At 46.7% G+C, this 103,763-nt stretch overlaps 17 protein-coding genes and 1 long non-coding RNA gene across 38 annotated transcripts; 9 read left to right on the top strand and 9 right to left on the bottom strand.

Annotated features, from left to right (window-relative positions):
• The first annotated feature begins 1,447 nt into the window (after positions 1-1,447).
• Positions 1,448-3,990, top strand: LOC4814855 (protein transport protein SEC31). Its single transcript, XM_015186350.2, has 3 exons — positions 1,448-1,629; positions 1,685-2,539; positions 2,593-3,990. Exons 2-3 carry the CDS (start codon positions 1,774-1,776, stop codon positions 3,270-3,272), a joined length of 1,446 nt encoding a protein of 481 aa, XP_015041836.1. The 5' UTR covers positions 1,448-1,629; positions 1,685-1,773; the 3' UTR covers positions 3,273-3,990.
• Positions 3,991-4,606: 616 nt separating this feature from the next.
• RpL22 (Ribosomal protein L22) lies at positions 4,607-7,008 on the bottom strand. Its single transcript, XM_001354926.4, has 3 exons — positions 6,856-7,008; positions 6,034-6,672; positions 4,607-5,050 (listed from the first exon to the last, which is right to left on the bottom strand). The coding sequence occupies exons 1-3, from the start codon at positions 6,865-6,867 to the stop codon at positions 4,784-4,786; spliced, it is 918 nt and encodes a 305-aa protein (XP_001354962.2). The 5' UTR covers positions 6,868-7,008; the 3' UTR covers positions 4,607-4,783.
• Positions 7,009-7,222: 214 nt separating this feature from the next.
• eIF3g1 (eukaryotic translation initiation factor 3 subunit g1) lies at positions 7,223-8,390 on the top strand. Its single transcript, XM_001354927.4, has 2 exons — positions 7,223-7,348; positions 7,412-8,390. Exon 2 carries the CDS (start codon positions 7,412-7,414, stop codon positions 8,219-8,221), a length of 810 nt encoding a protein of 269 aa, XP_001354963.1. The 5' UTR covers positions 7,223-7,348; the 3' UTR covers positions 8,222-8,390.
• An 88-nt stretch (positions 8,391-8,478) lies between these two features.
• Smyd3 (SET and MYND domain containing, class 3) lies at positions 8,479-10,665 on the top strand. Of its 2 annotated transcripts, none has more exons than XM_015186351.2 (5): positions 8,479-8,877; positions 8,945-9,186; positions 9,264-9,397; positions 9,715-10,183; positions 10,237-10,665. In XM_015186351.2, exons 1-5 carry the CDS (start codon positions 8,768-8,770, stop codon positions 10,605-10,607), a joined length of 1,326 nt encoding a protein of 441 aa, XP_015041837.1. In that variant the 5' UTR covers positions 8,479-8,767; the 3' UTR covers positions 10,608-10,665. The 2 variants fall into 2 exon arrangements, with proteins under 2 accessions (XP_015041837.1, XP_001354964.1); XM_001354928.3 differs by having other exon boundaries at positions 8,480-8,877; positions 9,715-10,177.
• Zw10 (Zeste-white 10) lies at positions 10,614-13,084 on the bottom strand. Its single transcript, XM_001354929.3, has 3 exons — positions 11,641-13,084; positions 11,228-11,567; positions 10,614-11,158 (listed from the first exon to the last, which is right to left on the bottom strand). The coding sequence occupies exons 1-3, from the start codon at positions 12,979-12,981 to the stop codon at positions 10,683-10,685; spliced, it is 2,157 nt and encodes a 718-aa protein (XP_001354965.2). The 5' UTR covers positions 12,982-13,084; the 3' UTR covers positions 10,614-10,682.
• Positions 13,085-13,173: 89 nt separating this feature from the next.
• LOC26532064 (chromosome-associated kinesin KIF4-like) lies at positions 13,174-17,678 on the top strand. Its single transcript, XM_033383194.1, has 7 exons — positions 13,174-13,319; positions 13,375-13,435; positions 13,503-14,182; positions 14,253-14,404; positions 14,463-16,675; positions 16,742-17,307; positions 17,408-17,678. The coding sequence occupies exons 3-7, from the start codon at positions 13,503-13,505 to the stop codon at positions 17,451-17,453; spliced, it is 3,657 nt and encodes a 1,218-aa protein (XP_033239085.1). The 5' UTR covers positions 13,174-13,319; positions 13,375-13,435; the 3' UTR covers positions 17,454-17,678.
• A 129-nt stretch (positions 17,679-17,807) lies between these two features.
• Positions 17,808-22,152, top strand: LOC4814538 (chromosome-associated kinesin KIF4-like). 2 transcript variants are annotated; one of them, XM_001354930.4, is made up of 7 exons: positions 17,808-18,024; positions 18,080-18,140; positions 18,208-18,878; positions 18,949-19,100; positions 19,159-21,371; positions 21,433-21,998; positions 22,099-22,152. In XM_001354930.4, the coding sequence occupies exons 3-7, from the start codon at positions 18,208-18,210 to the stop codon at positions 22,142-22,144; spliced, it is 3,648 nt and encodes a 1,215-aa protein (XP_001354966.4). In that variant the 5' UTR covers positions 17,808-18,024; positions 18,080-18,140; the 3' UTR covers positions 22,145-22,152. The 2 variants fall into 2 exon arrangements, with proteins under 2 accessions (XP_001354966.4, XP_033239086.1); XM_033383195.1 differs by having other exon boundaries at positions 17,808-18,140.
• Positions 22,153-22,910: 758 nt separating this feature from the next.
• On the bottom strand, positions 22,911-32,611 carry egh (beta-1,4-mannosyltransferase egh). 3 transcript variants are annotated; one of them, XM_015186353.2, is made up of 3 exons: positions 31,539-32,611; positions 24,355-25,822; positions 22,911-24,291 (listed from the first exon to the last, which is right to left on the bottom strand). In XM_015186353.2, exons 2-3 carry the CDS (start codon positions 25,153-25,155, stop codon positions 23,719-23,721), a joined length of 1,374 nt encoding a protein of 457 aa, XP_015041839.1. In that variant the 5' UTR covers positions 25,156-25,822; positions 31,539-32,611; the 3' UTR covers positions 22,911-23,718. The 3 variants fall into 3 exon arrangements, with proteins under 3 accessions (XP_015041839.1, XP_015041840.1, XP_001354967.1); XM_015186354.2 differs by lacking the exon at positions 31,539-32,611 and adding an exon at positions 29,076-29,232; XM_001354931.4 differs by lacking the exon at positions 31,539-32,611 and adding an exon at positions 27,982-28,003.
• Positions 32,612-37,993: 5,382 nt separating this feature from the next.
• Positions 37,994-48,574, bottom strand: ctp (cut up). Of its 3 annotated transcripts, none has more exons than XM_015186355.2 (3): positions 48,426-48,574; positions 44,912-45,105; positions 37,994-38,227 (listed from the first exon to the last, which is right to left on the bottom strand). In XM_015186355.2, exons 2-3 carry the CDS (start codon positions 45,017-45,019, stop codon positions 38,066-38,068), a joined length of 270 nt encoding a protein of 89 aa, XP_015041841.1. In that variant the 5' UTR covers positions 45,020-45,105; positions 48,426-48,574; the 3' UTR covers positions 37,994-38,065. The 3 variants fall into 3 exon arrangements, with proteins under 3 accessions (XP_015041841.1, XP_033239096.1, XP_002134258.1); XM_033383205.1 differs by having other exon boundaries at positions 44,912-45,138; positions 48,426-48,557; XM_002134222.3 differs by lacking the exon at positions 48,426-48,574 and adding an exon at positions 47,987-48,003.
• A 1,009-nt stretch (positions 48,575-49,583) lies between these two features.
• LOC117184647 (uncharacterized) lies at positions 49,584-50,060 on the top strand. The gene is made up of 2 exons (XR_004470058.1): positions 49,584-49,750; positions 49,863-50,060. It is a non-coding gene; the product is annotated as an uncharacterized lncRNA (long non-coding RNA).
• Positions 50,061-51,685: 1,625 nt separating this feature from the next.
• On the bottom strand, positions 51,686-53,813 carry LOC26533308 (uncharacterized). Its single transcript, XM_033383193.1, has 2 exons — positions 52,681-53,813; positions 51,686-52,603 (listed from the first exon to the last, which is right to left on the bottom strand). The coding sequence occupies exons 1-2, from the start codon at positions 53,773-53,775 to the stop codon at positions 52,595-52,597; spliced, it is 1,104 nt and encodes a 367-aa protein (XP_033239084.1). The 5' UTR covers positions 53,776-53,813; the 3' UTR covers positions 51,686-52,594.
• Positions 53,814-55,347: 1,534 nt separating this feature from the next.
• Positions 55,348-62,409, top strand: Pp2C1 (protein phosphatase 2C). Of its 2 annotated transcripts, none has more exons than XM_001354932.4 (3): positions 55,348-57,550; positions 58,378-58,825; positions 58,909-62,409. In XM_001354932.4, the coding sequence occupies exons 1-3, from the start codon at positions 56,479-56,481 to the stop codon at positions 61,967-61,969; spliced, it is 4,581 nt and encodes a 1,526-aa protein (XP_001354968.4). In that variant the 5' UTR covers positions 55,348-56,478; the 3' UTR covers positions 61,970-62,409. The 2 variants fall into 2 exon arrangements, with proteins under 2 accessions (XP_001354968.4, XP_015041842.2); XM_015186356.2 differs by lacking the exon at positions 55,348-57,550 and adding an exon at positions 58,106-58,318.
• A 3,296-nt stretch (positions 62,410-65,705) lies between these two features.
• X11L lies at positions 65,706-73,877 on the bottom strand. 12 transcript variants are annotated; one of them, XM_033385618.1, is made up of 11 exons: positions 73,768-73,877; positions 72,206-72,762; positions 71,458-72,015; positions 71,275-71,394; positions 70,173-71,192; positions 69,802-70,123; positions 68,946-69,085; positions 68,791-68,796; positions 67,807-68,691; positions 67,583-67,723; positions 65,706-67,524 (listed from the first exon to the last, which is right to left on the bottom strand). In XM_033385618.1, exons 2-11 carry the CDS (start codon positions 72,557-72,559, stop codon positions 67,453-67,455), a joined length of 3,618 nt encoding a protein of 1,205 aa, XP_033241509.1. In that variant the 5' UTR covers positions 72,560-72,762; positions 73,768-73,877; the 3' UTR covers positions 65,706-67,452. The 12 variants fall into 12 exon arrangements, with proteins under 12 accessions (XP_033241509.1, XP_033241517.1, XP_033241515.1 ...); XM_033385626.1 differs by having other exon boundaries at positions 68,946-69,067; XM_033385624.1 differs by having other exon boundaries at positions 69,802-70,111.
• On the bottom strand, positions 72,791-97,206 carry LOC4815025 (uncharacterized protein DDB_G0271670). Of its 3 annotated transcripts, none has more exons than XM_033385631.1 (7): positions 96,977-97,205; positions 84,964-85,089; positions 77,101-77,179; positions 76,580-77,033; positions 75,961-76,516; positions 75,715-75,888; positions 74,634-75,638 (listed from the first exon to the last, which is right to left on the bottom strand). In XM_033385631.1, the coding sequence occupies exons 3-7, from the start codon at positions 77,147-77,149 to the stop codon at positions 75,528-75,530; spliced, it is 1,344 nt and encodes a 447-aa protein (XP_033241522.1). In that variant the 5' UTR covers positions 77,150-77,179; positions 84,964-85,089; positions 96,977-97,205; the 3' UTR covers positions 74,634-75,527. The 3 variants fall into 3 exon arrangements, with proteins under 3 accessions (XP_033241523.1, XP_033241522.1, XP_033241521.1); XM_033385630.1 differs by having other exon boundaries at positions 75,709-75,888; positions 96,977-97,204; XM_033385632.1 differs by lacking the exons at positions 74,634-75,638; positions 75,715-75,888 and adding an exon at positions 72,791-72,911 and having other exon boundaries at positions 76,349-76,516; positions 96,977-97,206.
• LOC6901588 (uncharacterized) lies at positions 79,834-81,673 on the top strand. The gene is made up of 2 exons (XM_002134223.3): positions 79,834-81,319; positions 81,401-81,673. Exons 1-2 carry the CDS (start codon positions 80,024-80,026, stop codon positions 81,575-81,577), a joined length of 1,473 nt encoding a protein of 490 aa, XP_002134259.2. The 5' UTR covers positions 79,834-80,023; the 3' UTR covers positions 81,578-81,673.
• Positions 82,408-84,247, bottom strand: LOC6901589 (uncharacterized). The gene is made up of 2 exons (XM_002134224.3): positions 83,632-84,247; positions 82,408-83,571 (listed from the first exon to the last, which is right to left on the bottom strand). Exons 1-2 carry the CDS (start codon positions 83,685-83,687, stop codon positions 82,503-82,505), a joined length of 1,125 nt encoding a protein of 374 aa, XP_002134260.2. The 5' UTR covers positions 83,688-84,247; the 3' UTR covers positions 82,408-82,502.
• Positions 97,207-98,462: 1,256 nt separating the features above from the next.
• Axs (Abnormal X segregation) lies at positions 98,463-101,644 on the top strand. The gene is made up of 8 exons (XM_001354935.4): positions 98,463-99,062; positions 99,142-99,278; positions 99,354-99,460; positions 99,528-99,798; positions 99,871-100,083; positions 100,138-101,114; positions 101,184-101,360; positions 101,425-101,644. Exons 1-8 carry the CDS (start codon positions 99,041-99,043, stop codon positions 101,456-101,458), a joined length of 1,938 nt encoding a protein of 645 aa, XP_001354971.2. The 5' UTR covers positions 98,463-99,040; the 3' UTR covers positions 101,459-101,644.
• On the bottom strand, positions 101,564-102,550 carry sing (MARVEL domain-containing protein sing). Its single transcript, XM_001354936.4, has 3 exons — positions 102,023-102,550; positions 101,810-101,950; positions 101,564-101,747 (listed from the first exon to the last, which is right to left on the bottom strand). The coding sequence occupies exons 1-3, from the start codon at positions 102,482-102,484 to the stop codon at positions 101,670-101,672; spliced, it is 681 nt and encodes a 226-aa protein (XP_001354972.2). The 5' UTR covers positions 102,485-102,550; the 3' UTR covers positions 101,564-101,669.
• Between the last annotated feature and the right edge of the window lie 1,213 nt (positions 102,551-103,763).

Here is a 103,763-nt window from a genome sequence, read left to right as displayed (position 1 = left end):
AGTATAATTGGATTTAATTATTCCAAAACGACGCAAGCAACTTGAAGAAATTTCTATAAAACCGAGCACTAGGTATTCCATCGTGGGATGGATGTTTTACTTACTGGATTTGAACCCGATACTATCATGATGTTATCGATTTTTAAATCAAATTTATCGATGCCGCCATTTTTATGCAGAGCTGCAATTCTTCTTGTTGTGGTGTGGCCACTAGAGCTGCCAGATGCAAGATAATTTTCAAATTGTCAGCTCGGCGGGTATATTGAAAATCGAATGAATTCGGTTTGTTAGATCTGGCGGTTGCTCATTCAAATTCATTAACACACAGACATTTCTCATGTTTTACACCTAAAAAGATTAATACACAAGAAAATAAAAATACTAATTCGATTATAAATGTATCTAGTGAAGGTTTCGAAAAGAAAACAGGCCCATTCTTGTTTGAGGAAATCAGACATCTTAAAAGCACAGGAGTAAAAGAAATTTTCACCCCTCGAAGATGGTGGCCATCTTTATTGAGGGTCTGGCCAAGATCAAACTTCTCCAGAGCCACAGATACACTCTGAGGAGAGGATTCGTTGCGGAGGTTCCAGTACGCTCCGAGGAGAAGTTGGGATGCGGAGGTTCAAGTACGCTCCGAGAATATTCGTTGCGAAGGCTCAAATTACGCTCCGAGGAGAATATTCTTTGCGGAGGTTCAAGTTCGCTCTAAGCAGAAGTTGGAAGGCGGACGTTTAGGTACGTTTTGAAGCAGCCGCCAAAGCCATGAAGCATATATACAAGGTGGTCTCGTCGGTAAACGTGCGAGTGAAAGGCACATAGTATAGTGATTGTGAGTGAGACGGCATATGTTGATGTGGATTAACCCTTAACAGGCCCGTAGGATTTAAAATTTCCTATTATAAAAAAAAGAGTTGCACTTTTTGTTTATAGCTTTATTCTTATTAATTTTGAATTTGCAAGCAAACGGATGGATATTTTTTTGTTAAGGTTGTCGGCCTCAACCATTTCCTCATTTGTATTTTATATTTACATTTAGTTATATATTTTCACACGGCAAACATGCTCTGTTTGCGTGTTCGAATTGACGAATCCATCTTTTAAACTTTCTTCCTCTCCCTCCGGCACGGCGTTATCAATCAATCTCCTCCTTTTATAAGTCTGCCCTTTGTTAGGAGCAGACTTCCTTAATTTTTTGTTGGGGGCACGTACGGGTTAAAAAACTTTATAAAAAAAATTCGACCGCGAACAACCTTCCACATCAACAAGCAAACACGCACGATAAGGGACAACGCGAACGAACTTCGGCTCCCGACGAGACCTATTTAGTCATTCGGAGTCCAAAGATAATATTAATAGAATCACTAAAACCGTTTTTAGATAATTGAAACAAAAAATTGAACTCGACTAGCATTTCGCGCTCAGTTTGCATCGAACCACGCGACTATCGATATGTTATACAAATTATTCATCTGTTGAAGTCCGGAATGTTCGAAAGCTTTTCGCTGGCTTGGGTCCAAAACAGACAAGTGAAATCAGTTAATAACCAAGGCAAGCAACAATAGCAACAGCAGCAGCAGCAGCAGCATCAGTATCATCATCAGCAGCAGTCGAGAGAAACTGGTTTCTGTAATTAGCATGCACATTTGATCGCTGAATTATGATTAACGTTTTCATTTCGCAGAATTTTCTGTTTTGGTCAAAGTCTGCTCTGTATTCAAGGGGCCATCGAAAGTATTGAAAATCGTTAAGACCGACCTGTCACGGAGGCAGATGACCGGATCACGGATGGGTTCTTCCAATTGCGCAGTAGTCGCCCTCAGCCTGTTTGCCCTCCTGCTGACGCAAGGGAGCGTTGATGTTGTGGATGCGCGTCGTAACCAAGGCAGCAACCAGCGTAAAACATCATCCTCATCCAGCTCCAACGGTCATGTGACCCAGCCCAGCTACAGCACGAACGGACATGCGGCCGGCAACTCGCATGCGGACGTGGCCAAGCTGAGTTATCCCAACTACAACTCGCAGCCGAATCGGCCGAATGTGAATGCGAACGCGAATCCGGCTTCGGCTCCCGCTCCTCAAGCTGGCTGGAATGTGCCCCAGGGTCCGCCACCCGCCTACTCCGCCTCAAATCCCGTAGGCGGCGCTCGACCAAATGTGCACGAGCAGGCACCATCCTATCATGCACCCAGCTATGGGGCAGCTCCGCCCAGCTATGGTGCCGCTCCGCCAAGCTATGGAGCAGCCACCTCAAACGTCCATCAGCCCATTACGGCCACCCAAAACCATGGCACCCAGTATGCCGGAGCACCACCCGGAGCCACGTACTATCCATCGGGCGGACACAATGGCTACCCAAGCAATCTACCAGCCGGCGCCACCTACTATCCCTCGTCGGGACATATGCCCATGGGCGGGGGCTATCAGCCGGCAGCCGCACCGCCGGGGGCCACATATTACCAGGCTGGCTCTGCTCTGCCTCCAGGGGCCACCTACTATTCGCAGCCACCCCAACAATCATCATCAGGCCTGGGCTTTGGTAAGTTCATCTCTCTCTATCTCCTCCACTCTAATACGGAAGCTATTCTGCAGGAACGGGTCTACTTGCTGGTGGATTGGGTGGCGCTCTGCTTGGCCACGCGTTGACCCCCTCCGGTGGCAGCTCATCGCAGCCAGCTGCAGCTGCAGCTCCTGCAGCTGCCGGTCAGGACCGCATTATCATCATCAATAATGGAGTGCCGGTGAATGCCAGCGACGGCACCACAGTTATCAATGCAGCCGGAGTAGCTGCAGCAGCACCAGCACCAATGAACACGACCCAAGATGCCCAGCCAGCTGCAATGCCAGCTCCCATGGCGCCATTCAGCCCGGAAACCTCCAATATGACCGTGCCTAATTCGGCAGATGCAGCTGCAGCTCCACCGCCACCCGGTGGAATTATTTGTGTGCCCACCAAGGTCAATGAGACAGATCCGGCCGACAGCACCAAGATGATTGAGGTGGAGAAGATCGCCTGCTATCCGGCGCCTCCGCCACCGGCGGCAGCACCCGGCGAAGGACCTGCTCCATTGGCTCCCATGGCCGCGGCCCAACCAGGGTCTCAGCAGGTGCAGACACCCCCGGCCGCCTCCTCATCGATGGACGCAGCCCTCAAGTCCAGCACTAGCGGAGCCTCACTCCTGGCACCTGGTGGTAGCCTGGGCCTTTTGCTGGTTGCAGTCGGTGCACTCGCCATGCGTCTGACAGCTCCAGAACTTTCCAATTCGTTTTAAATTCTCTATTATCCGGTTTTAGTACCATTAGTCACTCCACTGTTAGCCGTCCACTGCACCCACCACCCCTAGTTGTCCGCCCCTGTCCGCAGCTTTTTGTGGCCTTGAAATGATTGCCGCATGTTACCCAAGAGTCTGTTTACGCTGGCCAAGATCGATATTCCAAATGCGTTATGGTCCCGCTCGCCATGGGCGTGGACAAGTGACAAATAGCACGTGTTAATTGGGTGAAAATTGTTTATATATTGCGTACCCTCTTCAAATTACAGCAGTCAGTATTCAGCGACATCCCGTCTTAGTATTTCCAGCTTATTGTCTCGATAATTTATATATAAATATGAGCTTATACATAATGTATACCCAAAAACCGTATCCGTTTGCGTGAAAGCGCGTTTCCTTAACGTAACCATCGATTGTGAGCCTAAGATCCATTCAGTCGTCTCTCAACAACGAATCTCTCACAAGTGTGAACCAAAAAGACATTCGAATATATAATACCCTTTATTCTCAAGTAACGAATTATGTAAGCAAAAAAGAAAAAAAAAACGAATGTACTAAGTACGGCCCTAAAAGGGTTTGAATATTTTTCTAGAATTATTATTGCTGCACGTTTTTCTGTTATTTTTTTTTTATTTTGTCCTAGTGTATGTAAGCATTGCACTCTTTAATTGTTGAAATAAACGCTTTTGACCAACACCCCCTACACACACGCACCCGACATGGAAATTGTTTTATTTCCCATGGTGTAGGCGTAGGCATCATAGGAATTGCTTTTGAATAACTTGTATGCCACGGAATAGCGCAAACTAGAGTTGATTTTTATTAACTGTAATTGCACAAGCAGTAGAGGCAGCAGCGGCCCTCGTTCCATCCCGCTCACACCCGTGCTCACAGCACGTACACCCACACAGTTAGGTTAGTCAGAGGTGCAGTCTTTTTTTTTTGGTACGGCACAAGTATTGCGCTTCAAGGTAATACAAAATAAACCGAACCACGTACCTGGTACACAAATATTTGCAAAACAAAACAAACAAAAGCCGTGCTCAAATGTTGTACATAATATGCATGGACAAACGTACACTTCCCTTCCTGTCGTCAATCTCTTGTCGACCCTGTCCATCACAAGAGTGAGCGGGCTAGATATACATAGGTCGATGAGTAACCTCCCAGTGAGAGAGAGATCAACTGCAAAGATGAGAACGATCAAGTACTGGCTGAACCAGACAGCAGCAGCTTGATTGCACAAATTGTTTTTTTTTTTTTGGGATCGTAACTGAACCCAACAACTAGATTAGTAGTTATTTCCCGGAAATAAATAATTGAGCATATTAATATCAGGTTTACACAGTTTTTTTATTTTGTGGTAGACCCAAAAAATGGATTTTCAATTAGTTTACAATTTGTTGTTGTTTGCTTATAAAAACACGACCGTAACGTGATATTTAATAAAAACGAATCAGCCATACAATGCCATTGTAAATCCTTTTGTTATTGCTGTCTTTGTATCATCTTTACTCCGCATCGTCGTCCTCGTCATCGTTGGAGCTGATTCTGAAGTAGCGCAGCTCGTACGAGTCCTTCTCGTTGGCCACAACGCGGATCCAGTCGCGCAGGCTGTTCTTCTTCAAGTACCGCTTGGTCAGGTACTTGAGGTAGGCCTTCGAGAAGTGCACATCGGAGCTGACGTGCAGCTTCAACTTGGAGCGCTCAAAGGTGACATTGTTGCCAAGATTGTTAACCTTACCGTTGACCTTTAGGCGAGCCTTAACGTATTTCTCCTGCAAAACATAGGTGGATACGGTTAGCAGGGGACAAGAAAGGACAAGGACCAGAAAGTATTAATGCGTTCGATTGGGCGGCGATTAAGATGTCTCTTTCAGTGTTAAGGCCAACAGTCAGTTGTCAACTGAAGGCCCAAATTAAGAAGAGTGACCAATTTTTTAATATGCCACTGAGTACACTGCCATCAGAGCGACGCAGAGCTTCACTCTCTGACGGCAAATCGTCGTGGCCTAAAATAGTTTCGGTACGGATGATAATGATGAATTTAGTTAGTAGTAGTTACCTGATCGGGAGATGGTGGGCGGGAGATGCAATCAGCAGCGCCCTGCTCTGAAACTAGCGCGTGAAGCGCTTACGGTTTGCCCACATACGGGTGTTTATACGACTGAGCTTTAGTGTATTCTTTATTGGAAGTCTAGCTCTATTGTTGTGGGAAAAACCTGCAGTGTCACGGATGTCGGAGCACTTGAGCAGGGCGCACTATGAATTTTGGCTCGATGCGACACGGTTGTGCCGCACTCAACCCGGGGCCCACCACGTGGCGGTACACATAGCACGGCTTGACGCTGTTCACAGACGGTTGCACCAACTGGCCAGTACCAGGTTACTGGCGATCAGTGGCTACCCCGTTGTGCAGTGACCAGAGCCCCTTATCGGCGCACTCCCCACGAGAATGGGGAGCACTTTATACAGAGACGCGTGCCGCCATGATAGGCGAATCGAAGATTGAACGACAGAGTAGTGTTTGAAGACGATTTTCTATTTTGTCTAATCTGATTGTGAACATGTTCCAAGAGTTGTTAACCGCTAGCGGAACGGATATTGAATCCGCAAGCAGTTTAATCGCAAATGAAAGTTCGCTATAACCACAACTTTTTATCCAAAGCCCCAGGCTATGATTGGGGGCAATGGAAAGCTTGGTGCGGTAGCCAGAGTTCAGCTGATGGCGGTTCTTGGGCAGATGGCTCGGGGTACTTACGAAGTCGGCAACATCCATGATGCTATCCTCAGCGATGTTGGTGCAGTCGATGGTGAAGCGCAGGGAGACCTTCTTCTTCTTCTGGCCCTTGCCGCGGAGCACATTCTTCTTCGTCACCTTGCTGGGTGCCGGTGCTGCCTTTGCCTTGGGCTTGGGGGCAGCAGGCTTGGCAGCAACCGGAGCGGCAGCGGCAGCTGGAACAGCAGCAGCCGCGGCGGCTACTGGAGCAGCAGCCTTGGCAGGGGCGGCCTTCTTGGCTGGAGGAGCAGCCGCGGCAGTGGAGGCTGCCTTCTTAACGGGAGCAGTCTTCGCTGGAGCGGGAGCAGCAGCCTTGGCTGGAGCAGCCTTCTTGGTGGCAGCAGCAGCCGCCGCGGGTGCCTTCTTGGCGGCCTCCTTAGCGGGAGCTGCCTTGGCAGCAGCAGCAGCCTTAGCAGCCGCGGGCTTGGCGGCGGCGGCAGCAGCAGCCTTCACATCCTTAGCGGCCTCTGGTGCCTTCTTCACGTTCTTGGCAGCAGCGGCGGCGGGCTTGGCAGCCTCAGCCTTGGGCTTCTCCACCTTGCCCTTAGCGGCGGCAGGAGCGGCCTTCTTCTCAGCCGGCTTAGCAGCAGCGGCCTTAGTATCACCCTTGTTGGTCTTGGCCTGCACATACAAAAAAATAAAACTAACTAATCAGCTTTCGAGTTACGTCATTAATGGTTCGATTTGCTGCGATATTTCCACTTTTTTGTTTAAAAGATGGAATATAGATTGATATTCTGCAGCTTTCGCGAACGTTTATCATAGGATTGCATTACACTTTCACGATTTCTTTTCAGCACTTACAGTTGGAGCCATCTTGTCAGTCGAAAACCACGAAGGAAAAGAACCCAACGCTGGCTGTCAAATTTCACAACACTTCGGCGTCTGCGAAATTGCCGGCCTAGGAGCTGTCATTTGACGGCGTTACCAAATAAACTGAACGCAATCGATATTTAGCGGCTTTCATCTCTAACAGTGAGTGTTGTTAGCCCTTTTCAATAGAAACATTTACTTATAAGTAATGTTTCCTACGGTTCAAATTTTTGTATTATAGTAATAATAATTCAAAAGTTTGTTAGCCTACTTTTTTGCTTGCTGTAAATTGTGAAACAGCTTTTTTCTATTAAAATGTTGGCAGCAGTGATTGTGCGCCAATTAGCAATTAAAACATCGATATAAACCATATATCGATATGCAATTATCAACTCTGGCTCTTTTCGTGTTGCGGATCTGTTCTGCTTACTCGTGGCGAAATTTTATATTTCCATTACGCTATTAAATTGCAGTTTACAACAAAGTAATAAGCCACTAACGATATGTTGAGTGTATAAAATTGCATGTTTCACTTAAACATTTCCAGATGCCGGGCGTTGAAACTATCAAGTCGTCTTGGGCCGATGAGGTGGAGCTCGACTACGGCGGCCTGCCGCCGACAACGGAGAACGTTGAGAATGGCCACAAGTATGTGACCGAATACAAATACAACAAGGACGACAAGAAGACAAAGGTCGTGCGCACCTACAAAATCTCCAAGCAGGTGGTGCCAAAGACCGTGGCCAAGCGTCGCACCTGGACCAAGTTTGGGGAATCGAAGAGCGACAAGCCCGGCCCCAACTCGCACACCACAATGGTATCCGAGGAAATCATCATGCAGTTCCTCAACTCCAAGGAAGACGAGAAGGCCAACGATCCGCTGCTCGATCCCACCAAGAACATTGCCAAGTGTCGTATTTGCAATGGCGAGCATTGGTCCGTCAATTGCCCCTACAAAGGTACCGCCATGGATACAAATCTCATGGAGAAGAAGGCTGCAGCGGCTGCCTCTGCCGCCGTGGATGCACCCAAGTCCGGTAAATATGTGCCGCCATTCCTCAAGGACAGTCAAAAGGGGGGCCTGGGAATGCGTGGTCGCGACGACACCGCCGCCATTCGTATCTCGAATCTGTCGGAATCGATGACGGAGGCGGATCTGGAGGAGCTGGTTAAAAAAATTGGACCACAAAGTAAAATGTACCTGGCCCGCGACAAGAATACCGGCCTCTGCAAGGGATTCGCCTATGTGCACTTCAAGCAGCGCAAGGATGCTGCGGCAGCCATCGAGATATTGAACGGACACGGCTACGATCATCTGATTCTCAGCGTTGAATGGTCAAAGCCGCAGAACAATTAGTCGTGTTAGTCTTGGTTTAGCTATATCTATCTGTAAAGGCCCGTCTATTCGCCCCAGCGCCGCTACAGGCTTGGATTGATCACATATTAAATATCCTTAAGCTAAAGGTTTGCTACAAATAAATGAGAAAAAATATTGCCTGCAAGGGCCCCGAAGACAACAGCAACAATGTGTGGCATTTTTACTCTGCAAAATCAAATCAATCAAAAAGTTCATGTTCCTATTGAGTGGTTATCACTGTACCTGCACCCCGTATCTGTTCTTGCGCCAACGATATGGCAACGCTGGTCACCGCGCGGGGCTGCGCTGCTCTGCTGCACAAAACGAAAACAAATATTTTTTGTTTTGTTCTTCGCCTGCGATTTACGCAAATTTGTGTCTAAAAATAGAACTAGATGCCGCAAAACATTCAAAAGTAGAAACTTCGAAATCATTTTTTTGAGGTGCAGGTGTGCGCTCATTTTTAGTCGTACGTGACGGGCCCCCGGCCAAGCAACAGCAGCAGAAGACTCTGGTCCCAGGTGTCCCATCCCCATCCCAGTCGTCATGGATGGGAAGTCCGTCAAACGAGGACAGCGCATCCTCACAGAGAAGCCTTTTGCGTTTGTGCTCAAGTCGCAGTATCGCCTGGAGCGCTGCGATAACTGCCTGGAGGCGTAAGTGTTTTGTGAAATGCGAATTGAAAGGCCTATTAATATTTAAACGATTCCATTTTGATCCTAGGACCAAGGTGCGAAAGTGTTCGAACTGCCGATATGTGTCTTACTGTAACCGATCCTGCCAGACCCAAGCCTGGGCACAGCACAAGCACGAGTGCCCATTCCTTAAAAGCATCCATCCACGGATTGTGCCGGATGCCGCCCGCATGCTGTGTCGCCTCATACTGCGCCTCCAGCATGGCGGCGATCTAATCCGTGGCTATTATACTGAGCATGGATCCCGCAAGTTCCGTGACCTCATGTCCCGTGAGTAGTACGCCCCCATGGGCCCCATTCAGGGACTGCCAGTGGACTGCTAATGGACTGCTCCTGGCCCTCCACAGATTATGCTGAAATCAAGAATGACCCAAAGCGGCTGGAGCACTTGGACTCGTTGCATGCCGTGCTCACGGATATGATGGCCGATAGCCCAAGCACAGTGCCAAACAAGTCGGAACTAATGAGCATCTATGGTCGTGTAAGTAACAGCCACATGATGGTGGACAGGTAGTCGCATGTCTTCGATATAAGAAGAAACGGGGGGAGGAGATGGAGGTGGAACATCACCCACCTGTGGTACAAAACTAAAAATGTACCCGAATCCGCTCCTGTTCTGCCCGAATAAGAAACCAATCAATGGCGCGGGGCTGGCGCCTTGCCAGGCGATTGATCATTTCGCGAGGTTCACGGTTTAGATACACTCAAATGTGATGTTTTGATAGCTATTAGCTATCTCTTTTCTTTTGCCGCCTCTTTATATCCGTATCTGTATCTTTATCTGTATCAATGCCGCAGCTAATCACAAACGGTTTTAATGTTTTGGATGCTGAGATGAACTCCATTGCCACTGCCATTTATTTGGGTGTCTCGATCACCGACCACAGCTGCCAGCCGAATGCGGTGGCCACCTTTGAGGGGAACGAGCTGCACATACACGCCCTGGAGGATATGCCCTGCCTGGACTGGTCGAAGATTTTCATCAGTTACATCGATCTGTTGAACACGCCCGAACAGCGGCGACAGGACCTCAAGGACCACTACTACTTCCTGTGCGTTTGCAGCAAGTGTCGCGATCCAAAGGAGGCGCGCCAAATGACAGCCGCCGCCTGTCCCAATCGGAAATGCAGCGCCAGCATCAACATCGAGTGGAACAACTGCAAGCGCTGTTCGGTGGGCATCAGTCCCAAGCTGAGAAATGCCTACAATGAGATCATGGCCCTGACCAAGCACAATCTGGAGGCCATGAAGGATGTGGCCTGTAAATGTGACTTAATTTCGTGTGACTTCATTCTTTCACTAATTTGTATGCTCCTGCAGATCTGGACGTATGCAAGGTATGCCTGGACAAACAGGCGGGCCTCATGCATCCTCTGAACGTGTGGCATGTCAAGACATTGGATGCTGCCTTTGAGGCGGCCATCGAGGTGGGAAAATGGGAGGAAGCCCTCGACTACGGCCAGCAGCTGTTACCGGGCTTCCAGATGTACCATGGCCAGTGGAATCCGCTGGTGGGCCTGCTACACATGAAGCTTGGCAAGATACAGCTCTTCGAGCGCCACCACAAGGAGGCCAGTCATCATCTGGAGGAGGCCCAGCGCATATTGTCCGTCACACATGGCCGGGACCATAGACTGCTGGTTGAGCAGCTGTATCCGCTTATATTTCAGGCCCGCCAAGAGGCCAACTGATGGATAGACCTTTTGGCATTGTTTTTTTATTAAGAATTAAAGCATAATCTAAATAACATTAGCGGGGAATCAGATCTACATAATCTGGGTGATGGCCTTGGCCCGACGATCGGTGTCCTGGAACAGGGCCCGTATCAGATACCGTATCTCATCGGCCTTATAGTTGGCCGTCAGCGGGCCGGCTCCCTTACACCACAGTTCGGTGATCTCCTTGAGCGAGGCATTCATCATGGTCTTGAGTTGCTGCAACTTCATCCACGAGCGCACCTGATGCACCTCATGGGGATCGCGGAACAGTTTTGGGGCTTTCTCCAGTACCACATCGATTAGATCGCTCAGATCGCTGGCCATGGTTGCGGAGATGTCGCGCTGTGTGAAAATATGTCGCACCAGCTCATTGATGAACGCATGGAGTAGCTCGACAAAGGTGCTGTTGTACACATTATCGGGCAGGACATTCTGCCACACGTTCTTCAGCAGCTCCAGCTGACGCAGGCACTGACGTACAAGCTTCAATGGGCCGGTGCCCAGCGTATGTGGACTTTCAAATTCTGCAAAAATGTCAAATGTCAAAATTTTGGGGGAAATAGGGAATCACCTATTCGGGTGCTCACACTCACCGAAACTCTCCATGATGTCCATCAGTATGGAGGTCTGGTAGGTGACCTGCACCCGGAAGTGCATGGTCCCAGTGGCCTGCAGCGTCTTGACCAGTGCGGGAAAACTCTCGATCCCCTTGTTGGCATTCTGGGCGACCCAATGTGTGAAGTACATGCAGTTGTTGTGGAACAGCACCGACTGTTGTGGAATGCTCTCAAGCAGTTTCTTGTGCACCCTGGGCACCTCGTCGATGTACGTCTGCAGCATCATGCCAATGACGCCGGCCAGGGGATCGGCCTCGTCCTCGCCCGGCTTCTCCGTCGGTTGTCGCAAAATGCGTTCCATTAGCTTCATAAAGTCCTGCAAAACGAAAGCAATAGGAATTTAACGTGACTCGACAGGGAGGATGATGGTCCTGTTCATCCTTCTCTACCTGTGCACTCCTCGAGACCATGCAGCGGGGGAAGAGGAAGGGATCGCATCCGGTCACATCCATTGCTTGGTTGTTGGGCGCCACCAGCACCATGTCCTGCAGATCACGCTGTATAATCTCCCGGGTCGACTCCAGGACGCGACTGCACAGCCGATTACGATAATAGGTCCCGTACTGTTCGATGAACTGACTGAGTCCGCGATCCACCTCGGGATTGATGAGGAACGAGTCGGCCAGATACTGTTCAAAGTGCGCCACATCTTCGCACAACGTGGAGGCCTGGTACTCTTCCATGGTCTCGGGCACAGCCGGTATAAGGCAGTCGTTGACCAGCAAATGCATCATGCGATCCTTGACATGATCCCCAATGATGCTGAAAACATGCTGGCTGCTGGACAGGCTGTGGTTGATGCCGCTCAACGTCTGGAGGAGCAGTCGAAAGTGCTCGAGCACCTGCTTGTAGTTCGGTCTCAGTTGTGTGCTAGTGCCGCTAGCCGTGCCACTCTCCTTGGTGGAGTATGAGAGCGAGAGTTGGACATAGGTGCCGGCTTCGGCGTTCTCGTTGCACTCCACCCCGACAGGCTTGAGGATAAGCGGCTCGATGCAGTTTTCCAGCAGGAATTCACACAGTCTGACGGGATTGTAGCGCTCCTGGAATAATGCGATGACAATGTCATGCAGCTGACCCTCCTCCTTGCTGACCAGCAGTGTGACGCACTTGGAATTGGGAAAGGATTTGCAGTTGAGTTGCACCAACCGATCGAAGCGCTCCTGCATATTCTGCTGCAGGAGATGGGCCTGTACATGGTACTTCACCTTGATGGTTTCATAGCATTCGAGGGCCTGGAAGATGCGCACCACATCTTGGGTAGCGGCTTCGCCCTCGCCGTATATGAGCGATCGCAGACGCCCCACCAGATCGAGGACCACCAGATAGTCCTTGGTGCCCTTCGCCTCTTCTACGCACTGGAAGAGCTCGTCGATCTTCAGAATGTGCTCACTGACCTGCAGGCCCAGCATTAGTTCACGCAGCTCCCGACTGTGGTCGGCCAACTGCGTGCTTGAGCCATTTAGAGCGGCCAGGCCCTCGGTGCCCACCGTTTCAAGCAGGTCGTTGATCTCCCGGCCCAGCGAACTGGACTCCTCCAGGAAGATGTCCGGCGATGTATGATTGGTCATAAACTCCGAGTAGTTCTCGTCTATATGCTTTCTGACGCGCTCTTGGAAGCGTTCAGTGCGCGTCTGTACTTTGGAAACTGTCGATTTCGTGTCCTCGAGGCTAGCACACCCATTGCTCTGGAACATCTCCGGCAACAACTTGATCTGCGCTCTTGCAGCCATGATTGATTGAAATAAAGGATGAAAACAAAAAAAATACGAAACTTTTGTGTGTTGTGGCGGCGGCTGCCGAGTGTGGCCAAATTAAGGCGTTCCACAATAGAAAAAAAAAGACATGCACTTATCGATTCTCATCGATAGTTTAACTATCGCATGAACTAGTGTGACCGCTTAAAGAATTCCAGCCCAGCTGTTGTATCGATATATTTTGCCACCATTTTCGAATTTACTGGCAAAGGAGGCCGGGAAAAATACAAGCGTCGCATACGCGACACAAAATTTGCACAATCACAGCCGGCTATACATATACTGTAGTTGATACTCGGGCTTTCGGTGTTTCGGTGTGTTTCTTTTTTGTGCTCCGATTATTAGTTTTTGTTTTATTATTTGTTTTAGACTTGCAAATTTCTTTACCGCGATCCAATTTACAATACCTGTCGGGAATCCGGTCAACAAGGTAAGAAGTCCCCCCAAAATGGCGAAGGGTACTAGTACTAACTGCTCTGGTCTGCTCTCTGCCGCAGATGTCCAGCGAGGATACCAGCACAGTGGCAGTGGCATTGCGCGTGCGTCCCCTCGTCAAATCGGAGGTGGAAAGCGGCTGCCGCATTGCACTCGAGCGCTCGGCGAACGGTTCCCCCCAAGTGTCGATCAATCGCGGCGAGTGCTTCACATACAACCATGTCTTCGACATCAACGACACCCAGAAAGATCTTTTTGAGGCATGTGTCCAGGGAAAGCTGAAGAAGCTCCTCGATGGCTATAATGTGACCATCATAGCGTACGGCCAGACTGGCTCTGGCAAAACATACACCATGGGCACGGCTTTCAACGGTGTCCTCGATGAGGATGTTGGCGTCATTCCGCGGGCCGTCGACGATATATTCGGACATATTGCCGAGCTGAAGGAGGAATACCAGTTCAAAGTGACTTGCTCCTTTGTTGAATTGTACCAAGAACAGTTCTTTGATCTGTTTTCGCCGCACAAGCGCGAAAAATCCACCGTGGACCTACGAGAGATACAGAGTCGGATTGTGTTGCCTGGCCTCACCGAATTAGATGTAAAATCCGCTCGTGACGCTGCCGATTATCTGATGCGCGGTTCCGCCGGTCGGGCAGTGGCAGCCACGGCTATGAACGAAACATCATCCCGTTCGCATGCTATATTTACACTTACCGTGGTTTCCAGCAAGCTGGACGGCGGGTAAGTGTCCACAGAAAAACACAGAATCCTGTGCAATTACAACCTTGCATTCATCTCTTGTAATCTTTAGGAATGCGGTGACCACCTCCAAGTTTAACCTTGTGGATTTGGCTGGATCTGAACGATGCTCAAAGACACTGACCATGGGGGATCGCTTCAAGGAGGGGGTCAACATCAACAAAGGCCTGCTGGCCCTCGGAAATGTGATAAACGCATTGGGCTGTAGGTTTTGCCGCTTATCAAAAGCCAAACCCTTTCTCATTTTGTGTCCATTTTACAGCCGGACAAGTTTCTGGTTATATACCATACCGCCAGTCGAAGCTGACGCACCTGCTCAAGGACTCGCTGGGCGGCAACTCCATCACATTGATGATTGCCTGCGTCAGTCCGGCTGACTACAATGTGTCTGAGACGCTGAGCACCCTTCGCTATGCAGATCGTGCGCTTCAGATCAAGAACAAGCCCGTGGTCAATATGGATCCGCATACGGCCGAGGTCAATATGCTCAAGGACATCATACAGAAGCTGCGCGTGGAGCTGCTGGGCGTCGGCAAGATGAGCAGCTCCATTAATTGTGCTGTGGGTGCGGCCGGACTCGATCCGCTGCCAAGTGGAGCTGATGGTACATCAGCATCCTCTACGGCTGCTGCTGACCAACAGGGTCTAAAGGATTTGGTAAAGACGCTGCAGGAGAAGACCCGTAAGCTACAGCAGGAGCTGCACCAGGCTCTGATCGATCTCACAGAGAAGGAGATGCGGGCCCACATTGCAGAAGCAGCCCACGATAAGCTCAAGGCGTACGTTATCCAGTTAAAGAGCAAGCTGCAGGCACAGCTGCCTGGCGATGGCGCCGAGCCATCGGAACCAACCGATCAGATGCGAGAGATCAGTCAGCTGGTGGATCAGGTCGACGAGGAGCTGCAGCGCACCGAGGAAGAGCTGCAGACGAACGGCTACGAATCGAGATCGAGCAACAGAACAAATGGCGATGGTGAGGGCGACGCCATGGGCGAGGAGGCCCACGAGCTGCTCAATTCCCAGTCGGAGGACTACACCAAAAAGCAGCTGGGTCTGGTCGGCGAACTGCGCACCATCAACCGCCAGCTGGACCTCAAGCAGGAACTGCACGAGCGCATCTGTCGCAACTTCAGCAAGCTAGACGATGACGATGACGAGAAGGTGAAGCAATGCAACCAGAAGATCGACGAGCTGGAGAACGAGCGGCGCGACCTGATCGACCAGCTGCGCACCATCAAGAGCAAGGATCCCTCGGCCCGGATTGCCGAAGAGCGCCGCAAGCGGCTGCAGCTGCTGGAGGTACAGATCGCCGAACTGCGCCGGAAACTCATCACACAGGCCAATATGCTGAAGATGCGCGAAAAGGAGCGGGAGAAGATCAACAATTTGAGCGCCGAAATACGGGCCATGAAGGAGTCCAAGGTGAAGCTCATCCGTACGATGCGGGGCGAGTCGGAGAAATTCCGCCAATGGCGAACAGTGCGCGAGAAGGAGCTCACCCAGCTGAAGAGCAAGGACCGCAAAATGCAGAGCGAAATGGTGCGTCAGCAGACCCTGCACACCAAGCAGCGGCAGGTGCTGAAGCGCAAATGTGAGGAGGCCCTGGCCGCCAATAAGCGGCTGAAGGACGCCCTCGATCGCCAGGCATCGGCACAGCGTCAGCGCCATGCCAAGGATCCCACGGGTGGTGCCAAGACAGACTCCTGGGTGGAACGCGAACTGGAGGTCATCCTCTCAGTGATCGATGCCGAGCACAGTCTCGAACAGCTCATGGAGGACCGGGCGATCATCAATAGCCACTACAATCAAGTGAAATCTGGTGGGGATCCCAAACAGCTGGCCATGATCGAGGAGGAGCTGGAGATGCGCAGCGCCCAGATAGCTGATCTCCAACAGAAGGTCTGCCTCAGCGATTTGGACAGCCGCAGCAAGGCCCTCGCCGAGAGCGTCCAGAGCATCAACGAGTCGCGTGCCGTTAGTAAGCAGCTGCTGAAGAGCCTCGTCCAGCAGCGGCGCCAGCAGGCGCACAACATTCTCGAGCAGCGTATCGCCATGGAAGAACAGCGCTGCCAGCTGCTGGAGACCCAGCAGCGTCACGAGGCTCTGGCCAAGCGGCTGCGCCAGGTCGAGGCCCACCACGAGGAACAAATGCTCGCCCAGCAGCGTGCCTACGAGGAGAAGGTGGCTGTCCTGTTGCGCACGGCAGCCACGCATCAGCCCGCAGGCGAATCGCACCAAGAGATTATCGAGGAGCTGTTGAGCAGCCGCGAAGCCCTTCAGCAACAGTTCGATCGTCTGAAGTCGAGCAAGGAAAAGACAAACACAAAAGAAAAACAAGCTAAGGCGGCCCCATCCCGCGATAATCACAATGAGAGCGTTGAGTTCCTCTCTGAAACCATTGAAATTATGAGCGATGCCAGCGATGCCAGCGATGACGACCCCGAATGGATCCCCAGCACCAAACGACGTTCCAAGGTGAGTAGAGTACTTCAGTCTAGCACAACAGGGCAATGCCAAACGTTATTAATCACCTCACCGCAGATGTCTACGCAGTCGGTCAACGACAAAACCGAACGTGCCACCTCACAGGCTCAGGAGACATCAATGCCGACCGGCGAAGAGCAGCAGCCCCTCGCCGCAAACAGTGAAATCAATGGGTCGGTCAATTCCCAGCACTCCACCTCGGCCACGGAGGTCGTAGAGGGGGGTCGCCACTCCATATCGAAAAAGTGCAAGTGCCGCACCAAATGCAATACAAAACGCTGCGCCTGCTTCTCCTCCAGCAACGGCTGTGGCGACAACTGCGGATGCAAGGGCTCTTGCATGAATCCACTGAACCGCAACGCAAAGCCGCAGCGAACAAATTCACCCAAGGCTGATATCCTCGAGATCAAGGAGGAGCCGCTAGAGGAACAGAAGCAGGAGGATGTTAAGATGGTGGGCGAGAACTCTACATTTGCCTCACCAGAGCCAGCATTCGGCTCTGAGTCTGCTCCCACTTCCAACGTCCTATCGCCTGCCAAGCGATCCATCGATCAGAATGCTGCACCAGCACCCCTAGGCAGAGCCACTTCCACCGAAGAATTCAGCGCCCCCAAGCTAGCCAGGTCAGAAGCAGACCCCTACTCCCCAATACGCCGACACAGCATCTGAAAAATGTTCAATTCTTAAATAAAACCAATTTCGACTCTTTTTCTCTTCTTTCAGAATGTCTGGACTGGCATTCTCCACGCCACGACGTAAATTCTTCTAGGTAGAAAGGAAAACACTGCCTGTCACTGTCATCCTTCAGATCCCAACACAACACAACACAACACAACGCGCGATCTACGTTGATGATTTTACAATCTCCACAGTCTAGACTTATTTTTATTTTTACGTTTACATTTACGATTACCATACGATTAAGGGTTGGGTGTCACTGTTCTGCTACGTTCCAAATAATATTCGCAGACCAGAAAGTCGCGACCGAATCACGACACAACCGGGGACTCTATTTTTCATCCATGCAGGTTCATTCACATTGTACCTCCCTTGGAGGCCCTTCAGTATTGGGTATCCCAGCCTTCCGTCCTCAAGGGATCCATAGCTAGACAATTTCTTTTCTCTTTGATTTTTACTGGATCACAGAGCTGCAGCCAGAGGGCACTTGACGTCGACGCTCCACAGATCTTTTGGGATAACAACGACTTCAGCACCATTTTCGAATTTACTGGCAAAGGAGGCCGGGAAAAATACAAGCGTCGCATACGCGACACAAAATTTGCACAATCACAGCCGGCTATACATATACTGTAGTTGATACTCGGGCTTTCGGTGTTTCGGTGTGTTTTTTTTTTGTGCTCCGATTATTAGTTTTTGTTTTATTATTTGTTTTAGACTTGCAAATTTCTTTACCGCGATCCAATTTACAATACCTGTCGGGAATCCGGTCAACAAGGTAAGAAGTCCCCCCAAAATGGCGAAGGGTACGAGTACTAACTGCTCTGGTCTGCTCTCTCCCGCAGATGTCCAGCGAGGATACCAGCACAGTGGCAGTGGCATTGCGCGTGCGTCCCCTCGTCAAATCGGAGGTGGAAAGCGGCTGCCGCATTGCACTCGAGCGCTCGGCGAACGGTTCCCCCCAAGTGTCGATCAATCGCGGCGAGTGCTTCACATACAACCATGTCTTCGACATCAACGACACCCAGAAAGATCTTTTTGAGGCATGTGTCCAGGGAAAGCTGAAGAAGCTCCTCGATGGCTATAATGTGACCATCATAGCGTACGGCCAGACTGGCTCTGGCAAAACATACACCATGGGCACGGCTTTCAACGGTGTCCTCGATGAGGATGTTGGCGTCATTCCGCGGGCCGTCGACGATATATTCGGACACATTGCCGAGCTGAAGGAGGAATACCAGTTCAAAGTGACTTGCTCCTTTGTTGAATTGTACCAAGAACAGTTCTTTGATCTGTTTTCGCCGTACAAATCCACCGTGGACCTACGAGCGATACAGAATCGGATTGTGTTGCCTGGCCTCACCGAATTACATGTAAAATCCGCTCGTGACGCTACCGATTATCTGATGCGCGGTTCCGCCGGTCGGGCAGTGGCAGCCACTGCTATGAACGAAACATCATCCCGTTCGCATGCTATATTTACACTTACCGTGGTTTCCAGCAAGCTGGACGACGGGTAAGTGTCCACAGAAAAACACAGAATCCCGTGCAATTACAACCTTGCATTCATCTCTTGTAATCTTTAGGAATGCGGTGACCACCTCCAAGTTTAACCTTGTGGATTTGGCTGGATCTGAGCGATGCTCAAAGACAATGACCGTGGGGGATCGCTTCAAGGAGGGGGTCAACATCAACAAAAGCCTGCTGGCCCTCGGAAATGTGATAAACGCATTGGGCTGTAGGTTTTGCCGCTTATCAAAAGCCAAACCCTTTCTCATTTTGTGTCCATTTTACAGCCGGACAAGTTTCTGCTTATATACCATACCGCCAGTCGAAGCTGACGCACCTGCTCAAGGACTCGCTGGGCGGCAACTCCATCACATTGATGATTGCCTGCGTCAGTCCGGCTGACTACAATGTGTCTGAGACGCTGAGCACCCTTCGCTATGCAGATCGTGCGCTTCAGATCAAGAACAAGCCCGTGGTCAATATGGATCCGCATACGGCCGAGGTCAATATGCTCAAGGACATCATACAAAAGCTGCGCGTGGAGCTGCTGGGCGTCGGCAAGATGAGCAGCTCCATTAATTGTGCTGTGGGTGCGGCCGGACTCGATCCGCTGCCAAGTGGCGCTGATGGTACATCAGCATCCTCTACGGCTGCTGCTGACCAACAGGGTCTAAAGGATTTGGTAAAGACGCTGCAGGAGAAGACCCGTAAGCTACAGCAGGAGCTGCACCAGGCTCTGATCGATCTCACAGAGAAGGAGATGCGGGCCCACATTGCAGAAGCAGCCCACGATAAGCTCAAGGCGTACGTTATCCAGTTAAAGAGCAAGCTGCAGGCACAGCTGCCTGGCGATGGCGCCGAGCCATCGGAACCAACCGATCAGATGCGAGAGATCAGTCAGCTGGTGGATCAGGTCGACGAGGAGCTGCAGCGCACCGAGGAAGAGCTGCAGACGAACGGCTACGAATCGAGATCGAGCAACAGAACAAATGGCGATGGTGAGGGCGACGCCATGGGCGAGGAGGCCCACGAGCTGCTCAATTCCCAGTCGGAGGACTACACCAAAAAGCAGCTGGGTCTGGTCGGCGAACTGCGCACCATCAACCGCCAGCTGGACCTCAAGCAGGAACTGCATGAGCGCATCTGTCGCAACTTCAGCAAGCTAGACGATGACGATGACGAGAAGGTGAAGCAATGCAACCAGAAGATCGACGAGCTGGAGAACGAGCGGCGCGACCTGATCGACCAGCTGCGCACCATCAAGAGCAAGGATCCCTCGGCCCGGATTGCCGAAGAGCGCCGCAAGCGGCTGCAGCTGCTGGAGGTACAGATCGCCGAACTGCGCCGGAAACTCATCACACAGGCCAATATGCTGAAGATGCGCGAAAAGGAGCGGGAGAAGATCAACAATTTGAGCGCCGAAATACGGGCCATGAAGGAGTCCAAGGTGAAGCTCATCCGTACGATGCGGGGCGAGTCGGAGAAATTCCGCCAATGGCGAACAGTGCGCGAGAAGGAGCTCACCCAGCTGAAGAGCAAGGACCGCAAAATGCAGAGCGAAATGGTGCGTCAGCAGACCCTGCACACCAAGCAGCGGCAGGTGCTGAAGCGCAAATGTGAGGAGGCCCTGGCCGCCAATAAGCGGCTGAAGGACGCCCTCGATCGCCAGGCATCGGCACAGCGTCAGCGCCATGCCAAGGATCCCACGGGTGGTGCCAAGACAGACTCCTGGGTGGAACGCGAACTGGAGGTCATCCTCTCAGTGATCGATGCCGAGCACAGTCTCGAACAGCTCATGGAGGACCGGGCGATCATCAATAGCCACTACAATCAAGTGAAATCTGGTGGGGATCCCAAACAGCTGGCCATGATCGAGGAGGAGCTGGAGATGCGCAGCGCCCAGATAGCTGATCTCCAACAGAAGGTCTGCCTCAGCGATTTGGACAGCCGCAGCAAGGCCCTCGCCGAGAGCGTCCAGAGCATCAACGAGTCGCGTGCCGTTAGTAAGCAGCTGCTGAAGAGCCTCGTCCAGCAGCGGCGCCAGCAGGCGCACAACATTCTCGAGCAGCGTATCGCCATGGAAGAACAGCGCTGCCAGCTGCTGGAGACCCAGCAGCGTCACGAGGCTCTGGCCAAGCGGCTGCGCCAGGTCGAGGCCCACCACGAGGAACAAATGCTCGCCCAGCAGCGTGCCTACGAGGAGAAGGTGGCTGTCCTGTTGCGCACGGCAGCCACGCATCAGCCCGCAGGCGAATCGCACCAAGAGATTATCGAGGAGCTGTTGAGCAGCCGCGAAGCCCTTCAGCAACAGTTCGATCGTCTGAAGTCGAGCAAGGAAAACACAAACACAAAAGAAAAACAAGCTAAGGCGGCCCCACCCCGCGATAATCACAATGAGAGCGTTGAGTTCCTCTCTGAAACCATTGAAATTATGAGCGATGCCAGCTATGCCAGCGATGATGACCCCGAATGGATTCCCAGAACCAAACGACGTTGCAAGGTGAGTAGAGTACTTCAGTCTAGCAGGGCAATGCCAAACGTAATTAATCACCTCACCGCAGATGTCTACGCAGTCGGTCAACGACAAAACCGAACGTGCCACATCACAGGCTCAGGAGACATCAATGCCGACCGGCGAACAGCAGCAGCCCCTCGCCGCAAACAGTGACATCAATGGGTCGGTCAATTCCCAGCACTCCACCTCGGCCACGGAGGTCGTAGAGGGGGGTCGCCACTCCATATCGAAAAAGTGCAAGTGCCGCACCAAATGCAATACAAAACGCTGCGCCTGCTTCTCCTCCACCAACGGCTGTGGCGACAACTGCGGATGCAAGGGCTCTTGCATGAATCCACTGAACCGCAACGCAAAGCCGCAGCGAACAAATTCACCCAAGGCTGATATCCTCGAGATCAAGGAGGAGCCGCTAGAGGAACAGAAGCAGGAGGATGTTAAGATGGTGGGCGAGAACTCTACATTTGCCTCACCAGAGCCAGCATTCGGCCCTGAGTCTGCTCCCACTTCCAACGTCCTATCGCCTGCCAAGCGATCCATCGATCAGAATGCTGCTCCAGCACCCCTAGGCAGAGCCACTTCCACCGAAGAATTCAGCGCCCCCAAGCTAGCCAGGTCAGAAGCAGACCCCTACTCCCCAATACGCCGACACAGCATCTGAAAAATGTTCAATTCTTAAATAAAACCAATTTCGACTCTTTTTCTCTTCTTTCAGAATGTCTGGACTGGCATTCTCCACGCCACGACGTAAATTCTTCTAGGTAGAAAGGAAAACACTGCCTGTCACTGTCATCCTTCAGATCCCAACACAACACAATTTCTTTTCTTTGATATTTTCTGGGTCACAGAGCTGCAGCCAGAGGGCACTCGACGTCGACGCTCCACAGATCTTTCGGGATAACAGCGACCTCTAAAGCAGTCTCCTCCCAGCCTTTTTGGAGAATGTTTTTCCACTTGCGGGGACAGGCATTGCCCGCATCCGAGCCTTCGTTCATAATAATAACGATAAAAACTCGCATATATTTCTACATTTTATTGTTTTTTTTTGTATTTGGTTCTTTTCTTTTTTTTATAACAGTTTCAATGTGTGTGTATGTGTGTGTGTGTCTGTGTGTTGGGGGGAGGGAGGATGGTGGATGGTTGGCTGGGGGGTTTAACAGAAAGCCGACGAAGCGGTGTGCAAGGGGGCGGAAGTGCCTTTTACATTCGAACGGAAATTCGAAATTCGACGGGCCATATATCACGGCGGTGATTGCAGCCTTCGCTTGTGTCTCTCCGTTCGAGAATCATTCACCGCTGCATCACTCGAACCATCCAACATCGTGGGGTTTCATGGGAAGGCTGGGGATGGGTAGGGATCATGTGATAATGAATGGATGCGGGATGAAGGAATAAATACGAAAAGTGTACAGCCGACTCTCCTCTCTCGGTCTGGGTTCGGAGGTTCCACGGGGCATTGTGGGCGTGTGGACTGAATGACATATAGTTCAAACAATTCACAACATATAATACACACACATGTACATATGTACGTGTATATATGTAAGTACATAAGTCTAACATTCAATGCTTCGGATATTGTGCTCTGTTTCTTCAGTTTCTTCATTTTATCCATTTTCCATTTCCATTGATTTTTGGTGTGTGAATCGGACATTTAACAGCTTTCTGCCGCAATTCTTGTTTTCTTCAATTTACAATACATTAATGTACACATTTTAAATAATAATAATGATAGTAATAATAATAATAATAATAATAATGCTACGTAATATAGTACATATGATATTTACTATATAGTATATATAAATATAGCGCTTTTCTTCACTACGGACTATCAAAAAAAAAAAGAAAAGAAAAACAGAATCCAAAGAGTAAAGAACGTACGGAAATTACACTTAATGGAGGAGTGGGTTTTTGTTTTTTCTCGGTTTTCCTTTTTTTTGGGGCTGGCCGTTGCTTGAGTGCGTGGTGCATATTATAGATCTTGCATGTAGGCAAATGTATCCTTGCGTCCAACATTTTGTTCTTGTAGTGGTTCGTGCGCCCCACCTTCTTTTTTTTTGTAGATTTCTTGCGATGCGATGCGATGCGTTGGGATGAATGAGGAATGGTGTGATTGGATTTATAACGAAACAACAATCAATATATATATATATATGCATATACATAGGTTCGTGTGTGTGTGTGTGCTTGTGTGTGTTTGTGTGTGTGTGAGTCTTAGGCCTAGAAATTACAAACAAATCAGAATTCAGATAGTGTGTATGTGTGCATGCATATATCCTGGCCATTGTGCGATATCTTTGTTTCATTTGGTTTGCCACGGCCCGTGGCCGTCTTAAACCGTCTCCAGCGCACGGACATCCTTCTGAACGACATAGAACTTGTGCTTCTTGCCCACCAATCCCCAAATGACGGCCACATTCTCGATAACGACATTGACGGGAATCGTACAGACGGCTCCTAGCACACAGGCCAGAAACCGAAACAGTCCGAAGCGGTACAGCGAAAAGGATTTGATTACCCCAAACACATACATATAGATGTTAATGGCCGCAATGAAGGCGCACACAAAGTCCACCAGATTGGGACAGGGTATCGGATAGAGGCCGGCAAAGATAATGTTCGATGTGGAGAGCGGCATGGTGACCCACGAGTAAACACTGATGCCCAGCAGCAGCTTGTGCCGGAAGGGTATCATCTTGGAGTGGACCACCAGCAGGATGCCCTGGAGCCAGCGCTTGCGTTGCTGCAGGAAATCAAGCAGCGTGAACGGCGACTTCTCGTACATTTCGCCCTCAATGAAGTTGAACGTATAGCCCTGGCTGAAGGCGCGCATGGCAAAGAAACAGTCCTCGGCCACCGAGCCATCGATGCCGTTGTCAAAGGAGACGGATCGCTCGGCACCGACCTGGCGAACAAAAGAGATACAAGATGAATTTAATGGCACACACCGACTTAGAGGCACACTCACCTGGGTGACCACATAGCTGCCCTTCCAGCTGAAGAGGGGCTTGTGAAAGAGCTTAAACTGCAGCCGTAACTTGCCCATGTCATCGGACACCCGAAAGCTGTCCGCCAGCGTTGTCAGCCAATTGACAACATTCTCATTGGCATAGGTGATCAGGCCCTGGCCGAATGGATGCTTGCCATCCAGCACGAAGTTGATAATGCCGCGCACCGAGTTCTCCGTGAGCAGTGTCTCCTCATCGAGATGGACGATCCAATCGTTGTCGTTCAGCACATTCACCGAATCCTCCAGGCAGTGCTGCAGGGCCCGCGACTTGAAGAGGGCCCCCGTGCGTGTTTTATACTCCTTGGGCACCACAATCTCTCGGATCCGCCGATGCTGGGCCAAGTGTACGGCCTTGTCGGTGACCACCTCGATGAGGAAGTTCTCCAGGCCGGTGTCCAGACAGGTGTTCATGTTCCGCAGGACGTTCGTTTTGACCAGATCGGGAAAATCGCCGCGCGTCACCACACGGATGCAGATGAAGGGGGCCAGCAGGGGGCTGCCCTTGAGGACAACCTTCTCGGGGAAGGCATTGTAGAAGACCAGGCCGCAGAAATTGAACAGCACCTGGGGCAGCGTGAGGAGGGTCAGGAAGCGGAGTAAGTACAGCAAAACGGTGGCCACATCTCCATACGCGGACCACGGATCGACCAGCGTAAATGAGTTCTCGTCGATCTTGATGCCGCCCGAGAATACTTCGAAGGTTAATATCACAGTGAAGAGCAGTGTGCAGTGCAGCAGATGTTTTGTGGTGGAGTTCATTCTGAAGGGGAGTCTAGGTATTGCGGATTATAGATTGTAGATGGGTAGATAAGTTGTAGATTGTATTGGATGTGTCTTGGGATCCTCTAGCTATCTCCTCTCGTTGGTTTCACTCGCCAGCAGGCTTCTCGCTCCTTTCGATGGACCTGTTGGAGGATGTGAAGTGGGCCGTGGCTCTTCTCTTTATTGCTTGTCAGCGTGTTTGTTCTGTTCTTTAAGTAAGTGTTTTGTGCTTCCTTCTCCTTTAAGTAGACTTGTGCTTGCACCGGACGGGGGTGTATCGTGGTACTTTTCTTTATTCCAGAGTCTCTCTCTCTCTCTTTCTCTCTTTTTCTCTGTCTCTCTATCTTTATCTCTGTTTTTGTTCGTTCGTTCGTTCGATCGTTCGTTCGTTTGATGACGCCTGATGACTATATGCTTGATGAATCAGAGAATATATATTAGTAATTCCTTTGTTTTTTTATTTTTGTTTCTGTCTGCCTCCGAGCGGAAGTTAACCCAGGCCCTGCGATCGCGTTGCGTTGCGCGGCTTGTTCTCTGCTGATAAGTTCTGGAGTTGCAGGAGCTCGCTCTCGCTCTCGCTCTTGTTGCTCAGTTCTCAGCTATCAACTAGTGGATCTAATGGATCCTCTCGTTCTCAGCGCCGATACGTGGCCAGACGACATTGCTGTAAATGGGAAAACAAACGGTAAATTAGCATCTCTCGCCATCTCTCTTACACGCTTTTCTGTTTTTCTGTCGAACATGCCGACAGTGGAGGGGAAGGGGTGGGGGGCAGTACGAATTAATTGGCGCCAGTATTTGGTAACCCTAATTTTTTTAACCTCTTGAATGACCCTGAACCACATCCGCCACCATAACCATCACCTCACCCCATCCCATTCCATTCCATCCCATCTATTCCCTCACCAATAGAACAGGCTTTTTTTCTGTTGAGGGGTCCGAAGCTCTAGATACCCTTACAGATCCATTTGGAATGTTAGAGAATGCCCGAATATGGTACAGCAACCACATAAATGGCGTGTGCATGACTAGAGTTTCGCTGATTGGGGGGTTTCTTCGATCGAAAGGGATTTAAAGGTTTAAAAGTATACATTTATTAGCATTTAGTTGAACTTTTTTCCATTATTGTTACGATTATTAGATTCAATTAGAACTGTGTCTCTACCCTCGCACCCACGAAAAGAATATATTAATCATTCGCGTCGCTTCGCATCGCATCGCGTGCCTGACAATCCATGAACTTATTGATCATATAACCTATGCATATGTATGTGCTCGCCACTGTCCAACTGGCCAGCCAGAAAGCAGAGTTTATTCCAGTTTATATTCAAACAGATTCCATCGAGAGAACGGGCCATCACTTGAACAATTCCGAGAGTTCAAGAGCCAACGATTCGATTATAATTGTTGAAATATTTCCATCGTGACAGCATGGGGCGGCAGGGTCTAGTGGGTTGGCCACTGTCGGTAGATAGCGTCTAATGATCTACACGTAACAGCACAATCTCCGAACTAATTGCATATACAAATGAGATACATATGTAGGAAGCACTTTTACCTCTAGGGGAACCCTATCTGAATCTCTTTGCGTACGATATGATTAGGAAATTCCGTATTGATATTTGAATGAACGTTTCTTAGAAGAGCCCGAGACCCTTCAGACCCTGAGGATCCCCATTGTATGGAATTATTGATTGCTCTGATTATAGTTCCCTATAGATACGTCTCTAAATAAAGCCAACATCAATACTATCCCTAAGGTTTCCAAGAATCTCAACATTTTTAATTTAATCTAAGCCACTTTGCGCGATAGAGTCCCTGATAGTTACTTGCTACTCTATTCTCTATCTCTAAATAAAATAATACTCTTATTTAAACCGATATTTTTGGTGCAAAGGTTGAAAATCATATTCGTCTGGGACAAAAAAAAGAAACAGAAATCCGAGGTTGTAAAAATTTTTAGAAATTATGTATATATCAAATCGGTTCTAAGATGGTTTTTGGTTGATCATTAAGCACCTTTCTGATAGGAAATATTCTTGTATAAATACAGCTATCAAAGCTATTGAAATGATATGTCAATTGGCCAAATGAATTTAGCTTCAATAAACTTCGAAAACAATATCGGTACTGCATGTTTATCATTTTGATGCATGACGAGCTTTCTTTTCGGTTACACGTGTCACGCGTCATACGGCAGCGCCCCTCGGTGGCGCTAATCTATCTATCTAATCTATCGATACTCGTATGCACGGCATTTATACCCCTCAATCTATATAGTAGTACTTTTAGCAGTGTTTTTCCACCATTGGCTCTCCATCCATCATTCTCCCTCCGACATCGAGAAAATCCAGTTGCCAGACATTAGTCCCCCGTGCAACGGATGGGCCCAGCAACAATAATAATAACAAATAATGAGCATCATAATATTTAAAATATTCGCACAAAAAAAACCCAAAAATTGAATCCACTTTTGATGTGTGATTCATTCCCATAACATGGCTCGATGCTCGCCCTAGGGGCAGACATTTGCACAGCCATCGGAATGTGGGGCCTTAGATTTGATTCCATGGGGAGGCATAAAGATTACAAGCACTCGTTTATCGATTTATCCACCCCTATTGCTTCGTTCCTTTTGAATGGAAGAGTGGAATATTTTCGATGAAGGTATAGCCCTCGATATACAAACAACAGGGCTATATATTGCCACTCGTGAGCTCTGGCCCTCTTGATAAGCTAAATAATGCTCTTCATGAGGTGTACTTTCCATATAATACAATCTCGAACCGATACCGATAAGCGTCACTATCTGCAGAGCCTTACCGAACCGAAACCTCTCTCTGCCCGCCTTTCTGGGCACTTCAACTATTGCAAAATCGCCTCCAATCCAAACCGATCCAATCTGATGCGATCCATCACATGCGTAGCAGTGCCATTGACTCGCGGGGCCCCCGGCGACCCCCTTCGTGCCGGGGAATGGCGGGGATCGTGTGTACCCATGCTATCAGTTTTGCGTCTGAGTGATCCACGATCCGCGATCCGCGAACGAGATTGCAATGCCTCCGAATGATTCACACGGTTTGCGACAGTTCCGGACGGACGACGGGAGTCAAGTCATGTCGAGTCGGAGAGAATTCTGAAGATAGCGTCGCCGCGTACTTTGGGATTGTGCTCTGTGTTGTTGGGGGCGTAATGAACTTGGATTGCTTGGGCGATAACCGGTCCCCCTCCCCCGGTCATCGTAGCACTCTCTCGCTCTCTCTCTCTCTCTCTCTCTCTTACATAAACAACAAGTCAGGATGGGGGGGGCGGGGGCTTGGCGTTGCAATCATTCAAACAATAATGCTGTGCTTTGTTGCTGTTGTTTTTTTTTCGCAACGAAAAATTAAAATGTGCAACGCTTCAGCGATTACACACAGGGCTCAAAAACAGCCGGGCACTGGCACTGGCACTCATTGTCGATTCTGTCTAATTGCTGTTGAATATTGTTGTTTTTAGTGTGCTTCGCATGCTTGTATCTACATTCCCATACCCATTCGACACTTTGGAAGTTGACTCCAATTAAGTTTCAACTTGAGATTCAACCTGGTTCAGAATTCAGTGCATGGCGGTATCTAATCGGACTGCGAGCAGCCCAGCCCTGACTCATATGCAAAGGCACTCCACTGAGCACTACAAAGAAACAGTCCAACAGTCCAAGAGTCAATCAGTCCAACAGTCAAACTTCTCCGGCTTTGGATTCCTCCTCTACAAAGCCCCACCGCCGTACCTCCCATAAGGTTTGATGGCATCAATTAGCACTCCAGGGAATGTCAAAGTCCATTAAAGGTTGCGGATCCCGCTCCAGTGTATGCTTGGGGAACCCCAGATAGTGGCACATGTGCACTGGGGATCCAGCAGGTGTCATTATTACCCACCCGTTCGTTTCTTTCCGTTCCTTTGCTCTGCTCTGCTCTGCTCTGCTCGGCGATTTCTCTCGTTTCGTTTCGTTTCGTTGTGATTCGATTCGAGTCGATTATTCGATGTTCGATTCTAGTATTGTTTTCCCTCTCGCGTGCTTCGAACTTCGAAGGCAGTCGCCGGTACACTGGACGACGACCTAGGCGCAGCACAAATCAGCAGTCAGGTACACCGCCGCCAGAGGTGTTCCCATAATGTTCGTGTACCTGTACCTGTTACCATGTGTGTGTGCGAGTGTGTGTGTGTAGTCATAATAATAAATTAAATACGTTATCAAAGCACAACCACACAATCAGAAGAGCAACGCTAGGCAGCAAGGCAGCAGCAGCGCAGGGCAGTGCAGACCATTTCTAACGCGCCTCGATTACGTCGTCGTCGCTTGCCATTTCTCGACCCACACGCACGCACACACTCAAGCCGGGCCTGCCTACAGCCGGAGTCAGCTCGATAGGACCGTGTCACAGCCACTTTTGCTTCGAATATTAATTCAGACAAGCGCACATTCGAAGACAATTTCCAGTATTTGTTTTTGTTTTGGGAGGTATTTTTTTTGATTTAAGATTCGGTGGGATTCAGGATTCACCTTTAGCTTTCTCTTAACTTCCAATCGCTCGTCCGAAACCCACCACTTCGCCGTAGGAAGTTCTGAACTCATTTAGAAACATGCGTTCGCAGTGCACGGATACTTCGAGGATTGTAGGATCTTAAGTGCAGCTGGGATTTTTGTGAATACTGTGGAAGCAAGCAGTTCTCTAGTATTCAAGCAGTAAAGACAATTCTGTTTTGTTGAAATATACCGGTTTATTCCAATTGCTGAAAACATCTGATTTAAAAATATTTTCAAATTGGGGAAAAAAAAAATACTGGAAAAAATCAGCTGGATGTGGGCTTTTAATTGAACAGAATCAATCAATAGTATTCGTGACATAATAGATTGGGTTTGGATTGGATTGCTTGGGATTCACATATGATGATTATGGCTTGTAGTATCTTCTAGACTTTATTCATAATTATTTATTTACAAAGAGAAAAGCGGGCAAGCGAACAATGAATGGCATTTATCCCATTTGTCGGTTAATGAAATCTCAAGAGATCGGGGCCTTACAATTGATACAATATACCCGTATGGCCGCCACAGATCGCTACTATCGATTCGTACTCTACTGTAAACATCTGCATACGTACAGTGCAGTACATAAATCGAAGGCATCGATCGCATCTCTTTTGCTTTGGCCCCACTGTCAGTGAATGGATTTATTTTTCCCGCAGTGACTAAGAATTTGAACGCACACGGGCCAGAAATTCCCTGTAATTCCCGAAAAATTTCGTCATCGTTGGGCGGGTATGCGGGGGGGTGGTGGCGGTGTGATTAGAGAGCTGGACAGACACAACAGGTGGGGTGGTGATCTACATAAATACGTATGTACATGCGTATGTAGCGGGTTAGCGGGTTTTTTCTCTCATATGTTATTGGAGAGGTTCTCCTCTTGTCACGCGGCCCAGAGGAAGAGGGCTGTGACTTGTCCGCAGCGGAGGAGAGGCCATCGCTTATCGCAGTGGGTTGAGCAAACACGGACAAACGCACACACAGCACACCACACTGTGACAAGGGACGCAGACACACAGACTGTGTATCTGTGCGTAGATAAGCCCCGGAACAGAGCACACAGTGTACACACAGTCTACGTACGTTGTTGCGGGTACATGCTCGTACTCGCACTCGTACTCGCACGAAAAGTACAATAGCTGGATAGGTGCGGATGGTGAGGAAGGGGGTGGATCTCTGTGCTTTGGGTGCTTTGGGGGTCCCTGCATATCGCTTCGAGCTAGTTTATCCCACATATTCATCTATGAACAACTATTTCTATACCAACAAAATAGTTTTTGAAGGATTATGATCTATTTTGGGTGGCATTTTTGAAGATTTTCATGGCCTTTTCGATCTTAAAATGAAATGAATCTGCATAACCTCCGCAAAAGAGGTACCGGGTGCAAAATGCACTGGAAATGCACTCCCCGTCCTTATATAAACATCGTGACTGTACTGATATCTATGGTCGGCGATGGCGAGGTGCGGGGGCGGGGGAGAGGCGATGGACAATGAAGGAAGGGTTTAACCACAACCTTGATTCAAGGACAATTTTCACTGCTTCGTTTGTTCCGTTGGGTTGTAAATAATAAATGACAGGAAAATGTCAGTCACGAGATTTTCAACTCACACGCACACACACGTATGTGTGGCCTTGGTATGCGCGGGAGAGAAGCAACAACAACAACAATAACAGAAAACAGACAACAAAAAGTGCTAATAGGACGACAAAGGGAGCCACAGGCAGAGAAGGGACGGGGACTAACTTGATTTGTTGTGGAGACCCAACGTGTACTGGGGCGCGTCCACTGGTGATGGCTGATCCACTTACCATGCTTCTGCTAGCCGGGCGGGAGGGCGGTTGGCGGCTAAAGGAGCGGTCAATATTTGGTTCGTGCTATCGTTGTTGTTGTAGCGATAAGCACGCACCCTGGGACGGGACACACACACCCAAGGGCGGGAGCAGTTGGTCCCGTTTCCTCTCAGGGTGTGTCTTTTTGCCGCAAAAATTATACACACGCACCAACAGCGGCGGCAGCGACAACGACTCGTGTAAACAATTGAAGATGTATCGATGACGCGCTCAAGACGTTGCTGACTGCTTCTCTATCTCTCTCTTGTTACCACTCTGTGGCGGTGGTGCTGCTGCTGCTACCGTTTTGGCGCCTGCCTGCTCTTCTTCCGCTGCAACGCTCTCTCTCTCTCTCTCTCTCTTTTGCTCTTGTTGCTAGCGGTGCCGATTTGTTTGGTTTATTTTCGAATTAGAAATCTTTTCAATGCTGGTCTTTTTCCTTTTGTTTTAGCAACAACAACAGCCAAATCATAAATAATTTGCGATTTTTATATGGAATATATATTTTTATTTTTGTGTGCCTTGCTAATTGATTTTTTTCTTTGCGTTTTTTTGTTGTTTCTTTCGCGTCTTTCTTTTCTCGCACCACACACACCACCCCGGTTACCGCCCGAGTCGGATGATGTTCATGCGATTTTTTGCGCTGCCCGTCCGTCACAAGAAAAAAAACGAAATTCAACTAATGTTTATGGGGGAGAGGAGGGAACAACAAATAGCTGGGTAGCCTCAGGATCGATTTTCCAACTGCACGAGGAGCAGTACGCCTAGACGCCTTTCTTGGTGACTTTTTCCGCCTCTCTGGCGTTGGTACGGTACGTGTTGGAACAGCGGCGGCGTCGGTGGCGGCACGAACTATTGTTAATTTAATTGTATTTCCTACGCGGTGTAGGTGTCTGTCTAGCGGCTGGACTTTACTTATCGGACCTAGCATTTGCGTAATTCGTTGTTGGCGCGCACATTTTGGCAAATGAGTTCTGACATTTTTGTTTTTTTACATTTTGCTTGTATGTGTATGTGGAGTCCTCATTTGCTACACAATTGCTACATAATGGAAGGAAAAAGAGGGTATGTAAAAGAGGCGAAACGGCCAAGAAAATGCAACGCATGCAAGGAAAAGTCCACCCCATTTGCACGATATACCTTGTTGTCTTCACAAACGAGGTGAGGTTCGTACGAAGTTAGCAATTTGTCTTGGCTGCTTTTTCCTGTTGTCCATACCCCTTTCTATATCCTATTCAAAATTTCAACTCATGTTTCCGTTGCATTATGAGCGTCTGACCATCAGAAATATACTGTCTCATGATAAAAATATACCAAAAAAAATATACCGATGACAAAGACGAACTTAGCCCACTTAAGCCCCCTCAACGACTTGAGGTAAATGGCGGTATATAATATTTCTGTAAGTTCTTCTCAAAGATCCATCCTATACTTCCTCTTTGTTTAGAAAAAACCACCATATCATCAGTTTACCAATGTCCGATCAAAGTACTGCAATTAAAGTACATAATTATATTAAAGTATGGAACCCATTCAGGGTGACCGTTTCGGTATTTTTTGAGGTCAAAATTAAGCCGACAGTATATTTACGGTAAAACGGTATATGTATATTTAAGAATAAGGGATATTGAAAATTCCAAACGCTTTTTTTTAATTTTCCCTATCTTAAATCGTGCATATGAATACTAGTTTGATGAAATTGTTTAAATATACCGATATACTGTAAATATAGTTTTAATTCAATTTCGACGTCAAAATATACCAAACAATATACATATAATTTACTGTAAATGGTCACATTGGCGGGTGGACCTTCGATGGTCCGCAACGATATGCGGCAGTGGAACTATCGATTGGAGCACGTGTGGGTGGCGTTAACGTTGGCGGGAGATTTGTAATGTATGCTGGCTGTGCGGGGACGAAGATCTTGTAATAATTTCAAATGGCAGCCTTAATAGAAGGCAATATTTGATATATTTTAATTATTCGATCCGCTGCATTGGTTACCCATATCCCAGGTATGAATGGAAGCACAAATCTTGGTTGTTTTGCAGGACAACGAACCCTAATACTTTCTCTAAAAATAAAAACACATTCTCATCCCCGGTCTCAAAGAAGTAGTTTTATTTCACATTGAAGATCTCAATTTGGTTTTGGTTTCTTTTGCTTTCTTTGTTTGTCTTACTCGTATGCTTACTTGAAATTCCCATCATATTCTCCATCATTTCATTTTCTTCAATATCGCTTCACGCTTCTCACATAATTCACTAATCTCTTACAAAAACTTAAGTAATGTTTATTTCTTGCACAAAAACCAGCAGAATTAGAAGTAGAATAAATAACATAGAGAGAGCACGTTTCTCGATACGAAATAAATATGGTTACAAACTAAGTTTAAACTAGTTGTAATTTTATGTTTTCTTTTGTTTTTGTGGAATATATTCTATTATACTTTCTGTTTTGTTTAAGAAATGGCAGCTACAAGATTTGAGTTCCGAGAGAGTCTACCCATGGATCAAGTAAAATTTTCTTGCAAAACCAAAAAAATAAAAGTATAAGTATAAGGCTTTTGGTTAAACGAAAAGGGTAAGGTATTAGTCTGCCAATGGATTGGGTTTAAAGAAGTCAAAACCAAGAGATTAAAATTCTAGTCTTCAAACATGCTCTGCTCGCTCTTTCTCTCTCTTCATTTTGTTATAATCAGCGCCTGCACAGCGCCCACTACAGTGATGCTGTCCTGTCCGTCTCGCTTCCTCTCGCCGTCCAGTACCGTCCGTCTGTCTATCTATCTGTCTGTCCCGCTCTGGCTTGACCAAATCAAAGCCCCTTTTTCTATGAATCATTTTTTCATTTGCTATCCTGCTTTCGGGTTTCTTTTCTTTTACTTTCTGCCCTGGTTTTTTTCAAAATTGTTTTTTTTTGTTTTGTTTCTGTTACATCAAAAATTGGTTTCTCATGCACAATGGCATGCAAATATTCTGCATTATGACAAAAAATTATGCTCTTTAATCTTTAATATGTATACATATGTATATACATATATTTATGTATATATTTATATATATATATTTGTTGCTGTTGTTGTTGTTGTATATATAAACACTTATTAGAAGTCCTCATGTGTGTTTTGTTGTGTTGTTTTTCTTGGTTTCCTTCACATATCATCATCTTCTCCATGTCTTGTTATGCTTTTTCTTAGAAATTCTTATTAAAGAAAAAAATTTGGTTTTTTTCGTGTGTTCCGTGTATGTGTATTTTACCTTTTTTTGTTTTTGTTTTTTCTTTTTTACTTTGGTTATTCTGAAATTATGCACTTGTGAGGGGATGGGAATGTGTGTGGTGGCGGGGGGAGGGGGACATCTTACCGTTAGCATAAAAAGTCCGTGTTCGAAGGAAATTCGTGCTGAGCAATAATTTGAAAAGAACGCAAATAGCAAATAGAGCGTGGTGCGGTGGTGTGTGCAAAAGTAACGGTAAATGTGTGCGTGAAAGTGTTGTGTAATGGTTTTTGTTTGTGTAGTGCCAGTGCTGCGAAATGCCGCCTGATTTTCGGTTATTCGGTGTTTCCGCTTTATTATTTTTTGTTTGTTTCTTGGTTTTCTTTTAGGAAATTACGTATTAAGCTTTTGAGTAGGTTTTTTTCTTAAGGTTTTTTTTTTGCTTATTTTACACAAATTTGTTTAATTTACTTATGTTTTCCATTCCATTCCATTTACCACCCACTGATTTTGTCGCTCTCTGTCTTTTTGTGTGTGTGAAAAAAAGGTTTTGCTTGATTTTAGTTTGTTCTTTCTTTGTTCTCCTCTTTTCTACTCACATATTTGTCTATTCTCTTAATTTGGTTTTGGTTTAAATTGCATGTGGGATTTTTTTTTCTTGTGTTTTACTTTGCTTCTGGTTTGCTGTTCCCCCGACAACATAAATCCAATTGGAAGTACACATATATAACATATATAGCACACATTTATGTAAACGACAAGAGAATAATTACAATATATATTTTTCTTGGGCTGTTTTTCCCGGTTTTTTGTTGATTACTTTTACTTTTACTTTGACTTTCATTTCTGGTTTTTGCCAATTTTTTTCTTTTCCGTTTTTTTCTGCCCAAAAATCTGTTTCCTTTCTGGTTCTGTGGATGGACCATATCATATCCAATATGCTTTATGCTTTACCAATGCCATGACTCCTCTCCAATGTTCTTTTCGTTTGGTTTTGGGTGGAGCCGCGATTTCGGGGCCTCAAAAGCAATGAAATACACAAATACAATACATCTATATTATAACGTATATGTATAAATATCTATTAAGTTGTTCCGTTTGCTCTTTTTCTCTTGGTTTTGATGCACAAAATATGTGTGTGTGTGTCTGTGGTTTTTGCCAGTTGACTATGTAACTTTTTCTTGTTTTTTTTGTTTTTAAACCAAATTAAAATACATTTTGTAAATAAATGAGAACATGAGAAATGATGATTTATATTCTGCGGCTTCAATTCAATTTCGTTTACAATTATTTGCAATTACAATGATTTTTTTGATCAAGTTGTCCATCTTCTGATTTGTTTGTTGCTAAGAGTTCTCGTTTTGCGTTTTGTATCCTTTATTTTGCTTATCCTTTGCTTAGCGCGGCGTTAGCTGCTGTAAAATCGGGTGTAGTGGTGGTTTGTGTGCTTTTGCCTGTACTTGAATGTTCTGTTATGTTGTGTCTGTGTCTGAGTGTCTGTGTGTGTGTTTTGTGTGGGTGTATGTTCTGTTCAGTATCCTTTTGTTTTAGTTTTTTTTATTTCGTTTTCTTTTATCATTTTGATTTTTTTATGGTTCTTTCCATTTGCTGCATGCTGCCTCCCTGCCTGCCTGCCAACGATTCATCTTCTCCTTCTGGGATTGGGGTTCGGGCGGGGGGAAATTATACCTAAGGGGGGAGGGCTAAATGGCTAAATGGGGGTAGGAGGGAAGTGTGCAAAAAATAAAAAGAATGGCATTTTGTTTCATTCCAGTTTAACATCATTTTTAATCGTGATTGGAGGTTTATGCAAATCATTTTCATGTCTTTAAAACAGAACAAATTCAATAATTATTTTTTGTTTTGTTTTCTTTTTTGTGTGTGTACAATCATATCAATCTGAGTGAGAGTGTGTGTATGCATACAACATATCAATCGATCAGTCTGCGTGTGTGTGTGTGTTCGTACAACATATGAATCAATCAATAAAACAATTCTCAAATACATAATAATAGGGGGAAATGCATGTATGTGTGTGTGTGTGTGTGTGTATATATCGTGTGTGTGGTTATTGCCGGATGGGGGAATGATGATAAAACGGCGTTGGTCCTACTACGATCTTCATCTATAATAAATATATAATCGGATCTATCTAGCGGTGTATTTTGGGTGTGTGTATTCGTGTGTTTTGCAAAATGTTATTTTTTCCAAAATTGTTTGGATGCTTGTGTCTCTGTGTCTGTGATTCGTGTGGATCAATCAATGATCGAAATACCAAAGCAACAAATTTGTGGTATTTCGTTCACTTGCACCATGCCACACACGGACGAACATTCTGTTGTGGAGTGTATGTGTGTGTGTGTGTGTGTGCGTTTTGGAGATTGATTTGCGTATATGGAACCATAAGTGTTGTGTAGGATCCTAGGCACCGTGTTCTGATGGCAGTTCGACATCGACATCCACATCCAGATCGTCGTCTTCGTGTTCTTCCTCCTCCTCCTCCTCGTCGTCGTCGTCGTCGTCGTCGTCATCGTCGTCCTCCTGATCAGGTGCAACAGGAGGTGGAGCCACAGCAGCAGGTACCGCTGCTATTTGCCCCAGTTCCTGCTGCTGCTGTTGTTGTTGTTGTTGAAGTAGCTCATCCTCCTCCTGTTGCTGTTGTTGAAGCTGTTGCAGCTCCTCCAATTCGGCGCGACGACAACTGCTGCAACTGGTGGCATCACTGTCCTCGACAATGGTGCCATCATCTGTGTCTTCATCCTCCTCCTCTTCCTCAAACTCCTCCTCGTTGTCGTTGCCCACCACCTCTGCATCGACATCCACATCGACATCGACATCAACATCAACATCGACTTGGACATCTTCTTCATCCTCGTATTCCATGTCCTCCATATCATCCTGTTCAAAGTCTAGGTCCGGATCCAGTTCCATATCCGTCTCCAATTGTTGATCCGTGCGATGGTGCTGCTGTAGAGGTTGTTGTTCTTTTTGTGTGTCTTCACCATCATCCGCCTGCTTTTGATGCATCATTTCCACATCCCTTGGCTGTTCCTGTTCCTGTTCCTGTTCCACCTTCTGATGTTGTGGATCCACATCTCGTTGGGGATGCTGCTCCTGTTGTTGACTGTTGTGTTGTTGTTGTTGTTGTTCTTGTTGTTCTTGTTCGTCGTCCACTGATGGATGCTGCTGTTGCTGGTGTTGGTGTTGTGTATGTTGTTGGTGTTGCTGCAACAGCTGCTGCTCGGCCATCAGCCTCCCGACCACCACCGCATCCGACTCGACAATACTTTAACCGCTCTTAAACAGTAGTATGGCCACCTGGCCCAAATAGAAATAGATGAAATGGCGCGTCTCGTGTGTCACATACGATCCAAAGTTGCGTCCCACAATGCAATGCCATGTTGGATTGTATTTCTTGTCGAATTCTTTCTTGATATAGGCGGCAATGTCCTACAAAAATATAAAAGAAAACAAAGAGAAAGAGATTAGGATAAGAGAAGATAAATTTCAAGTTATAGAAATCCCCCGCCGTGTAGAAACACGCGGGTTTCGACTTCTGGATACCCCCCATAGCAATTTCATTTGTCCCACCAAGGAACTGCTGGTATTTTCACAGCCAAAAGTCTCAGTGGAAATGAGAACTGGAACATTTTCTAACAAAATGCCCATCACTAAGGCAATGCGTGGCTATTTTTCGAAGCAAAAGTCCCACTGGAAGAGACTGGGAATGTTTTCTGTAGAGGCTCACGTAGCCGGACATCATGATACCCATCAAAATACATAAGGGGAGACGGGAAGAGTTCGCCACGTTTTGCCCGGACTGTACACGAAATTAATATTGAAAATAAACGCTATTCCCCCCGTGAAAAATCCCTGTGTTTATTGAAGATTTAATTTATTAAAATTTTACAAATTTTGTATGCTTTTTGTTTGAGAAAAACAAAACAAAAATTTCCCAAAAAAGAAAAAGGGACGGAAACAAGCGACACACAAGTGGCTGTCAAATTTTTGTTGGAATTAAGAGCAGGGAAAGAGCGGCGGCAATAAATGCCCTGCCACACTCTCACACACACACACACACACACACACACGCACACTCGTTCCCCATTCCATGGGGGACAGTCGTCATCGTCGTCTGTCACTAGGACAACCATCGACCCCCGAAAAAGTGACCTCAAAACAACTGAAAACGCTTGCTCTTGGCCCCGCAGGAGGACTCGAGAAGGGGGTAACAAGAAGCGGAGGTAACAAAGGAAATCGTAAGTGTGTGTCGGGTGGGTGGGGAGGGGGTGGTTGGTGAAAGGGGGGGCGCAAAAGTTCTGGTTTGCTAATGAGTTACGTTATGGATTGTTGCGTTTTTGTTTGTGGGTCAAAGAATTAAGCAATTAGAGCAACAGTTTTAGAGCCACTGCGGAAAACAGAGAGAGGGAGAGAGCGAGCGAGGCGTTTGAGAAGGGGGGTTGGGGTGTAAAGCAGGAGAGACAGAAGGAAGGCAGGGAAGCAGCAGGATTGCATCAGAACGGAGCGGAAGGATGAACATTCGCTTGGCTGGGGATGCGCGTCTGCAGCTTACACGGCGTTGCAAATGTCAAAGGTCATTGCCAGAGTTGCATTCCCGTTTGGCAGCATAAAAGCCAGGGTTACGCAAAACACTCACACACACACATACCCGTACATATGTGTGGACTGCAGCACACTGGGGTCCCTATAAATATGGCCACCTGTGGCGGAAAGTATTTTTTCTTGAAATGATTACTTTTCCGGGAAGACGAGGAGCAGGGGGGAAGACTGCAAAAAGGGAAGAAAGAGGAAGTAGGGAAAGCGAGAAAAACTTTTATCCACCTTTAAAATCTGTTCTTCTCTATCGGCCCCACTGTTCGACGGTTGTATCTTAATGTCGAGCCACGTGCGCCTTGTTTTATTACCAAAAATGATTCCCGTTCGATAAGCAAATGAAATTTGGCAAATAGTGGAAAAGTTTCCATGAAATCTGGAGTATTTTAAGTCGAATGATACAAAAAAAGAAACCCCCCAAAACTTGAGGGGGAGAAATCAAAACATTAAAGTTTTTGGATGACGCTCTGCCCAAGAGCAGGTCGGGGGCGGGGAGTCGATAGGATTCTATTCGGTCACCATTTCGGAGTGGCGGGAGGTGTGGGTGTGTGCCGTGCAGTCATAAACTTAACCCCGTAACCTACAGAAACAAAAGCAAAACAAAAATCTAGAAAAAAAGTTGGAGTACAGTGATAGCTCCCCCCACCACCCCCTTTGCTGCCCACCCATACATGCATTTTTTTTCATCGATTTTTCGATATATCCATCGATATTGATCAATCCTTTCCTTTCTTATAACCTTCCTTCTCTATTTGTTGTTGTTTTGTTTAAGAACAATGTTAAGATTTCTTAGCCTTAGCCATCATGACGTTGGCCATTATTCTCTCGTTCCATCCTTGCCACGAAACGATCGCCTATTAAGCCATTCCATTCCTTTTGTCGGGTGTTCTTTTGTTGCTGTGTGTCGTGCGTGTGCCCACGCCGCATGTCGTGTCAGACGACAATATAAAAGTTGATTGTTTTATATTCAATTTCGGTTTGAGGCACACAAACCAGCTCCTGCAACTGCAAAACTCCAGAGCGTCCCAGACCATTCCCATACCCATCGCTTAGCAATGCCATGGAATTTTTTGTTTTGGCAACTCAACATTTTGACACACAGCCCCCGCCCGCCCGGCAAGCGCCCACCTATAAGGCTGCCACACATTCGCGAAGGAGTTTCGTTTCGTGAATAATAATGTACCTTTTGCTATTTTGGACATGTGGTATTCCAGCCATCTAGTCCTTCCTTTTTCTATGGCAGATTTTTAGACATACTTCAATTTGTGGAGCGGCAGTATTGCTCGCCTACGAAAGGAAACAAATTGTCCCATAACCGAAAGGACACACCTATGGATGTCCGTGTGAATATCTCTCTTTGAATGTTCCCTAAGCGAGCGGCTACATCCGCCACGAGCGATTTACTCTGGATTTGCTCGGGAAAATGTTTCAAATTTATGAAACCGTTTTTGGGCAAGAACTCCCGTAAACTCCCTCCCCCCCCCTGGCGCGCTATCCACCCCAGCAACCAATCAAAACGAGGAATGTGTGTCAATCAATGTGAATATGTATCTGTTGTTTTTCCTGTGTATCTGATGGATACTTCTTCAATATTTACATGCGAATATTCCATTTTCTGTCCGCATATTGATTAAACATTTTTGGCCACGCAGAAAAACATTCGGGAGGGCAAAAGGGAGGGGAAAACTACAATTTTTTTTGCTGGGGGAGGGCGGGGGGGCGTGGAAGGGACAAAAATATACTGTAATAAAATGTTTGGCCATTTGTTTGCATTCGCGGCTGCGACTGTGACTGTGACTGCGGCAGATCTGCGGCTTTGTGTGTGGCACATAAAAACTAATGAAAGGATAACATCATAGAAAAAGGGAGATAGATATAGATAGATAGAAAAAGAGAGAGAGGGGCTGGAGAGAGGGGCTGGAGAGAGGGGCTGGAGATAGGGGGTAAGTGAGCGCCAAGGCAGACACACAAAAAACCTAATTAAATTTATTTTTAAAACTTGAAGCAGAATAATGGAAATTCATGATTTTTTTTTTCTGCTGCTGCTGCTGCTGTTGGCCCTCCTGTTGGCTTATTTTAGGGCTTTGCCTTTAAATCGCTGCCGCAGTCAAGGCGCTCGCACACACACACACACAGAGATACACACAGATACACAAGCATAATGCCAATGGATACGATATTTAAGCCGCTCGAAAGGTTGTTGCCGCCGCCGCCACCGACACCGCTACAACCGCTTTTGCCCCTAAAAATACAAAATACAGTAAGTTGAATCCCAGCAAAAAACAAAACAACAAAAAAAGCATCGGCTAGAAGAAGCTTAACCCTTGTGTGCCCTCCCCACTCCCCACACTCCCCACCCCCTCTCAAACCCCACTGTGTGAGCGGTAGTATTAGTTGCGTATCTAATGGATACCCCCCCCTTCGATTTGGCAGGGAATTTTTTGAAGTTATAATCAGCTTCGAAAGCAGATTGCCAGCCGCTCTATGAACGAGGGGGAGAGAAAGGGCACCTGCAACCGTAAGCAGGTCATATGTACATATGATATCGATCCGATCGAAAGGAGTTCGGGGATTTGTTTTCTTTTGCCTCACAACAGTTGCCTCCTCCAATGTTCCCATAAGCGAATGGCCCGAAACTCGCCAATGCATGAAATGCCATAAACAGGGACACAAATACGTCGGAGAACTCCACAGAAGGCTAGGACAGAGTTTCGGAACATCTATAGGGATCGGATCTGTTTGCTTCTGGATGGATCGGCTCGTAGAGATTCACTGTAGCGATAGGGTATCAAAAATACCTAAATATTTCCCCACCAACATAATGGAGGAGGATATTTTATTCGGTGGTCCAAAAGGTTAAAAGGTGTCGCCATCTTTCACTCTTTTGCCTTTGTTTGCCTTTCAATTTTGTTGTTGTTGTTGTTTTTGTGTGTGTTTTGTATAATTTTTCAATTTTCATCGAAGCAATTAAATTTGTGTTCCGCCAACAACAGAAATCCATATTTAATTACCGTAAAAAAACAAACATAGTCTCACACAGAAACACACACACGCACGCACGCACACACACACAGGGACACAGACACAGTCTTGGAAAGAGAGAGACAGATACAGGCAGAGACAGAATGGCAAACTTATTATGCAATAAGAAAGGGAAGAGCAGCAGGAAGAGGATGAGGAGGAGGAGAAGGAGGAGAAGGATGAGGAGTAGGTAGGAACAAAGAGAAGAGGTAGAAAGGGTAGAAGGGAGTAAGGAGTGGGATGACTGGCAAGCGAGAGAGTAGAAGAAAGCGGAGCAGGAGGAAGAGTAGAAGAAAGAGACAGTTCAAAATGCAAGAAAGTTGAAGAACCGAAAATAGGTACAGAAATACTCCAAATAGTAGCAGAATTTACAGGAAGTACATAGGGGGATACAGAGAGGGCGGGAGAGGGAGTGAGGGAACTGCTAGAGGAGTGTCAAACCCCTCCCTCCCCCCCTCCCCGAGAACCAGGAGCCAGAGCCCCGGAGCACCAGAGCCCCAGAGCCCTCAGAAGCCCCAAGCTAATGCGATAGAAAAGGACGGCAACAAAAGGCAATCAATCGTGTGATTGTGTACGTGTATGTGTGTGTGTGTGTTTTATTTATAGCAACAAGAGGTAGGCGCGAAATAAGGGGGAGAGAGAGCTGTGCGCAAAACACCTGCGTGGGTGTATCTATAGATAGGAGGGAGTGGGGGAATGGGAGAGCGGGAGAGAGTGCGCGCTTATTACTGCTTTTACTGCTCAATTAGCTGTTCTATCTACAGCTCCCTCTCTCTCTCCCCGTACACCCCCCCCCCACCCTCTTTAACCATCATTACCTATTATTCCCCCCCCCCCCTCCGTGCACCGTGCTTACTACCACTATCCCCTTACCCACTATTTCGCCACTTCCGCTGTGATTTCAAGTTTACTTTTGCGTTTTGCCTTTCAAGGACCTTTCCTACTCCCCACCCCCACCTCCACCTCCTCCTCCTCCTACTCTGTCGCTATCCCGCTGTGTGTACCGTTGGTCGGTTGTCTCTGTCTTCTGTCATTGGCATTGACAAAGGCACCGTTAGTTGATGGCCATTCCCTCCATCTCCGCCTCCTCCTCCACCTCCTGCTCCTGCTGCTCTTGGTCGCTCACTGACCCACACGCAAACACAAACACTTTGACCAGAGCACGTTTTTATCTGTGTCTGTGTCGGTGTGTGTCTGTCCCCCTCGCACTCACGTAGCACCCCTATTGATTATTCCATTTCTTCGACTTCTCTTCTGCTGTTGTTGACATTGTTTACAGATTTTGTTGCTGTTGCTGCTGCTGCTGCCGTTTTATTTTTTATTTTTATTCAAAGACTAAATCAAGAGCTTATTAGTCTTGTGCCTCTCCCCCTCCCCCGTCCCCTCCTCACTGCTTCTAGCTTGTTTGTCATTCCTTCCGTTCCCTTCGTCTGCGTCCGGGCCTTGGACAGCCGTTAACGATGGTCAGTACTTCTCCTTACCCCTCCCCCCCCTCGACACACACACGCCACACACATAGGTCATGATTATTTCGCCACTCTTTAAGAAATAAGTCTAGGGAATATTTCTTTAAGCGACAGACACAGAAGACATTCATTTCTTTGCTTCAAGGAGCAGACAAGCGAATTTTCCCTATTCTTAAGGATGATTCATGGGAATTTTTCCCTCTTCTTTAAATTGAGTCATAGTAATTTCCCTCCATTAAAAAAGTTATGGGAATATATATGTATGTGTTTCAAAAAGTCAGGAGAACTTTACTAATTTCAATCATGGCTTCATGGAGAATTTTCTGCTAAATAAAATCTTAATTAAGGGAAATTTACATTGAAGGCTTCTCGGTTTTCTGCATACATCTGAGATTTTATTACTTTAAATAAATCGGGAAATTTTCGGTTATTTTTTGCCTCTATTCAATTGATTATCAAGGGACTAGAAATATCCTTTATTCAGGACAGTTTTTCCTTTAATATAAGAGTATAATGTATATATAATTTGTACCCCATGCCCATTCCTTTGATTGAAAATTAGAAATCCCCTTTTTAAATATCGAAAAACATCTCCTTATTTTCTCCTTATTTAAATGAAAATTTAATGAATGGATGACCATCTGGGGATTTAAGGGAATTTGCTTTTGATATTCATATTTTTAGCCCCCCCACCCCCCCTCCATTCCGTCCAGGCGCACAACGAAACAACCTTTAATATTGCCATCTAAAATAAATCCCTCAATGAAAACCACTCGTTAGGGCTTTTGTGGAACAAGTCCCCCGCACAAAAGTAAATCCGAGATAATTGGCGCCTCCTTGCCTGCACTTGCAACCAGCAGTTGCAGCAGCAGCAGCAGCAAGCACAGCATAGTACAGCACAACAAATCCCCGCTAATGCCCCGCTATGCCATGTTCTCAACACATCGCACACCTGTTGGTCTTGCAATATTCCTCCCTCGCAGTCCTGCCACCCTCCTCTTTGGTAATGCCTTTTTACCGCCCCTCCACTCACCTTCTCAATGTTGTACTTCTCCAGGGCCTGTGTCGCGCAGTCGACAGCATCCTGCTGCATCTCCTCGCTCATGTCGGCATTCTTGATGACAGCCTTTCGGTCAGACATTTTGTGGCTTTTGTTGTTTGTTTCTTCTACGCTTTAATTGTGATTACTATTTAGCTGCTGTCTATCCGCTGCTGAATCGTTGGTAACTGCAACGAAAGAGAGAAGCGATGAGCACCACACTGTGGGGGAGAGAGAGAGAGAGAAGTAATAATTAACATCTTGTTGCACATTTCGTATATGGGAAGGGGGAATGTAATTAAAAATGCGGCTCATAATCGGGTTAGGCACTGCAGAAACACCAGCCCACACACACACACATATATATATATATATATATATATATATATATATTCCATACATAAACGCAGGCGCATTGGAGGCTGGCTGCTGCATACTTTTATGGGCGGCAGTGGAGGGAGGCGGAGCGGGCACAGGGCTCCTCACGCATCAGCCCAGGCCTCAAAACTTAATTATAGAACAGGGCACACGTACAAGGAGTATTACAAATCAAATATCAGAGCTGGATGGACGTCAGACCCCCACCCGCACCCGCACCCACACCCACACCCACACCACTGCAACCAATTAGCGTGCAATACTGCAACGCAAGAGAGGAAATGAAAGACAGAAAGAGACAGAGAGCGAGAGAGCTGGAGCAAAAGCGCAAGAGCAAGTGTGGCGGCAGTGGCAGCATCCCAGCATCCCAACAGCAACGTTGCATGGCCTTGAGGCCAGCTCGATAGCCATTTCCCTCTAACACAGCCAGTTGAGTGTGGCCATAACCGTTAACCAAGGACGCGCAAGCAAGCAAGCAAGCAAAGGAGGAGAACGAACACACAACAACTAATTCAAATTCAAGGCTCAATCCAAGGACTCACATTCCCAACACACCATAACCTCCCCCGCCCCCTTTCCAATGAGCGACTGGACCTCGATGCTCATTTTGTTGTAGTAGCATACTTTTGCGCGCGCCTATGGCATTGCTTATTAGCCAAAGAAACAGAGAAAAACCGAAAAACAAATAGCAAATAAATGCACTTTAGAAAGACGAGACAGCGAGAGCGCGAGAGAGCGAGAGAGAGAGAGAGAGACAGAGGGGTGGCACTAGAGTGGCTCTTTGCTAGTCACGGGCGGAGGGAGAGAGAGAGAGAGAGAGAGAGGAAGGGGATAAACTGAAACGGTTACAAATGCTAAATGCCAAACGGTAAAAATTCAAGAAGAGAAATCTCACAAGACAAGCAACAATTAGTATCAATCCAATTGGGAGTGGGCATACTGACACACGCATACACACAGCGAGACGCACCCACATATGAGCGATTGACTGGTGACGGCAGAGCTGGGAGCCAGCAATGGCTCTTCTTCTGCTCTCCTCAAAAGTCAATTAGAAATTGCATTGACAGTTGGACAAAACGGAGACGTTCTGTCCCTCTCCGTCACACGCACCCACACACATACACAGAAGAGCCGGACAAAATGGTCAGGAAATATCATAATTATTAATACAAAAAAAAATCTAAGCGCGAAACTTTGTATGTGTGTGTGAGGGAAATGAAATTATAAATGGCAGGCGGACACGCGTTTCCTCTCCTAAGGAGACACACACACACAGAGATAGAGAGAGAGATAGAGAGAGAGAGCGACTGCACCGTCAGGTAATAGAATTTCCCGCTATTGCATGCGTATCTGTGTGTGTGTTTCCTTTCATTACGGGCCACAGAGCTTTTTGCAATTCGATGCCATTCACGCGAGCGGTGGCGGTGGCGAGCGGGAAAACGCGCGATTCTAATGTCCTTCTCTGTCTCAGTCTCTCATTCACTGCCGCCTAGGGCGGTATCCTCATGCCCCGACAATATGTCGGATCTGTCGGAAATTACCATCATAGACTTCCCCCGTGTACCCTTTCCGTTACCTGAGAAGCAGTATCCACGCTAGTGACTAATTAGAGGCAGAGTTCGAATTTCCTTTACCGCAAATGAGGGGTCCTTAAATTTTGATATTTATTCCAGTTGAAAAACACACAATGAAATATTCGGAATTACCAGTAGTAGTACTGATGGAAATGTATACAGAATACTGAAGTAAAAAGAAAGGATATCTTTATATATTTGTAAATAAAACGAGACATCTGTCAAATCTGTACAACAATGTCATATATGCATATATATATGTATGAATATAGATGTGCATATGTATGTGTGGATTGTACCTATTTGCCTCTTTCTAATGACTAATTTTACATAAATTGCACTCCCCCATCCCTCCGACCACAATTATCCAAATATCAATCTTGGGGCAAAATACTGTGTGGACAGGGTCTGGAAACTTCCAAACAAGAAAACACAAAACGGAAACCACAGACGACCATAATTGCTGCGCTGCCGACTTCTATGAATAAATTAGCCAGACAACAGATCGGATTAGGCGAAATATTCAAAAGAATTGTACAAGTCGCGGGGGAGCTCGGAGCTGGAGGCGGTCTACCTTTTTTCCGAAATGCCCGCGCTGACGTCACTGAAGCGAAAACTGGATTTTGTACGCCTCTTCTCAAACTATTATATCATTTATGCATATTTCATGTTTCAATTTCGATTAAAAACCTACAAAAATAACTAAAACCCCAAATTCGCAAACAGTGCGTGGGCAGCGACGCTGACTGCGGCAGCGAAACTGCAGTGCTGAAATATCTTTTATCTCTTTCGCACTTCTGGTGCTGGTGCGACGCCAGGAGCTCTCGTGTTTGTGTGTGTCTCCGTGCAAAAGCCGCATCGCATCGCAGCGCACTATGGGAATTCGGCGTGCTTTTTTTGTCGGCTACACAATGCAGTGCCCCGATACAGCGTTCCCAATAATTATACACGTACATTGCACAATCCCTCAGCCCACCACCCACCGACCAAGACCTGAGAACATTCTCACACACTCACACATTCACTTGCCTTTTGGGCAGAATTTAGCACTTACCTGAATTATTATTTGCAATTTATTGCAATTGCGCGCGCGATCTTTTTGACTAACAATAATTACAGTAGAACTTGGCTGCCTTCCGTTTTGTATTATTTTATCACACAAATTGAACAACTGTTACCGGAAAATCAAACCTACTTTTTTGTAAAATAATGCTATTGACCAAACGTATAAAATTTGACAGAAAAAACCCCAAAATTTTTGGTTGGCCTACTGCATGGGATGGCTCTGCTCTGTGTGCATGTGTTGTGTGTGCGCGTGGGATATATGGCAAAGTTCCTTTTTCCAGCAATTTTGCACGCAATAAGAATTTAGCACGCCGCGTCTTACCACTTCAGAACGAACAAAAAATAAATATACATATAAGTATGTATATTCAACACGGCAAAAAAAAAACGGCACCGACCGATTTACAGAACTGATTTATTTCCTAGATTGTAATTTGCCGCAAAAAAATTGCATTTATGTATGTGGGATTTGTGTGAGGTTTTGTGTTTACCGCTAAGCGCACTCGTCGTGTTCGCCTTGTTTTACTGATTGAAACACTTCTTTCCGGTACAAAAGCCAGAACTCAGCTCGTTGACTGTTCGAATATTATTGTTAAAGTGACGTGCACTGAGTTTGTGAAGCCGCACGAGCCCCGAAAATTCCGATAACGTTGTCGGGCCGGCCTGCTATTGGTCAGAACTGGGCGGCGTCTGGCAGACGACATCTGGCAGGCCGCGTCTGGCAACAGTGATGCCCGTGTTTGAGTAGTCGATCCGGGTAGATATATCTTTGGTTGGCTCTAGGAGGGCCAGAAAAATGGTACTCACGCAAAGAACACGAATTGGCTGATAAAATATTGGAATTAATACGGAGATTTGGTTGTTTTTTACAAGGTATCGGTAATCGATTTCGGGTTTCAGAGAGGTGCGCATCACTGTTTGCCGGTAGGTCTGCAGGGTTGCATGCCGGCAGACCATACAAGCCGTTGTGCCAACATTCTATTTAAATCTTAAAAACAGAGTAAATTATTTGACGTTGTGGCGCGGTTCTTATTTTACTTTTATTCTCTTCTTTATTTTTCTTGTCGATCCGAATTAATTGCCCGCGACTTATCGCCGTCGTATATCGCATCAAAACTATCGCATAAAACTTATCGCATAAAACCTATCGGGATCGGGGTTAATATCGGTAAGGGCTAATATGGGGTTGGTTAGGGTTAATATGGGGTTGCCTTAGGGCTAATATGGTGTTGCCTTACAGCTCGGCCATCCTGACAGATGGATCGCCCTCGATCCTTACAATTGGTTACTTTTATTTTCTACTAGGCTAAAATTATAAAATACAGATTAGTAAGAGATAGTTCTACACTGATCACGCCAATTTACATATTTCCGAAGTCGACAGGCTTCTATTACACCGTCGTACGGAATCTGAGATACTTGACAATTATCAATGTCAGTTATAACATATCGATCATTTGGTAAATTTTTTTTGATAATGTATGGTCCTTTAAATTTTGGTATAAATTTCTTATTTGTACCTATCGTAGTGTCAACGTTTCGTACGAGAACAAAGTCTCCTTCTTTAAATTCTATATGTTTTCTAATATTTTTATCATAATAGTGTTTTATCTTAGTTTGGTTTTCAGTTATCTTATCTAATACTCCTTTCCGAATTGCTATTAAGTCTCTATTTGGTTTTGGATTATTTTTGTCTTCTAGAAATTCCGTTAAAGCGTCAATATCACAGCCTCTTTGCTGAACACCGAATAGTACCACCGATGGTATTTCCCCAGTAACCGAATGTTTTGAATTGTTTATTGCATATTCCGCTTTTGTGAGTAGTTTACACCAATCTGAATGTTGCAATGGTTCAGTTATCTTTGCTAACATACTTTTCATTGTTCTATTTACCCTCTCCACTTGCCCATTTGCCTGTGGTGAGGCAGTTGCTGCTCTAACATGTTCAATGTTGTTACTTAGCATGAACTCGCTGAATTCCAACGATGTGAAACATGAGCCCCTATCACTGACAATTCTCCTAGGTCTGCTGTAATTTTCAAAATATTTCGTTAAGCATGCGCAAACTTCCTTAGTACTAGTTGTGTTTGCAGAATACAATTTGACAAACTTTGTGAACCCATCAATGACTACCAATATGTGTTTCTTTTTATTAATGACTGAGGGGAGAGGTCCGAAATGGTCAATATGCAATGTGTCGAATGGAATTGGTCTTTTCGGTATACTATGTAATGAGCGATTGTTGGAATGGGACGGAAGGCTAAATGTAATACACTTAATGCAATTTTTTATAAAACTATCAACTTTTGCGGTCATATTCGGAAACCAATAATGTTTCTTAATTTCGGTTACACATTTTTCAACTCCCAAATGGCACAATTTTTCGTGAACAGTTCTTATTAAATTATTTTCCATTTCTGACGGGACGTAAAGCAATTCGAAATCAGCATATTTTCTATAAACAATACCATCTTCCAATACGAAATTTTTTACTGGTTCTCTTTCTAGCTTATCCTTTAACTGAATTATAGTGCTATCTCTATTTTGCGTGACCTGAAGCTGAAAATTGATGTCATCTATATCTATAACTGAAACTATTCTATCCTTATTATTGTTTTCCTGAACTGAAACTTTTGGTTCGTAACTGAATTCTGGACTTATTGTGGGGTATCTACTTAAGCCATCGACATGGGGCATGTTTTTACCACTTCGATGATTCACTGTGTAGTCATAATTTTCAAGTTCAAGGGCCCATCTAGCAATTTTTGAATTTACAGTTTTCTTACATAAGGTTAGAGTAAGGGCATTACAATCGGTTATTATTCGGAACGGTATTCCTTCAAGGTAAATCTTAAATTTATTCAATGAGTAGATTATGGCTAGAGTTTCTAATTCATAACTATGATACCTACTTTCTGCTGGCGTTGTTGCTTGAGAAAAATATGAGATTGGATGAAATTTGTTATCATCCTGTTTTTGTAATAAAATTCCTCCAAACCCTTCGGCACTAGCGTCACAATGCAGTTCTGTTTCCTTAGTCGGACTATACAGGGCTAGAACTGGTGCTGAGGCCAGTCTCTCACAGAGATAATTAAATATTGTTACACATTTGTCATCTAACTCAAATTTCCCTATAGTTTTTGTCAGAGCTTGCAATGGTTTGGCAACTTTCGAGTAACCCGGAATGAATCTCCTGAAGTAAGAGAAGAGTCCTAAACATTTTTGCATATCTGCGGAATTAGTAGGTTTCGGAAGGTGCTTAATTGTCGTGATGTGATCATTATTTGGCTTAATTCCATCCTTGCTTAATGTGAATCCCAGAAATTCTATACTAGTGTAACAAAACAGACACTTGCTTAGCTTGATTTCTAATCTATATTCTGCTAGGAGGCGTAATACTTTACTTAAGACAACAAAGTGTTCTTCTATAGTTTTTGTTCCGATTGCAATGTCATCCATGTATACAACTACATTTCCTTGTTTTATTAATGGGCCGAATATATTGTTTACAAATCGCTGAAAGACAGCTGATGCGTTTCGCAAACCGAATGGCATGCTAAGATATTCGTATTGTCCGTTTGGTGTCACAAAAGATGTAAATTGAATTGAATTCTCTGCCACCTTCACCTGGTGGAAACTACTTTTCAGATCCAGAAGGGAGAAATACTTATTACCTTCCATTCTCTCTATGCAGTCATTTATAAGTGGCAATGGGTACCCATCCCTTACTGTTATCTTATTTAATTGTCTATAATCAACGCACAGCCTTTTCTCACCTGATTTTTTTTTTGTCAGTACAATTGCAGAGGTATAAGGGGAATCACTCGGTCTGATGTGGCCTTCAGTCAGCAATTCTTCAATAAGTTTGTCAACTACTCTTTTGTCATGATATGAAAGCTTTCTTGGTGTTGAATATATTGGGGCTTGTGACATAATTTTTATCTTCATTTCATACTTATGTTCAATGGCTGGTATGTTGGGCAGGTCTAAATAATTTAATTCAATTAATGTTCGGATTTCACTACGCGAGTTTTCACTAAGTTTGTAATCAATATTGTAATCCTCAATGTCAATTTGTTCTATATTGTAAATATTCTGAATATCGGAAGTTTGCTCAATTACATCTAGAAGCGCATTACTTATCGGAAGTTCACTGTTACTCGGGGGTTTTTTTTTAATGCTACCTGCTGTCTCATTCCCTAATTTGTCTAATTTATGGTCTAATGTTTCTGAATTATTAATTGGTGTTTTTGATTTTTGAAGGGGTTCATAACTATTAGCAGTGTCAACCGGATGCGTGGGAGTTAGTTGATCTAAGGCTATATCGTTGGAAACAATTATGCTAGGCGAAATGGTTTTTTTCTCACTTAATTTGAAACTTAAATTTTCAATTTTATTTGTCTCGGGCTTATGATGTTCATAAAATGATAATTTTAACTTATACTTCTTCAAAAAAGGTCTACCCAATAGCAAATCTTCTGACATGTATTCATCTGGCATAATGTAAAACAAAATCATATTTTCAATGTCATGGTAGGTTACGTGTAAGTAAATTTTTCCGTAAGTGAAAAGATGTGAGCCGTTGACGCTACGTAGGTTTGATGGTAAAAGAGTGTATTTTTTGATGTTTTGGAATCGCAATGTTGAAGCTCTCACAATATTAACGGCGCTGCCCGTGTCGAACATAGCGGAAAGAATAATTTTATAAGTTTTGCGTTTTGGATCAGTGTAAAAATATACTCCTACCTGGTCAAATATCGGAACAAATGGGTATTCGTCGCTGTCTTCATCTCTGGGAGTTTTCGGTTCCATTGCTGATTTGGTGTACTTTTGCTCCGGACACGTCTTTATAGTGTGGCTGAGAGAGCCGCAACGGAAGCAGGACCCCTTCGCACGTTTGGGAGCCTTGCAATCTGAAGCGTAGTGTCCAAACAACGAACAATTGTAGCATCGCATCTCACCATTCGATGTTAATGAAGATTGTGCTGAAGCTGAAGTTGAAGCTGAAGTTGAAGCTGAAGAGATGGTCGATGAGTTCCACTTTGGTTTGTTTTTTGCTCTTAAGTCTGCATATCGATGAGATAATTCCTTAAGCTCATTGAAGGTCTTCGCTCCATACAGCAAGGCAATGGCTGGCGACGTGTCACGGAAACCGTCGATGATAAAGTGGACTGCTTCAATCTCACATACACTTGCACGCAACGCCAACTCTTGCATCTGCAAAATGTACCCCATAACGGATGTTTTTGCCGGAATGTAGAAAGTTTTCTGAAGTTGCATCACTAATTCGGTTGTCGAACATGCCTTGTCAAATGTTTTCAGAAAGTTGGTTTTAAATTGATCATAATTTTCTGAAGTGTCAAGCCGCATAAATGTGTCTGCCTCTGAATTTGGTGCCATTAATAAGCGTGCGCATCGTAGCTTGTAGGCGTCACTTTCATCAACAGCAGAACAAGCACGCTCTAATTTCATAATCCACAATCCAGCGTCTTGGTCCCTCGGATTCGAGAATGGGACCATTGCACGGATCACTTCTTTGACGCTGCTGCTCTCCGCCATTAGTTTTGTGAGCAAAGCCCTTTTTTGTAATATTCTAATGGCGGCATCTAACTCTTCTTCTTCTGGTATGCGTGCCTTGCCGACCACCGGCGTCAGCGTGTCGGCGTCGTTTTCCAAATTAGGGTCGGCCGGAATGTCAGAGTCGTTGTCGGCTGAAGCATTCAATTTGGTCGGAACTACAGGGCTGGTTGGACGATCAGGGACATAACCATTCTCGTACGCGAGTTTCTGCAGCTGCCGCAAAGTTGCATTGCTCGAGTGCGCAATTCCTTGCCCGTCCATCCAGTTCAAAAGCTGCTGCTTCTCAATGGCGGCGGGGTTCATACTGACTTTGATTAAAATTTTAATAACTGTAGGCGTTTTTAAAGTAGCTTTGGATTGCGTATCCCACTTCTGAAGTTGTGGCGCGGTTCTTATTTTACTTTTATTCTCTTCTTTATTTTTCTTGTCGATCCGAATTAATTGCCCGCGACTTATCGCCGTCGTATATCGCATCAAAACTATCGCATAAAACTTATCGCATAAAACCTATCGGGATCGGGGTTAATATCGGTAAGGGCTAATATGGGGTTGGTTAGGGTTAATATGGGGTTGCCTTAGGGCTAATATGGTGTTGCCTTACAACGTTAATTTAACTAAATGTGTGCCAAGAACAATTCGGACACATTTATTTTGCGGCCAAAATTAGGTCGAAATCTTAGAGCGGGAAACAATTAAACGATATACAAATAATCGTATAGTCATTAAGGTCTATGAAATTATATATATAAATGAATAAATTTGGTCGGGACGGTTTTTAATACGTTATCAACTATTGTTGGCTGGATGATCGTGGCGGTAAAATTTCGCATCTCGAATTTGAAAGAAGTCCGTAAGTACGGTCATACTGCGAGGGTGCAATATATTGAATAAACTTCAATTACAAATATTCATAAGCACATGGGCACACCAGAAATTGGAAGCCAAATAATATCGCTATCGAAGAAAGTCAACACTGAAACCACACCGATATTTTCAATATTTTCTCGTTGCCACCTTTTTTTTTCAAATAGAAAAATAACATAACTGTTTTTAATATGAAGAAACGAATGATAGATGAACATTTTCAATATTTTATTAAAGTGATATTTAAGGTTTTTTGCAGTATTTCCATTAGCTCATCTAGCTCTGCGGGATTAACTCCCATTTTATTATATGAATATCGCTATATTTTAGGCTACTCCAACTTAGCTCGAATTACATTTTTTCTAAGCGCACAAGATTTTGTTGATAGACAAAACGTCAACCTAATGTCGAATTTTTAAATTATCTGGTGAACTAGTGGCGGTATTGAAAAATATCGATACAAAACAGTATATCACCGGTGACAACATTAAAATAGTTTAAAAAAGCTTAACGCATTTCTAAAATATCGTGAATTCCCCCCAGTTGGCTTTCAAAACAAGAAACAAGATTTGCTCATTTTTGGGGACTTGATCTCTTTTTCAACAAAAATGTTGACTTGTTTTGCGTAAACCTTATTTTAAACACAATGCAATAAGAGGGAATACCCAGAATAAACCAATCTTGTAGACAATTGATCCATCAATCGTATAAAACTATGTGTTTAGAGCTAAAGGTTCTAGCTAGCTAGTAAGATTAAGCCGAGTAGCAAAATCGAGGAATATGATGGATTTGGAATAAAAGTTCGTCAGTATATTAACGGTATGTTTTGTAATTCGTGACGAAAATTCGGTATATTTCCAACGGTCAGACCGTATATCTAATCAATAAGTGCTCGCACATGTGACGCAAAAATGAGTAGTAATTTTGAATGGGCTATAAAAGGGGGTATGGACAACAGGCAAAAGCAGCCAAGGCAAATTGCAATGTTCGTGCGAACCTCACCTCAAAATCGGCTTTTTGTCTCCATGGTACATTGGGCAAGTGGGGTGACTGTTACCTTGCATGCGCTGCACTTTCTGGGCCGTTTTGCGTGTTGTCCATACCCTCTTTTTCCGTCCGTTATGTAGCAAATGTGTAGTAATTCGTTCGGTTGCTTTCTATTTGGTTTCTCGTCTTTGTTTTTGTTGTCGACAATTTGACTGAGTACTTTTTTTTATTGTGTGTGTACGTTTGTGTGTGTTGTGTACGTGCCTATTACTTGAAAATTGTGTAAATCCAAAACCTCGTAACGAACGAAAATGATTGAAAACAAAAAGAACGGCAGTGATAGAAAACGACGCTGCAACAACAACACCACCTATGCGATTTAAGAAGAGGAAGAGACACGGTGTAAACGAGTTTCGTATCTTCGGCGCGCGCTCTTTATCCAACCCATCACAGACAACGAATCAAAACCCTGTATATCCCTGTACATCCAGCGCCAAGGTGAAACTGTGGGCCTCAGCTGTGGCATTGAGTTCTGTCCTAGAGAATACCCGATATACGGTGTATCCCCCCCCCATTCTCAGCTATATTATTACAAATTGAATTTGAACAAACAGTATACGTTCGATTCGAAGAGCAAGAAGAAGCAGAAAAGCAATTTGGCGGCGATGGACAGCCAGTACAAATTATAAGCTACATAGATGGAACACACGCATACATACACGGACAAGGCAAACAAACCGACAAACACACACGCCCAGAGTAAAAGGAAAGGCAAATAGTATAGCCGAGACGCACAGTAGGCGTCTCGCTTTAACCCCCAGCGACAGCACAGCACACATTGTATTGGCTGGCGGATTCCATGTTAGAACGGGACAACAGTCGGTTCGATAAGCGAGGAGTTGCCAGTCAGTCCGTTTGGCTCGTTTTATTTTACGGTTGTCGTCTAGTGGCAAATGTCATCAGAAATTACAACACTGCGGATGGAAGACATCTACTAGCAGAGCAGCAACAACTCCAACAACATCTGGACACAACAACAACATCCACGAAGCAGCACCAGCAGGCAGGAGGAAGAAGAAGAACCTCGCATCGGCCGCAATAATATAAACAAAAATGTGGCCCACCATGCAAGCGACGAGCACAGTGCGAACAACTAGAGCAACGTCCACCTGTACGTCGACATCATTGCAAGGCAACAGAAGCAGTATCAGCAGCGCCATAGCCGCAAAAAACAGATGCTTCATCAAATCCGCAATCGAACGGTCAGTGGTGCGGCCCATATCAATAGCTGCTATACAGCATACAGCCCAGGCCAAAGTGCCCGCTGTTCCACAGGCTGTGCCTGCCGTGAAGACGACCGAGCTGGAGTACGACATCATCAACTACTATACGGATTCACCCTCATCCACCACGCCATGCCTCGCTGTCAGTCCCCGGCAGCAGCAGCCAGCAATCTGCCCCCCACTGACACAGGGCTCTGGGTCGGCCCGTCGCTGCTCTCGCCTCATCGGCAACCATCAACCAGCACTGGAAACGAATGCTGTTGAGGCGGGATTAGCAGCCGACGCCACCGCCACCGCATGTGGCAGTCTTTCGACTGGCGAGGAGACCACACAGGAAGAGGAGCTCGATTTATTTGCTGAGGATTCACACACATCGAGGCCGTCGCCCTCGTTTACCACCAAAACACTGCGTTGTCGCAGCACCGCTGCAGCCTTGGACATGGATGCCCGTTCCCGCGGCGGCGGTGGGGCACAGAGTCGTCAACGGAAACCGAAGGCCATAGTACCGCCCCGTACCGAAGCCCTCAGTAGCAGCAACGGCAGCACAGGCGACAGCCGCAGCCCCAGCAGTACACCCAGCATCGAATCCTCGCCCACACCCAGCTCCACACTGGGCGTTAATATGCGGGTTACGGGCCAATGCAGCCAGGGAGGACGCAAATACATGGAGGATCAATTCTCTGTGGCCTACCAGGAGTCGCCGCTCACCCACGAGCTGGAGTACGCCTTCTTTGGGATCTATGATGGGCATGGCGGCCCCGAGGCGGCCCTCTTTGCCAAGGAACACCTGATGCTGGAGATTGTGAGGCAGAAGCAGTTTTGGTCGGACAACGATGAGGATGTGCTGAAAGCCATACGCGAGGGCTACATAGCCACGCACTTTGCAATGTGGCGGGAGCAAGGTAAGAGCAGCAGCACACACAAATAATTACACAGAAAAAACACAACGGCAAAGGCCGTGGAAAGAGAGAGAGAGGGAGCGAACGAGAGCTGAAAAACAACGATAATTATAAACCAAAGCAGAGCGGCAATAGAGATGGGCAGCATTGAGTCACGGAATATTCACTACTGGGTCGTGTCAGGTCACGCACATCGGAAAGTGATGAGGATACAGCACTGCCCGCGACCCCCATTCAAAACTTGTTGATATGAAATCCGCGAAAAGAATCATTATGTTCACATTTGTTCACCTCTAGTAATTACGTCGCACGATGACTCAACAATCGCAACTTACGCTCATCTCTATTGTCTGCCCACACAAACACACACAAAAAAACCCCATCCGCTTAAAATGTGTGCATGTGTGTGTTTGTGTTTGTGTTTCTGGCGCGCTCTCTACATACACACAACACAGCAACAACATAGCGGGAATGGAATATTCCACAGGCCTTGCCATATGGCTGTACTCTCAGCAAGCATGGCAACCCCGCTGCGAGTGTTGGTATGCGTTGGCCCCCAATGAGTTCGAGCAGCACCACTCTATAGCACACATAAACACATGCACACACACGTGAAGGCGTTTCAAAAAACGCAACGGCCATTAAAGACAAGAAGCTAAAAAAACGAACAACAACAAAAAAGAGAGAAGACAAAAGAGAAAACCAAGAGGGAAAAATAAGTGTCCCCATTTCCACCGTATGCCCTCTGACCGGAATAACAAACAAATACTTGTACACTCATACACCCACCTCATTCCATTCTGTTATTATTATTTTTTGATTTCCTGCAGAGAAATGGCCACGCACCGCCAACGGACACCTGAGCACGGCTGGCACAACGGCAACGGTGGCATTTATGCGACGCGAGAAGATCTACATCGGTCATGTGGGTGATTCGGGTATTGTGCTGGGCTACCAGCAGCCAAACGAACGCCAGTGGCGGGCCAAACAGCTGACGACCGACCACAAACCGGAGTCGCACGAGGAGAAGTCACGCATCCAGCGGTCCGGCGGTATGGTGGCCATCAAGAGTGGTGTGCCGCGTGTGGTCTGGAATCGGCCACGGGATCCCCAGCACCGTGGTCCCATCCGTCGGCGTACGGTTATCGACGATATACCCTTTTTGGCAGTGGCCCGCTCCTTGGGCGATCTCTGGAGCTACAATTCACGGTGCAAGGAGTTCGTTGTGAGTCCTGATCCGGATGTTAAGGTTGTTAAAATAGACCCGAACATGTTTAGGTGAGTCCCTGCCTCAAAGCGTAATGGGGAATGTCGAATTTCGAATGTTAATGTATTGTTTTGTCCTTTTTGGTTTGTCGCAGATGCCTTATCTTTGGCACCGATGGCCTCTGGAATGTGGTGACGGCCCAGGAGGCAGTGGACGCTGTCCGAAAGCAGCATCTCATTGGCGAGATCCTCAACGAGCAGGATGTGATGAACCCCAGCAAAGCCCTGGTCGATCGGGCCCTCAAGACGTGGGCATCGAAAAAAATGCGTGCGGACAATACGTCCGTGGTAACTGTGATACTAACACCATCGTCGACGGCATCTGGCTCCTCCCAGGAGACTTCCCCCATACCATCTCCCTGCGATGGCCCGCCGGCACGCAGAGATGTCTGCGATATGGATATGGAAGTGGATGTGGATGCCCTGCTGGATGCCGACGACGAGGACAGTGCAATGGATAGCGAGAACAGCTGTCCAGATCCAGCTCACTGCATCGAGGAGGAGGACTACATTCTGGATGCCCCATACAGTGCCTTGGCGAAGCGGCATCTGCCGCCGGAGCCGTTTCGCAATTTTGATTACTATGCCATCGACGAGGAGGACGAGCAGGAGGAGGATGATGCCGACGAATATATCGAGGGTGAAGCCATCGAACCTGCCGAACAGGTGGCAGTCGAGTCGGATGCGGCTGCGGCTGCAGCTGCAGCTGCGCTGCAGCAGCGGCTACCGCGATTCTCCTACGATGCCCAACGTCTCAAGCGGAGTCTGCACAATCATCGCAAGATGTGGCGGAAATCCAACACTACAGGAGTGTATCCCTGGCGTGGATTGGTGGAGCAACAGCATCAGCTGGAGGCGGAGGCAGGCGAAAATGTGGTCATTCTGGAAAATGAGCATCATTTGCATCACTATTCCAATGGGACCCTCATTGATCGCGCCGCCATGTACGGACATTCGGTTCCTGCCCCATCAAGCAGCAGCAGCAGCACCACCAGCGGAGGAGGAGCAGTCCGAGAGCTTACCGAACTGGAGCATCATCTGGAGCACCATTTGGAGAGCAGCTTCGGCAGCTACGGCTCCAGTGTGGGCTGCCTGGGCTCCGATTACAGTTTCGCCGAATCCTACAACACGCTCCTCAACGAACAGGAGCAGGAGGCACGTTCCCGTTCGGCGGCAGCTGCTGCTGAGGCGGAGGCGGCCGCTGCTGCTGCCATGGATGATCGCAGCATGCAGGAGATCATACAGGAACAGCAGCACTATCAGCAGCAGGAGGGCTACTCCCTCACACAGCTGGAGACGCGACGAGAGCAGTTGCATCAGCTGCATCCGCACCAGCCACAGGATCAGGAGCAAGAGCAGGAGACTTGGACGCCATCCGAGTACGTGGAACAACAGCAGCAGGCGCATCAGGAAGAAGAGACGACCGCTAAGGAGCCAGAGCCATCGGAGCTCTTGGAATTGAATGCTTTGCTGCAGCAGGAGCGGGCCGAGGAGGAGCAGGTGGCTCTGGAGCGGGAGCAACAACTGCAGCGGGAGCAGGAGCATATGGAGGCCACCTACAGCAGTTCCAGCTCCAGTTCCAGTTGCAGTGAAACGGATTTCACATTTTCCAGCAGTTGGAGCACTTTGAAGGAGGCAACAAGAACGGAAACAGAGCCGGAACCGGAGCCCGAACCCGAGCCCGAGCCAGAGCCCGAGGAGGAGTCATCACCACCGTCACCGCCCACCCTCCAGGACAATCAAGTGAGCTCCACCCTCCCCTCGACACCAACATCCGCCCCAGAGCCAGGCCTAACCACAGCGATGGCGCAGGTGCGTGAAACAGTGGCCGAGATCCGCAAGGAGGATGCCCATGCCGTCCATTATATCATCGAACAGATCCAGAAACTGCAGGAGGTCGACTGCATACCACAAGCATCCCTCGATCGGGCCAATGCTCTGGCCAATGATTTGGCTTCTGCCTCATCAGCATCAGTGGCAGCCACGCCTGTGACATCGCAGCGCATCCGCCAGATGCGTCGATATCGGAATGTGCCCAATGAGAATCACCAGCACATGCAGACGCGGCTCCGACAGGTGTTTAAGCACTGCAAGAACAGGTCCTTGAGTGCGGCGTCCATCAGAGATGCTGCTGTTGGCGCAGGAGCAGGAGCAATTCCAATCGGAGGAGCAGCTGTAGCCGCAGGTGCAGGAGTAGGAGCGGGCAATAACTCTTCTTCTTCAGTTGTAATTGCTGCCCGCAAGAGCATCATTGCTGCGACCAGCAGCAGCATCAAGAGCGGGAGCGGAAATGGGAACAGCAATGGGACCGTCCGCAGCAACACCAGCAGCAGTTCCATTATGATGACTCGCCGCAGCCAGACCCTAGCCATCAGCGGGGGGGCGGGAACTGTGAACAAGCGCCAGCTGCGTAGCACTATCTGCACTGTCGGCGGCATGGACATGACCAAACGGACGCTCAGGACAAGGAATGTCCCAACAGTGGGAGTGGAAGCCACAGCCGTGAATGGAGCGACACCTTCTCCATTGCCTGCGAATGTCAATAGTGGAGGTGGAGGAGGTGCCACCAGCACACAAAGCGTCGTCGCCAGTGCCAGTGGCAGCAGCAATTCCGGAAGCAATACTGCCAGTCGGAGCCTCAAGCGCACCCAACAGGAGCGCGAACAGCGACGCAGCCTGCGGCGGAGTACACTGAATGCCGCCATGACCGGTGTGGGGTCAAGCGGGAGCGCCAATACACCATCACCGTTTAGCAAGCCGACGCGTCTTCAATCGTCATGCAATGGAGCGGGTGCCATCTCTGCCCGGCCACCGCCTTCGCCTAAAAAGCTCAACATAGTCGTACCCACATTGGCCATTGGCACCCGGGCCTACACGGCGGCCATGGCCGCCTCCGCTGTGCAGCTGAACAAACGATGGTCCCTGCGCAGCAGTAGCCAGCAGGTGGCAAAAGGAGCGCCACCCGGCACGGGGAGCACCAGCAGCAACAGCAATGGCAGCGGCGGCGGCACTGGCATCCCCAGTCACAGGATGATGATGACAGCCATCAGCTGTTACAGTGTCCGCAATCGAGGCGGAAATCAAGAGCAATCAGGAGCCGCCACATCGCAGCAGCAGCAGCAGCAACAGCAACAGGCGACGACACGCAGGCGCTGATCGGATGTGATTCTATCGGATATGGGCACACAGCGGGAGCAAATCCAAGTACAAATCAGCAGCAGGAGGTGCATCAATCCTCTGACCATTTTGGACAAACACAATTTATATATATACATATATACATATACATATTTTTCTTCATTGTTAAATTATGAGAAATGCCAAATAGCTGCCTAAATTTATCATACACCCCGAGGCATCCCACCTCAACAGCCCTTCCCCCACACATACACATATATCAGTGTCGTTTTTGTTGTAAATAGAGAAATATTAGTTCTGAAACCACCACACACCCACACACACACACACACCCATTCAGAGATTTGATATATATGCACAGACGAAAGCGTATATATACATATATATTATGCAGAGTGCAAAATAGTTATAAAATAAATTCATCGTGTAGACCGATATATTAAAGATATATATCTATATATATTTTTTGTAATAACGCAAACATCACATATTAATTATGTCCACATCCGTTTCCGATCTTTTTCGCGTAATAATACTTTCAATCGGAATTTTATTTATTTAATATTTTAAACTTAAGCCAATACCAATTTTAGTAATTAACTTCTCGTCAATGAGCGTAAAATTAACAGTGCAAAGATGCTAATAATTGTAATATATATATATATATGTACATACATATATATATTTTATTTTTTTTTCTGATTTGTGTGATGCTATCTCTTGAAGGTGGTCCTCGTTTTAATTAGTATATATTTATTTCATGTCGTCGTGGTCGCTCATCTAGGACTATCTTATGAAATACATTGATATTTTTACATAATTAAATTGAAAAGATTTTCTTTCGGCTTTTGCAGCACCAAAATGTCCAAAAAGGGCATACAAATAAGAGGAATACATGAATCCGTAGTATTCAAACATTACAGCAAATTTTTGTGTTGCTTTCTTGTTCTCTTTACCAGAAAATCAAGTAGAGAGCAAGAAAAACCCTGAATCGATTCGGATCTGAGAGTAAAAATTACGGTATGCGCTTCATTCGGTCAGTTTTGGGCGAGCGATTTGAAGTTACGAAGCTGAATAGCTGATTCTATTGGACCGACTGAACATAATCGATTCGGTTGCCCGTTCTTGCAGGACTTCAATCCAAGACTAATCTTCAATCAATTCAAAATGAATCAATTGGACGGAATGGATATTTGAAAATATCGAATCTGGCGCCGATAACAATAAGCGTATCGAACTTGCAGCCTATGGTCACACCTAAAACTTCCTCTGTCCGCACTGTTGGCAAACCAGCTATTTCATAGCTAGTTCTGGCTATTTATTATTTGAGCTCTCTCGCGACGACTAATAAAACCGTACTAGGCAGATCCGCTAAATTTTCCATCGACCGAATCAGGGATGATATTCGCATGGAAACGATAAAAATACAAATGGTATATTCTATCACTAACCATACAGTATATAGATGTGCCAGTTCATACAACGAAATTGTCACACACCGACTTGCGCTATCCGTACCCCAGAGTGACGTCATCATGAGAGATAGAGCGCAGAGAGAACATCTTTGCATGTGTTAGTACACACGCAATATGTTTCGACAAAAATATGTGATTGTATGTTTTTTCAGATTTTTTGAACTCTTTCAGGTCTGGTTCTGTTTTGCCACCAGCATGTTTTAGTGTATGGGTGCACATGCATTCTCACGTACTTTGCGTGTGTGTGTTTACTATTGCTGGCCGCTAGAACTGAAATTTGAGTTTGGTTCTTGTTTCGGGTCTTTTGATGGACTGACCTACCGCTCTCGAGCCTCAGCACCGTCGAAGCGGTGGTCGCGGATCGCCGATGTCTTTGGAGCGGCACAGTGGGAAAATTCGATTGGAAAATTCTCTATTAGAATTTATCTAAAGCACTCATACAATTTTTTTACTATTTCGGCTGAGTCCCACTGTGCCGCGCCAAAGACATCAGCGACCAAGCTGCCCTACGGTTTCGGCACGCAGACGATTCATATTTTGTTTTTGTATTCTTTCTCTCGAGACACACCGACTCGACGCTGACCGGGCAGCAGTAATTTTGAAAACCCTCATGCAATATACGAATGTAATAAACTTTAATATTTATGTACATATGTACATAAGATATTTTATAATTGAATTCGAAAATTTATGGGTATTGTCCATGAGAGTATTCAAGGTGCGACCGGCATCGCATCTAAATTTTTGCTTTGCAGATTCCCGTCGGAAAGCGCGCGATTGACAATTGATTTGAAATATATGTAAAACCCATTCCATTTATATTTAGGCATATTTATTTAAGTATACATATATGTATATATATTTTCTTATATTGTATATTTAGATACATCGTTGTTTTAGTTATAATAAACAAAAAAGTCGAGAACCGACGGCGTTTGCATAATTTGTATAATTTATAATCAACCGTTTTAAAATAAGGAAATAAATGTGTAATTATATTATTGTAATATTTTATATTTTGTGGTATAAATGAAACAAATAACAGCTTTTATTTTGTTTCCCGCGCCCTAGTGTACCATACCCCCACCCCCTGCCCATTCTTCATTTATTTTGTGGCGGTAGGTCAGTCCATCAAAAGACCCGAAACAAGAACCAAACTCAAATTTCAGTTCTAGCGGCCAGCAATAGTAAACACACACACGCAAAGTACGTGAGAATGCATGTGCACCCATACACTAAAACATGCTGGTGGCAAAACAGAACCAGACCTGAAAGAGTTCAAAAAATCTGAAAAAACATACAATCACATATTTTTGTCGAAACATATTGCGTGTGTACTAACACATGCAAAGATGTTCTCTCTGCGCTCTATCTCTCATGATGACGTCACTCTGGGGTACGGATAGCGCAAGTCGGTGTGTGACAATTTCGTTGTATGAACTGGCACATCTATATACTGTATGGTTAGTGATTCTATCTATTTGATAAGGACTTCATCTGATCATGGATGTTATTCCGATCACAGAAATAACAACCACTTTCAATTTGAGTGCACTCAAAACCGAGATTTTCCAATTTGAAAAACTGGGATACCAGGCGAACGGAACAGAACAGTTTTTAGTTTCCCCCATAAGTATGCAACACATTTTTGCAATCGCTAAAGTTGCTTGCCGCTGACTTCTGTTCGCCTGGTATCCCTAATCGGAACTTTCTCGTTTTCTACCATTTAAGCATTCGCAAGCTGTGGGTTGTTGTTGTCCAAAATGTTGTTGTTGTTGTCAACCACTCAAAATGGTGAAAACTGAAAAATTTCATATCTGGGATATCAGGCGAACAGAAATATGAAAATTCAAATTCAAGGAATTCAAAAGTAAACTGCTCAAAAATAGCGCTACATATCTAAGTCGCTAACCATCCCGAACCGGCAATATAATTGAATTTGCTTTTGTGTATAAATGTAGTTTATTTGTTGTTGTTTCATTTTGTTTGCTGTATTCTGCCATGTGTTAAATATTAATAAATAAATTGCATTAAGTAGTATACGATTAGTGTTTGGTTTTAGAAGTTAGTTAGAGGCGCAGTAGCAGAGAGTTGTAGACTTTCTTGGTGATGCTGTGTCCAAGTAGGTTTGGAAATTTATTCATCAATTGTTCTGTCTTGTGGCTTTTGTGTGTGTTTGTGTATTGCAAAAATATTGCGCCTGCGCTTCCGAATGGCGATCAGAAGTATATATATATGTATATATAAATATTATTAACTTGCGTTTTTTTTTTCTTTTCTTTTTTTTTTTGTTACCTGCACTTGAAATATTTAGAATATTCTTTAGTCATTTCCATTTAGATTAATAACATACGTACATATGTCTATATGTGGATTTCAATATTAGCTTTTTTGTTTGATTTGCTGTTTGTTTTGTTCATCTTTGTCTTCATCTTCAATATTCATTGTTTTAAATATGCAAAAATAAGCTCTCTCTCTCTCTCGATCTCCTCCTCTCGCTAACTTTGTCTCGCTGCTGCCACTCGCACTCGATATTCTCGTGATCCTGGGATCCCATTCTTATACATTTATCCTCTCGCTTAACAGAAACTAGACAATGCTGAAATTATTGTTCTTCGTATTACTTTTGCTGTTTTGCTTATTGTTATCGATTCATCTCTATATCAAATACAGATACAGATACCCCTATGCAAAGCGAACGTACAGTACATATGTATGTATGTGTACATAACATATGTGTGTGTATGGCAATAATTCGATCGAGAAGTGTGTAGATTTCTTGTACATATACAGATCAGATAGTAGATACAGAATCTTAAACATTCGCTTAACTTTGACGCTCTTAAATGCATTTTTTTTGTTTTCTGTTTTGTTTATTTTGTTGTTGTGGTATTGCGGGCTTTGTGTGGTTGTTGCAGGCATGGCTTTGGTTACTAATGCTATGCTATAAATATAATTATGATATCTCGGTATTGCAATAATAATCCATAACGGCTCTCTCTTTATACAATAAAAATTCAACGAAAACTCAGCTTATCGCGTACATATCTCTTATAGCGTATCTCTTTTTGGCATAAAGTGTTTTTTGTTTTGTTTCCTTTCATCGAAATTATAAATGTAGTTAAAAAATAATATTAAATACGGTAAGCTTAGGGTTAATTTACACGGAAATCATATCATAGCTAATAAATAAATTGCTTGCAAGTAAATTCAATCGAATGCTTAAACTATTGTTATACATGAGGAGAGGTGATTGGTTGGGTGTGGACAAGGGGGGACATTCGTCGGACACAGGAGACAGGTTGAGTTTGAGTACTTTACAATTTGAGTACTTTGCTGTACACAGACACAGACACACACGCGCACTCACACACACCCCATCCATCCACGCACGCACACACTATCTCAAAATTCAGTCTTTTTCATATCCAAAGAAGGACAAGCGAACGGAAGGGAAGCCAAGCAACCAAAAAGCTTTGAACACTGAGTGAGACTGATTAAAGTGTTGTAGTCAAAGTGCGAATTGTTTCCATAGCGATGCGATCCATTTCATTTTATCGATTTATATCGAAAGTTAATCGACTTACATCGAAAGTTAATCGATTTACATTCGCTTCGTTTCACAGACGAACCATTTTAAAGCTGTTTCTGCTTTGCCTTGTTCCACAAACAGCTGCACTTTGTCGGGATTTGGCGTTTAATTGCTTTCGATGATTGGCAGGCTACAAATCGATTAACCGTTTATCGATAACAATGCATGGTTTTGTTTTAAAGCTGCTCGACTTAAAGTTGATCAATTTTGAGGCTCATCCAGTTAGAACCCGGATCGATTCTAGGTGCAGTTATTGTCGCGTGACAACTGTTCGATTCCGCATCGATTCCACACAGACGGCTCGATATAAAGCTGATGATTGATAGGTGTTCCAATTGAAGAGAAATCGAGTGCATTTAGAGACCTGTCGATTTACAGTGGTACAGTGCTTCCAACGGAGTGCGGGGGGTCGTGTGTGAGCAGATACATATTTTTTATATATAGATAGGCGTCTCCTGGCCAGTGAGCAAACGAAACATGGACGTGGGCATGGTCTTCATCAGGATCTGAGGAAATTCGAAATGTGAAAGGAGAAAAGAGAATGGAAATGCAGCGTGCACTTACCTCGCCTACAGAGGATGACAAGAGCTTGACAATGGTATCGTGGGGTACGGCCACCACACTCTGATTGTTGATCTCGATGATGCGATGACCCACCCGGACACCGCCGCGCTCGGCGATTCCTCCGCGCAGCAGACTGCAGATCTGTGGTAGGGCATAGAAAGAGGCACTTAGTAGAAGAAAGCCATCGTTGAGAGGCGGGGGGGAGGGGGGAATCAATGTCTTACCACGCCATTCTGGACACTGAAACCCAACTGGAACAGGGCCTTGGGGCGCAGTATCTTCACCTCGACGACGGGGGGACAGGGCACAACGGTGAACTTGACGGCAGTTTGATTCTTGGCATTGCGTATGTAGCTCTGGCAGGTGGAGAGCGGCAGACCGACCAGGCTCATGCCATTGATGGCTATCAGCTGGTCGCCAATGTTCAGCTGGCCGCAACGGGCGGCAGCCCCGGTGGACATTAGGTTGGCAATCACGACCGTCGGCAGCATCGAGCCCCAGCCGGATTCGACGATGACAACACCAAGGATTTCGCCCTTGGCCTTGGGGACGACAACCTCCTTCTGGAGCTCCTTCTTGGCGAATATCTCCAGCTCGTCGCCAAAGATCTCCTGACTGTTGAGCACCTCCTGGTAGTCCATCTCCTTGGCCAGGTTCTCGTTCTCGATGCCATTGGCCTTGAGGAACTCCATGTAGGCCACCTGGAAGGCCTGGCCAATCGACTGCGCAATGAACTGCGCCTCATCGCTCTCGAACACGTGGCAGATCATCTTCGGAGTCCGATTGTGCTTATTGTGCAGCACCTGGGCGGGCTCCTTTGGTGGCGAGGAGTCTGCTGCCTCGATGGCCGCCGCCGCCAGCGGAGGATTGGGGGCATCACTTCCCAGCGGATTTGGACCGGGGCTGGGATTCGGATCACCCAAACTGTTGGGCACGAACCGGCGACGGGCCATCAGCACCACCAGATCCCCGATGTCGGCTATGTAGGAAATGGTGCGCAGGGCATGGTCCATCATGATCTCCTTGAGGTCTGTGTTTAGCACCATTATCTTCTCGGTTGATATGAACAGATCCACCTCCGTGCTAGGCTGGCTCTCGCCCTCGGGTGCCTACATGGACGATGGAAATGAATACAAACAGAAAACAGAGATCAGTATCTGCTCATTTCGGACAGCCATGGAGAGGGGATTAGTCGAACAATCTCTTACCAAAGCCTATCAAAAGGAATGCGCAGCAGGGAACGAGAAAAGCGAACGAGAAAGTTTAGACACGACACACATTTAGCACATAGCAATAGCCTAGCAATGAGGTAGGGTAGGATGGGGCCACTACGTGTCGGTGCGGGGGTCACGGTTACACTCACCTTGATCCGGGACACAGCCTCTTCGGCCTGCATCATTCGCGTCGACTTGGTCGGCTGGCCCTCGCATACGAGCTGCGTCGATCCCAGATACTTGGCGCGGAAGAGTACGCCCTCAATGAGAACTTTGGGTTCCAATAGACCTAAAACATAGGATTCGATTTAGATATATGGGGCATGCAGTAGGTACAGGCGGCATGCGAATGTGACTGCCCTGTTGATGCACTCTTTGAGACGTTCAGGCAGTGGCAGGCTACTCCAGTCTGTGCTCTTCGCTGGAGACAGTCCCAAAAACAGCTAATCTATCAATTCAATGGCTAATTGTACACCGAAATCGATGGCCCTTTCCCTTCTAAACCCATCAATGTGTATCCCTATTCTTGCTGCAAAAAGTGAAAGCCAAAGAATCTTGAAGCAATTCTTTAGCGATATAGTCCTTAGTCCTATATACTATCGTATAAACTATAATCTAGAACTACGTATAACTGATATATTTCATGGAGCCTCACGCTTAAGCCTGCTGCTGCCTGATCGCTTCGTAAGCCACAGTACAAACAGAGAGATAGACAATGAGACACATGGCACAGAGAGAGTGAGAGGTAGACAGTGTGGTAGCAAGAGATAGATAGAGAGAGAGAGAGACAGCTTGAGCAGGAGACAGAGACACTTACATGACGCACATCACAAATATGTAAATGGGTGGAAAAAAGTGTGCGGATTGCAGCGTGAAATGTTAAAATGTAGGATATTCGAGAGAGAGAGAGAGAAAGAGATAATCAGTACAAATGGAACCACAACAGCAGCAGTAAACGGGGGGCGTCGTTCCGAGTGTTCCGAGTGCCGTTCCCTCCCCACTCACCCTCCTTGTTCCGCGACTTGGCTTTCTTGTCGCTGTTGGCCGAGTCCTTTAACGACTTGATGGATCCCGTCGGACTCTTGGTGAACTGCAGTTTCTCCGGGGACCCGCTGATCGTGATGTCCGCCGTGCCCACAATCTGGCAAATGTCCGGCGAATTGGGCGTCAGGGAGGTGCCGATACCCTGCCGAATTGTGGCCGTCGAATAGGTCTGCGGCTTGGGATTGTTGTTGTCAATGCAACCGCCATTGAGATGTCCATTGCTGCTGGCTATTTCCGTTCCCTCGTTGGCATTGCTATCGGGGGCCCGAGGCTGCGCAAAGATCTAAATTAGTGACGATATAGGAATGGGCATCACCCGACCCGACCCTCACCTGATCGGAGAAAAAGTCCTGCTCCTCGTGCCGCTGCTGGCCCAACAATCGATCCGTTTCCAGATCGGTATCAGGCTCCTCCTCCGGCAAAGCTGTGGCCGGCGTTGCTATGGCCGCCGCACCGCATTTGCGTGGCACCCACACGGGGGACTCCGGTTCGGTTGGCAGGACTTCGTCACAGAACTTGAGCTTGTCCGGCTGCGTCTTGGCCCGCTGCAGGGCCGTGCGTATCTCTTTCATGGCCTCCTGGATCTCCACTGCCGCTGTGGCCGGCTGCTGGACGGCACTTCCTGCGGATGCCGCTGCTGCATAGACTGCTCCATAGTGGGATTGCTCCATGGGGCAGCAATCGCCGCAATCCGCTGCAGCCGCTGTGGCCTGTTCGGCTTGCATGGGCTCGTGCTCGAGGCTGTCCGTGTCTGGCAGTTCAATCTGCGGCGGTGTGCAGGGCAGTGGCAGTGGCAGTGGCGGTGGCATCGGCATCGGCAGCGAGGCAAAGTCACTTATCAGCGCCGACTGTGAGGCATCGGTTGTGACAGTCGCCAGGCTGGCGCTGTTGTTGTATTCGTTCTCCAATCGCTCACCATTTACAGCAGTGCCATTGCCATTTGCGTTGCCATTGTGCTCGTGGACGGTCGGTTGCTGCTGCTGCTGCTGCTGTGGCTGTGCCTGTTGTGCCTGCTTGTCACAGACAACAGATACATTGTTCTCCGTATCGGAGGCATGGCCACTGCTGAGGCCATCCTCCAGCACGGGCATGCTCGTGTACAGCTTGCCGTAGTCTGTGGGGCAGTTGATGTCATTCGACAGGCTATCTAGATCGCCGCAGTTCGAATCGTAGTCCGTCGTCTCCGGCGAGAGGGTAAAGTTGCGCGAATGTCTGCGCAGATTCGCCTCCAGTTCGGTGTCCGCCAGATCGCCGCTGCTGCGGCTATTCGAATCGATATACAGCTCGATATCGTTGTGCTGCTCCTGATACACAGTCGGTACACTGACGTTGTTGTGTTCACTGGGCGGCTGCTGTGGAAGCAAAGGAATGTTTTAGATCGCCTTCAGAGACAGGGTACGATTGGAGTCAGAGCTGATGTCTCCGCGTCCTCACCTGCTTCTTGCTGGGCGAACGATGAACCATGTACAGCTCCTCTTTGGGTATCCTAGCCAAGCGCTGGCCAATGTATGCCTGCTCCATCGGTGTCGTTGCCGGATGTTCCTGCTGCTGCTGCTGGAGGCACAATTCCATTCATTAAGAGGAATCCTTCTCCTTCTTGAACGGTCATTTACTCACCGAATTGGGCACATCATCGCCGCTCTCTGTGGTGTAGTCCGCGAAACGTTTCTCATCGTCGGGATTGGCCTTGAAGAACTCCTCCAGTACCTTGCGCGTTTCCGAGAACTCATACAAGTAATCGAATGCTGGTGTTTTCTCTCTAGCTGCCGCCGTCCTGCCGTCCTCCTCGTGATCGATCAGATCTATCAGATTGCCCGACGATGCCTTGCCGGCCACATTGTGGTTGCTGCTGCCGCTGCCACCGCTGCCACCGCCGCCACCTACGCCGCTCGCTGTGGGCGAGACCCGCTGTGGAAAACCCGGGGGACGCTTGCGTGAGCCGGCCGCCGGTTGGTTGCCAAATCGACGCGGCGATCCCTCGTATTCGGCTATGGGCAGCTGGCCAATCATTTTGGTCACCTTCAGGATATCCTCCTGGCTGTCTGAGCGCATCACCGGGGCGGCCTTGTTCATCCAGTTGGTGTCAATGTCGTCAAAGACGACTATCTCCCCATCCCTCAGGCACTGGCCATCGGCCTTTCCCACGTCCGTTGGCGACCCAGGACTGGCACGACCCTGAACAGATAGAATAGAACAGAACGTAGAACGGATCGTTAGATGCTGGTTCTTAGGAGGACGGTTTGAAGAGGAAACAGATAAAACCTCATCAGAAATATTCTAGTGCGCATTTCCTCGATATTCTTTTCAAGGTCAGAGGAGACCCCAGATAAACCCCCATTGGAATATATAGATACAGATTTCTTACCTGCGGCAGGGATTCGTGGGCATCGAACTGACTGCCCGGACTACGTCCCACACGGATCTGATGGAGATGCGGCCGCTGGTAGTAGTAGGAGGAGGCCATCTGTCCGCCGGTTTCCCCATAGCCCATAGACATCTGTCCGGGCGACTGGCCCTGCAGCGGTGCGTACGGCAGCTCGGCATTCAGGTCCGGGGAGTTGAGTACTGTGCTGGCGGGCGTCACATTGGGACTGCGCGTTCGCATTTCCCACACGTAGCGCTCCTGCTGTAGCGACTGCATCTGCGGCTGTCCAAAGTTCATTTGCAGCGGATTGGCCATCGAATCGTTGCTGCTGTCGCTGCAGGAATTTGAATTCATGCCTGCCTGGGGGGTATACGCTGACACCGTGCAATGGATGGCTACTGGATCCTGCTGGAATGCAGCTGTATGGATGGTCTTGGACTGGAACTGGACGCTGTGGATGCTCCTCTCCGTCTTGGATTATTGCTCTAGTGCTGCGTCCGCTGCTGCTGCTGCTTCTGCTGCTGCTGCTGACATGCCTCGTTCTGAGTAGATACTGCCTGAGGGGTAGACGCAAAGGTAGAGGTGAAGGTGGTGATTAGTTGGCACGATGATCTAACGGATGAATCACTGCAGCTGCAACTGCAGCAGCCCCAGGCCCAGCCCCAACACCAATCAGGGACAGGTTGTTGCTGCTGCTGCTGCTGCTACCCAGAGAAATCAATGCTGGCTAGCTGGCTGGATGCTGAGGCTGCCAATTAACCCAATAACAAGGCCCGCGAATCGTGTCATCAGGGGACACAGTAGCTGTAGCTGTAGCTCTAGCTGTAGCTGTAGCTGTAGCCTTCACGTGTATCCTTTATGTGTTCGCTCCCTGCAACTATATGTCACTGTGTGTGTGTGTGATTGCGCACGTAAACTTGGCCTCCAAAAATTCCGCGCAGGCAAAACAAACTCGACCGTACAACGCAGGAGGCTGGCTCCCAGACACAACAACCAAAGCGACCCACCCACCCGAAAAGGTAGACGGGGGAGGGGGATATGGATGTTGCAGGCTGTGTGTCTCGCCTTTGTTTTCGATTGTTGCAGCCTGCAATTGTGGCACGGCACGGACGTTACTTCACCAAAAAAATACACACACACACCAACATAGACATCTGGGTGTGAGTGGTGTGTGGCGTAGGGTGTGTGTGTGTGTACATCAGCGAATTGATGCCTTTGCGCGCCTGTGTAGATGTCGATGTCGATGCGTGGTGTGTGTGTGTGTGTCTGGCTATTGCCATGGCATTGTTAAAAATCAATAGATTTGCTGGTTATTTTCTGTTTTTTGTTTGTTTTAGCTGGTTCTTTCAGGTTCTATGATGAGCACCAGAGCCATCGGCAACGCCAGCTCCTCCGCCGCCACCCACACGCCACCCACCCGGAAAACAACAACAACAAATGTAGGGAACGGGAACGACGCGGATACAGACGGTAAAGATCACATGCACAATAGCTGCCCCTGACCGACAGCAGCTCCAGCATCTGGACATCATCAGGCACAACAACACCTGTCGCTAATTTACCATTTAATTCATATTGCACTCAATGTTTCACCGAAAAAAAAGCACCGCGGACTTATCTATACCGTCAGAATTATACCGAAACATACCGTCTCGTTTTAAAAATATACCGTAAATATACTGACGAATTCAAGTTCTGTTATACATATTCCTCGTTTTTGATGTTCCGTGAATTATTACTAACTATATAGAAGATTTAGCCATGCCCACATAATTTTATATGATTCATTAATAATTTTTCTACTTAACTGGCTTATTCTTAATACTTGCTTGTATTTCATTTTGCGTAAAAAGAGGTTTTAGCGAAATAAGTCAAACACAAAAGCGAAAGAGGATAGTCGGTCCTTTCGTTCAATTTAGAGATTCCATGAATAATGCTGACTAACTAAATCTCTCAGCAATGCCCACATAGTTTTATCCCATTGATGAATTAATTTTTTCAAAATTGGTTAGTTTTTAGTCCATGGTTTTATTGTATTGACTAAAACACGGTTTACAAGTTAATGTTGTTCGCAAAATTGTGGCGAGGAAAAATCCCATCAGAGGAAATCCCAAAAAAAGTCCCACGAAACTTTAGCGCCAAATGGAAATTGTTTGAAAGTGAATGAGTGAAAAGGATTTAAATGCAATATATTGAAATAAATGATACACGTTAGTAAGATTTGAGAGCGAAAATTCAAAAAACCTGCGTATGGAAGTTTCTATACCCTTTCTTTGTTAAAAATTCCTTTGAAAAAATAGATTGATGATATTGACAAAATACACCACTGTATACCTATATACCGTAAATATACCGCCGAAGCTTTGATTGTGGATTTTACAGCACGATTTTTGCAGCACTGGTAGTGGCGCCAAATTCAAAACTGCAGTTAAAAGTTTTAGCATTTGTAGTTTAATCGATTATATGAACCCGTCTGGTTTCAGATTCAGATATTTGCAACATTTGGAGTTTCGGAAATACAAACACATTTTTTGGAGGTGTATACAAATTCGATGAGCAAAAATTGACAAGAACTTGGTGTTGTGTGGCAGTAAACAGTTTTCTGTAAAGTTCTTTAACTCTTGTTTTTGTTGGGGTTTTTGTTTTCTATAGATATAGATAATGAAACAATTCTCTTGTTTAAGTTTAATTGCTATATGCTTGATTCAGTTTTAATACAATAATTACATATTAAGTTGCACTATACGCTAAACTGGAAGGAATGATTGCGTTCTAATTGTTGGACATACATGAATGTTGACAAAAAAAACCTAATAAATATACATACATATGCTCGAAACATAAGGGTGGAGTGCCGGGGGGAATGGGTAGAGAAACAATAGTCAACAATATAAATAAGAATTAATAATTAACTAATGGATAAGAGTGTGGGAGTTGGAATACAGGAGTTCATGGTTCATAGAGAGGGGGTGCTTGGGGGTGATTCGGGATCTGGTAGATGGTAGATCATTTAAGATCAACAAACATTCTTGCGCTTATCTTAACTCCTAAATACACACACTTTAAACATAATTTTGGTAGTTTTGGCTTAAACTAGTTGCTCGTTTTGGTTGTGCCTAACATTAGTAAATACATACACACACGCGCCGGACCCGGCCCCGGCCCGGCTCCAGCCCCGAGTGGGCGGCCAGCTTAGACGCTACGCTACTTAATGATTATGATGTGGTGACGCATCCAAAGGGATGCCAGAGGGGGAGAAGAGAGAAACCAATAAACGTAGGTAGGAAGGGGACTCCAACACGGGGACGGACGCCTTCGGAAATTAAAGCTTTGTATGTTTGACCGTGTCCGTCCAGTAGTTCTGTATTGTCATCGCCTCCAAAGAGTTGAGAAACGAATCGTTGTCCAGGCTGTACATCTCATCCGAGTTGTCCTGCGGGCGAGAGAGAAGTATGAAATGCGGTGCCACAGATTTGGATGAGAATTGGTCCACGAATCCTTACACTCACCCGCATGGTGCTATCATCTATATAGACACTGGAATCGGGCTCGCTCAGGGCCTGCGGCTTGTTCAGGAACCTCCGACGGTAGAGCACAATCCCAATGGTGCCCACAGTGCAGCAGATGCCAAAGACCGTGAAACAAATGGCCGAAATGGCGCCCGCGTCCAGAAAATACGTACGCTGTAAAAATTCCATAGCGTTAGAGTTTGATTCCCATTCCAGCACAGCCAAAAAGGGCTCTCCTGGTCTCACCTGAATGGCCAGCGCCTCGGACGAAATGTTACCATCATCGTTGGCCCCATCATAGCCATCGGCCACACTGGGCGCCGCCGAGGCCGACCGCGTCAGCAGGCTCTTTGTATCGCTGGAGTAATTGATGTACCGATTGATGTGCTTGTATTCGGCCGACAATACTTTCGACTTGCGCGACCGATGCTCGCTCTCGGCCCGACGCAGCTCCTCCTCCTTGTTGGCATTCTCCAGCGTGAAGGGGGCCTTCTCGCCCTCACGCTCCAGCAGCTCATCCGACAGCCATTCCGTGTTGATCTTCGGTGTTGAGGGTGTGGCCGATGATGTCACTGGTGTGGCTGCTGTAGCTGCTCCACCACTTGTGGTAGCTGCTTCTGTTGTTGCTGCTGCTGTCGTTGTTGTTGTTGTTGTTGTTGTGGCAGCTGTTGAGGAGGAGGTTGATGAGGATGGGATTGATGATGAGGCTGTGGTGGCTGCTGTCGTTGTGGCTGGATTACTGCTGTTGCTGTTCAAAGCAGGCTTCAAAGCGCTGCTGCTGTTACTGTTGCTGCCGTTTGTACTGCCAAAGGAAAGCGGATAAAGATTAGGGGCTAGAACAAAGAAATGTGATTCGGTGGCTTACCTTGTGCTGCTGCTGAAATTCGTAAAATTGTTCAGCTGCTCGGAGGTAAAGTCCGCCGAGCGCTTGAACTCGTACTGAGCATCCACAGGCTCCTCCACTTCATCGGCATCGGCATCGACATCGGCATCGGCATCGACATGGGCATCAGCATCTGGCTGGTGGACATCCGCTCCATCGTTTAGCAGCAGATCTTCATGATCGTACTCCTCATCTTGATCCTCATCCTCCCTGTTGTAGACAGGCGTCACGCCACTGCCACTGCCACTGCCACTGGCAGCCCCTGTTGGCCTGTTGGTCAGATCCATGATGTTGCTCTGTGTGGCCGTCGACCAGGTCTGGCTGACCGTCGTCTGGTACAGCTTTGTGGTCTGCCGCACCACAGGCTGGGCCGCCTGCTGTGCCTCCTCCTCCTGGCCCCTGGGATATGTGTGGACATGGCTGGACAGCAATTGAACTGCAAGACAGGACACACAAAGGATATACAATCTGGCAGGCTAGCGCCTCTGTTTACCGGGGCTTACCGCTGAGGCAGGTTATCCAGAACCAGTGTGACCACCAATAGAAAGTCATGATGCGCTCCGTTCTGTGATCTTGCGACGACTGCCCAGGAAATGAAAAGAGAGACAGACCGTGAGAGGATGAGTCAGCAGGGGTAACAATGTGTGGCCCAAAAGTACTCCATGAAATCCCATAAAATACTACCACTATATGCCTGCCCGATGTCCGATGAAGTCATCGAAATTGCTTTTCTTTGTTTTTATTCGGTTTACATTCGGAGAAAAACGGGTTTGATCACGGCCAAGGAATTGCCATTTTTGGGCGCAGGGATCCCATCCCAACCGAAGGTCGTCGACTTGGATCTGGCTCATAAAAGTGTTTCCTTCCAGCCACATCTTCTTTTGATTATCATTTCCATGCCATTTTTGGGGCGTCTTGCGGCCCACGCTTTTCGGGCCATGCTAAAAAGATGTAATTGTCTTAAATGGCTTTGGCTTTGGCTTTGGCTTTGGCTTCGGCTTCGGCTACGGCTTTGCCTCTCCGTCTGTCATCCTCTTTGGGGCTTAATTGTTTTCGTCGCTTTTGTTCTGGCCAACAGCCCGCCAACAAAAGCAGTACGAAAAAGCAAATAAGAAACGAACGACACACAGCCAGAGCTTATAGAGTGGATCCGACTATGCCCCTACCCATCATGGCCTGTGTGCTTCAGTGTTGTGTAATGCCCCCGTGCAAAGAACAGTGCTGTTAAGTCCCAAAGATGTTTCAACAAAGATTACTGAATATTTAGGCCTTCATATCTTCGTTTTCATAGAATATTTAAAGGAAAAACCAATCGAAATGTTCCTTGTACAACCTGCACATGGAGTGGAAACCATCTATCCTCCCATTCGAATGGAGGACACAATATACCCCCGGTTTGGGTGGCAAGATTTCGAGGGTAGCAAAAATTAGCATTCCCATTTTGGGGCGGGCGGCTGTGAAAATACAATTTACTTGTAGTTTTCGGTTTGGTCGGTTGCCACCACCAGACTTTTGGCGATTCCGAAAAAGCCATGGCAAGACAGACACAAAAACAAAAACAAAACAAAGAGCCCGTCCTAATTTGTTTGTGCTAAAAACAACAACAAAAACAACAACCAAAAAAGAGAATGAGAACTTTGTTAAACGTTGTATCTTTCTGGGCATTTATTTGGGTTAATGTTCCGCCAATGGAGTGAAGTCGATCCCGAAAATTGATAAGATGGACCCACCCCGACCCATAACAGGTGCTCCCCGTCCCCCCCCCCCCGCCCCTTTTGAGCCCTGAAAATATTACGTATACGCCTTTAAGCATTCGACAGACCCACAGTTGGATGGATGGGCACAGATGGGTACTACATAATCGTAGTACGCGTACGAATACGCATGGCATGAGGCGTTAAAGGTCAACACAGCGGCATTAATTTGCCCGCTTGCCTGCTTTTGCTTTTATGCTTTAATGTGTGTGTTTTTATGGTAATTCGAGTGGGCCATAAAGCAAAAGCCAACAATTGTTTAAAGGCAAAGAGAAGCCCGCCGCCAGCCAGAGCCACTGTCTGGGCTCCAGCCTCTGGCAAAAGATCTGCGAACCATAACGAATGACATCCATAGATCCAGAGATGTGATGTTCTCTCCGTGTCGTATCTGTAGGCGAATCTGGGCGGGGGTTTGGGGGCTTACAAATGCCATCTCTGGGGCTGGGGGCGGGGGGCAGGCAGCAGCGTAGACTCTAGGTCGCTAGTATGCAAAGCATTTCATAATAACCCCCCCCAGCAAAATGTTAAAGAAATAAAAACGAAACAACAGAAGCAGAAACCAAATGCACTTTCATATGCCCCATGAAACTGGAGCAAGTGCTGCCACCAGCCACACACTGCAATTAACACACAAGCCACAAAGGCACACACACACACGCACACACAGGCATGCACAGAGACACACACAAGCACCAGAAACAGCACACAGCTAAAAAAGACCACAGACTACGGGGATACACTGCAAATGTCTTAAGCTACTGTTAATCAGTGTTGGTAAACGTCTGCTTAGTGCAACAGCTGTTCAACAACACTCACAGCTGATTACTAATTGAGCTTCCGTACCACGAATTTATTTCCAGAAATCTGCAATGCACAAATTAATTCTACGAATTTTCCGTGCTGCGAATTCCCCTTGAGATTCGACTGTAATATTGTCGGCCCCGATGTTCGCGATGCCATCCTTAAACTCGATGGGCAACAATTTAAGATTGAACAGAAAATTGTGTAAACTTTCAGGGGATTTATGGACATTTTGAATGTCCTCTCAAGGCATCCTTTGGGGGCAATAGAATGCCAGAGTGATGCACTTTTCAGGCAAAGAAACAGCTCGAATTCTGTTCCCTCTCGGCCCTGGCAGACTGCCTCTCAATGTGTGGCATACCCAGCCATGGCACAAAGTGCACAAAAGGCGAGAGAGTGAAATGAAAACGAGGCAACCTTCAAGTGCAAGCGACAAAAGCAAAATTGAAAAGGCGTCGCCCGGCCCCGGCCCCCGGGCCGTAGCAAAGGTGCAATAATTAGATGCAAGCTTGCCACAAGGTGCCATGCCATGCCATGCCATGCCAGCACCATATCATCTACGATGGGAAAGTCCACGCTCACTTTCTACACTTCTATGGAGCCCTTGGAGCCCCTGGAGCCCCCGGGGGGTAGGCCTTGAAATGGTTGCCAAAGAGGGATCATAGTAGGCCTAGCTGTTTCAGATACTCGTAGACTCTCAGTATAGCTTGAAAAAATTTCACTTAATGAAACGTTACTAAGGAAAACAGTTCCCAGTTTTGACCGGATTAAATCTAAGCTGCCACACGCAATTTTCATTGTATTTTCCAAATTTTATTTTAAATTCTTTGCACTTTGCAATCTCGCGCTCGGTTTTCGACTCCTTGCAATAATGCTCGATGGACAGGAGCAGAACGGGGCAGGCCCCGGAGGCCCCAAGCCCGGGCGACGCGTGCAATTCAGTTCCGACACGAAGCCAGGCGACGGCGAGGAGGCGGCCCAGCCATCGGGCTCCCGTTCCCGTTCCGCGTCCCCCGGCCTGGGCGCAGGGGTGCACAGCCCCCCCGGACTGGACTTTGGGGAACAGATGCTGCCGTCGCCGCTGGCCGTCGGCTCGCAGCTGTGGCACGCTAGTGCCAGGCGCTTGGACCTCCGGTACCTGAGCCAGGAGCTGCCCAGCCCGAAGGATCAGCTGTTGTTCCTGGGCGACATGCAAAAGTCGTTCAAGTGTGTGGTTTTCGACGTGGACCGACTCGCGGACAACCTCAAGGCCCTGGAGACGGCCGAGGTGGGGGACCTGAGCTCTGTGCAGGAGTGCCACCTGATGTCGAAGGACACGGACCCCGCCACCGGGGCCCAGGGCGACACGGCGCAGACGAGCAGCTGCCGCGTGACCTTCTCCGAGTGGCCGATGCACTCGCTGCCCAAGCTGATGGTCAACCTGCGGCGCCTCCACCTCTACTGCAACGTCCAGGTGCACTTCATCGAGCGCTTCGCCAACCTGGAGCTGCTGGCCCTCTACGGCAGCATCTCGCAGAGCGCCATCACGGGTGTGTTCGAACGCTGCCGCCAGCTGGAGCGACTCTCGATCAAGGCCGAGTGCGACGCCCGCCTCGACCTCAGCGGCGTGGCCAAGTGCCCCTTCGTGAACGGCATATCGGTGCCCGTCAGCATGTTCGCCAATCAGCGGGACCTGCTGATCAGCCGCCCCCACCAGCAGCTGATCGAGCTGACGCAGTGCGGCCGCAACAGCAGCCTGGCCGTGGACTGTCTGCGCTCAATCGTCGCCCTGAAGGGCGACTCCATCGAGGCCATACAGATGGACTGCGGATGGCTCGACAACGGTGCCCGGAGCCTCGCGGACATGGCCATGGGTCGCTGCACTCGCCTGGACCGCCTCGTCCTGGGCAACTGCGACTTCGGGCACATGGCGATCGGAAGCCTCGATCTGCCGCGGGCCCACCGCCACATTGCGCTGAACCGGTGCCACAATCTGACCGATAGCCAGGTCCAGGACATCGTCCAGCTCTGTCCGGACATCCACGAGCTCAGCCTGATTGAGGGCCCCCTCCTGACGGGCGCCCTGCTGCACAACGTCTATCGCGCACGGGCCGAAATGGCCGTGGGCCATCCCCTGAGCCTCGTTCTGACCAACTGCAAGACCCTTCTGGCCGCCTACAAGACCGTGGTGAGTGTGCCTAAAGCCACAGATCCCTTTCACTTCTCACTTCTCACTCTCTCTCTTGGTCTCTTTTTTGTCGCCTTGTAGTTTGCGGAGTACTGGGAGCCACGCCGTGACATCCTTAAGATCGAGTTCGTCGAGGACGAAAGCACTCCCGTGGAGGATGTACAGGTGTTCTTTTACGGTCCTTCCCTGGACCAAGGTTCTTCGGAGGCAGCTGATCCCCAGATTCCCCAAATGCCCCAAATGCCCACCGATGCCTAATTGAATACAAAAGCAACTGCAGACCCGCCATAGAGGCCTCATGTTTATTGTGATTGCGATTTTCAATGATTTCTATTCGGAATATCTCAGACAAAGGGTCTTCTTTGTTTTCTTTTCACTTGTATTCCCCACAGATAGCTTAATTTGTATGCAAATTGAAAGTGCCAGGGGCTGGGGCCACGCACCACCTCCGGCTTGGTAGTCTCTAGTCTGTGGCGGAGGATGAACCCTCTCGTCTCTCTCTGGCAGAAGGACTACGACCAGATAGACTCTGTGGCACTCTGTAGTAGGTGATCTCAACAGTTTCCGCTTGCAGGATTGTAAAAGCCCACAGCACAGAGAAACAGCTCAAGAATAGTTGTCAAAAATATCAATCGTTGCAGAACTTTTGTTGAGTTTTCTTTGCCTTGCAATGCAGTCTTTAATCTATTATAATTTGGCCATAATTCAGCTGGCTGTCATCAGATATGTATGTCCGCACTGGTTCTACGCCCAATCAATGCCCTCAGTTATACGATGGCATCTTCTCTGCTCTGTGGAGTGGCCTCTGTACCGTTTTGGTTTGGTAATACTCCAAAACGAAACGTTTTCTGTCGCTGCCAAACAATTGGCGGGCGCTGACAAGTCACTTTTTTGTGCCCCACCATTCCCTCATTTTTTGTTGCCATTTTTCGTAAGCTGTCTGCCTGCCTTTTCACTTTCTTCGGCGATACGTTTTGGCCACGGATGAAAAGTGAAACCCCAAACATTCAATGGCTTACGCGAACGAATGCAAGAAGCCCGGCCCCTCGTGTGGTAGGGCGGCAGGGAGGGAAGTACAGCGAGAGGGATATCCTTGAGAGCGTTGGGCCGTCCGACAACATTTTATTTGAGACAGATTTCTGAGCAAAAGAGTTGACAATTTAAGTAGATTTTATGGATCGTATTAGTGCTGGAAGTGGCGCGGGAATGGCGGCTGACGAAAGTCCAAAATGGAGCGATCATTGACACCCGGATAGCCACCCACGGACCGGGCTCGTCCCGCGTTGGACGATGACTTCGGCGAATCGGAGACGCTTTCCGTGGCATTCCAGGCGCCGTGCGACTTGGTCCGGAAGTTGCGCGGACGTGTCCCCCAGCTCTGGCCATAAGTGTCCTCGAAATTGTTGTCCGCGAAGCTGCGAATCTTCGGGGAGCTGCACCGGTTTGCCGGCTTGTTGTTCGGCGATGAGGTGCACCCGGTCCACATCGAGTGATCGGAGACGCCCGAAGGCGGCTCCGATGACTCCTCCCACCTCCTCATGTGGTCGATTTCGTCGCGTATCTCCTGTATGACCCTTTCGAGGGTATCCAGTACCGGCCCATTTGCCTCCTCCTCGATGGCATCGTGCAGTCGCTGCTTTTGCTCCGAGGTCAGCCAGGAATTAGGCGAGCGCTTGATGTCATACACCTGCGGATCGTCCGCCTCCGTGGAGATCCCAATCATGTCGAAGCTCTCGAACATCAGATTCACGCAGCGGGCATCTAGCGGTGCCCCCTCGCTCCTGGCTGACGAGGACCTAAAGGATCCCTCTCTGGCGACCACTCGGGCCGTCAGAGGGGTCACGGGCTTGGGCGCCGTCTCAAATTCCCCCTCATCTAGCGCGCTTTCTGTTGCCGTTGCCGTGGCCGTAGCCGTTGCCGCCTCCTGGTGCGGCACGGGTGGAGTGCTGCTGCTGTTGCTGGCGAGTCTGTCCAGCCACTTCATGTCCTTTATACGCACCCAATGGGGCAGCAGGGTTCGTGCCAATGGAGGCTGCTCCCCGGTGCCCGACGACGATTTGGACTGCTGCCGACGCTTCGATGCGTGCCGTGGCTCCTCCAGGGGCGGAAAGTGTGCGTGATTGTCGTACGGTTGATCCCCCAGATACCCGGGACTGTTGCTAGTGCTGGCCGGAACATAGTTCTGCCAGGCCTCGCCAGACTTCGCCTGAAATCGATCGCCCAACTGTCCGGACGGCGGCGAATGTGTCTTTCTGTGGTTTCGGGGAGGAGTCTCGTTACTCCTTTGCCTTGCTGTTCAGTCCGTTACTCACTTGGCTGTGTGTCCTTTACCCTTCGGCGCTGTGACTTTTCTGGTGGCGACGTTCATTCTAATACCTGCTTGACTTTTTTGTGTCTGTCGAATGATTCTATTTGGTTGGCACTCGTTGAGAGATTCACGCAAGGTGCACAGCCTTCTGGGATTGCCTTGAAGTTTTGAACCCCCTGTGGAACGAATTCGACTCGTCCCTGAATTTTGTTTTTGCCGGTAAATCAGCTGTTTGCGTTTGCATTTGCCATTCACACGTTAACGTTGAATGATGGCATACTTCTCTCTCTCAGTAGTTTCCCCCTTTCCAAGCAGATTCTGTGGTTGATTTACAGATCAATTATGCAATAGTTCCACAAGGTATGAACTGAGGGTCATATTATTAAATATATATGATTAATTTATACCCAATATTAGACCACTTTTCGTTGAAAAATGTGTACAAAATAATGAGAAAAAAAACCAATCGTTTGCGATGGTTTTTTCTGGGCAAATCAGAATGGAAAAAGCTCTTCAAATATGCATATAATGTAGTTGTATTGCTCTGGACTGTACAAAGGCTGCCCTTTGATATCCTTGGCCTTGACTGTTGAAGGCTTTGCGCGTCTTATATCATTTATCGTTTATCGATAAGCGAAAAAATGTCTCAAAAGATTTTCCCACGATTTTCGTAGTCGATTTTCAAGGCCATTATGGACGAATAGTTGGTCTATGGTCTTGTCCATAGGTTAGAACCTTTTAAAATGGTTCCAAAAACTTCCTGGAGAACGCATTTTATTGTTTTTATAAATAGATGTATCTATTAATTATATATTTTATTGAATATACGTGTAGATATATTATACATTTATGAACCGATCCATTCTGTAAGGAAAACCCCTCAGCCCTTACGTCTGACTCTTTTTCGATTCGTTTCGATTTCCCAATCGTTCCAACTGATCCGATCTTCAGCGCATATATCATACATTTACGCAATATTTCCGCCCAGACCCCCCACACGCCCCCACACGCCCCCAACAATGGTGAGTGCCGACGAGATTCGCAGATTTCCATATGCCATATGTTGGGTCTCTCTCGCCCTCTCTTCATATTTGTGCTTCTGTTGTTTCTTCTTTGGTCTTTCCTATTGTTAGTTGTTGCATTGTTCGGTGTGTGGCATGGTGGCGCGGCATGTGGCATGTGGATGTGGAAGCTGCAAAATTGCAATTCGCAATTGCAACCGGATATGGTCGCACAAAATTCCGAAATCTCATTCCCATCCGAAAGCCAAAACTATGATTTCCAGGCCCCCCTATCCCTCTCCCCCCACCGCTTTTCCCTTTTCCCTGGTACTTACAGTTTTACAGTTGCGGTTCTTCCTACTTTTCTTTCCGCACTTTGCGCTCTCTCTGGGGGCTTCCCACTTTTCTTCGTCTCTCCGTGAAAGTGGAAGATGGTTCCTTCTAGTGGCCTTCGGTTGAAGCTGAAAGAAAATAAATAAAAACTTTTAAAAGGGGCTTCTTTTAGCGAAATCTCCTATAGAAATAGTAGTATTTGGGCAACCTTTTTTATTCCAGATTTATTGAGAATTTTTAGCGGAAAGGTATCTGGACCTCTCTTCTGGCACCTATAAAATCTTGCCTTGACCTTCTCGAATTTTATTGGCCAGCCTAAACTCATCTTGAACCTTACAATTATGTACTACACAGTAAATTTTGCCCAATAGTTTGTTTTCTTGGTAATTTTCTTTGAAGAGAGCTTTGAAGAGATGGTTTAGGAAAAAGAACGAGGCTTCTGCCTTGCCTTGGTGACCCCGACGCGAGCTCTTGAATCCGTCACCGTCCTGAACCGACTTCAATCTGACCTCGTCTTGAATCGTGCTAATCACCGAACAGACTCTTGTCGCAAATCCAAACCGAACCTATTGTTGACTTTAATAAATTGATCGCAACAGACGCGGCTGAAGAAGCTCATTTGAGTCTCTCTTTTAGTGTATTTTTTGGATGGATATAGAGCTGACAAAAAGCATAGTTCTAGGGCATAACGTGGTCTGTAGATTGTGCCAGATGGTAGTTTGTTTGGTTCTTTGGTGTTCAAGCCCTTAGATCTTTCGAACTTGAAACCGAAAATGTTATTTGGATGGAACATGGCACGCTGCTTGGTCTTGGATGCCTCGCTCCACTGCGGATGCAGATTCGCTTCAGAGCGCTTGAAAGATTCAGATTCAGATTCCGATTCCGATTCGGATTCCCCCGACAAAAGATTCAGTTACAGCATTTGATGGTGCTGCTGCTGCTGTTTGGGCTTTCGGTTAAAACAAGTTCGGTTTCTAGGTAGTTATAAAATAATTACGATTATAATTATATTTGACTGGGCTGAGTCGAGCGACGATTACGATTATGCGCCGTACAATACTCGTGTGATCTGTGATCTGTCGCCGGTCGGGTTTCTGATGCAACCTCCCCAGACGGGGGCAATTAATTGTAATTTGGTTCAACGAGAGACAGAGTGAGATACGAGATACTACTCTAAGAACGTGCTCAAGTGTAACGTGTGCCCCTGTGTGGGGGGCATGGGTGTGGTGCGGCCACCACAGAACTTCTCTTTATAGACAACACCATATACATAAATACATACATATACAAATCATAAGATATTGAAGGCCGCACCCAATGGTCGTGTCCAATTCGTTCGTGTTTTGGCTTTTGACTGAGAAAGTGACAAACTTACGAGTGAATTCTGTTAGCGGGTGTTTTGCCCCGGCGCTTCTTGTTCTTGTTCTCGTTTTTGCCTTTTTCCATTTCCATGGAACGTGCCCCGCGTGGCAGAGTGGCCAGAGGGCCCGGAATGGGTGCCAGTGGGCCTACTATTGGGGTCAGCCGTGGGAGCTCTCCGGCGATTAGCTCTGGCCCCGATTCCACTGCCCCGATGTTCGATAAGCCCCCGAAAGCAAACGTCATCGGCTGGGAGTCGGGGAATCTGATTATTCTGGCCCCAACAACAGCACGAAGCCTGCAAATGCAATTGCCGCATTGAAGACACCTTTCGACAAAATTAAGAGCCCACAAAAGAATTAACATTTAAATATTTAACAAAATATTCACACACGTTGTTTGTTCTTCTATTTTTGGGACGGAATCGTATTCGACTATTCTTTTATTTCGTATTTTTCTTTATTCGGATTTATTTAATATATTTTTTTTTATATTTATTAAATTTGTTTTTATTTATTTAATATTTAATAATATGTACATTTATTTTTTTTATTGGTTATTTTGTATTTATTAAAATGATATTTTTGTTTTCCATTTTTATTTATTAATTTATTTTGATTAAAATTATCATTTTTTTATTTATTGTTTTATATTTATTAAAATATTTTTTTTTTTTTTTTATTGATTTTTTATGTTAAATAAATTTATTTTTTATATTTATTAAAATTATTTTATACATATTTTTTTATTTGTTTATTTATATATTTAATTTTCTTTTTCTATCCTCTTTTCATTCTAAATTTCGATCAATTGTTTCCCCCATTCCACCCCGCGCCCTGCTTTCAATACACGAACATTCCATTCTTGGCTTACAGCGCCGAAACGCACTGTTTCGGCCACAAATCCAAGCACGTGAGTGATTTGCCAAATCAGTGTTCGAGCTGACAAATGAAGCCGTTGAGCAGTAGATCTCCCCGCCTCAGCGGAGCCACAGTAAAAGCTTCCTCAACATTTTCCTCGACATCTTCCCATGGCGTCCCATCCCATCCCGTATCCCTCCAACCCACTCCCTCCATCGTTCGTTTTGGTTTGTCATCTTTTTTGCCTCCAACCAGGGAGCCAGAGGGAGAGGGACTTGAGAGAGAGAGACTCAACCATCGAGAGAGATCGCTGCAAGCGTTCGTTCAACTTGTTTGCCGCATTTGCAAAATACTTGCTGTCTGGCACGCCACATCCGAATCCGAATCCGAATCCCAATCCGAATTCAAATCATCATAATGATATGGCCAATACGGAAAAGCGGTGGCTGAGGAGGGGCCCTCGGGGTGCCCCAAGTTAAGCTTAAATTGTGTGCAAATGATCCGCCGAAACAAAGCAAAGAAAAAACCTACGAATATTTGGTAAATTTTTAATAACCATAATTAAGTGCTTAGAGCATGACAGGAAATTGCATAATTTATTAGCCATCCCCCCCTACCGCCCTACCTCCCCCACCCCGCACACCTCATTATGCAAATACTTGTGTCTGTCCAACTCCCCAAGCCCTGTCCCGGGCACTACAATACAACAGAGTATTTGCCCATATATCACGTTCTCCACAGAGAACAAAAGACAAAAGACACTGACGTCAGTGGGGCACCCAAGCCGTGTGGTGCCGTAGATTCCCTAGATTCCATTCGACACAGGAGGGCAGTTTCAGAGGTGGGAATCATGGCAGAAGGAAGTAGTTCCAGAGGGCAAGTCGGAAGTGGCAACATTTCCATAGAAGGCAAGGCGAATGGCCTCTGTGTCTGGTTATTCGGGAGGAATGTGTCCATTCACTTATGGGAAATTTGTGCACTGTACTGTACTGCAATCAGACCGCCCTATAGCAGGTCAATCTATGTATCTAGAATGTGTGGCCACTCACAGGAAAGAGATAGGAAACCTACATTTGTTGCTGTACGATTTGTTGATCTTTGTAGGACCACTATATAAACACATGCCCTAGAGCCTTAGAGCCCTAGAGCCCCCGTCGCTTATCTCAAATGTATCTTTGCTCAGCGGCTCTCGAGTGTCGCTTCGATCAAAGGGCTAGAGTCGAAGGAAAGATGAGTCAAGCCCCGAAATAAAAACAATACTCGTGTAAGCAAATGGCAATCCAGCAGATATATGGGAACAATGTGCTTTTTGGGATATTTCCCAGAACTTGCCTTTGTTGTCCAGATACATCCCAAAGATACAAACATACATACATTCGAATGATTATGGAAAAGCCTTTCCATTTGCCACCGTTTGGAGGTTGCCAGACAATGGCTTCGTAGCCGTAACCCCCCCCCTCGTGTCTAGGGGGGGGCCCCGTACACTTTTACTTTCTTCGGTTTTTTTTTTCTTGGCTAATTGCACTACTTAGACAGCCAGTAGCAGGCGGCGGCGTCACTTTCCCAAACACACAATAACGCAAAAATTAATAACAATATAATAATCGTACTTCTCTTTTGAATAGCACAGCACACTCGTGAGTGTATTCACTCCTTTTGTGAGTGTACAAGAAGAAAAAAACCACGTTAACAAATTCGATTGGCCACTGGGGGGGAGGTGACATAATGGGAGGGAGGCCAAGCCCACTGCAGTGTCCGGCATCGGCATCGGCATCGGCTTCCCTCTCTCCGGTCTCTGGCTGCGGCTCCTTGTAATTAATTATCGTACAATTAATTGTGTGATTAATCAATTTGCCATCTCATGTGGTGTGGAATCATAATGCGTTACATGATCATAAACATAGATAATTGAGGGAAGAAGCATCAAGCAGCAGCAGCATCGAGCAACCCGTTCATTAGATAAAAGATACATAATCATAATCGTATCTCAGTTCCTGTTTGCGTTTCCTATGCGGATGCAAAGAGGGGGGAATAATGATGACTGCAGCACTTCCTTTAGCCATATTCTCTAATGTCGATTAATTTTCTTCATGGAAGCTCAAGACTCGAGTTCATTTTGTATTCGAATTCAAAGAATATTAAATCATGCATCGAATCCATCGAATGAAAGGCTTCCACTTTACTCCTGTACTTGGGTGTCTTCTACCAAGGCCAAGGGAGAGAGAGCTGTCTCTAAATTGCTTCTTAAAGAATCTTTGCCATAGAAAGCAGGCTTCGCCAAAGGCCTTGAGAGTTTTTGAACCATATATCCACATATACCGATGCAAAATCCATTGAAATATCCCTAGAAGCCCCAAGGAACCCGCTCTCTCTGGAAGTGGCAGCCCGACAGTTTTCTAATCGAAAGAGTTCTTAAGATTTCTGCTTTCCCCTCCTCCTCCACTTTGTGTGGCATCTACAGTCTGCAGCGAGTAAGAAAGGTCAGGCTCATGCCTCTTGAGAGGCCCGTCCGTCGTCTGCGGCTTGGCTATTTTTATATCCCAGCCAAGGATATGATTTCATTTCAAGGTCCAAAGAAAAGCCCAAGAGTGGGGGGCCAGTCGGGCTGGAGAAAACGTGGAAAATGCCTGAGCAAAAACCCACTGAAGCGACACTTTTTGCACGCGTTCCGCTTTTCCGAAATAACGAAACGCACTTTTACATAAGACTCCAACAAAAACCAGACCACAAAAGACGAGTACGAGTGTGAGTGCGAGTGTATATAGTTTCCAGATTGATTATGATGTGACCCCTCCCCTGTTCAACGCCTTCCCCACATGTCTGGGCGTTGCAAAAGAGTTTTCTTTTTTTGTTGGCATGCTTCCAGGGCATGCCGTATGACAAAAATGAACTGAAAATAAAGATCAAACGATGGCAGATACATATGTACTCTATTTCTGCGGCACTTCGCCCTCAATCGAGTCACAAATAATGATACCTGGACACCAAAAATACCCCAATGGAAAGGCCTGTTCCCATAGAACACCTTTGGGGTGCCATAAAGACAAGGATTGGGTGCCATAAGTACAAAAATGGGGCAGATTTTGGGTTTTATATTTCAATCTGAAGGGCACTCAATATTGTTTCAACAATTTGTGGCAAGCTGGTGGCCTCCATGGGTACCACAGCCAAATATTCATATGAAAAATGTCGACTTTGAAGCTGGACAATTATTTTCCCTAGTTTTATGTCTAACATTTTTATTTAAAAAAAAGAAATAATAATATTTTACAATTACAAATATTGTAATAAAATATTTAAAATCAATTTTGTTGTATATACATTTTTTTTTTAACTAAAAAACTTTTCCGAATAAAAAATTGTTTATTTTTTTAACATTAAGTTACTAAAATTAAATGCAAACAAATTTGTTCAAAAACAATCTCATTGTTTCGTATATTTCGATACATTTTTGTAACTAAATATATATATATAAAAAAAATTAATATTCACTGTAGAAAAATTAAAAAAAAAAATCTATGCCATTTCTATGATTTTTCCTTGACTGCACATAGAATAGCCGTAGGCTAGGGGTCGCAGGCCCCCTAATCCGTAGACATATTATTGCATAAGATATTCGAAAGCAGCTGAAAGTGAAGGAAAAGCCAATCAATCGAAACGCTATGGATCTGGGAAAGGTAAGAGTACGAGTCACTATTTAGTTTGAAAGGTTCCGAGATTACGTATCGTTTTATTCCAGAAGAGACTGGGAGTGGGACTGGGACTGGGGCACACGCAGAGCTGAACATCCGCTCGAACAACGGGTCGTATGAGTAACGTCAATTCAATTGACAGTTTAACAACAAATTACACAACAGAGAGACAGATAGACGGGGCAGCAGAGCCATAGAGATAGAGCGAGAGAGAGAGTGAGCGAGAGAGAGGCCATCGGGGGGTCAGACAAAGCATAGACCCAGAGTCCACAGAGAGACCCAGAGAGGAGGCGGCGGCGGCCTCATTAAATGCTGCCTGAGGGTATAAATGTAAGCTAATTATTTCCCCTCGATTTTTCCAGTATTGTTGCATTTTTGCATGCGAATAGCTATTGTATAACCCCATCAAGGGATGCGCAGGGGGAAGGGGCATGACATCACACAACAACAACAACAAGAAAAAACTAAACTAAACCAAAAGTAGCCCCACACCCACATTGGAATGAAAATTAAAGCAAACAAAAAATACCGAAACGCCGATATCCATAAATTCGTAATCGAATCTCTGAGGGCTCCCGAGGCGCAGGTGACAAAGCGTGTAATTTATGCAAAGCCAATCGAATCAATAACAATAGCCCCCCGACCCCCTCCATGTGTCTGCCCCGCTCGCTTTATTGTGCCTCCGATGTGGCAACACACAAAATCCCCCAAAGCAGACAAAAATTAATAACGAAACGATAATGGGAATTGTTTAACTGGAAAGAAAATGCAACTGCAACTGCAACTGCATCTTGCAACGGCAGTTGTAGCGGCATCTGCCACAGCCAAGGCGCCTCTTTCCCATAATGATAATTGTATATTTGTGATGACCGCCAAGACGAGTCATCCTCCCCGGACATTGTCATTGAACAATCATCAGCATCGTACGAGCCTCTGCCGTCTGGCAGTGACATTGTCTTTGCACTGGACAGGGGCAGGGGCAGGGGCACGGACAGGGGCAGAGGAGATAGATATCTCATATTCCACATTCCCCGAATTATTCCCTAAAGCTTGATTCTTCTGCCACTCGGAGCTGCGCAATATTTCAGAGACAGAAAAACGTCTGCCTTTTTTTTCAACTTAATTGTGGAGGCATTTTATTGTTTTTTACAGCGAAATATATATGTATATATATATAATGTGGCACATCTGTAAGCTGAAATATGGCTCTAAAACGAACAGAAAGTATCGAATTGTATTCAGTTGAAACGTTTTTGTCGGGGCACAAGAGGCACTACGTGAGAATTCCTTTACTTTGAAAGTTTAATCTGCTCAAACACTTTATTATAATTATCTATAATTATTAAATAATAATCATTAAATTTGTTTGTTTTCTGCAGGGTTTGGAAGAGCCTTGGTCTTTAAGATAAATGTACTATTTTTTTTAGGAGTTTATAAATATAGATTAAATGGGGCATATTTATGTTGGTTTGGTGCTGAAAAATATTTAATTTAAATATAAAAACATTTCCAAATTAAATATGGAAATATCTTTCAAGCATTTAAATGGAATATGGAACCCCTTTTGGGATCCGAGGAGACTGCCTATCGAGTTTTTCATTTCCTGTTTATGGTCTCCCAATACCAATACCAATACCAATACCAATACCAATACCCTTCGGTGCATATCTGGCATGGCATTGTATTCTTGGTCTTAATAAAGCCAATGCTGGGGGGGGGGGGGGGGCGGGGGGCGGGAGGTGGAGACTCATAAATTTGAAATTTCTGGCTTTTGTTGTGTTTTGTGGCTGACACAATTCCGAGGCATTTCGCAGGCATTTCATTTGGCTAAACAATTTTCGCACTTCGGGAGGAGTGTGTCCATTCACTTATGGGAAATTTGTGCACTGTACTGTACTGCAATCAGACCGCCCTATAGCAGGTCAATCTATGTTTTTAGAATGTGTAGCCACTCACAGGAAAGAGATAGGAAACCTACATTTGTTGTTGTAGGATCTATTGATCTTTGTAGGACCACTATATAAACACATGCCCTAGAGCCCCAGAGCCCTAGAGCCCCCGTCGCTTATCTCAAATGTATCTTTGCTCAGCGGCTCTCGAGTGTCGCTTCGATCAAAGGTCTAGAGTCGAAGGAAAGATGAGTCAAGCCCCGAAATAAAAACAATACTCGTGTAAGCAAATGGCAATCCAGCAGATATATGGGAACAATGTGCTTTTTGGGATATTTCCCAGAACGTGCCTTTGTTGTCCAGATACATCCCAAAGATACAAACATACATACATTCGAATGATTATGGAAAAGCCTTTCCATTTGCCACCGTTTGGAGGTTTCCAGACAATGGCTCCGTAGCCGTAACCCCCCCCCCCCCCCCCTCGTGTCTAGGGGGGGGGGCCCGTACACTTTTACTTTCTTCGGTTTTTTTTTTCTTGGCTAATTGCACTACTTAGACAGCCAGTAGCGGCGGCGGCGTCACTTTCCCAAACACACAATAACGCAAAAATTAATAACAATATAATAATCGTACTTCTCTTTTGAATAGCACAGCACACTCGTGAGTGTATTCACTCCTTTTGTGAGTGTACAAGAATGCGCATTTAAATGGAATATGGAACCCCTTTTGGGATCCGAGGAGACTGCCTATCGAGTTTTTCATTTCCTGTTTATGGTCTCCCAATACCAATACCAATACCAATACCAATACCAATACCCTTCGGTGCATATCTGGCATGGCATTGTATTCTTGGTCTTAATAAAGCCAATGCTGGGGGGGGGGGGGGGCGGGGGGCGGGAGGTGGAGACTCATAAATTTGAAATTTCTGGCTTTTGTTGTGTTTTGTGGCTGACACAATTCCGAGGCATTTCGCAGGCATTTCATTTGGCTAAACAATTTTCGCATCCCCCAGCACCCCAGCCCCCCCCCCCCCCCCCCCCCAACCCCCCATTTCATGCCCATTGTGCGTTCAATAAACTAAACTATTGTTAATGTTAATGGTATTGTTGTTGTTGTTTCTGCATTTGCAATCATTGAATTTTTTGAATTTTAAGTTGTTTTTGTGTGTGTGTGTGTGTGTGTGTGTGTGTGGCCATTGCATTTGGGTCAACGGGTGAAATATGTATGGAAGGCAGGGCCTTGGGGGTCTGCAGGCCACAGGCTGCAATCCCCATTGGAAGGTCAAAAGGCGACTGCGACACGATCTTCGAAAGTCCCACGAATATTCAAAGCCAAGTTCAAAGCCAAAACGAGAGATGAAACAAGGAAGTCAGCCAGCCCCCAGACGCAGCAAACACAAATGCCAGATCAACAACTGTAAACACTCGTGGATGGGGCACGGCACAGCTGTTGAGTGGCACTCCCCCCCCCCCCCCCCCTGCCCGCTCTTGAAGCTGAGGCTTCCATCCTCGCCGCCGGCAAATCCACTTGACTCCGCAGATCGTTCCATCGTTCAATCGTTAAATCGTTCATCATTCACCCTTCGCACGCGTTATGTTTAATGTTTTTTTTTTATTGTTTAAATATTTAAGTACTCCCCCCACCCCTCGAACTGGTAATCTGTTTTCTGGCCAGGCATTGACATTGGCCTAAATTTAATAAAGATTTTTTTTTTTGTTCAATTTGTTGGAGGCTTAGAATTAGACGATGCTGCCACTGCCGCTAATGGGATGACAAATCTGTCTGTTCCGCAGAAAGCTTGATGATTTCATAGCAATTCTCTCCCACTCTCCCTCTCTCTCACTCTTTTGTTACTTGAATTTGGTATTTTATTAATTGGTTTTTACAAGCTGATTTTGGCCAGAAAAAGCACAATATGAGGAAGTCGTTGTGGCCCACGAGCAGGCACGCTTCCACCAATAAACGCTTCCACAGAGGCGGTACATGTATGTGCATCTCCCCGCTTCGCACCATTTTTACTTAAACAATAACAATAATAATAACAATAACAGCGTAAATAAGCGCAGGCTATACATATTTAATGTTGCGACTGGGGGATGCCCATTGAGCCATTGAATCGCCAGTAAAATAATCAGAAATAAATAGAAAGAAAGAAATAAAATATCAAAGGAAAAAGGATTAATTAATTAAAAAATACAGCAATCATTTTAAAACAAAAAAAAATGAATAACATTAAAAAAAAAATAATAAATGCATTTACAATATATAAAAATATGGGAAATAAACATTAAATTAAAATACAGGTGTTTTAAGAAAAAAACTACGCCAATTTTAAATCACAAAAAATAAATAAGAAATACATTTCTGAACGGATTTTTTTTTTGAAACAAATTATAATACTTATTAATTAATTAATTAATTCCTTGCAAGTTTGTTTCTAATATAATACAAATATATTCCCACTCACAAAGAAAAAAGAAAATAGACCTGTATTTCCCTATTTAATATTCATCAGTTTCGGATGTTTTTTGTTGATCTTTTATGAACAAAATCTTAGTAAAAAGATCATCACGAGTATTCCACATTGGCTAACGCCATTGTACGCCCAAAATGTATATACCCCGATGCACGATTCCGGACAATAACAGGGTGTCTATCTAAAACAACAGTAGCGTAGAGCCGACTCGACTCAGAGCCTATGGAGCAGCTGATTCAGCGTCTCTCTGTTGATTCTACTTAGCGTGTGGCCCCCATGCCCGTTCGTCCAGTCATAAACTGGTTTAACGACTTGAAAGACTATAGAAGTCGTCTAAAGACAGAGACAGAGAGGCAGAGAGACAGAGAGGTGTGTGCTACCGTAGAGGCAGCGGGGGGCGGGTGTGCGGCAGGTAGCAGCTGGCCCTGCCATTGCCTTTGCTATGCCTTGTCCCATGTCCCGAGTCTCATGTCCATTTTCATTTCCATTCGCATTTCCATTTCAGATACAGCGACAGAGACAGATACAGATGCAGAGATACAATAAGAAAATGCCAATCAGGCAATTGAGGCTGCACTTGGACTTGAAATTCGTTTGAAATACGCAGTCCCCTACCGTGAGTCAGAGATTGCACCTCCACCCGCTCATTCATCCATTCCTCCATCCCTCCATCCATCCATCGGTAGATCGATAGCGATAGAGTCGTCCTCCCGCTGCCGCTACAAGTACTTGCTGTCGTACTATTCCCGATAAGATAATGGCAACAGCGACCAATAAAAGATAACTACTGCATTAGTCAGAGTCTCTCCAGACAAAGAGAGAGGCAAAGATACAGTAAACAATACATTGAAGCATCAGAATCAGTGCATGGCAGTTGGCAAAGTGTAAATGATTTAATATACGAGCCACAGGCACCCAGGCACCCAGGCACACACGCACACAGCCACAGAGGCACACACAGCAATTACCAATCCAGTTAAGAAAGGCAGCTAACTGTAAAGAAAACTCCGTGCCGCTCGTAATGCCAGCTGTAGATAAAATTTAATCGGCTATGATTGTTCATTGGGATCGTTCCATATGTGGATCTCGATGTGGGTATGGGTATGGGGGGGGGGGGGGGGGATTAGCTCCATTTTAGTGGCAAGTGGCAAGAGCAAATCGATCATTTAACACCCAGAGAGTCGCTGGCTGGCTTTGGCTTTGGCGCGGGGCCATCTGCATGCTCGGCTAAATATCCAAGTGCTCGCTCGCCCGCTTAACGGTCGGCTATTACGAGCAGCTGTAAAGCTGCAATCGGCACTGGGGAGGGGAGGGGAATCGAGTGGAGTCGAGTCGTCCCCTTCTCAATGAATGGTGGAGCAGCAAGCACCTGGAGCAAGGACCTGCAGGAGCAGCAGCAGCGCCCATTCCGTTGTTGTTTGACTCTTGCTTTATTGATTTTTAGCAGGCAGAGAGACAGGTTCAAACACGCGCACAGGCACGCACGCACAAACACGCTCGAGACGGGGGAAAACACACCCTTGGCTGTATCTGTGTCTGCATTTGTATCTGTATCCCTGTATCCCTTGGATACCAAGACAGAAACAGCTACAGCTAATTAGGTAAAAGGCGGCTCGGCTCGGTTTCAACATCAGCAACGAACCCGAGGTGATTCCTTATTTTGGGAGTCGCAAGGATATTATTAGGGGACAAGTTACATCACGTTCAGATTCGTTTCATTTTAATATGGAACTCACTTTGTGGCTCTCGGGACATCAGCAGTATATGGGCTGTGTTCGTGTCTAAACAATATTGCACACAGGGCGCGCGGTGCGCTCAACGACACTATCAAACACAAGAGCACGCAAAAATACACGGCAAAAAAAACACACACGCAACGGCGCAGCTCTACCTTGCTGCGGCACGAACGGTTTTAAGGCGACTCACTCGCGTAACGGGCGGTTGTGTTGCAAGCGACGGATTGGCGCCATCTGTTGTCTGTTGCCCGTGCTATGGTATAACTATATTAGGTAGGGGCCATTCAGCTAGGCTGCCTCTCTTTTTGGAACGAACTTGGTTTCAGAGCCAACGAATTTGGTTTTTAAGTCCATAACTTAGCTAAAAATACTGTAAATACACAGATACAGGAACAAACGAATGAGATGCGGGCAGCATATGTTTATACATAGTTGTGAAACCTATTAGACCCCACCTAACATACTTATACCTTTTGGACGGCAGTTGCTGCGCACTGCAATCGATAGTTAAGCAGTGCTGCAAGTCGCCTTTACGATAGTGGACAATTGTATCGATAGTTCAATACCAGCACGAAATATGATATCGTCTTCTGTATATTATATTTTATCCTAGCACTCAGATTAGCAATATATTAGAGAACACAGGCTATAGCAACTTCCATTGGCATGTTTTTTTTAATATTCGCTCTCTCACTGGATTTTATTCAAAAACTTGTCACTTTCAAACAATTCAAATTTGGCGCGCAACTATGCAAGGACACAGTGCTTCATACCCTTGGGAAAATCATAATACAGATTTTAGGATATGTTTATCCCCTCCACTAAATGTAGAAAATAGTCAATCTCTGTTTTAAAGACATCTCAACGAAATTTTGCAGTTTATTCTTACATAGACCAAGAGAATCGGTATAGAAATATACTTACGTATATGCAAGAAACTAATCATATGCATAAATATGTGAAAAACATGTCAATCTGAGAAATTAATATTAATAGGGTATTCGGTACGTCCATACTCCATACATATGTTGTTGATATGTAGTTACCGTGTAGTTAACATGTAACAACAATTCACATTTCTGTTGACTCTTTTGTTCAAACCTTATTTTAAAAAAAAACCCATCAAAAAGAAGTCTTTATAGTTAGCCAATGTGTTTTTAAATTGATTCATTAATCGAAAACATTTATGTGTTTAGGACTGAAGGTCTTAGCTAGCGAGTAATACCAAACCGAATATCCAAATTGAGGAATTTGATTTCTGATCATTGAAAGGAAAAGATTAGCCAATTGTCAGCCACGAAAATTTGAAGAGATATGAGATATATATAGCAAAAGAGTATGAGAACGAATAGAATGCATCTGCACGAAGAATAGACAAACAGAAATATTTTCCGCGGCTTAATTCAAGTTGGCTAAGTTCGTTTTTTCATCGGTATATTTTGCAATAGACGGTCTATTTCGGTATATTTCTGATGGTCAGACCGTATAATTCTTTCACTGGTCACACTGATGAGGGCGGCAAAGAGGAATTATTGAATAAATGAATATTGAAGAATTGAATAAATAAATCAACTTGATAATTAAGTCAATTATGACTGGCATTTTTTTGACGCTAATCCAATTCGATAACACACCGGGTGAAGTGACGTCACACACCTGAGAGATGCGATGCTCCGGCCCGCCATCCGTCCACGCCAGCAGAAGAACGAACAACAACAAAAACAAACAAAGCAGAACCGGCAAAAGCCAGTGCAAGATTGTTTCTGTTTCTGCTGTTGTGGCACAGCACAGAAATACATATTCTGGCATTATTAAATTGGTATTTTGGCATTGGCGCAAGCGAAAACATCCACACAAACACACAACTACAGGGCCAGCGAGACGCATAGAGGAGTGGCACAGACACAGCCACAGCCACAGTCCGCACACTTTCCTGGCACTTACTCATGCCACTGTAGCAAAATATTCTTGTGGCTTTCGGCATTGTTATTAGTACCGCAGCGACCCAGAGGCAACGACTGACGTGTCTGGCTGCCACTCACCCATTATCATCATAGATAATAAATGATGTCTGAAGATGCCAAGAGTGAGTACAGGGCAATGCAAATAATCATAAAAGTAGACGCGAATGCAAGCACTTTTTCTTCTGCTGTTCTGTTGACCAGGTCCAGGACCACGCACCCGTAACATCATTGAAAACCAATTGTTTCGCCGCCAGCGCAGTCTGAAGCTTGAGGCCCTGCAAAGGCAGCGCACCCTTCAGGGAGATGACGACACCGACGTGGACGAACCCTTCGACAAGGTCAGTGGTGGGATGAGCATGAGCCTGAGAATTCCTAATGAAAAAAGGCTCTCTCTCTGTCACTCTCTCTTACAGACGCAAATAGTCATAATATTCACGGAGAAGGCCAAGCTGCGCCACTGCCAAGATGTGGAGAAGATCATCAAGGAATTTGGCATACAGACCACTCTGGAAACTGTAGGGTGTGTGCCAGTGTGCCTCCCTATACATTATAGTACTTTGTTGGTCATTGACATTTCTTTTCTCTAGAAAAACCGAAAAGTATCTGTATTTGTCGGCCAGTTTGGACACCTTGTTGCGGCTGGCCGATGTGGCCGAGCTGGAGAAGAAGACCACCACGGGCAGCATGCAAAAGTTCAACAATGGGTGCATCTCCGACTTCCTGCTGCCCGGCATGGGCAAGGATCAAATACTGCGCTACTGTGAGATCCCCGTTCTGATCAAGGATGTGATCAAGCCAGCGATCAAGTCCTACATACTGAAGGGCTACATCGAGGACATGTTTCCCCTGCACGATATTGTGAGTGTGACTTCCGTGATCTGCAGGTCAGAGCATTTGTTGACTCTCCTGCGGGCTCTGTTCCTCCTGCAGCTCTATCTGGATCGCTTCAACTGGAATCTGAAGCGCTCCCATCTACCCATAGAGGACATCCGCAACTATTTTGGCTCCAGCATTGGCCTCTATTTCGGCTTCATTGAGTTCTACACGAAGGCCCTGATCTTTCCCGCTGTCTTTGGCATACTGCAGTACCTATTCGACCTGAATCTCTCGATTGTGTGCAGTTTCTATGTGGTCTGGACAACTGTGAGTCCCTCCAGGACTATGTGTAAGCATAGCTTTTAAGCTATTCCGTTGCAGATCTTCCTGGAGCTGTGGAAGCGCAAATGTGCTGGCTACTCGTACCGATGGGGCACCATCGAGATGAGCAGCCTGGACAAGCCGCGCTCCGCCTACCAGGGCCAGCTAAAGCCCGATCCGATCACCGGCAAAATGACACTGCATTACCCGATGCGCTACACGTACCTGCAAATGTACTGCATTTCGTATCCGGTGGTGCTCGTCTGTGTGGTGGCGGCCGGCTGGTTCGCCCTCTACCAGTTCCAGATTGAGGCCGAGGTGCTGGCCGATTTTGGCGCAGACTCGTGGCTGCTGTACGTGCCGGTCATTGTGCAGTCCATTCTGATAGCCATCTTCTCGTGGGCGTACGAGAAGTTGGCCACATTCCTCACAAAGCTGGAGAACCATCGCACCCGCTCGCAGTACGACCGGCATCGGGTCAACAAGCTGATGCTCTTCGAGATTGTCAACAACTTCTTCTCCCAGTTCTACATCGCCTTCGTCCTGCAGGACCTCAAGCAGCTGAAGTACCAGCTGATGATGCAGCTACTCATATTCCAGCTGCTGTGCATTGCCCAGGAGATCGGCATCCCGCTGATGGCTGTGCTCCGGCAGAAGTATGCCAAGTTTCGCCATCGCGACACCGTGACCGAGGAGGAGAAGCTGGACAATATCAGCGATCAGCCCCGGTACGAGCAGTCGTTCTACGAGTCCGGCCTGGATGCCTACCATTCCACATACGAGGACTACCTGCAGGTGTGCATACAGTTCGGGTTCGTTGTACTCTTTGCCGCCGTGGCCCCCTTCGCCGCCATCGGGGCGCTCATCAACAACGTGTTTGCCGTCCACATCGACATGTTCAAGCTTTGCAACATCTTCAAGCGTCCGTTCGCCCGCAGGGCCAAGAACATTGGCGCCTGGCAGCTGGCCTTCGAGCTGCTGTCCGTCATGTCGCTGCTGAGCAACTGCGGTCTGCTCTTCCTCCAGCCGAATGTCAAGTGAGTGAGCTGGCGAAAGCGAGGCTTTCGTTTTAAGACCTAAAATACAATTACTTCTCCCTTTCGCAGAGAATTCTTCTCGCACTGGCTGCCCACGGTGCCGGAGCTGTCGTTTGTCATCTTTGAGCATCTGCTGCTGGGCCTCAAGTTCGTCATCCACAAGGTTATCCACGAGCGTCCGCGCTGGGTGCGAATTGGTCTGCTGAAAGCGGACTTTGAGACCAGCCAGGCCCTCAAGCAACTCAAGTGGGTGCATCCCTGCCATGGCATCCCTGCCGTTCCTCCATTCATAGTTTCCATTTGCTTGCAGAAAATTCAAGGCGGAGACTAATAAGATGTCCTAGGATCCACTCTCCCACTCCTCTAATCTGCAATCTCCAAACCCAAATCTCCAGTTCCAGTTGTTGGTGCTATTAGAACCAGGTCCATTTTAAAAGTTATTATATTTATACGTTTTATGCGATTTTAATGTGAAAACTCTAACCGAAGGAAAAGTGTGCCTTAGAATATATAAATGCTTTAATCTCAAACCCCCATATCAGATTCTAGCGCCCCTTAGCGCGCTCCCCTGAAGTGCTTGAAGGCCAGAAAGGCATCGATTGCATGCAGCAGTCCCGCCGCATAGCCCATATACTGAAACAAACAAACAGGAATCAAGATCGGAAGGCATTTAACGCTTTTAATTCCACACTCACATAGCAGGCGGTCATGGCCGGATATGCCCAGAAGCCGGGACGCACCAAGAACTGCGGATGCAGCCACACAACGCACGCGAATCCCATGTAGCTGGAGGAGCTGAAGTACATGCACGCTGCAAGGCCATTGAACAGGGTCTCCTGAAAAAAATAACATCAAAGCATCCGCAAGGCTTGGGGGCGGAGGGAGGATCTAGAGGGAGAACTACTCACAAACAGTGATTGTCGAATGAGGCCGTATGACTTCTCCGAGAATCCATAGCACAGGAGCAGTATGCCCGTCGTGGTGAAGCAGTGTCCTGTGGTGGCCAGAAAGCTGGTGAGCGCCTGGCCAATGGAATCGGCATAGGGCACACCGTAGCGTATCAGGAGGCCCTCGCAGAGCATGGCCAGGCCCAGTTGCATCAGCTTGAGCAGTCCCACCCGCGATAGCACAAAGCCAAAGTTGATGCACGTACAGACGCGACAGCAACAGATCCTGATGCCCAGCGGCTGACTCATGCCACGCATTCCAAACGAAGACATTGTGTACGTAGGTGCTGTGCTGCTCCTTTGCCGCGAGCCTATTTCCAACTGTTCTCCGAACCGAACGGAACAGAACAGACTCTGCCACAAGACAATGCCACAAGGGATGAGGCTGCGCCTAGGCCTGGGGTCGTCTATAATTAGACACATCTGGCGGCAGCCGCTCTCCTGCCTGCCCCAAGCGGCGCAAGCGCACAGTGGTGCCAGAAGTGGCTATGCGTCTGCGCTGCATGTCTGCGTCTGCGCCTGCATCGCTTTGAGAGCTCTGTTCGAACCACTGTGTGTATGAAATCGCAGTAGGCGTAGGCCTGGCATCGGTCCGGTCAGGTCAGGTCAGGTCAGGTGTGTGGGTCCGAGTGATTCGAGGGAATGCGCTCAGTCAGTTGTCAGTCTGTTATCATCTCGTTGATTATTTAGTCACAGCAAAATTCTCGGCCTAAATCCTCAAAATTCAAAATTCAATATACACGTTATTTCTGTTGCAAATTGTTAGTACTCCGGTAGCACCATGTGCCTGTCTTTCATCAGCAAACCGTTCCGGCGCAACAAGCGCAACAGGAACAGTGCCACACCAGTGCCCAGTGTGGCCGGCGTGGAGGGAGCTCCGGTAGGACAGGTCGCAGAGGTGCCGACCGATGACAAGGTGGCAGAACAGGTACCACCCACACCAGCAGAGGTACCAGAACCAGCACCTGAGATTACGACGACGTCGGCGGCGGCGGCGGCCCTCACACAGGTAGTGCAGAACGCGCAGTCGCCCGCCGCCATGGCCATAGCGTTGGCAGCCAGCTTTGCAGCCACCGGTCGACCCTCCAAGACCTTGTCGACGATCACCAGCGTGAACAGCATGATGGCCAACAGTTTCGCAACCACGCTGCAGGTGCAGGAGCTCCCTAACACCGCGCCCGTCACCACTGCTGTTGCTCCAGTAGACGGCGAAGTTCCCGCAACAACTAGTACCGCCTCCACTTCTGGACGCAAGAAGACCTGGATGGAGTGGTTTGGCATGAGCAAGAAGAAGTCCAGCATTGATTCGCTATAAGAAAAGAGGCGGAGGCGACTGGGTGGGACGACTTGCAGCAGAGGCAGGAACAGAAAGCAACGGACAATAACGTTCATAAAACTTTTGGCTTGCACATTTTTTAAAGGAAATAAACACCGCACCCCCCTCCCCAACAAACGGTGCTTGGTTTTGCTTTTTTTCTCTCTCTTTGTGTGCAGATATTCTCGTTTGGCAGTGCAAGCAGTCAATCCAATGGAAGTTCGTCAAGCAGTCAAAGCAGTCCATGCACCGGTGCCTGGCGCCACGCTGGACACTAGACTTAAAGTATTTCTGGCATAGAATTTATTTATATGGTTTGCACGCTACTCTATTCCGTTGTGCTCCATTCTATTCCATCCCATCCCATCTCCATCGCTCGGAATGTGC

This window comes from Drosophila pseudoobscura, chromosome X, assembly GCF_009870125.1.
Source record: "Drosophila pseudoobscura strain MV-25-SWS-2005 chromosome X, UCI_Dpse_MV25, whole genome shotgun sequence".
Classification (NCBI taxonomy): domain Eukaryota; kingdom Metazoa; phylum Arthropoda; class Insecta; order Diptera; family Drosophilidae; genus Drosophila; species Drosophila pseudoobscura.
This window is presented reverse-complemented; position numbering and strand designations above follow the sequence as displayed.

What these genes read in the sequence shown, in the direction of transcription:
- LOC4814855 (XM_015186350.2), top strand. Translation starts at nt 1,774, where the DNA reads ATGACCGGATCACGGATGGGTTCTTCCAATTGCGCAGTAGTCGCCCTC. An exon ending in ATCATCAGGCCTGGGCTTTG is followed by an intron (nt 2,540 to 2,592) that starts GTAAGTTCATCT and finishes GCTATTCTGCAG; the next exon opens with GAACGGGTCTACTTGCTGGT.
- RpL22 (XM_001354926.4), bottom strand. An exon ending in TCATGGATGTTGCCGACTTC is followed by an intron (nt 5,051 to 6,033) that starts GTAAGTACCCCG and finishes TATGTTTTGCAG; the next exon opens with GAGAAATACGTTAAGGCTCG.
- eIF3g1 (XM_001354927.4), top strand. Translation starts at nt 7,412, where the DNA reads ATGCCGGGCGTTGAAACTATCAAGTCGTCTTGGGCCGATGAGGTGGAG.
- Smyd3 (XM_015186351.2), top strand. Translation starts at nt 8,768, where the DNA reads ATGGATGGGAAGTCCGTCAAACGAGGACAGCGCATCCTCACAGAGAAG. An exon ending in GTTCCGTGACCTCATGTCCC is followed by an intron (nt 9,187 to 9,263) that starts GTGAGTAGTACG and finishes GGCCCTCCACAG; the next exon opens with ATTATGCTGAAATCAAGAAT. An exon ending in TAATGAGCATCTATGGTCGT is followed by an intron (nt 9,398 to 9,714) that starts GTAAGTAACAGC and finishes TCAATGCCGCAG; the next exon opens with CTAATCACAAACGGTTTTAA.
- Zw10 (XM_001354929.3), bottom strand. Translation starts at nt 12,981, where the DNA reads ATGGCTGCAAGAGCGCAGATCAAGTTGTTGCCGGAGATGTTCCAGAGC. An exon ending in TGGTCTCGAGGAGTGCACAG is followed by an intron (nt 11,568 to 11,640) that starts GTAGAGAAGGAT and finishes TTCGTTTTGCAG; the next exon opens with GACTTTATGAAGCTAATGGA. An exon ending in GGACATCATGGAGAGTTTCG is followed by an intron (nt 11,159 to 11,227) that starts GTGAGTGTGAGC and finishes ACATTTTTGCAG; the next exon opens with AATTTGAAAGTCCACATACG.
- LOC26532064 (XM_033383194.1), top strand. Translation starts at nt 13,503, where the DNA reads ATGTCCAGCGAGGATACCAGCACAGTGGCAGTGGCATTGCGCGTGCGT. An exon ending in TCCAGCAAGCTGGACGGCGG is followed by an intron (nt 14,183 to 14,252) that starts GTAAGTGTCCAC and finishes TGTAATCTTTAG; the next exon opens with GAATGCGGTGACCACCTCCA. An exon ending in TGTGATAAACGCATTGGGCT is followed by an intron (nt 14,405 to 14,462) that starts GTAGGTTTTGCC and finishes TCCATTTTACAG; the next exon opens with CCGGACAAGTTTCTGGTTAT.
- LOC4814538 (XM_001354930.4), top strand. Translation starts at nt 18,208, where the DNA reads ATGTCCAGCGAGGATACCAGCACAGTGGCAGTGGCATTGCGCGTGCGT. An exon ending in TCCAGCAAGCTGGACGACGG is followed by an intron (nt 18,879 to 18,948) that starts GTAAGTGTCCAC and finishes TGTAATCTTTAG; the next exon opens with GAATGCGGTGACCACCTCCA. An exon ending in TGTGATAAACGCATTGGGCT is followed by an intron (nt 19,101 to 19,158) that starts GTAGGTTTTGCC and finishes TCCATTTTACAG; the next exon opens with CCGGACAAGTTTCTGCTTAT.
- egh (XM_015186353.2), bottom strand. Translation starts at nt 25,155, where the DNA reads ATGAACTCCACCACAAAACATCTGCTGCACTGCACACTGCTCTTCACT. An exon ending in GCAGCTATGTGGTCACCCAG is followed by an intron (nt 24,292 to 24,354) that starts GTGAGTGTGCCT and finishes TTTGTTCGCCAG; the next exon opens with GTCGGTGCCGAGCGATCCGT.
- ctp (XM_015186355.2), bottom strand. Translation starts at nt 45,019, where the DNA reads ATGTCTGACCGAAAGGCTGTCATCAAGAATGCCGACATGAGCGAGGAG. An exon ending in AGAAGTACAACATTGAGAAG is followed by an intron (nt 38,228 to 44,911) that starts GTGAGTGGAGGG and finishes ATATTTTTGTAG; the next exon opens with GACATTGCCGCCTATATCAA.
- LOC26533308 (XM_033383193.1), bottom strand. Translation starts at nt 53,775, where the DNA reads ATGGACGGGCAAGGAATTGCGCACTCGAGCAATGCAACTTTGCGGCAG.
- Pp2C1 (XM_001354932.4), top strand. Translation starts at nt 56,479, where the DNA reads ATGTGGCCCACCATGCAAGCGACGAGCACAGTGCGAACAACTAGAGCA. An exon ending in TGCAATGTGGCGGGAGCAAG is followed by an intron (nt 57,551 to 58,377) that starts GTAAGAGCAGCA and finishes GATTTCCTGCAG; the next exon opens with AGAAATGGCCACGCACCGCC. An exon ending in ATAGACCCGAACATGTTTAG is followed by an intron (nt 58,826 to 58,908) that starts GTGAGTCCCTGC and finishes GGTTTGTCGCAG; the next exon opens with ATGCCTTATCTTTGGCACCG.
- X11L (XM_033385618.1), bottom strand. Translation starts at nt 72,559, where the DNA reads ATGAATTCAAATTCCTGCAGCGACAGCAGCAACGATTCGATGGCCAAT. An exon ending in GCGATGATGTGCCCAATTCG is followed by an intron (nt 71,395 to 71,457) that starts GTGAGTAAATGA and finishes TTGTGCCTCCAG; the next exon opens with CAGCAGCAGCAGGAACATCC. An exon ending in AGGACTTTTTCTCCGATCAG is followed by an intron (nt 70,124 to 70,172) that starts GTGAGGGTCGGG and finishes TCACTAATTTAG; the next exon opens with ATCTTTGCGCAGCCTCGGGC.
- LOC4815025 (XM_033385630.1), bottom strand. Translation starts at nt 77,149, where the DNA reads ATGACTTTCTATTGGTGGTCACACTGGTTCTGGATAACCTGCCTCAGC. An exon ending in CTGGATAACCTGCCTCAGCG is followed by an intron (nt 77,034 to 77,100) that starts GTAAGCCCCGGT and finishes CCTGTCTTGCAG; the next exon opens with TTCAATTGCTGTCCAGCCAT. An exon ending in CCGAGGCGCTGGCCATTCAG is followed by an intron (nt 75,889 to 75,960) that starts GTGAGACCAGGA and finishes GAATTTTTACAG; the next exon opens with CGTACGTATTTTCTGGACGC.
- LOC6901588 (XM_002134223.3), top strand. Translation starts at nt 80,024, where the DNA reads ATGCTCGATGGACAGGAGCAGAACGGGGCAGGCCCCGGAGGCCCCAAG. An exon ending in TGGCCGCCTACAAGACCGTG is followed by an intron (nt 81,320 to 81,400) that starts GTGAGTGTGCCT and finishes GTCGCCTTGTAG; the next exon opens with TTTGCGGAGTACTGGGAGCC.
- LOC6901589 (XM_002134224.3), bottom strand. Translation starts at nt 83,687, where the DNA reads ATGAACGTCGCCACCAGAAAAGTCACAGCGCCGAAGGGTAAAGGACAC. An exon ending in GGTAAAGGACACACAGCCAA is followed by an intron (nt 83,572 to 83,631) that starts GTGAGTAACGGA and finishes CCGAAACCACAG; the next exon opens with AAAGACACATTCGCCGCCGT.
- Axs (XM_001354935.4), top strand. Translation starts at nt 99,041, where the DNA reads ATGATGTCTGAAGATGCCAAGA. An exon ending in TGGACGAACCCTTCGACAAG is followed by an intron (nt 99,279 to 99,353) that starts GTCAGTGGTGGG and finishes TCTCTCTTACAG; the next exon opens with ACGCAAATAGTCATAATATT. An exon ending in TTCCTCCAGCCGAATGTCAA is followed by an intron (nt 101,115 to 101,183) that starts GTGAGTGAGCTG and finishes TCCCTTTCGCAG; the next exon opens with AGAATTCTTCTCGCACTGGC.
- sing (XM_001354936.4), bottom strand. Translation starts at nt 102,484, where the DNA reads ATGTGTCTAATTATAGACGACCCCAGGCCTAGGCGCAGCCTCATCCCT. An exon ending in TCATTCGACAATCACTGTTT is followed by an intron (nt 101,951 to 102,022) that starts GTGAGTAGTTCT and finishes TATTTTTTTCAG; the next exon opens with GAGACCCTGTTCAATGGCCT. An exon ending in CGGCCATGACCGCCTGCTAT is followed by an intron (nt 101,748 to 101,809) that starts GTGAGTGTGGAA and finishes TGTTTGTTTCAG; the next exon opens with TATATGGGCTATGCGGCGGG.